Source organism: Onychostoma macrolepis, chromosome 05 (assembly GCF_012432095.1).
Source record: "Onychostoma macrolepis isolate SWU-2019 chromosome 05, ASM1243209v1, whole genome shotgun sequence".
In the NCBI taxonomy this organism is placed as follows: Eukaryota; Metazoa; Chordata; class Actinopteri; order Cypriniformes; family Cyprinidae; genus Onychostoma; species Onychostoma macrolepis.
This window is the reverse complement of record NC_081159.1, coordinates 39442854-39576997: the sequence shown is the minus strand read 5'-3', so window position 1 is coordinate 39576997 and position 134144 is coordinate 39442854. Positions and strand designations below refer to the sequence as shown.

General features: G+C 37.4%; 3 long non-coding RNA genes across 8 annotated transcripts; all 3 read left to right on the top strand.

Moving 5' to 3' along the window:
* The first annotated feature begins 15813 nt into the window (after positions 1-15813).
* On the top strand, positions 15814-68350 carry LOC131540233 (uncharacterized). Of its 6 annotated transcripts, XR_009271222.1 has the most exons (11): positions 15814-15991; positions 22566-22604; positions 22713-22767; positions 40588-40761; positions 50714-50807; positions 51246-51355; positions 62566-62701; positions 64703-64832; positions 65945-66038; positions 67309-68127; positions 68199-68350. It is a non-coding gene; the product is annotated as an uncharacterized LOC131540233 (long non-coding RNA). The 6 variants fall into 6 exon arrangements; XR_009271227.1 differs by lacking the exons at positions 67309-68127; positions 68199-68350 and having other exon boundaries at positions 65945-67280; XR_009271224.1 differs by lacking the exons at positions 15814-15991; positions 67309-68127; positions 68199-68350 and adding an exon at positions 21086-21347 and having other exon boundaries at positions 65945-67280.
* Positions 68351-75780: 7430 nt separating this feature from the next.
* Positions 75781-80131, top strand: LOC131540273 (uncharacterized). The gene is made up of 3 exons (XR_009271233.1): positions 75781-76020; positions 77130-77166; positions 80018-80131. It is a non-coding gene; the product is annotated as an uncharacterized LOC131540273 (long non-coding RNA).
* A 15192-nt stretch (positions 80132-95323) lies between these two features.
* LOC131541441 (uncharacterized) lies at positions 95324-110035 on the top strand. The gene is made up of 3 exons (XR_009271508.1): positions 95324-95458; positions 98270-98450; positions 109611-110035. It is a non-coding gene; the product is annotated as an uncharacterized LOC131541441 (long non-coding RNA).
* The last annotated feature ends 24109 nt before the right edge of the window (positions 110036-134144 follow it).

The window sequence follows — 134144 nt, the reverse complement described above, 5'->3', positions numbered from 1 at the left end:
AGAAAGTTTAATTAATGCTGTCACATAAGAAATTTGCTTCAAAGATAAAATTGAAAAGCCTGTACAAATACTAGAAATCATGAATATAAATAATTGGGAATCATGTAAAAAAGTTATAAATAAATTAAAAACAGTGCACATTTCATTTATCTATTATAACATTTATGTAGTTTTGTTCGCTTGGCTGTTTCCTTATAAAAGTCCAGAAATTTGTCAAGTTTTTCGTCAGGTGTCTTTAATGATATGATGTCATTACGTATCTGTCTTTCCGCCAGCCAATCGTTGCATTGCTGATCATGGTTTTGAGGATCGATACATCTGCCCTTTTCGGGGAACACGAGAAGGCGCAGTAATCTTAGACAACTTAATCCAGATATTTTAATCTAATACACAAATTCGTTTGAAGAACCAAATTAGCCAGAGATCAGTTATCAGGTTTGAAGATCTGGAATCTTTCAAATCATCTCGGATGTTATAAGCGACGTACGAAGAACTGGCCCCTGGACTGTTTTGTTTTGGTTTTTGCTCCCGATGTGTTCTGTGACCCAGTTTTTCCCCTGTCTGATTGTTAATTTGATTCCAGGTGTGTCTCCTTAGTTCCCTCGTTATCCTGTCTTTATAAGCCCCAGTCCATTCAGTTTATGTTTGTCGTTCTTTGAATGTCTACCCTGCCTGTGATCTGTGATACCCAGCGGCTCCACCTCACCTCCTAACTCCCTCGCCTCCACCGTCACCTGTCGATCCTGCAGCTCCACCGGTCTCCCTCGTCCCTCCGGCTCCGCCTTGGTCGGGTGTCGACCCGCCATCGCCTCCTGCTCCGTTGGGCTCCTTTCTCCCGCCAGCTCCACCTTGGTCCTCAGTCGCTCCGGCTCCGCCGCCGATCTCTGCCTCTGTCCTCAGTCGCCAGAGCCCTCGGCTCCACCCTGGCCCCCCGGATCCTCGGCATCCCCCTGGCTCGTTGGCTCTCCGTCTCAGGCTCCTCCACCACCTGCTCCGCCGCCGTTGGTCGGTCCCCTGGAGTCGGCAACCATTCCTCCTCCATGGCTCCTCCCTCCATCGGCTCCACTGTGGGCCATCATCATGGCTGTGGCTGTGGCCCATCATCCTCCTGCTCCGGGTCCCTCCTGTGTCCTCCCTGGTCTCTGTCTGCCGGCCCCCTTCCGGTTGTCAGTCCTCCTCTTGAGCCTCCGCCATTGTTCCATTTTATAATATTATACTAATATCTGCTAACTCTTTATAGTGACAGTCTCCCAACAGATAATCTTCTGACTATAAGTAAATTTGCAAGTACATGTCAGCTTATTCTGACCCTAACCCTATCAGTCTACTAATACTCTACTAACACTCTAATGAGAGTCAGTGTATATGTAGGTGCAACGTTACTTATAGTCAACAGAATGTGTTAAAGGGACCATCAAAATAAAGTGAAACCCATTTATTATATCTTGATGTACTAGAATAACTAAAACTGAAAAATAAAAATGAATGCAAACTATAGACATTAAAAAAGAGAAAAATTAACACACAGTTAAATTACCAAATGTTCACAAACGTTCATATTTAGGATCATTATTAGGCTCCTAATGTTTAAACATTGTATTCACACAAAAATACACATCTAGAAATAAGCTTTGCATAAAAATATACAGTACATACAGTACTTTCCACACATGGTCATGTGTACTCCTGTTTCACTGTTGTAATACTAGTGTTTTACTAGTGACAAAGCAATAGCTTTTCAATAAGTTTTTAACTTCACAAATGCCATTGTACTCATTTTTATTATATATTGACCAATAAAAATACATAGTAATATAAGATTGGTTAAGTGAATGTATATGTGTAAAAATATTTTTCTACTAATTTTCCTATTTTTTGTTTTAAAACAGCCTTAAAATGTTTCAAGATTCTCTTTATATATCTCTTTATATAATTATCTTTATATCATGTACAATTATGTGTCTTGGGTAAATCTATTTTAGGATGTTTTTATATTTTTACTGGGAATCAAGACACAGACACTGATTACGCAAACCTACGTAACATTTTAATCTTGAGTCCTCTGGAGTTTCCTCGCAATTGATGCCACCAGACAGAGCCATTTCAAAGCAACGCATTTGCTTGTCCACCAAATCAATCTCCAAAAAGAGGTTTACGTTATCTGTAATATCTGTAATATTTCAGGCGAAGAATCAGATAGCTGGAAGTGCGACAGAAAAGCTCTTCCTCTCAGCGGGGACCGTGGCCCGAGGGGACGCTGCTCTAGATTTTAATTAAAGGTTGGCAGGGCATCAAACCACAAGGAGTATTGGAAGGATCAGAGAGAATAGAGATGATTAGTTATTCTTTTGAAAATATAGGAGATATTGTACACCGATTTCAGAGCGCAGATTTTGAAGGAAATCTTTGACGGCCAGCAGTCAGATTTTGGATAAAAGCACAGAATATGATTCCCTTGAGTCTCAGATGTTATCAAGCAGTGATGGGCGACTCATTGATAAGGCATATTCACGTTACGTTTGCTGAGCAAATTAAGTCCTCTAATTCTATTTAGCCAGTGTAATAGATTAAATATCTTTTGTGGCGATCTTATTGAGCATTCTGCTCAGACCGTGAGATCAGGCTTTGAGGAAATCCACCCGTAAACTCTGAGCAATGCTGAGTATATTGCTTTGCGAAATTCTCACAATTAGACTTGAGTTTTTTTGAGTAACTCGATAGCCTGCAATAACAAAATATTATGGCCCTGAAAAAGCAAGTTTCATTTTTGTGTGTATTATACCAAACTTTAGTGGTTTCAGAGCATGGTACATGCATTGATTTCGAGAACAGAGTCAAACAAAAGTGCACAACAACAACAGCTGCTTTTTAAAATGAACTCCTCTGTTCTGTTGCACTAGGGCTGATTTAAAAAAAGAAAAGAAAAAAATAGTACATCTGGATTGTTGTTTCTGAATCTTTAAGACTTTCCAACTGAAAATCTTCATGTTTTTAATCTTGAGGCCTGTTCTCACCAAGGATGATAACTATAACGATAAAGATATACACTGAACAAAATTATCAACGCTTTTGTTTTTGCCCCTATTTTTCATGAGCTGAACTCAAAGATCTAAGACTTTTTCTATGTACACAAAAGGCCTATTTCTCTCAAATATTGTTCACAAATCTGTCTAAATCTGTGTTGGTGAGCACTTCTCCTTTGCCGAGATACTCCATCCACCTCACAGGTGTGGCATATCAAGATGCTGGTTAGACAGCATGATTATTGCACAGGTGTGCCTTAGGCTGGCCACAATAAAAGGACACTCTAAAATGTGCAGTTTTATCACACAGCACAATGCCACAGATGTTGCAAGTTTTGAGGGAGCGTGCAATTGGCATGCTTACTGCAGGAATGTCCACCAGAGCTGTTGCCTGTGAATTGAAAGTTAATTTCTCTACCATAAGCTGTCTCCAAAGGCGTTTCAGAGAATTTGGCAGTACATCCAACCGGCCTCACAACCGCAGACCATGTGTAACCTCACCAGCCCAGGACCTCCACATCCAGCATCTTTACCTCCAAGATCATCTGAGACCAGCCACCTGGACAGCTGCTGCAACAATCGGTTTGCATAACCAAAGAATTTCTGCACAAACTGTCGGAAACCGTCTCAGGGAAGCTCATCTGCATGCTCGTCATCCTCATTGGGGTCTCGACCTGACTGCAGTTCGTTGTCGTAACCGATTTGAATGGGCAAATGCTCACATTCGATGGCGTCTGGCACTTTGGAGAGGTGTTCTCTTCACAGATGAATCCCAGTTTTCACTGTACAGGGCAGATGGCAGATAGCGTGTATGGCGTCGTGTGGATGAGCGGTTTGCTGATGTCATCGTTGTGGATCGAGTGGCCCATGGTGGCGGTGGGGTTATGGTATGGGCAGGCATATGTTATGGACAACGAACATAGGTGCGTTTTATTGATGGCATTTTGAATGCACAGAGATACCGTGACGAGATCCTGAGGCCCATTGTTGTGCCATTCATCCACGACCATCACCTCATGTTGCAGCATGATAATGCACGGCCCCATGTTGCAAGGATCTGTACACAATTCCTGGAAGCTGAAAACATCCCAGTTCTTGCATGGCCAGTATACTTACTGGACATGTCACCCATTGAGCATGTTTGGGATGCTCTGGATCGGCGTATACGACAGCGTGTTCCAGTTCCTGCCAATATCCAGCAACTTCGCACAGCCATTGAAGAGGAGTGGACCAACATTCCACAGGCCACAATCAACAACCTGATCAACTCTATACAAAGGAGATGTGTTGCACTGCAAATGGTGGTCACACCAGATGCTGACTGGTTTTCGGACCCCACCAATACAGTAAAACTGCACATTTTAGAGTGGCCTTTTATTGTGGCCAGCCTAAGGCACACCTGTGCAATAATCATGCTGTCTAATCAGCATCTTGATATGCCACATCTTGAGGTGGATGGAGTATCTCGGCAAAGAACAATATTTGTGAACAGTATTTGAGAGAAATAGGCCTTTTGTCTACATAGAAAAAGTCTTAGATCTTTGAGTTCAGCTCAACAAAAGTGTTGCGACTATAATTTTGTTCAGTGTAGTTTTAAAAATCGTTTAAGGGGTATGTTTAGCCAACAGCTATGTTTATTTTTTTCCTTTGTAATTTTGAAAAATTCCATGTACAGATGACAACACTGTCAATCCCCATTCACACCAATCTGTGACAATGACTCAAAACACTGCATTATGCATACCAGGCCAGTAATTGGCAATGTCACTTTGTAAAGAAACTTGCGTGTGCCTTTTAAACTGAACACGTCAAACACATGACATTGCACGTTTTTTTTGGAGTTTACACAAAGACAATAATGGTACTCACACTCGCACTGTTTTCAAAAGTTTGCATTTCCAGGCCCCCAAAATGGTGTTATCGTGTAAATGAATGCATAAAAAAAAACCCTAATTGTAAAAATGAGCAGAGTTTAGTACCACAACAGTAACGGCACAGAGGATTGTTGAAATCACTTTCAGAATGATTTTATTTCCATCTGATGAATAATAAAAACAATGAACAATAAAAAACAGAATCCATCCTGCTTTAAAAAGCTCAAGCATTTGAAGCAGCAGACAACAAAACTGCAGTGCGGTTAAAGTAAACGGAAAAGTACTGTGCGTTGGTGTGGACATTAATATAGTTATTGCTATATTTATTATTCTCGGTGTGAACAGGCCTTTAATCTCTTGCAACATAATTTGTTAAATGGTTAACATTTGTTTGTCCTGGAATAAAATTCGTATGACTGTTGACAATTGTTTTGATTAGTTTTGCTCCAAAAAGAAGACTGTGTCAATGCTTAGCATTATGAATAAAATTTTAACAGATTTGTGAACACAGTGCTGCCATATGAAATTGAGCTTGTGTAACATTTATGTACATGTTTATTTTTTACCCTAAAATCTGATTGGTTGATTGAAATGTTGTTCCTGGACCAGCAAGGATGTTGAGAAAGTAAATCACTCCAAGCCTTACACTGCTTTGGTAAATCTGTAGCCCCTTTCACACAGTAAATTGCTGTAAAATTACTGGAATGACTTTACTGGTAATTAAAAAAATGCGCTGTTCACGCAGGAAATGACATTCCGCCTTTTACCGGTAAAGCACCATTCACACAGCAGTTTTAAAATACTGGTAAATTCAATCTGTGACATCATTGACAACCTCTAAACGTTGTGTAAATTATATAACCATAAACTGTATTAATAGTAATGATCAAATGTTTTGCACTTTATATAAGTAATATTTTCAATTTTATTTGATTTAGTAATAATAATAATAAGAAAAATGTATGAATAAATATATAAATAAGAAAAAATATTTTTCTTTTTATTATTATTATTTTGTAGTCATTTTGCGATACGATCACACAATTTTGGCCAAACTGTGTAACCCTACAAACATTATCTAATTATATCTCATTTTAAATCGCAACTGCAGTTTTTATCATAATCATAATTTGAGTTTTCCCCTACATTGTGCAGCCCTAGTTGCTAAAGTTGGCTTGATCAGTAATGTTTTAAAGGTGACATATCATGAAAATCTGACTTTTTATGTGTTTAAGTGCTATAATTGGGTCCCTGGTGCATCTACCAACCCAGAAAACATGAAAAAGAACAACCCAGTACATTTTTAAGCCTTTTTCTGCAAGCTTGTGAAAAAGCGAGCTGCTCCGATTTTGCTCCCCCCCCTGTGACGTAGAAAGAGAATCTTATTATAATATCACCGCCCCTTAATCTGCAAGTTTCGACCCACAGCGTCGTCATTGTGTTTTTGCAAGCGACAACGGTGTACCATTTCTAACGCCATGGTGAAAGTTCGAGAAAAGCATGCTAACTGTTCTGTCTTTGGCTGCATTGACAAGCACAGAACACTGGTTAGAGTCCCAGCCTCAGAGGAGACAAGAGAGCAGTGGATTTACTGTATATTACGCTGCTGCCACACAGATCTAATATAAACATGCAATTTCTTTCCCATCTGTTCACAGACATAACAAACTGTTTTTGTAACTCTTGTATTTTTAATATAAACTTGTGTGTATTTGACAGTTTAAGCGCAATAAGACATGAAAGAGAATTTAGTTTAGTACTCATATGCCGTGTGACAGTCGCTTTTTGTGTATGTGCTTTGGATGTGTGCGCTCAGAAAACCCTATATCGGAAGTTTAATATAATATGGTTTAAAACGCTTGATTTCAACACGATAGACATGATAATCAAAACCAAACAGATGGGTTTTTTTAGCAGAGCATCTGATGTGCGAGCTTTAAAGGCACAGCCCTATTTCTGGAAAAGTGGGCATGGAACATCAGCTCATTTGCATTTAAAGAGACATGCACAAAATCAGCATGTCTCTGCTTCCACTCAAAATAGACATTTTCAAAATGATATTATAAATGATCTGTGGGGTATTTTGAGCTGAAACTTCACAGACACATTCTGGGGACACCTGATCAACTGCAAAGGTTTCCAAACAGGCTGCTAACTGAATCAGATTTTTAATAAAACTTGGAATTCCTTTAACTAAATTTTAAATTTTGAAATTAGTTTAATTATTTGATATGAAGTGTTAATTTGTATCACACACTGTCACACAAGTCAGTCACATCTAGAGATTCTTAGTGTGCCGCTGTGCCTGTAATGACATACAGACAATTATGCCAAACTACCTGTGCCCCGGCCGCCCACCGCATCTCATCTCCGAGCATCTCTTCAAATCCCGAAATCAGCCAAATGACTCTGGGGGGTCCAGACTTCAACCGTGAACGTTAGCCTTTGAATAAACAATTACCGAAGCGCGGCCTCCACAGTTTTTCTGGACAATGATGGCGCGATAATGACGCTTTGAGCTTCCTTGCCATTTCCTTGTATTTCAACAGCACCACAACCTCTCCAGCAATCCCTGTTTCCATGCCAACCGCATCCTCCGTCCGCCTGCCTGCAACTCCACAGAACAATAAACACAAAAAAGGCTGATTATGGATTTCATAGTCATCACACCTGTATTGATCCTGTTTGTCTTTTTGAAGTGATGGAAGATGATAATGTATGGCGAATCGGACAGCGTGTCCTCCGCCTGAGCCTGTGTGTCGGTGATGGAGGTGTCCTATTGAAGCTTTGATACAAGATCTTGACAGCCGTAGTGACCGGCGCATTGATCGAGTCATTAACAGGAGGTAATACATTTGCTTTCCTTTGTGAAACCCTCTCCCTTTATGTCTCTGCACTCTCGATTTTCCTTGTTCACAACACACACACAGACCTAAAGTATACAATCATATCAGACCTGCCTATTGTGTCAGGGCCTCTGGTTAGTATTAAGCGGAAGCATTACACGGTTGAGAGGAGAAGGCATGGTACGTAAAAAAAAAAAACCTTCGGCTTTCCTTCAGCCTTATTGCAGTTATTGCGTTTGACAGGACAGTGACCACATAACTCAATCTTGTCAACACTCAAATTGAAGGCCCTGAAGGAGTATGTGTTGCTATTGACCTGTGTTCTCCGTGGCTTCTGACTTATGAAATGGTACATGTCCAACCTGAAGGCATGGATTGCATGCTTCAGAAGTTTATTTTTTCTTTGGCGCTCGATCGAATCCGTAGATGGATGCAGACCTTTATGCCATGCGATCCTGGGTTTTATAGCGTCTCGCTAATCGTTACTGATGTGCAAATTTGATCTCTCATTATGTGCTTGTCAGAAAAGGCCCATCCGTCTTTGATCGTCTGCATCTGTGGTGCGGCGAGAGAGATGCTTTTGATTAGTTTGATGCCTGAGAGCATTGAATGAGAGGAACGATGTGACCCGCACAGATTGAGACAGCCTCTTGTCATCTGCTTTAAAGGTATAGTTCACTTGAAACCAAAAGTTCAGTCATTTACGCACTTCTGGTTTGTTTCTGTCCTTTTTAATGTTCTTTCTTCCATGCAGCTCAAGTTAAGATCTGCAAAGTGCATGATGATTTATTTCGTCAAGCTCCAAAAATGACATAAAACATCATAAATGTAATGTATCAGTAGTAATATGATTTGTACACTATATTTCAAAGCTATTAAATAACTTTAGTATTCTTATTGTACAATTTTCTAAATACTATTATAGTTTTTATTAATATTCTGAGCTGTATTTTTCAATGTTTTAGTATCATTATGTGCTTTTGTCATTTTAGGTTTTAAAATATATTTCTGTTTAGCTTTAATTTGTTATTTTAGCTATATGCCCTATATATGGTACACTGTAAAAAATGACCATGATTTTAACGGTAAAAAACTGTGAAAAACTGGAAAACTGGAAAACCGTAAATTGACGTTCCCAGAATTTCCTGCGTTGCATTTCAAATTTTGTTTGAATTTGATGTTTTTTCTTTAAAATAACTATGCTGCTTCTCAGTTTTTTTCTTATCAGTTATGTTTATTAGGGTTGTATGTTACATCTAATGTTGTTAAATTAATGTTTATTGCATATTTCAGTTTAATGGGTCTCACCATGATGGTGTTTAGTGTTTGTGTGAATGACACTGTGCACCTTCTATATATGTTACTATTTAAAAGCTGTTTGTGGTGGGCTTTGGTTTATCATGTGACTTTCTCATCACCACCTGCATTTGGTGGTTATCAGTGTATTTCAAAGGTACAAAACAGATTTCAGTACTTTAATAGGTTGGTATATCAGTTAATGCAATTATGGTATTTAACTGTAAATTTAAGTTAAAACCTAAAACCTAAAATGTTGTAACCCTTTTTTAATGGTAGAATTCCGGCAACCACAGCTGCCGTTTTTTTACCGTAAATTTTACGGATTTGTTTTTACAGTGTACATATTGTACATGTATATGTCCAATATATACGTACTATATACATACTCATCAAATATTTATTTATCATTTTACAGATATAATATTTTTAATAAGGTTGTCAATTTCCAATGTATAACGGGATTGTAGTTCTTTTCCTCACGGAAGCTGCTTTGTACCTTTTTGTCCACTTTTCAAATACTTTTTTTGCTTCATATCAAAGTTTATGAAAAAAAAATGAATAGGAAAAATACTAAACTGAAAAAGTGGATGGGCACCATTGCAATCTATATTGTTAGTTTAGTGTTTTCAGAGCTTTTAATTTGAGTTTATTTAGTCTTTATTTTAGTTTTAGGGCTGCCAAAGTTAATGTGCTGCCAAGTATCATTTAAAAATGTTTAGCAGCATTAAATTTCTCAGCACAGTCTGTTGTTATTGCTGTCTAGTGGCATTTTTAATGGAGGCACAGTTTTAATTTTATTTCAGTTAATGAAAAGTTTTTTTATTTAGCATAAACTGTAATAACACTGCTTGTAAGTACGAATCATCATCATCCAGTTGTTGTTGTGTTTAAAATAGCTGGTTCCTAACAATTCATTTTGTGTTTCATAGAGGAGATAAAATAACATTAGGATGAGTAAATGCTGACAAAATGTTCATTTTCCGGTGAACTGTTCCTTTATTGCTTTTAACTTTGCAATAATTGGATTGCTAGGAGGAATTTTCTCAAACATCGTTCGCCAAATGCAGTGCTAAAGGGATGTTAGAGTTTTTCAAACCAGGCTTCATATGCCGCTTCAACATTCTGTCAGAACACCTGGCAACCGCAGCTGCTAAACTAAATAGATGTGGCCCAGTAACCCCTCAGAGAGAGAGCTGCTTCCCAGAACACCGTGTCCCTGCTGAACACCTTCCTTTCTGCGCTTCTGTGACAAACTCTTGAGAATGAAATTAGCCTTCGGGGACAAAGGCTCTCCCAGATTAGTATTTTCAAGTTCTTTGACGATGTCTACCACGACGGATCAGAGCAACCCAGTCAAGAAGAGGCTCTTTCTTCACAGCTCTATTCAGAGATGAAGGGCAGGTTCAGTGAATTGCAGGACCACGAACCCATTTATTACTTTCACATTTAGTTGTGTACAAATAATTCTACTTCTTTAATTAGTAGCTATACTGCGATTCAATGTGTCTGGCTGGCTTACTCATCACAGCTTGACATACTAAGATCTCATATACTAAGTTTTAAAGTTGCTTTGCATCAAACATCTGCTAAATTGAATAAAGTTAAGTGTAAATTTGCTTGTTCAATCTACTGTAACAAATTGCTTGTGTGCTTTGTAAGCATATGTGGGTGATTTACTAAGATTAACTGTGCAGAAAGAAAAGGTGAGAAAGAAAGAAAGGGTGCATGTAAATTGATCAAAAGTCACAGTAAAAACATTTATAACAACAACAACAACAACTATATTTCATTAATAAATGCGGGTTTTTAAAAAAAAATTTTTAAACGTTCTATATCAAATAATCCTGAAAAAAAGTATCATGGTTTCCACAAAAATATGATACAGCTTTCAGTGTTGATAACAAAAAGAAATGTTTCTTGAGCAGAAGATCAGCATATTAGAATGATTTCTGAAGGATCATGTGACACTGACTGGAGTAATGGTGCTGAAAATTCAGCTTTGCATCACAGGAATAAATCACATTTTTAAATATTTAAATAGAAAACAGCTATTTAAAATTGTAATAACATTTCAAAATATTGATGTTTTTTTCTGTATTTCTCATAAAATAATTGCTGTGTTGGTGAGCATAAGTAACTTATTTTCAAAACATTTTTTGTCATTGGTCATAGAGAAAGTCCCGCCCCAACTCAAAGAATCATTGCTTGTGTTTAATTGCACCCTTATAATGTGATTAAGGCAGTAGGCCTACTGTAAAGTTGGAACCATAGACTGTAAGGAATACTGTGATTATGTTAATGTGATTACAATTAGAGTAAACATAATCACAGTGCAACATGTGAAGTAGACAAACACTTGTCTGAGTCTTGAATTCACAGTTTTATTGATGGATAACCTAGAACTGTCCAACATTTTGCATTTGTCATACAGACTTGGATAATAAAACAGTCTCTTCTTCACTACAATAAAGTGTTTTCCATCATCATTTGACATTTTCCTTCAAACGCGGAAACATTGTTTAAACAAGGCGCGGTGTTTCCGTGACTGTCCAACGTTAATATGGCGCAGGCGATTGTTGTATTTTGATAAGCATGCAGCTGTAAGTAACCAAGTGCTGGATAATGTGCAAAAGTAATTAATTACTAGCTGCTGCTAATTACATCTCCAGTGTAATTAGAACAGAGTAATTAATTACTCTCTCTAAGAAGTGTTGCATTACTTATTACTAATTATTTTCTGAATAGCAACCTTGACCAGTTGAACAATAGCCTACAACAACAGACATGCAACTGCTCTTTTAATTCTTTCAAATAAATAATATAAAATTGCCTAAATTATTCTTGAACTGACGAAAGAGAGAAGGTTACGCCAACAACATACATTTCAACATTAGATGTTAAATTGTTTTATATAGAATTGTTCTAATAATGTAATGCAATTACATCAGAAGTAACTGCAATTCAATTACTGAAAAATTAAGAGCAATGGATTACTTCTTTACCCACCACTGGCAGTAACATTTTAACACTGCATTGTTTCAGATTGACAGCACTAAAGTGGCACTAACCTTTCTCCAGAGCAGGCTTTCATAACCCTGGGTAAAATATGGTGCTACTGCTAACCCGCTACTAAATTAATAGTTTAAAACATACCTTTTACCAGGGGTTAAAAGTGTGGTTAAGTGAAGTGTGAATCTGTTTGTATTGACCCAACCTTTTATTTTGCACTTGGCAAGTATGATATGTGTAATTTTGCTAATTTTTGATTCAATCCTCAATAGACCAGAAGAGAGTACACATTTTTAAGCAAGTTTGTGCACACTTTTATAAACATCAGACCTTTAGGAAACCACTGCCTAAGTTCACAGGCTTAAAGCATAGTTATATTGATGTTATATTTGAGTTTGTGCGCTGTCCTGGTGAGACTTTAAAGCTGATGATTTCTCAGCAGCATAGCGGGAGACTTCCTTTCAGCCAAAGGGGCAAAGTGTCTCAAACCTCGTTTTTTTAATTTATTTTTTTCTCAAAAGAGTGAGAACAAAACAAACCTGTCTTGAGAATTTCGCACCATCAACAAGATGCTAGCTTTGAGGGTAATACCACATCTAAATGCTCTCAACGCCTTAAGTTTCCTTTGCTTAGCATACAATGTTCAGAGGGTTTCATGGTGAATATTACTTGTTGAGACAGATTTGATTTCAGATGTTTGAGAGGAAAGGCTTTTGATAAATGCATATGAACCCTGTAAAGCCTGGCATATGAAATAATAATTCGATTTTTTTTTTTTAATGAAACAGTTTATTGAAACCTCAGACAAAATCTAAAAAGAAGTCAACAAAAAAGTTTGCATGTTTTTTGTTGTGTATCATATTTGATTCATCAAGCTTTTGTGGCTTATATAGTATAGTGAGAATATGGAGCTCATACTCGAGTTAAAAAAACTCAAAAACAATAATAATAAAAATTTATTTAATAATAAAAATTTGGTGCAGTTGCTGATATTTAGAGATGCAGAACACAAGATCCAGGGGGCGAGGTTGGATTCAGATCCAACTCCTCCCACCTTACATATACCTAAACCTACCTGTCTCCACCCCCTGATCCCTAAACCCACCCATCTCCACCCCCTAGATGTGGATCCAACCCCGCCCCCTGGATCTTTGTTCAGTGAGGGGCTACTGGATATTTATATGGCCACAAAGTAATATGATTTTTCCTAAAAAGAAAAAGAAGATGGATAATCAAGTATCAGTTGTTTCAGTCAAGTAAGTGTTGATCTTGAAATATTACTAACAATACAAAGGTTGTTCTTATGTTTACTTTGTAAAATATCAGTAAAGATTTTGCAGTTTCTTTTTTTTTTTTTTTTTTTTACAATTTTTACAATACTAAAAAATCTTTTACTTGCTAAAAAGTATAAACTATCAATCAGATGACAGAACACATGTAGTAGATTGTATACAACAGGTTTTTTTGGCAAAGTTTGATAATTTAGAGGAAATTTGCATATTAAATATGATACAATAAACTAAGAGTTAATGACATCAAAGCCTTCTGTCGCTTAGATGCTACCATCAGCACAAAAGCTATCGGCTCTATTGTTTTCAGTGAGTTAATCTCAAGAAATTGATCCCTGGGACCAAACTCTCGTGTTAAAGTAGCATTATTAGTTCTGTGTTGGCCATTTGAAAAGTCGGCTCCACCAAACAAATGAATGGGAATCGTTCATTTCGCGGACTCAGCTCTCCAGAGTGAATTGGTCTGTGAGGTTTGTCCCCTGCGAGTATGTGAGCAGAATCTCAAGAAAGAGGCGTTCTGGGAATGTAATTTTCTCTACCAGATGGTCCAGTTTGCTGTGAGAGGAACCTCTGTGTTGTTTACTCCCATTAGTCTTTCTGGCGCCACGTCAATCTGAGGAATACCTTCATTTTTTACAAAAATGTATTTGTGTATATATATATATATATATAAGTATACATATCTATTGCAAGCAGATGACACATGCACTGGGTTAAAATCTGGACATAGCCCATGATTTCTAAGATATTAAGTACACTACTGAGTTCTGTAATTTGAGGATTTTTAATGATGTTTTGAAGAAGGTATTAAAGAATTTTTCCAGGTTCAATACAAATGCAGTTCTATCAATAGTCTTTTACCACAAAAAAAGTCTATGGGGCAAAAAATATGAGCTTTGCTGCTTAAACTTTTTGGAAATCCTTGTTCCTTAGACTCCATCAATTTGTGAATTATACAGTGATTTTCAGGGCTGGTCTACTTTTTGGTCTAATTTTTAGGATGCAATCTGTTGAGGTTTGTCTCATGCAATTCAAATTGACCACCACTTATCTCGCTTATATACTTGAAGTCAGCTAATAATCAGAATAGACCACAGAAATCCATAAATTTGTAAAAGCATGCAAATTCCTGCAGTCTGGGGTAAGCCATCACACTATTAAAATACAGTTTCAAATGTACACAATGCACAAGACTTAATTAAACAGGGCTTATGTTAACATGATGCAAGCGTGACAATCGGTTACTGCATCTTTCTATAGGAAATTAAATTCAATATTTACTCCTGTAATGTCCATTTAAGCCAGTGAACGCAATAATGTTTACAAAATGGGCACAAGAAGACCAGAAAAGGTCTGTTTACATAGAGAAAAGTCTACTCACATTATGTGTGTAGTGCATGGTTCATTCGTCTAGAAGGTGTACAGCTAAAATACATTTTTGTACTAAATAATTAAAATAAGCACTTTAAAAAACAAACATGAGTTTTGCATGTCTGCTTGGAAATCCTTGTCCCATAGACTTCCATCAGCATGTAAAATTATACAGTGATTTTCAGGGCTGGTCTACTTTTTGAATGGATTTTCTGTCATTTTCAAGTTGTAATTTGTTGAGGTGTGTCTCATGCAATTCAAATCGTCTTTTGGCACCGTTTTAGCCAAAACTCCCTTAATTACTTAGTCAACATATAATCCAAACAGACCACAAAAATTATTCCAACTCATCCATCAGTTTGTAAAAACATGCACATTTGTGCACTTACAACGGAAGTATAGTAAGACTACAAATCAAACTAGGATAAATGTTCAAAGACACGCTGTTTCGGATGTATAGCCACAAGACGTAGACAGGATTCCTGTTAACCTCATACTATAACATGATATTCAATTCAATTCACGTTTATAGCATTTTTCACAATTCATATAATTTCAAAGCAACTTTACAGGAGATGTTTCTGCATTACAGTCAGCGGTCAAAGTAAAGTCCATTTTCACATGATGGGCACAAGAATACCAGAAAAGGTCTGTTTAAAAGAGAAAACTCCACTCACAGGAATTATATCTGTATCTGTAATGCATAATCAAAGAACCATCTGTCTAGAAGGTTTATGTTACGAGTAGTGGTTGTAGCAAACAGCAAGACGACGAAGACGAAGGAGTAGACGAACAGGAGTATTTATTAACGGCATCAACACACTTTTCATTGACAACATTAAACCAAGACAAAGAAGAAGACAAAACTGATGGCTTATAAGGATGAGGAAACAAAGGAGCAAATGAGATGATGAATGGAACTCGGGTGAACATACTGAAAGATAATTAGACAAATGAACTAATAGGAACAGGAAACAAACCAAATATGGAAGAACAGGAACTCAACAGAAACCGACACGTGACAGATATCGCGTCTTGCGCCGTAACAGTTCCATCGGGGGGGGAGGGGGGCACCCTGGAGGCAGGACAGGAACAGGGCGGAGCCAGGGAGTTCGGGGAGCCATTGGCCCCTCCCCAAATTTTCTTGGGGAGACTTAGGAGCTTTGGGGGGCGCTTGCGAGGAGCGGACACTTGAGGGCGTTTGCGAGGAGTGGGCTCTGGAGTGCGCTTGCGAGGAGCGGAGCTGACCGCCACAGGAGACTCAGATTCCCCGGCGAACGGTGGGCGTGACTGGAGTTTGTGTAAATTTTTCGAAATTGAGATTTCTACATCACCTGAAAGCTGAATAAATGTTTGAATCAAATCAAGTTCATTACGCCCGTTTCACATCGCAAGCGTGAGCGGCGCGTGAGCAGCGCGTCAGCGTAACTACAGTGTTGCTGCAGCTGCAAACTCGCCAGAGTATTCACACTGGAAGCGTTTGTTCAGCGTCACAGCAGCGGCTCCAAAGCGACATATTTCTTTGTACCTCTCATTGCATGGCACAGCGCACAGACCTGCCCCTCACTGACTGCACCTGTACTGCCTGCCGTCGGCCCTTTGAGCGCGCGATCAGAAAAAAAGTCGCAGTCTGGCCGACCATCAGCAACGCGATGCCTCTCCTATGGACACTAAGACCACGTCCACCCCTGCCACCCCCATTGGGCAAGGCTCGAAATTATCACTTGATGGTGCTTCGTGAACACTCTCGCCATTTACGGCGGCGCCATTGCGCATGCAAAGATGTACCGAGAGATGCGCGATCATTAGACGGCCGATCGTCATTTCCAAAGGCAAATATTCCCCTTCAGAGTCAGAATAGGCGAATAACATTTGCAACACGTCCTCACAGTACAACTTTTTATTAGCCATTTGGCGATTTTCTCTCACAAATCTCACAATTTGCTCAGACGCTAAGAACTGAACTGCTTCCGCATCAATGACACGATAGCTCACTTGCTCTGCTATTTCCTCGAACAATTTTGGTCTAGAATCGAAGTACTACATGTCTGCCATCTAGTGGTAGGGAATACAAATGAGATACTACACCATATTAGGAACTACAGTCTGTTTAATGAAGTATGACGTCTTGTCGCAATTTTGCGACTTTGGCGCTTAGAGGTGCTTATTCTGTGCATTTTTAGCACGTTTTGTGTGAAATATTTATTTTGTCCATCAAAAGTGTGCTGTCACTTTAATTGAGCGTGAGCGGCGCAGCAAAAATAGACTCGGCGCCGAAACCATCGCTGCATGAGGGCTCCCGGTGTGAATGCACTCATTTGTTAACATTGGGCACCGAAAAAATATGCGCTGCTCACGCGCCGCTCACGCTTGCGGTGTGAAACGGGCGTTAATCATTTTTCACTTTGAATATCCATTTTCACTCAGAAATACATAAGATTACAGAAGTAAAATAGCAGTACTTTTTGTTCACAGCTGTCTATTTAAAATGCTTTAGCTTGCATTCGAGATAGCTAAAACGTTGTTTGAAGACATTGTTGAAATATTCCTTATTTAATATGTAGAATTAAAATGGTTTATGTATATTTTAAGACCCTAAACACTTCATTTTGAATCGCTTTTGGGGGTTTTAAGCCTCCCAAACTGAGGGTCAAGTCATTATTATTTTCACCAGGAATGGAAATGCTTGTTTGTAAGATTTGACATTAATATTCAGGGCCTGTCACTAGAACTTTACGCCACTTGGTCTATTTTTCCAGTAATAAGGTTTACTGATATTTTTGTGAAAATCAAAGTTGGGCTCCAATGATTTATAACTTATAGTTTTTACTGGAAACTTGGGAAATTACGACAAAAGAAATCCGGGAACTCATTGGATTGAAAAAGCGCCATGTCTGAAAGAGAACATTTTGTGCTGTGAAAGGACTAGTTGAACACAATATGGAACGACAGCATGTCTGTGTCGCTCGGAGCCCGAAAGAGGGTAATGTTGTGGAAAATGTCCCCTGGTTTCTCTTTTATCCAGCATTGCAAACATTTGGGGGATTGAAAAAAACCCATCCGTATCTTTTTTTCCCTTGTTTGTCAGCGTAATTCTGAACACCTTCCATCAATATCTGCCAGTATAGCAGAGTGTTGGTGAAGTTGAGCTCTACCTGCGGGCAGCTGCCGGAATAATTAGAACATGTCCTCTTCTCTTCATTTCTCTCTCCACTTCCTGTGTGAGCCAGGGATTTGCAAACTGCTAGCAAAAGCATCTGTGGAGCACAGACGCTGACAACATGGCAGTCTGATAGAGGTGGAATAATTTTACTTGGTTAACTGGAGGCTTGAAGTTGTCAAGGGCCTCATTAGAGGACGGCTATGCCTTCTTGGCCAAGCGCATTTTCTGCACGCTGCACTTCTGAGCGGGAGTGGAAATACGAGGTTGAAGATGCAGCTGGTTTTGCTCTGATTTTGCTGTGAACGTGACTAGGAATCTGAATTTTGGTTTACTGTCTTGGACTTCATGCTTGGATTAGACCATATTACATGTGTTATAGTGTGACAAAAATCTCAGAAGAGTGTGTTTTAATATATATTTACACGGTTATTTGAGTAGGTTACAAAAGAAAATACTATTTCAGTCTTTCTACTTCAAAATTTCACAGTTGACTCAATTTCTGAGTGAAATCTGTTTCAAATTCAATTCTACACAATTTTTTTTTCAGAGTAGGATTGTCAGTCAATGTTATTTGATCTACCAATTAGGAGTTAATATCAATTGCATTCATCAATATTTGCTGAGAAAGGCCCAAGACATTATATTATTGTGTCCGTGTTATTAAGCTAATACTAAAACATAAATAAAGAAATAAAAGAAATACAAATAAATATTTAAAAAAAAACTAATAAAAATGAAAAAAGCACATAGCAAAACTAAAATTAAAGTAACACTCCACTTTTTTTTGGAAATAGGCTCATTCTCCAACTCCCCCAGATTAATAAATTGAGTTTTACCGCTTTGGAATCTATTCAGCCAATCTTCGGGTCTGGCGATAGCACTTTTAGCATAGCTTAGCATAGATCATTGAATCCGATTAGACCAGTAGCATCGCATTCAAAAATTACCAAAGAGTTTCGTAAACAAGGCTGCAGCAGGTGCAGTGATATCACGCAACGCATGTGGAAATAGATATGTACATTTCCTGAAGAAAATGTGAGTGGTGCTTGCTGTTGTAACGTTTGTGTATGCTAAAGAGGCGCACGACCATGAATAGAACAAACGAAAGTCTTTAATTAATAATCCACAGCAGAATTCCAGGAGAAAGGAGTAGCAAAACACATATGGTTAACTCAATAGCAGACAAAGAATGATGGGAGAACACAGGCTTTAAGTAATAAACGTAATCAAAGGGGAAACAGAAACAGGTGAGGATCTAATTAACCAATAGGGGAACAGAAGAAACTAGGTCAACATGTGACAGCTGTGGCATATCACTGCGCCTGCTGCAGCCATGTTACGGCAGCAAACTTCCTTGATTATAACTCCGGAATGGGAGTATAGTTCCTAATCATAACGGCCTAGAAAATTGCAACTTTTAATTTTCCGCTGGTCTTAGTACACGATAGAACTACAGAAGAGTCAAGTTTTAAATAGGAAAAATATCAAAAAACTTTGGTCATTTTTGAACGCGATGCTACTGGTCTAATCGGATTCAATGATCTATGCTAAGCTATGCTAAAAGTGCTATAGAGTCTGGGAATGTGTCCTCACAGCTGCAATGCATTCTGGGAATTTAGGTCATGGGAGCTACAGCGGAGACTGAGGGTGCGTCCGAAATCGCATACTTCCCTACAGTATGCGAAAAACAGTATGCAAGGCGAGTAGTATGTCCGAATTCATAGTATTCGAAAAATAGTTGGCGAGAAGTACCCGGATGACCTACTACTTCCTTCCGAATTCTGTAGTAGGCATACGATGGACACTTTACTATCCCATGAGGCCGCGGGAGAGGCGGCGTCATATTCGAAAAATGGCGGAAAGCCGCGACGCGGCTGTCTTCAAGTGTAACTGTGCGTTCACACCGCAGGCGGCGAGAGCGTCAAAATGGCCGGAAGTCATTCATTTTAAATGTGACCCGGCAGCAAGCAACGGCGAGAGCTGCGCGGCGCGGCTTGGACGGCGAGAGCGTCGAGGAGAGTTGAAATCAGGTCAACTTTATGGTAATGAGCTATGACGCGGTTGGGCGGCAACCAATCGGAAAGTAGAAGTCCTCCGCTTGAGCGGAGTCCAGAGAACGCAGTCCTGTAAACTTTGGTTCCGACCACATTAGTTCCTAAGCATTTTCACGCTAGAACGCTTGTTTTTCAGCGGGAATGCAATTCATTTGCTCAAAACAACACCAATTTGACCAACTGCATTTAGACTAGCACTTAACCACGGACACAAAAAACACACCACACAAATGGCTTTTATTGGTTTATTTCTTTAGCAAACATGTAACTATAATTAAGTTCTTTCCATCGATCAATTTTTTACTTTCACAATTAAAATATTTCATGAGGTTAACTTATACCCTACTTTTGGTCAGTCTGCACAAGATCAACATGCTTGTTTGCTTTTCGGCTCCTTTAAATACAAGACCAAACGTTCGATCGTCAGAGCGTCAACGGATCTTACTACAGCGTCGTTGGCAGGGCGGCCAGAGCGAATTTTGACGCTCTCGCCGCCTGCGGTGTGAACGCACAGTAAAGTACCTCAGGGAAAAACATTGTTGATGTTCATTGTGGTTAACTTGTACTTGTTTAACATCATCCAAATAAACGACTGACTTGTTGAGGGTTTAACAAACAGATGAAACGATTGTGTGAATTGGGTGTAAAAAGATCTCTAATCATTACCGATCAGATGGAGTTCCGTTAACCTCAATGTAGTACATCAGCTTGTTAACGCTGCTTTCTATAAATAGACGGTTCGTTAAGCGCTAAGAATTTAAATCATTAACGATGTTCGCGCAGTGAAGTGGCTCTTTAAATTTTCGCGCTGTTGTGAAGACGCACGGTATTTATTTTTATCATGCATGACCGGGTGTTTACTGATTGAGGGAGGAAAAACTGCAGTAGATTGACTTAGAATGCCCTATTTTACTGTCATGGTGAGCGAATATTGTAGAAAAATTCCACACTAAATAGTGACTAAACACGACTCATTAATACATGTTAACCAGGAGTCACTCTCATTTATAATCGCGACATAGTCTGATAAAATCAACATGCATCTAACTTTAAACTAAAGAGCGGCTATGCGGTGGTTTTGGCTATATGACTTTTTTGTCTCATTTAGCGCACTGCCTGCGTCTGAGTAACAAACTAAAAAAAATGCATAATATTAACAGACGAACTATGCTCATATTTATAATTCCAAACAGTCAGTTAGCGGCAGGTGCTTGGAAACGCTGTTTTGTACTCATTTATTGACGAATCTGCTGCGGTACGGCCAACTGAATGCGGTGCTTCTCTGCCGGTCACTGCACAGAACAGACGCAGAGAGACGCTGCGCCGCCGCCGGGAGAGTCAGCAGAGAGTCTCGCGGGGCAGCACTGGCGACATCTTCCAACTGAACCATAGCTAAGGCTTATCCAAAAAAGTCGCTAGGTTTGTCAGTTTGTATATTCTATGGAAAAAAGCTAAAAGGGTCTGAAAGTGGCTAAATATAGTGCTAAAGTCACGCTTGTGTGTGTGAGACGCGGGAGCTGATGGCAGCGGGCGGTGGATATTGTGGATGAGTTCTTCGGTGTCATCCATAGACTGTAAAGGTGTCATCACGTTCTGCTAGTTCTACAGCTTCAGCGCTTTCACGCTTAGTGACACCTCGCCACAATGCAATAGTGAAGAGAGACCACTCTCAAACAGTGTCGCGTTCCGAACGTTATTTAAATAACACCGGTATTGCGGTATTTTAAAAATTCATATCATAAGAAAAATAAACACCGGTATTCGTTATGAACCGGTATACCGCCCAGCACTAATTTAATGTTTATATTATTAGCTTACTGTATCATCAATTGCCATATCCCTTTGCACGGCCGGTGTGAAAAACATGCTTTCTCCACGTTAGAAAGCCGAAAAAGCAGCTTTACCTGCAGACATTGATGAGAAGGGCTATTTCAATTGCCAGACCCGGAGATCGGCTGAATAGATTCCAAAATGGTAAAACTCAACTTTGGGGGAGTTGTAGAATGAGCCTATTTCCAAAAAAGTGGAGTGTTCCTTTAAAAGAGAAACTTTATAAAAATAATAATAATAATAATATAAAAAACAAATAATACTAAAATAACTGCAAATGAAAACACTGACTATTTATAAGCGTTGGTCTGTGTACAAATGCAGACTGATTTTTTTTTTTTGTCTGTTGCTTAAATCTATAGCACTGCAGAAATCCAACTGTAAATATGTATTAACTGTAAGAAGCTTGTTGTAATGCATATTGGCCATTCCTAAAAGATCACTCTCTAAATATAAATGTAGTGGTGCAGTTATTTTTGACGAGAAGAAACATCCTGATTGATTCCTAGAAACAACTTTGAGATTTGATGGAAATATATGAAAGCATATTCCTTCAGTAAGTGATATTTTTCATGAATGTATAGTTTGTCATGTATGTCAGTCTTGAGCTAGACTATGAAATGATATGTGGTAATAGCTCAGTTTTGTACAGAACGTGTTCCTGTTACAAATTTTCTTTGGATTTAGAAGAATTTCTGTGTGTATCTCAGACTTCAGCTCACAATGACAAATTGAATTATTCCATCAGGTTGAAATTGCCTAGTGAAATATTAATCAAGGTGAATCTTGAATCTGTTGTTTCTTAAGGAGGGAGAACAATGGCTTGGCGAGATGTTCTTGATCCTGGTAAGTTAAAAATCATTTGGGTTTAAAACGTTCAAAGGAATTAACATTCTGAGATAATTTACTAACACTTTATGTCATTCCAAACTTGCTTGACGTTGTATTTCACAGAAGTTTGTGGGACTTTAGAAGACTTGGAATGCAGCAGACAGTAACTACTTTTATGGTATTTTTGGTATATATCATTGTCTATAATAGCAAAATTCATATTTTTCCTTTCCAGGTGAATTAATTGTTTTAAATATTCACTTCAGAGCTACAATAAGGACATTTTGGGGTAAAAAAAAAACTGTAGTTTCAGAATACACAAAGACTCACTACACCCAATACACTAATTATTTTAGAATAATTAGTTTTACATGAAATAACCTTCAAAAATGCAGGACTAACAAGTAGTTTATTTATGTTTTAACTTGGGTTTTTTCCTCATAAGAGATGAATCAAGAGATGCTGAATTAAATTTTCATTACATTTTAATTTTTGTTATCAAATCATAATTATTTAAGTCATAGAGGGTCTAATGACTTAAATTGCAACCTTTCTCCAAACTCACAAACATTTTGTATTGTCTTGAAACTTTTGTGAAGTTCTGTATTAATTATAATTACTGTTTAGACAGGAAATGATAAAGTAAACTAAACTTTTACCAACGTAGTGTGAAAACAAAGAGGATCATACAAGTTTGTGCAAGAAATATCACTTGAAATGGTCAGAACTGAGTAATCTGAAACATCTGTAAGAATTTTCGCTCTTCAAAACTTCCCTCTGGACCATCTCCTTAAAGTAACTGCAGTTTTGTGTATTTTTGCAACTTGGAGCCCCCTACATTTAAAGGGGTGGAATTCACTGTCATAAGTAGATCACTGCCTTATTAGAAGTCAGTGTACCACTCAAAATCATTTTGAAACTGATATTTCAAGGTAAAAAATATCGCAGCAAATGAAAAGCGAAAATGCACACACAACCCATCTATCTCCAAATATCTTGTGCACTCTGTTCATGTAAATCTTTCATTTGCCAGATAAGAAAACGAAAAGGGGGAGGTGAGAAAATCTCAACTCTAATATTAATTCCCATGGTCTATTGTTAGCGGATGTGCGTGATTACAGCGGAGTGTGTCGTGCCCTCTTGACCTTCTGTGTTGTTAGACAAATTAACGGCGACACGCCTCTGTGCCTGCTTTACTCGTCATCTTCATCCAAACTGAATTAACAGCAGCCGCTGCTCGCTGCTCTCCCAGCCAGCGTAATAATGATTTACATGAGTGAGTTATCAGGATGTGAGAGTTTTATTGGCAAGGAGATAAAATCAGTGAGGATAATGTAGTTTGGACATAAAATGTGCCAGAATTAGCCATATAAAATTAGATACGACAGAGTGGATTGTCAAAATGCCATGAAATGACTGATATTTACACATTCAGGGTTTGAGCATTTTCTCAAAGATAAACTCTGCTAATTAGTGGCTGGGAAATTTTTGTAAATGCTTTTGAAAGGAAACGCTGGTAAAAATACAATACGGGTGCACAAATATGCATTAATGCACAGTTTATCACGAGTTAACGTATAACTCATGAAGAACTACACCATTTATTAATGATTACATCAGCAACTAATGAACATATATGATTCATAGATTAAGTAATATATAAATGTGTTAGTTCCCTAATAACATATTATATTAATTAATGATGTAAATTCATATGTCAGTTACCACAGTGGTCAAAGCTATGTACTTCAACTTTCAGTTGTCTGCTTTAATTAATATTTTAGCTAATGATTTGCAATGGTATCATTATATTATGACTTTACTTGTTGAGAACTATTAACTAATTGTTAAGTAATATGTCATTGTGGTTATGGATTTTGAATGAGTAAGTCATGTGTCTTAAGTCATAACATAATGATATCTTTGCAAATCATTAGCTAATGATTAATTAAAGCAGACAACTGGAAGTTGAAATGCATGGCTTCGACCCATTGTGGTAATTAACACATAAATAATAAATTAATAAATGTTTATAAATGTGTGAATTTCACATAAATTAATTACAGTTTATAAATGTGTGAATTTCTGTTATGATGGTTCTTTACCATAACACTGAATGTGGCAACAAAGGTAATAAAGAGTTGGTTATTATTATCAATTCTCTTTCTGGCTCAGATTGCTTTGGTTAAGCTTATGGGGCTGTCACGTGAAAATCTTTAGTGTCTGTTTTGATCAGTGCAATGAATTGCTGAACAAAACTATTAATTTCTTTAAAAAAAGAACAGTTGCGTTTGTGTATAGTACTGTCTCATGTCTCTTTATATGTTGTGTATATTGTTTATGTCTTGTGGCTGTACTTTGTATTTATCTGAATGTGTGTATTTTAACTAAATGTGATCTCCCATTTATAGGGACCAGAATATCACAGTAACTCTTATGATATTTTGGCCAGTAAGCAACTACTGACCAACAGCCTACAGTAGCAGCTGCTAAAAACATACATTAGCAATATGCTAGCATGGTGTGAGTTTTGTACAGACAAGCACCCCTCACATTTTGCAGAAATCTAGTTCAGTCTGTTTGCTTGCAGTAATCAATTGCACACAACCAAAACAAGACAAACATACATTTTCTCCTGGTTTCCGGAGGTCTCGAGAGCATAACAGATTTCCTTGTTCATGTTTTCTTAGCCAGTGTGTTTTTTATTGGGCTAGTCACTCTTTTTACTAAGACTCATAAAAACTGCTTCATTTCACTTAATATTTCAATGTCACAGATGGCTAGTTTTACCAGCAGAAGCCCTAACGGCTCATGTTAGGCTCATGTAGCATTTTACAGCAGGCTGCAACAGACCAGCATTTGAAACACTAAGCGGCCTATGACGCTCTGAACTCTCCTCAAATGTTCTGCACGCTTGTACAATTGAACACATAAGAGGTTCTTTTTGAACTGGGAGTGTTGTAACCATTATACTCTCTTCTGTTTCTCTGTGCTTTCTCATTTATGGTTTTATGGCCCTTCTAACTTCTACTTGCTGCTGCATCACAGAGCTGTTGATTTATTTATGTCTATACTCACAAAGAACTTTGTAGAAACCCTCGGCCTGATCCGCTGGGTAGCAAATGGTACGAACGAATAACTGTTTCTTCTGGGATATGAAGTGGTTGTGCTCCTTCTCTCACAAATCCAGACTTTTGACTATTGGCATGAAGTCTGGTTCACTCTGCAGCTTATTCTGACAGGAGACTGATGATCAACTTGGACTGTTTATAAGTGAGTTCATCTATGACATAGTGATTGAGAATATTTTGTTTTAATTGCTGCCAAGTGCCTTAAAGATTTGATGCCAATTACAGTGATTAGTTCACCTTCAGACGCACTTATTATACACTTTTTACGTAGAATACAGGTGCTGGTCATATAATTAGAATATCATCAAAAAGTTGATTTATTTCACTAATTCCATTCAAAAAGTGAAACTTGTATATTATATTCATTCATTACACACAGACTGATATATTTCAAATGTTTATTTCTTTTAATTTTGATGATTAGAGTTTACAGCTCATGAAAGTCAAAAATCAGTATCTCAAAATAGTAGAATATTACTTAAGACCAATACAAAGAAAGGATTTTTAGAAATCTTGGCCAACTGAAAAGTATGAAAATGAAAAGTATGAGCATGTACAGCACTCAATACTTAGTTGGGGCTCCTTTTGCCTGAATTACTGCAGCAATGCGGCGTGGCATGGAGTCGATCAGTCTGTGGCACTGCTCAGGTGTTATGAGAGCCCAGGTTGCTCTGATAGTGGCCTTCAGCTCATCTGCATTGTTGGGTCTGGTGTCTCTCATCTTCCTCTTGACAATACCCCATAGATTCTCTATGGGGTTCAGGTCTGGTGAGTTTGCTGGCCAATCAAGCACAGTAACACCATGGTCATTGAACCAGCTTTTGGTACCTTTGGCAGTGTGAGCAGGTGCCAAGTCCTGCTGGAAAATGAAATCAGCATCTCCATAAAGCTTGTCAACAGAAGGAAGCATGAAGTGCTCTAAAATCACCTGGTAGATGGCTGCGTTGACTGTGGACTTCAGAAACACAGTGGACCAGCAGATGACATGGCAGCCCAAATCATCACTGACTGGAAACTTCACACTGGACTTCAAGCAACATGGATTCTGTGCCTCTCCACTCTTCCTTCAGACTCTGGGACCTTGATTTCCAAATGAAATGTAAAATTTACTTTCATCTGAAAAGAGGACTTTGGACCACTGAGCAACAGTCCAGTTCTTTTTCTCCACAGCCCAGTTAAGATGCTTCTGACGTTGTCTCTGGTTCAGAAGTGGCTTGGTAGCCCTTTTCCTGAAGACGTCTGAGCGTGGTGACTCCAGCTTCAGTTCTCTCCTTGTGAAGCTCCCCCAAGTGTTTGAATCGGCTTTGTTTGACTGTATTCTCAAGCTTGCGGTCATCCCTGTTGCTTGTGCACCTTTTCCTACCCAAATTCTTCCTTCCAGTCAACTTTGCATTTAATATGCTTTGATACAGCACTCTGTAAACAGCCACACCTTTCAGTAATGACCCTCTGTGACTTACCCTCTTTGTGGAGGGTGTCAATGTTCGTCTTCTGGATCATTGCCAAGTCAGCAGTCTTCCCCATTATTGTGGTTTCAAAGAACAAGAGATACCCAGAATTTATACTGTAGGGATGGTCATTTATTCAAACTCAAATGTAAATATTCTAATATTTTGAGATACTGATTTTTGACTTTCATGAGCTGTAAGCTCTAATCATCAAAATTAAAAGAAATAAACATTTGAAATACATCAGTCTGTGTGTAATGAATGAATATAATATACAAGTTTCACTTTTTGAATGGAATTAGTGAAATAAATAAACTTTTTGATGATATTCTAATTATATGACCAGCACCTGTATATATCAGCAGTGTTTAGTAAGTTGCATTATTCATACATGCTCTAATTAACGGAGATCTGCTTTTGTCGGCAAATTTTGTAGCATGGATCACAAATTTATTTACATATGTACACAAGAAACTATTGTGTGCTCACGAGAAACTTTCACGTGTGCACGAGAAACTATTGTGTGCTGACGCTAAACTTTTCTCGTGAGCACAAATAGTTTCTCGTGCTCACGCAAAAGTGTCTCGGGCGCACGTAAATGTCTGTGAATTTTTTATTTTTGCAAATGTCCCTTTAGGAGCTCCATAAGAATCAATAAATTATGAATAATTTACTGCCTCTATATGAATAATCTGTAATCCTGTAATCCATAAAAAAAAGTAACTGTAATCTGATTATGAGCACTTTAAAATGTAATATAATGCAAATAAATGCATTCAATTTTAGGTAATCCAGTTACTGTACATGTAATCAGTTTATACCCAGAACTGCAGGTAAACCTAAAATATTTCATTTTTTTATACACTTTTTTTTTTTTTTTTTTTAGTTTTATTTGAATTTAAAATTTTTATGACTGAATTAATTAATCAACTCACAAACCCCCTGCAGATTCCTCATGAACCCTGCTGTAGGCAAACATATACAGACTGATGTTTTCTGGGTTGTTGCCATAGGGTTGCTATACAGTTGCTAAGGGGTTATTAGTGCACTGATACGGTTGCTAGGCTGTTCTGAAATTATTCTTTAGACCCTGACTAATTAGAGGAAATGTTTGGGGTTCAAAGCCCCTCCCATTTGGAAGTACAAATGTATCATGCTAATTGCCATTCTGCTCGCTTATTCCATTTCAGTGGCTAATTCGCAGAGGATCTAAAATTAAATGAAAGTAAAAAAAAAACAAAAAAAAAAACCCTATCTCGGCTCCTGAGACTATGGCGTGGCAAAGTAAAGACAAAGGTGAAAGACATAGAGTCTTATTTGAAAACATTTTCTATGTAGTAAGCGTCAGAGCCATGACCCTTTCACCCAAAAAGTGGGTTGACATGCCAGAAAGTCTCATTTGAATTTAATGCGTTTGGTTGACTTTAAGACGTCTCACTCACTTTTCCCAGCACTGATATCTCATAAATGCACACAGAGAAACTAGACTGATGGATTCATTCACTGTCTCTCCCACACACTGTGTTTCATTGTTTGCTGAATTAAGGGTTCAAATAAGAGTGAGACAGAGAGACAGACGGTGAGGAGCATCAAGACTGAATGTCTGATCTGAAAAGGAAGCTAAGCAACAGTCAGACTGCTTTAGAAAGTGAATGAGTGTGTCTGATTTGATCAGTCTGGACCTCTCACATCTGAATTACATAAGCAGTACTGTAATCTAAGAAAAAAAAATACAGTGAGACAGCAAAAAGTGAAAAAATATCTGAAAAATATATGTAGTTGTTGTCAAATTACATAGCAATTCATTTCACGTTTATATCATTGTTTGTTGACTTGCTTCTTCAGGAGGCCTGGGAGTGAAATCAAAGTAGTTTTCTTCTAGAGAGGTGAATGTATTTTGCTGTGGTTCAGTATGTCATGGGAGCTGTTAAACATAAGGTGGGTGCTTTTCTAATGTGTTGGTGATTTGCCTAACGATAACTATTAACACAGCCTACAGCAATATCCCAGAATCATTTTGTAAACTGACATTAGTGATGCTCAAGGCTCATATTTAGGGTGGATTTTGAAGTCCTAATCCTAAGTATTAAACTTCAGTACATAACTCTTCCCTGCAATGTTTGTGTTACCGACGGTGTTATTGTAGCGCCACTGATATACTATTATAGTTTTTGTTAACATTTTGAATTAGACTTATATTTACTGCTTTTACTTTAATTTTAATTTTAATGTTTTAGTGATTTTTGTGTTTTTGTCATTATTATTATTCTTTTTAATATGTCTATATAGTTTTCATGTAGTCTATATGGTTCTTTTGTCTTTGTAAACAAGTCAGAATGCCTTAGCAACCACTCAACACCCTAGCAACTGTATTCATTTGACTACAAACACTAAGAATGTCTTAGCAACACCATAGCTACTGTAATAATTTGCCCGCAACATCCTAGCAACTGTATTCATTTGCCTACAGCCACTCGGAATTCCTTAGTAACACCTTTGCAACTGTATTATTTACCTACAACCACTTGGAATATCTTAGCAACACCCTAGCTACTGTAGTAATGTACCTACAGCCACTCGGAATGCCTTAGTAACACCCTAGCAACTGTATTATTTGCCTACAACCACTCAGAATGTCTTAGCAACACTTTAGCAACTATATTAATTTGCCTACAACCACTCAGAATGTCTTAGCCACACCTTAGCAACTGTATTAATTTACCTACAGCCACTTGGAATATCTTAGCAACACCTTAGCAAATGTTGTAATGTGCCCACAGCCACTCAGAATGTCTTAGCAACACCCTAGCTACTGTAATAATTTGCCTACAGTCATTTGAAATGCCTTAGCAACACCTTTGCAACTGTATTATTTACCTACAACCACTTGGAATATCTTAGCAACACCCTAGCTACTGTAGTAATGTACCTACAGCCACTCGGAATGCCTTAGTAACACCCTAGCAACTGCATTATTTGCCTACAACCACTCAGAATGTCTTAGCAACACTTTAGCAACTATATTAATTTGCCTACAACCACTCAGAATGTCTTAGCAACACCATTGGTACTGTATTAATTTGCCTACAGCAACTCATAATGCCTTAGCAACTGTATTAATGTGCTAACAACTACTTAGCAACTGGATAGCAATACCCTGACAATCACTCACTGTAACTGTGTAAGCGAGTTTTGCACTCACATTCTCTTAAAAATGTAAAATTATAACTCGACTTGCGTTTTGTGGCCCACATGGGTGAATAAATGGGTGTATAAATGTAAATGAGCAAACAGTGATTTCTGGCAAAACAAAGTTAAGCACATTTTCATACAAAGGAGCAGTAATGCAGTATTGTGACTACCAGTGGAAGTGCAGACAATGATTCGCCGCCTGGATACTGTAGTCAAATGTAAACACATACTAAAAAGTCATCAGCACGGTGATGCATACACAAAAAAGAGTTTGTGTGCTTGATGGTACATGACAAAACAAGCAGCAAAACAAGTTTCAGAACATTAGCTCGTCTGGTTCATTTGTACAAAACAATAGGAGGCAAGTGTAGACAAGGCTCTCATTGGTGATAAATAAAACTCGCCAATTAGCAATTCAGCTCAGGCATCTGACTCATTCTTTGAGTGAATATGTGTGCGCATGTGGATCAGACTGAGTGAAATGTGTGTAGTCGTGTGTGTGCTAATGTTTCAGACTGCCACACATGGAATGGGAAAGGCGTGAGCAGTCAGTCGTGCTGCAGATGTGTTGAAAAGAGGGAATAAAAAAATTCAATCGTCCCCGGCATCCGAACTGCAGTGGGATAATGACTCTGCCCATGTCAACAAGCTGATAAATCGGCATGCTTGACTTCACACGTCGACCAGCCTGCAAAGCTGCAAAGTCCAACGTGTCTTCTTATTATTCTGGGAACCATCTGGTCCCCCCGCAGCTGCCAATGCGCGGGGCCAGTGGCGGCCTGAGGGCAACGCCACCATCATCACGCTCCAGCGTGGCTCAACCTGCTCTTCCCTGCCACTCTGACATGGAAATTATGTTAGGCTTCAGCCTATCAGAGCCATCAAAACTGCATTCCCATGATCTGCAGCCCTCAAAAGTGACACAATTCCGTCCTCCACCTTAAGATGGCAGTAGAGTTTCAGCTACAGCACGTAGGGGGCGTGCTAGTGAATTATTTAAGTCTTTCCAGGGCTATTTTTTTGTTTATCCTTTATATTTGGTGACACACAGAATTTTAGTGTAATAGAAAGTTCGCTGGTAATAACGTGGGAGAGGGGTTAGTCATAATTGTGTTTTGAGTCTGAAGAAATGGTGTGAACTTGACGACAAATTAATTTGTGTCTCTTCCTCCAGTGCAGATGCTGCTGATAAAGGAGCAGACTGCCTTATTTTGCCATTAATTAGTTTTCACATACAGCCACGGAACATACAGCCTCGGATTGGCCAGCCGTGTGTGTGTGTGTTTGTGTGTGTGTATGTGTGTTCTGTGATGAGTCATAGCCCATATGGATAGTTTAGTATTTTCAATTCACCAGTACTGATGAGGTCTGCTGTGTGTAAATGGGGTGTTTGGGGTGGTTTATTACCACGGCCACACTTGACTTACTGGAGAGGATTTATTCATGTCCTAGTAACATTTCACCCCAAAATTCACTGCAGCACTCTTTTTCTTAATCAGTGTTTTTGTCTTATTTTACAGTAAAAACGTCTACACTTCATTGAAGTTAAGTTTATTTACTTTCCCTTGAAAAGTTGTTTTCCTGTTTTATACAGCAAGTTTTCAACAAAAATGCTGAACAACACAAATTTAGTGAGATCTATGCTTAAAGGTATCTAAAGGCATTTAAAAAAAAAAAAAAAAAAAAAAAAATATATATATATATATATATATATATATATATATAGCCTATATATTTGATTCAAGACATTCTCTGTAAACAAGTCTGATTATTTTACACTGTTTTATTAATATTTTTATTTAAAAATAACTATACATATACTACTGTTCAAAAGTTTACGGTCTGTAAGTAAAAAAAAAAAAAAAATATATATATATATATATATATATTTTTGTCTCTTGTGCTCATCAAGGCTGAATTTATTTGATTAAAAATACAGTAAAACAGTAATATTGTGAGGTATTATATAACTGTTTTCTGTTTGAATATATTATAAAATATTCCTGTGATGCAAAGCTGAATTTTTAGCATCATTACTCCAGTCTTTAGTCTTCAATCATTCTAATATTCTGCTCAAGAAACACTTCTTACTATTATAAATGTTGAAAACTACGGAGCCCTTTACAGGACATTGTGGTGGGAAAAATTCAGGGTGGGAGGAAAAATTTTTTTCAAATGTTTTGCGTTCTCTCGAGAAACTTTGCGTTCCCTCGCAAAGATATTTGCGTTCTCTTGCAAAACTTTTGCGTTCTCTCGCAAAGATATTTGCGTTCTCTTGCAAAACTTTTGCGTTTTGCGTTCACGGTTTTGGGACATTCTAAAACGCTTTAATGTGGCTTAATGTATTAAAACAGTGACATTAGGACCAAATTCGATAATAAATACTAATAAAATTGTTAGGTTTATATTAATAACCTTATTAATAATATTATTATTAATAAAGGAGAATAGCACCGAATATGAATGCAACAGATTTGGTATTTTTAAATCACCGTTTTCATTATAGCCTACCTTAAGCGTTTTATGGGGGAGAAAAAGCTTAGGCTACTGTACGTGCAGGGCGTTGCATTCATATTCTGGGCTATTCTGCTTAGTAATATTATTAATAAGGTTATTAATATTAGCCTAATAATTGTATCAGCTTTATTGAATTTGGTCCTCCAGGTCCTCCTCTCCTCAACCACCACTAGTGTGCAGCATTCACTTGGATGATGCAACGGCAGCCACAGGACAACGGCGCCAGTGCGCTAACCACACACCAGCTACAGGTGGAGAGGAGAGGGTGTCATAGAGCCAATCAAGTGGATGGGGATTATTGGGAAGCCATGATTGACAAGGGCCAGTGGAGGGAATTTGGCCAGGACACCGGGGTTACATCCCTACTCTTTTTTTGATAAACAGAAATGTTTTATTTTTCATTTATTTTTTGCTGTCATTTTTTTATCACTCTAATCCGTAATGGGGAAATATGCCTAATTGGAACGAAAACGTCACAATGCAAAATATAGGCACCATTGTATGCAAATGATAATTTCTTGCATTTTCTGTCTGAATTATGAACAGTTTTCACCAGGTTTTATGATATTCTCTCATTAATATATGAGAAATATCCAACTACCTGTAAATGTTGTTCTTGCGGTTGTGTGAACAACACAAAAATGAATAGTTTTGTGAAAAAATTGTGATAAACAACCACATCATTACATCAGTTATGCAGAATGACTGAACTAGTTAATGCACATAGAAAAGAAAGATCACAAATCAGACTATGAAATCTCAGTTGTTTCTTCCCTACATCAATGACTTCAAATGGAGAGAAAATTAAGGGTTTAAATTAAGAGACTTAAGCAAAAGCCTCTATTTTCTATCCACTTGATGTCATTACTAGCAGTGAGGATCAGCTGAATTTTTTTTTTTCTCTTCAGATATTTCTCTTTTCAGATGTTTGACCCATTCATCTCAATATGAGTCTTTTACAGAAGAGATCATAACAATGTCTCAAACTGCACTCAGATTTGCCTAGATACATCAAACATCTCAAGATGACCAAACAAGGTTATAGCTATGTTGTGGAAGCTACCATGGAATAAAAAAATAAAAAAGGTAATTTTATCTCACAATTCCTGACTTTTTCCTTACAGGTATGAGTTTTAAACGTGTAATTGCAAGTTTATGTCTCACAATTCTGACTTTTTTTCTCAGAATTCTGAGACAATCGCAAAATATAAATTCGGAACTCTGAAAAACTTCAGAATTGTGAGATAAAAAGTCAAAATTACCTTTATTTTTCAATCCGTGGCAGAAACAGACTTTCATAGTATGTCAATGATTGTCTTATTTATGTTACTTTAGGAGAAATACCCAGTGAATTATGACTGAGGTCTCCCTTAAGCCTTCAAAACTGTAAAAAGCAGCATCTGATCAATAGCATAAGCAGAGATGCACTCTCTCCATCCATTTCTATGCCATTGTGGGATCACAGATAACAGAAGAGCCACAGTAAGAGCAGAAGCAGAAGAGAGATGATGTGGGCTCAAAAGAGTGAGCAAGGCCAGAGGCGGTAGTTTAGACTAAAGATCACAGGACAGGGAAGAGCCACATCACCACAACAATACGCTACTTCTCTCGGTTTTCCCCAGTCTCGCTCTCTTGCTCTCCCACACACAGCTCTACCTACAGGGCACCTCCGAGCACAACATGATTGTCAGGGGGAAACAAGTCAAGGTTAAGTGAAAGTTTTACTTTGTAAGAGTGTACAGATGTAGGAATAATGCTGAGTAATATGAGCTTGACACATTTTCTTATTCTTAACCTCAATGCTATCCAAATATTTATGCAGTCTGCAACTGATTCGCCTTTCTCGTGTGTTTTAGCTGTTTAAAAGCATATAAGGTATGCATGTGTGATTGTGGTAGCTAATTTAAGTAAATTTCAGTTTGTGTCTGTGGTCTTGGACTTTGTGCCGTTGCACCATTATGACTGACAAGAGCATGGCAGAGGATTTGTTGTGCAACAAAGCCTAAACATCTGACAAATGTCTTATCTTGTAGAAGTTCTAGAAGCTCATAATGCATGTACAGATCTGAAGAGACTTATGTAAAATAATACAGGAGAGAAGCCAGTCAGTCGAGTTTGTGGCAAAACATTTTATAGCGCTTGTATATTGTTGTCTTATACTGCATATGACAATTCATTCTCAGAAAATAGAGCTGAAATGATATTCACAAGATGATGTTAAAACGATTCAAAATGCACCTGCAGTCTATTTTTCCAGTCATAGATTAAATATTGTGTAAAAATCTCATCTAGTTCTCAATTTGAGATCTCGTGTCGTTGGCTACATTGCTCGACACTATAGAAACACATTGAAAATAGAAACCTTTGATGCTCTCCAGAGCGCAAACACAAATACTGTATGTACTGGATCGTTTTCCAGATCTGTTTCGCTAGTATGCTATTATTACAGCTTCAAATGAGGGTGCTCTTGCTTTCGGTTAAGCTACCACCATCTGGGCCTGTATGACAATATAAACAACAGCTCAATAACCCTTTTATTTAAAGCATTAATATATTTTCTGTAGACCCATCTGTAGCATTAAGATTGTAAACAGTATCAATAATGTCACAATGTGATGTGCAGTCAAATGTCCCGGTGTGTTTTCTCTTTAATCAAATGTTCTAACTAATACACTTGTTGTGCTTCGTGGAGTTTTGATGAGTTTTATGGACTCTATAGTGTTTTTTAAATGTGGTGATTAAGAAACAATATCGAGAAACTGAACCAATCAAAGGCTGTATATGGACCATTCTACATAATTTGTGCAAACTGCTGTCCCACAACCAAAAAAACAAACAAAACAAACAAACAAACAAAAAACCCCCTGGACGACAAAACCAGTCTTAAGTATAAATTTTTCGAAATTGAGAAAGCTGAATAATAGCTTTCCATTGATGCATGGTTTGCTAGGATCGGACAATATTTGGCTGAGATACAACTATTTGAAAATCTGGAATCTGAGGGTGCAAAAAAATCAAAATATTGAGAAAATTGCCTTTAAAGTTGTCCAAATGAAGTTCTTAGCAATGCATATTACTAATCAAAAATTAAGTTTTGATACATTTATGGTAAGAAATTTAAAAAATATCTTCATGGAACATGATCTTTACTTAATATCCTAATGATTTTTGGCATAAAAGAAAAATCGATAATTTTGACCCATACAATGTATTTTTGGCTATTGCTACAAATATACCCCAGCGACTTAAGACTGGTTTTGTGGTCCAGGGTCACATTAAAGTATTTAAATCTTAGATGAAACCAACAATAATATTTAAAATATTAAAATAATCATTTATTGAGTACTTTCAATTGGGAGGTGGCTGTCCCTGACCCCTAAATTTCAACTTATGAAAATGATATTGAAAATGATATTGAAATAATTTTTGCATTTTTTCCATTGATGTTTTTAAAAGTACAGTTGAAGTCAAAAGTTTACATACACCTTGCAGAATCTTGCACAATGTAAACTATTTCACCAAAATAAGGATCATACAAAATGCATGTTATTGTTTATTTACTAGTGACCTGAATATGATATTTCACATAAATAATAGTTGAATTTATAAAAATGACCCCATTCAAAAGTTTACATACACTTTATTCTTAATAGTGTGTTGTTTAACGCAGCTGTGTTTTTTTTTTTGTTTAGTGATAGTTGTTCACGAGTCCCTTGTTTTTACTGAAGTTAAACTGCCTGCTGTTCTTCAGAAAAATCCTTCAGGTCCCACAAATTCTTTGGTTTTCCAACATTTTTGTGTGTTTGAACCCTTTTCAACAATGACTGTATGGTTTTGAGATCCAACTTTTCACACTGAGGACAAGTGAGGGACATGTTCTACAAAAGTGCTATCAATACTTTGGTATCAGTGCAATTTGATCACATGATTAGAACATATTAAGTATGATCTTTCATCTTTGAAGTACATACATTTAGTGCATTGAAAGGAGTGAAATTATTTCCTTATGAAATTAATTTCTCATGAGGCCAAAACTCAGGAACTCTCGCAAAACAGATGCCATGCAATAGAACAATAAAACTGATCTGGAGAAGCGATCTCCAAAGAAAGCAAACAATACCACCCTTACCAAACTTATCTCCTTGCTCTTTTATGACCCCCTTCCTCCCTCTCCTCTCTCCTCCCTGCCTCTGCCCCCGCCCCCCACACTTCTTCCCCAAAAGCAAGAATATCCATATGCCACAAGTGTTGTATCTTGTAAATGTTGTTTTCCCCCTTCATGTTTGGTATTATTTACCAAGTCACTTGTATTATAAAAAATATTGAAAACTTAAGTTAACTCTGTACTCTACACCAGGTGTGACCATTTGGGTGAGCGAGAGCAGCTCCTACAGGAGGCTTCTCATCCCCCATACACTGATGTAATCTGTTTTGGGGCAGAGAATAAATGTTTATGGCCCTTTTGTTCTGGTAGTATTTAAGGGAAAGTTGCAAATCACTCATTGCGATTCTGTAGCCAGATCAGCCCGTAGTGTGAAGTGTATTTCATTGGCTCCATACTATGTATCTTCCTGAAGTCAGGTAAACATTTTACTCTTAGATTCATCCTTGAACAACTCATGTTATGTATTTTCTTATTTTTGAATTGGCTTCTTATTGTTTAATTATGCAATTGGCATGACACGTTTTTACCTGACTAATAATAAATTGTTGTATTTGATTTATTCTGATCTCTTCTGAAATAATTTTTCAAGTAGATTAATGTGTAGTGATATTTCCGCAAATCTGCGTTCAGGACAGATCATACCAAAGCACCAATGGATGAACCATGGGGAACACCATGAGGGACTTTGGATTTCTGGCCGTCACTGGCTTAACACGGTGTAGCTCTTGTGGTTATAGGAAAAAATACACTTTTTGTTATGAGTATGCAGGTGCAGCTCACTTAAAGGTATTATAACCACTCTGCACCCTCTGAGTAAGTTTAGAACTGATGAGTTTGTGTCCGTGGATTCACTAAAATCGGCCGAAGTGTAATTCCTGTGTGATACCTGGTCCCTAATGAATGAAGATTTGAAATTATGGGATTTCCAGAATAATCAAATATCTAAATGAATATACAATCGATATCTGTGATCAGTTTTTAATTAAGAATATTGCCTAAATTTAATGATCACTTGAAATTGGAGTCAGATTGAACACGGAGCTAGACTAAAATTGAAACTAAATCCAGATAAATTCAGAGGCACAAATAAAAGACCGAACATGCATTAAACCTTCGACCAGGCCGCTGCATTCTGTTTTTTTGGGCTGGCGGCTGGAACCTTACAGCATAAATTCAAGTATGAAAATTGGGACAGCAATCATTTGCCATCCAGTGTTATAGATCTCATGAAATGGCTTAATGAATGCAATTTTTTTCTAGTGTTAACTTATTTCTTATTGAAACAGAAAAGTGGTATATTGTGGTACATCAAATAGGCTCACCCTCATTGGTTTTATTGTAAAAACCAATTTAGTTTACATCACATTCATTAAAACATGATTTTGTACTTTTTAGACATGTCTGCAACCTTAAGGTTATTAGTAAACTAAAACTAAAATAAACATTTAACAAACGAAAACATAAAACATTTTCTTACTTAAAATAAAATAAATATTATATATATTATATATTACATATAACATTTCTCTTTTTGTTTAACGTGAAGTACTAAAATAACTAAAACTAAATAAACTAAAAGTAACAAATAAGATATATAGTTTTTAAAACTAAAACTTATAATAAAAAAAAAAACACAAGCTAAAATAAAATGACAAGAGCAGAATTACTATAACTTTTTTTTATCTCAAATTTAAGTGAAAAAAAAAAGATTTAAAATATTAACAAAAGCTATAATAAGTCAATTCTACTAAAATAACACTGATTCACCTCCTATAATGTATTAGTGAAGTTTCCTTTTGATCCATTTTTTTTTTATAACTGAGCATTCAATAAGAGCAGCATGTGCTGAGGAAAAGGTGAATGTTTTTGTTGTTGTTGTTCACATTTAATTTTAATTTTTTAAAATTGCATCCAATCAATTAATCTCGATGCATCTGAAAATCACACATTTGCAGCTACAGAGAATTTGAACGCAAACTTAGATACAGCAATGAGTCATTAGTATTTTTGCTTTTAAATGCATATAGTATATCTGTTGAAAGTTAATTTTGTCACTACCATATTTCAGACCTCAAAGCTAACAGACAGTCTTTACAGTGCTGTTGGCCCAGTAATGCGGATATGCTAATTTGAAATGAATATGTATATCATGTTAATTTGCCTTCCAGTTCCATTACCTTTCCTTCAATTGAACAAATCAAATGAAAGCAGCACTGTCAGCAGTGGTTTGCTTTGTAGATGAAGACACAACCCCACCAAAGAACTTAGTGTGAATTCTCGAGAGGGTGTGTGAACTGTAAAGACATGAAGAAGCTGCTGCCTTATATGATGATATATGCAAAAACTGTTCAAAGCCAGGCATTTGCTCGGAGTTTCGTGTGGCAGCATCTGAAAGTCACAGCCATGCAATAGGCCTATATGAATGTTATTAACCTTTCCATACCTCCTCATCATCATAATGCAATTCTTCATAATATTACGCTCATACCAATAAAGCTGTTTTGAATTTAAGAGATGGAGAGACATGGAAATAGAGTGAGAGGTGGAACTAAGATGCATTAAATCTTCAAGAAATTCAATGTAGAATCTGATGAAAGTGACTGATCCTGTCTGTGGCTGAAGCCTAACACCATATATTACCATACTTCTTTCTCTAATGTCTCCTTCAGGCTGACAGGCATGTTGACACACTCAAAAAACACGCAAACATTGATGTCTAAAGGACTGGAGCTACATTTTCTCAAAGAAACTGACTTTGCAAGCTAATATCTTGGCCGTTAGACCAAATGTATGGATTTTCAGCATGCATGCTAGACTTTCACCATGTGACGATTGCTCTGCATTTAGGTTCTTACAGTCTTACAGTATGTAAAGGGTCATTCCTACAGTTTGGTGGATTTTGGACTTCATCAGGTTTGTTGAAAAACAAACAAACAAGCACATTTTTTTTACTTTATTTTATTTTTTTAGTCTTATTAGAGGGGGAAATGTCTGTCAGAAAACACATGGTCAAGCTTAGGCCTTGAGCTCAAGTATAAACTAATAATTATATATATATATATATATATATATATATATATATATATATATATATATATATATATATATATATATATATATATATATATATATATATATATATATACACTCTACATGTACAATGCACACACACACACGCAAACTATATTTTAAAGTGAAGCTGAGAAAACATGAATATGGGAATTGAAGTGCTTCAAAATGTTTATTATTATTAGGTGCTACTCATTATGATTTTTTTTAATGGGGTACATCTATATGCATGGAAAACCTTATGGCATGAAAGATGGACCATTTTATGGAAAATATTTCAAAATTTGCAGCATCTACCATAAATTATTAGCAATTAAATCAATATTCACATTAAAACAATTCTAACTAGTGAGATTTTTTCAAATTCACTTTTATAGGCCTATTCACAAATGAAAACTAATATTTACATGTATCTGAAGATCTGAAACTGTTAGGAAGCATCACTCAGATTAACTTTGTTTCTTTTTCTTAAGCAGGTGGTGTAGTAGTCCTGGCTCTGGTCTGATAACCCACAGGTCTTGCGTTTGAGCCCTTGAGAGCTGCACACTTCCCTTATCAGCACTGTGCTCTTGAGCAAGGCACTTAACATGACAACTGCTCCAGGGAACTGCTCCTCTAATATGTCATTTGCTTTGGACAAGAAGTTCCTGGTAAAAACAAAACAAATGCACTCATTTATATTCTTTCTCAAAATATTAATAAATGATTAGACTGGAAAATTAAAAAAATATAAATTGATGATGCTGCACATTAAGAATTTTTTGGTTTTTGTCTGTGAAATCAAATTTGAATTTGGTTGTGTTTGAAATTGAATAGTGTACTACTAACTACCGACTGAAAAGTATACAATGAATTTTTTTTTTTTTTTAAATGCTCAATAAACATGCTGTCACGTTTCACTGGAGCAAGGGAACGAGGAGACGCAGAGATCAGCTTCAACTATAATAGTATTTAATGACTCAAAAGGCAAGGCACATACGCAAACACACAAGAAAGACATTCAATCCCAGACATAGTAAAAGGCAAGACTCGGGGCTTAAATAATCAGAACTAAACTAGGAGATGAATCAAACACAGACGGAGACTAATGAACTAATAATGAAGACAGGAACAGGAAGATGGCCATATAAGGAAACTCAGGAACAATGACAGGGGTAAAACATGGAAAAACAAGTCCAAAATCCTGACACATGCCACATTTCAAATAGCAGTACATAATTCCTGTAATCTCTTTATACTTTTTAATGAAAAGGTCCTTTATTAGCTTTTATTGTCTTATCTTTAAAAAAAAAACCTATTATTTATCATCCTATATTTCCCTCCTGAGATTCAAAATTGCTTAAGTGTCAGTATTATGCTGTATACCTGAGACTTGTTTTATCCAAAATGGCATTTGAGAAACATCACATTTCCTGTCATTAAATGTCAAGCATATGCTTAAATGTTTTATGAGAATGCGTTTTCTTTTGTCTCACGTGTGAATTGAAGTCTGGCAGCGGATTTAAGACGTGGCAAGCCAATGAGGTTGAAGCAATTAGTAAAATTCACTTTTCTGTAAAGTGGAAGGGTTGTTGAATTGCTTGTGACGCATGACTGAATGTTTAATCATTATTTAATCTTCAGGCTCTTTTTAAAAATCCATAATTTATCCATGTTGGAGAATGGACATCTGTGAGTCAACTATTGCATATCAGTATATACATCATTACAATTCATGCATCATTACAGTGATGACAAAATGGATGATTTCTTACTGCTGGCCACTATTTAAGAGTTGATTGTGAATCCTTCTTAGTTATATTGTCTTTTGTCCTGATAAAAGGATCCATAAGATTCTATCTGTGACTTTTTATTATAAAGTACAGTATATTACATCAGTATATTATATCAGTATGTCATTGTTCTTATAAAGAAAATCGTTTTTTTTTTTCTTTTGTTTTTTTAGAATGGTCTAAGCATGGCATTGTGTTCCAGGTGGTTGCTTGGTTGTTTCTAGGCTGTCTTGGGGTCGGTTAGTTTCTGTAGTGTTACAGATGGTTGTTGAGGTGTTCTGTGGTGTTTTGGGTGGTTACTGTAGTGTTCTGGGTGGTTGTTGAGGTGTTCTGGGATGATTTGGGTGGTTGCTGAGGTGTTCTGGGGTGTTTCAGGTGGTTGTTTGAGGTCTTCTGGATGGTTGCTTAGGTGTTCTGAGGTATTTTGTGTGGTTGCTGGGTTGTTCTGGGGTGTTTCAGGTGGTTGTTGAGGTGTTCTGGGGTATTCCAGGTGGTTGCTGAGGTGTTCTGGGATGTTTCGGGTGGTTGTTGGGGTGTTCCAGGTGGTTGTTGAGGTGATCTAGATGGTTGATGAGGTGTTCTGGGGTGTTTCGGGTGGTTGCTGGGGTGTTCTGGGGTGTTCCATGTGGTTGCTGAGGTGTTCTGGTGTGTTTCGGGTGGTTGCTTGGGTGTTCTAGATGGTTGCTGAGGTGTTCTGGGGTGTTTTGGGTGGTTGCTGGGGTGTTCTAGATGGTTGCTGAGGTGTTCTGGGGTGTTTCATGTGGTTGCTGGGGTGTTTCATGTGGTTGCTGAGGTGTTCTAGATGGTTGTTGAGGTGTTCTGAAGTGTTTCGGGTGGTTGCTGGGGTGTTCTGGGTGGTTGTTGAGGTTTTCTGGGGTGTTTCGGGTAGTTGCTGGGGTGTTGTGGGGAGTTCCAGGTGGTTGCTGAGGTGTTCTAGATGTTTGCTGAGGTGTTGTGGGGAGTTCCAGGTGGTTGCTGAGGTGTTCTAGATGTTTGCTGAGGTGTTTCGGGTGGTTGCTGAGATGTTCTGGGGTGTTTCAGGTGGTTGTTGAGGTGTTGTAGATGGTTGCTGGGGTGTTTCGGGTGGTTGTTGAGGTGTTCTGGGGTGTTTCGGGTAGTTGCTGGGGTGTTCCAGGTGGTTGCTGAGGTGTTCTAGATGTTTGCTGAGGTGTTGTGGGGAGTTCCAGGTGGTTGCTGAGGTGTTCTAGATGTTTGCTGAGGTGTTCTGGGGTGTTTCGGGTGGTTGCTGGGGTGTTCTAGATGGTAACTGAGGTGTTCTGGGGTGTTTCGGGTGGTTGCTGGGGTATTCCAGGTGGTTGTTGAGGTGTTCTAGATATAGGTGTTGTAAGGGTTTTATCCTTCATTTATAAATTTTAGCTTTAGGAACCAAATCGTAGAAATTCGGTTTTGATCTGATTAATTGATATTAATCAAAATTGGATCATTTATACCTTGTTAATGACTCGACCAGCGAGTATTAATACAGTATATGTTAGCAATTCGGCTTATTGTTGATAATACAGAATTGATTGGGAAATCTTTGAGCACAGGTAACACGTGCTCATCTATGGCAAATAATTTAAGATTTGAAAATCAAGGCACCAGACTATTCATTAAAAATGAATCGAGAGTTTATTTACTATTCTAAGGTACAATACACAACAAAACACACATACACACATTATGGCAAGATCAAAGCAGTTTGAAGAAAGTTAAGCTATTCTCTTTTCCTGAGAATAAAGACGCCCTCAGGACGTCACAAACAGAAGACTCGGTTATCGTTATCTTTTAACGATTCATTCAATTTAAACTCAGCGAATTCAAGATTTGTTTGTTTTACTTGCTTTGAGTTGAGTTGAAGGAAATTCTTCTTGAGGTTGGTTGTTGCTGGAGGGAAGCCCCGGACTTTCTCGCTGATGCGTTGTCGCGTGACGTCACTCGGGATTCCTCCTTTTGGATTTGATGGCTTCTTGAGCAGCGCGCGAATAGCAAGTTTGAAGTTCTTACGCAGCAGCTTTGCAAGTTACTTTGGTCAGACATGGACAGAGTGTTGAAGTCTTTTAGATGATCAGCCAGATGTTTCACGGCGCGATCAGGGGGCAATGCCCAGACTTTCAGCCAAGTTTCCTTGCAGTTTCACCAGTTGTTCAACCCAGTGGTTTCAACCCAGTGGTTTTTAACCCCTTTGCAAAGTTGGGTGTCTGTTCTTATCGGACAGAATTAAGTCCATCTTATTCACTGTCTGACCCAATCACATTGTCTCTGTAGGGCGGAGCCCCGCCCAGCACGACTTCTTTTTCGTGCATACATTATCTGCTAATAAATATGTCACCTGGAGGAAATATCCTAGCAGATTTCTATAAAGTGTTATAATCATACCTTATGATGCTAAAAGTCAACATTCATCCTTTCCACCGTATTGGAATCAAAACAATGTTTAATTCAATACCATACATGGGGTATTTGTCTCATTGAATACCTATAATTTTACCTACTAAACGGGTTAAGTCAAAGATTAAAAATATCCTAAGTTCTAATAACTACAGTAGGATAAACGAAACATAAAATACCACATTCATATATATATTGTCTCTTGAGTATATTGCTTTAATAGCAGCAGTCTTTTCTTAATTGTCCTTTTGGGCAAAGTCCATAGAAGTTTGGGTGTTCTCTGTTTTTTTATAAGAAGAGAAAAGAGGCGCATTCCTTTGGAAGGCGGGAGGCCAAAGCTGAGGTCGTGAGGTCATGAGGAGTATCACGTTGTGTGGCTCTGGTGATCTTCTTATCTAAGACGAAGTTGTAAGTCAGTCAATTTTTTGTTTATCAGAAGGTAGTTTATGGTAAGCGGGGTCGCAGTATCGCGAACGCTCTGGTTCTGGAGCTTCTCCAAAGGAGTAATTATTGGTTGTTAACTCCAAACAGATGTAGCTCGGTCATTTCATCCTCACCTTATCATGTTTTACGAGTCTCTCGAGGTGGTAAGGAGAGTATGGCCGGACGCTAGTCATAGAATTGAGGCGTTGTGTTGGTCATTTGCTCATTTTACGAGCTGATGATGGAAGATTAGTTCCAGTGGAATGTTCTTAAGTTACTCATGTGTGTGCGTTCTTTTCGACCAGGTTCTAAAGTGTTCTGGGGTGTTTCGGGTGGTTGTTGAGGTGTTCTGGGGTATTCCAGGTGGTTGCTGAGGTGTTCTAGGTGGTTGCTGAGGTGTTCCGGGGTGTTTCGGGTGGTTGCTGGGGTGTTCTGGGGTGTTCCATGCGGTTGCTGAGCTGTTCTAGGGTGTTTCGAGTGGTTGCTGGGTTGTTCTGGGGTGTTCCAGGTGGTTGTTGAGGTGTTGTAGATGGTTGCTGAGGTGTTCTGGCGTGTTTTGGGTGGTTGCTTGGGTGTTCTGAGGTTGTTTCGGGTGGTTGCTGAGGTGTTGTGGGGTATTCCAGCTGGGGTGTTGTAGATGGTTGCTAAGGTGTTCTGCCGTGTTTCAGGTGGTTGCTGGGGTGTTCTGGCGTGTTTCGGGTGGTTGTTGAGGTGTTCTGGGGTAGAGACCTGCACTCCCGCGGGACCCAACGTTGGACAACCCTTGATGGGCGAGTGCGGGTGCGGGCGGGAAGAGACTTGTGTGTGTGCGGAATGCTGTAGTGTTTTGCGGGTCTCGCACAAAATAGAAACCATCTAAACATAAACATATAAATTGTTAATTATCTGTTGTACAAAATCAAAAAGAACAACTAATATTAACATTAAAATGATTAACAATCACAAGCTAGGCAGAGTTTCTATTTATAACACGTGTTGCGCAATGTAGCCAATCACAGACTCAGCTGTTGATTTCTGGAACGCAATGGCCAATCAGAGGTGATGAAGTTAGAATCCACTCACAGCAGTGCTGAAATTTGCGTGCTCGCCTCACGAATCCGGTCATTTTAACACACGAAGTGTAGATATTAGGGATGCACCGAAATGAAAATTCTTGACCGAAACCGAAAACCGAAAAAGAGGAAACCAAGGCCGAAAACCGAAACACCGAAAGAAATTATGCCAATTATTAGTACCATTGCATTTATCGCCATGACTGTGTACTAACCTAAAATCAAGGCATTGCAATTGCATAAATTAATATTAAAGTTTCAAAGAATAAATCAATTACAAATTATGCAAATATTTATTTAGCACATTGCAACAATGCACAGTATAAAATAAAATTCAAACTAAAATGTTTAACTTGACCTCTGTGCCGCGTTCCTCTCATATTCAGCGTAGCGATCTTTATCGTTCCAGCCAAATATTGCAGCGCAACTATTATTAACATCTTTAATATGTGAATGCTGGTAAATGACCATGGCATAAACGGGATAATCAACGGCTAGCTGTGCATTAAACGATTTGAATGCACTTCTCTTCGCTAGCCGTTGATTATTCCTTACATAACCAATTCAATCGTTACTTAGCAGAGAAGAGGAAAGAAATATCCTCAGCTGAACAGAGCTGCTCACGCCTTCATGTTTTGTTAAACTAAAGAGAAAAAGACATGATTGGTAGGAAACCAGGTACAATTTGAAAGTTAAAATTTATAGACATTTTACGCAAGCAATTTGCCTGTCGAGAGTGTGTTGAGTTATTAGAAAATCAGTAATGAGGTGGCTTTGGCCGTTACAGATTTGAAAATCAAAAAGGTGGGAAACTAACAGAAAGAGCCATTACCATCAACATAAAAGGGTTCTTCAGGCTGATACTGTTCTAAATAGAACTGTTACTACATGTAAAGAACCATTGAAGAATTTTTTTTAAATAGTTATTTATTTGTTTGTTTGAGTGTAGATATTGTATTATCCGCCAAGTGCAATCAAAAAAAGTAATAGTACACTTCTTCTCACCAAGCCACATGATTTGAAGAATCATTCCTGTCTGTAATAGAAAAACTCTGCAATTTATGCACTGAAGTATAATACTTAAGGTTGGGGTTTGGAGAATAACGGGATCTATAATTTTTACCCATTGAATACAAAATGATTGAACTAATTTCAATAGAGCTGTGATCTAGTGGTCCGGCTTGAGTCTGACATGCAAGATATTTAATTGTCTCTCTCAATTTCCTGTCACTCTCTATTCAAGTCACGTAAAAGCCTGAAGCAAAATAACATAAGAGAAGAAATGTTCTCAAATACTTATGCATTCCTGAAAAGAATAAAGACACTGTCCGGGTGGACAGTTGAGGCGAGCTGTCCTTTAACGGACACACCGCAACAGCAATTTAACCCAAAGACCAGAAACGTGTTCTGACCAGAGCTTTATCTTTACTGCACGGACAGTTGGAAATCAAATGGCATGCTGCCCTGTTATTTGTCAGTGGATTTGTTAACACTGACAAGCACAACCTTTTATTGATACAGCCAGGAGGACAACCGCTGAGCAAGACTTGTTATAACCTTTGGAAATATCAGACAGACCATCATATTTTCTGCTAACAGCGTTTTCGTGTAGCGCCAAAATCCTCCTGTTTGGGCTCACAAAGGGTACTGCTTTCTTCAGCAAATTATCATTTCAAGGAGATATATGTGTTAATAATTGATTACAGCATTTTGCAACAATTTAAAGATCTTTTTTCCCCCTTCACACGTTAGTTCTGTTCTGTATAGGCTCTCGATCTAGTTTTGCTTTGACCCCGTTCAGCAGCACGCTGATGATAAAGCTGAACAAAGCTATCTGTGTTTCAGGATTCTTCATATTTTATTCAAAACTAAAATGAGCACGATTGCTTTGTTTACCTGCATAGCTTCTCAACATCGTACTAAAGCATTCTTTTGAAAACAGCCATGCTGTATATAGACAAGGGATGAGGATCTTTCTGGTTATTGCATCATATCCAGAGCTGACAAGAATTCTCTGTGTTGTATGGAGATTGTTCTCCATAAGTTCTTGATTTACAGTAGTCACCATAACATGTCAGTCTCCTCTCAGGAGGATCAGTGACAACGCTTCAGGCATTACTGGATAACATTTTGGTAACAGTGTTTTTGTTAGTAACTGTAAGCCTATGAAAAATGGTAAAATGCTAGCCATGGGTTTCCGTAATGTTTTTCATGATTTATCAAGTCATCCAAATTACTAGATTACTGGACCAGTTCAATATTCAAATTGAGCATAACTAGATATATGTATATTCACTATAAAAATGTACAAGATTTTTACGATTTAAAATTTATTTATGACATCAATGAAATTTCTGGTTATCTCCCGGTTTTCCATGTGACTGTGAACATTATGCATTCGTGCTGTTTATTTAATTTATTACTTTACTAAATTAAAGTATCTCTGCTTTTAAAACATGAAAATAAAGCCTGCTATCAATAGCTAAAATATAAACAAATAAATGTATCCCATTCTGTCATTTTCTTGTTGAAATTTTAATTATTGTCAGTGCATGCTCTCTTTGTGAAAGTCTTAATTTTATTGCATGAAAATGTTTTTCTTGCAAGACTACAACAAATCCATTCAAATAATTTTTCATTTTAACTTAACAAAAGTGTTTTCCTTATAGGGATTAAAAAATAAATAAATCTGAAATAATTTACTCACCCTCATGTTGTTCCATGTCAGTTTTTTTTTTTTTAATTTTTTTTTATTATTATAAAATAGAATTCAATGATAACCAAAATTGTTCAGTTCAGCATTCTTTAGAATTCTTCTTTTGTGTTCTGTAAAAAGAAAGTCATACAGTTTTGGAACAACATGAGTGTGTGTAAATGAAGATATTTTCTATTTTTAGGGAGAACTATGTATTTTATAAAGCTCGTGTTTTTTATTGAGTGAAAGAGATAGTGACTTTTCTTTAAAACCACACAAGCACATGCTTGACTGATACACAACTGAGTAAATGAGATGCAAATACTACGCTGATGCATTTGCATGTGTTTCGTTTACAGAAAAGCTTTTTCCGTCTGATCTTCTCGCAGAAGATGTCTTTGTGGCATGCAAAATAAGAACAATCCCCCCACTTGCAGACTTGGCTAAAGTTGACATTTCGTCTATTCCTAAATCAGATTTCATGTAAAGCAGAAACAAAACGCACTGCAACAAAGGAGACACTATACATAATTCAGCAGTGTGTGTGTGTGTGTGTGTGTGTGTGTGTGTGTTTGGAAGAAAATTCGATTGCTTTGAAAGGCATTTATCAATTCACTCACAAATACTTCAGCAGCGCAACAGGGGAGCTTAATTTGTGCTGTGCTGCCGATGTGCTGGTGATCTGATTCAATTCTCGCCGGGACTCCACAAACAGTCCCTGCCCATGTCCTCCTTGACCTTCCCATCAGTCTGTTGGAGCAAGGTAGACACAGGAACAGAGCTGCCTGGTGTCTGTGTTTGGGCCTTTTGTATTCAGAGCATGTGCTGTGGAAACGCTGGGACAGCAAAAACACAACGTGTTGAGAAAAACAAGAGCGCTGAGGTTTAGCGCTAATTGAGAAAGGCAAAACAAGTAAACATGCTGGCAAATCGATGTCAAAGCAAAGAGCTCAAAAGCTTTAGAAATCTGTTTCGATATTTACGACTCTTTTCTTTTTTTTTCTCTCATGGTTTGGCTTGGTTTAGCTCCAAACCTTCACTATATGTGTCCATACTAGGCCAGGTTCAAACAGCAACAGAATTTAATACAGTTATGTTCACACACAGTTTGGTTATTTATGGGAGTGAGGACCGCATTCTATAACCAAATTTACACCTGTACAACCTTATTCAATGCAAACCCCTGCTGTTTGAACTGAAGTGTAAAGGACTAGTTGTCTGTCACATAGTATTATGATTGGATAAAAGAGTCACTTCTGTTTGTTGTGTAGTGATGGGCGCTTTTGAAACACTGCTTTGTGAAGCTTCAAACCTGGGTGAATCATTTGTTTTGAACCAGTGAGTCATGTAATTTGAGCAAATGAGTCTGAGTTGAGTCAACTGTTTTGAAGCTTTTTGACATTTCTATAGACCTTAGTCAGGCACTGTATAAAGATCCTAGATCATGCCGTTTTCACAACTCATGCAACTCAAAACTTTCAAAACAGTTTAATGGAGTTTTGCCTATACTGATTTTTTTTCCAGAAGGAATTTTTTCAGCTGAATAATCGGTATGTTGTTAAAAAAACAGTACAATCCATTGAACACTTAAGGGTCTTTTATTGGCCTGATTAACCAAGCTTTTCAAAAAATACTTTTTACATACTTAATAATACTTAATACCTAATAGTAGATATTCATTATTTGCGTTTAATACACTTTCTATAAAACATTTACAATTGATTTGTAAAAGTTGTTTTTATGCATGACTGGAATGAGTTTTTGTTGCATTCAGGGTTTCTGCAAATTTTATCAAGGTAAATTTAAGAATTCTTAAAGACCAATTAAAGAAAAATTAAGGAGTAAATTGAAGGGAATACAATTCATCAGTATGTTCTCAATGTAAACGTCTTATAAGAACACAATTTGTTGTATTAAAAGTTTGAAAATACAATTTAGAACCGATACTTTTTAAGTAATTAAGGGGAAAAAAAACTTTCTGGTCACACTGCACAAAAGTGATGTTAATTGTGTTCAGTTTCTCAAAAAACAAGACTTAATTTCTTCATTTTGCATCTCAAGTAAATGTGTCATGATTTAAGGATGTTTAAACATTGATTTTATAAATGTTAGACTTTCTGCTCTAATTTAAGACCTTTTAGGGCTTTCATTTGTGGAAGGGCAAATTAAGACTTTTTAAGACCTACAGAAACCCTGATTTACATTGTTTTTTCATGTGTACTGTAGTTTCGATAGGGTGACCAGATGTCTCTGTTTTCTGGCTTTTGAGGTCCTGTCCTTGACTGGAGCTGTCACTGTTTTACAGTTCATTTAAAACACCACAGATTGGCTGCTGGTTACCAGAGCAATCATACCGGAATAAGGTATGTATCTGTTTTACACTCTGAAATATTATATTCACTTCACTTAAATACAAATTGTGGCATTTAGCCCCAATCGGTCCTGTAATGTATCACATTTTTTGAGCACTTTCAGGTGACATCATATATCAGGTGATCAAAAAAAGTTTTTATTATATAACTAGAAGGAAAAAGTCTGTTTTGTGCTGTCCTGCATTGAAGTTTCAGTATGATTTCAATTAACAGATCTCATTAGGTTGAAGCTCTTGAGGGAATCTCATCTTGAAACATTAATCCTGTATTATGATTATAATCAAAGATGAAAGCTTGTGTCATCTTTATTCTAACCCATCTATTTAACCTGTGCTGTAGTCTTTAGTCTTTCATTACGCTTATGTACTGCTGCGGGCTGTAATTCACCTTTTCACTTCCCTCCTCCCTCATCTCTGGTATCAACCGCAGCTGCCTGAATGGATACTTAACCTGCACACCCCAACCGGCCTCCCGTATCACACCACGAGCGTCCTGTAACGATGTTCTGGGGAGTGGAAATGGATAACATTATTAATCGGGTGAGAAATATGGCAGTTGGCATCACTTCCTGCTAGGTCTGTTGTCGCTGCCATGATGCATGTTGGGAAATTTCCATGATGGGGGTTTTATATCACATATATTCACACATTTGCCAGGTCTGTCTACATTGTGCATTATATATATATATATATATATATATATATATATATATATATATATACATACAGTCATGGCCAAAAATATCACCACCCTTGGTAAATATGATCAAGAAGGCTGTGAAAATTGATCTGCATTGTTAATCCTTTTGATCTTTTTTTTTTTAAATCACAAAAATCTAACCTTTCATTAGATAATAAGAATTTAAAATGGGGAGAAATATCATTATGAAATAAATGTTTTTTCTCAAATACACATTGGACACAATTATTGGCACCCCTAGAAATTAGTCCAATATCTCTGAAGTATATTCCCATTCATATTCACAATTTTGAGCACTCCAGGGTGATTATGAACATGAAATTATTCAGCCATGGCTTCCTGTTTCACAGAAATATAAATAGGATGGAAAACAAAGCCCAAATTCCCTTAATCATCCATCACAATGAGAAAAACCAAAAAATATATTCCTGATGTGCAGCAAAAGATAACTGAACTTCACAAATTAGTGAAGTGGCTTTAAGAAAAGAGCTAGAGCAGTAAAAATTCCCATTTCCACGATCAGGGCAATAATTAAGAACTTCCGATCATCATAAAATGTTACGAAACTGCCTGGAAGAGGACGTGTGTCTATATCGTCCTAATGCATGGTGAGAAGGAGAGTTTGAGTGGCTAAAGACTCTCCAAGGACCACAGCTGGAGAATTGCAGAAAATAGTTGAGTCTCTGGGTCAGAAAACCTTTAAAAAAAAAAAAAAATGAGATCACGTGACCCTTCGACAGCAGTGCACGCACAGTCCTTTGCTCTGCTCACTCTGTCAAATATTCTACAATCCTGATAGTAAATTTCAAACTAATCTCTATCTATTCCATCATGAATACTTCAACAGTCAAGGACAATCGGAAAAGAGTGATTGCGCAATCGCCAATAAAGAAAAAAATCAAAGATTCCACCATCACCAAAGAGGATCTCGATGGCGCCATTGCTAAAGGTATCAAGCTAGCACTTAAAGAGCAGCAAAGTAGTTTGGCTTTGACAGTAAGAGATGCAATAGACTCTGTATTGACCCCAGCATTGCGTGACCTACATATGGATATACAAGCAACCAACAATTCTGTAAAAGAGCTAAAAGCAGAAGTTGAAAAGCTAGCCATCGCGGTGAAACGGACACGGGATCGGGTCGATTCCGTTCAAGCAGCTGCACGTGAGGATAGGAGGACAGTCACGAACCTGAGAAAGCAGCTAGAAGAACTTAACGATAAAGTGACGAACATGGAAGATAGGAGCAGGAGAAACAACGTACGACTGGTGGGGTTGCCGGAGGGGGCGGAAGGCTTCGATGCAGCCAGCTTCCTCAAAGCTAATCTTTCCAAGTGGATTCCTGCACTGAAAGGCCGCGATATTGAGATTGAGTGGGCTCATCACGTCTATGATGAAAGAAAAAGTAAGAGGATTTTATCAGCTCCCGGGCACTGTTGATATTTGGCATTGTTCTTTTTCTAAAGTACTGGACTATATAGAGGATGTCTGTTGTTGTTGTTTTTGTGTTTTGTCATGAATGGATGTTGTATTGATTATATGTCTGTTTTTTTGTTTGTTTGTTTGTTTTTTGTTTTGAATGGTTGTTGTGAAGTTGTGTGTCAAAAAACCCCCAAAACAATAAACCTTAAATAAAAAAAGAAAACCTTAAAAAAAAAAAAGGCAAACAGCACCTACATCAGCACATGTTGTTTGGGAAGGTTTCAAGAAAAATTATCCTCGCTCATCCAAAAACAAACTCAGTATATTCAGAATATTCAGTTATCAGACACGACTGGAACTTCAAATGGCACTGGATTCTATGGTCAGATGAAACTAAAAAATGAGCTTTTTAGCAGCAAACACTCAAGATGGGTTTGGTGAACACAGGGATAAAAAGCACCCCATGTGTACAATGAAATATGCTGCTGTATTTTTGATGTTGTGGGCCTATATTTCTGCGGGAGGTCCTGGACATCTTGTTTAGACACATGGCATCATGGATTCTATCAAATACCAACAGATAAAAAATCAATAAGTGACCGACACTGTTAGAAATCTTATAATGGGCCATATTTGGATCTTCCAACCGTACAATAATCCAAACACAAACCTCAAAAACAACACAAAAATGGGTCACTGAGCACAAAACCAAGCTTCTGCTATGGCCATTCCTGTCCTCTGTCCTGAACCCTATAGAAAACGAGTGGGTGAACTGAAGAGAAGAAGCACCAACATGGAGCTGGGAATCTAAAGGGTCTGGAGTGATTCTGGATGAAGGAATGGTCTCTGATCTCTTGTCAGGTGTTCTCTAAACTCATCAGGTATTATAGGAGAAAATTTTGAGCTGTTAAACTGGCAAATGAAGGTTTCAAAAGGTATTGATTAAAAGGGTGCTGTTAATTGTGGCCAATGTGTATTAGAGAAAAACATTTATTTCATAATGATATTTCCCCCCATTTTAAATTCTTATTATCCAATGAAAGGTTAGATTTTTGTGAATTTTTAAAATAAAAGATCAAAAGGATTAACAATGCAGATGAATTTTCACAGCCTTCTTTGATCATCTTTTCCAAGGGTGCCAATATTTTTGGCCATGACTATATATATGTATGAAATAAGAAAAATATACGTATATATATATATATATATATATAACTGACCTTTTCCCCAGTCAACCGACCACCTAAGAAATCAATGAGGCAACATTCAGGATTATTTGCAGTCAACAGGTCAATAAACCTTATCAAGGAAATTAAATGATATTTTTATCTCTGGTATTTTTTTAATAAGATATTATTACTTGATTCTGATTGGCCAGCTGTGGCATTCTGCAGTAAAATTGTTGTATAATTCACAACTTGAGGATGACACAAACCACCCAAAAACAGTGAAAATAAATAACATTTTGGTTTATTTTATATGAATACTTGGTTCTACTTGGCATTAAACTGTAAAATATTTTTATATAATTATTATATATTAATTACCGTTTAAAAAAAAAAATCAGTGAACATTTTTTATGTTTTTGTTGTAGTTTTTTTGTTTGTTTGTTTGTTTGTTTATTATGTATTTCTCTGGAATTCTGGATTCTAATTGGTCAAACTTGTCATTCTGCATTAAAAATAGCATTAAGTAAACAGTATAGTTGAAAGGCATAATATGCAGTCAGATCAATAATCTTGATCAAAGAAGAAAATAATGATTTTATAAATTATATTTTTGTATATTATATGGCTCTTTGTAATATTTGATTCCGATAGGTCAGCTGCAAGGAACCTAATTTAATACAATTATATATATGATCACTGTCTCAGCCAACTGGTCTCCCACATAGCTGTGTTCATTTGTTCTCTCTGCCATCACTTCAAATTCTTTTTATTCTCCCATAATAGAGTAATTTCAGCTCAAATCAATATTTAATGTCCATTTATTTATTTATTTGCTAAGTAGCTGTGTAATAAGTGGGATAATGTGCAGTCAGATGGTCATTATGGCAAAATAAACCTTTTCAGGGTGATAGTTTGTTTCACGGCGGGGTCCCGATCGCCCTGTCGGGTTTATTTTGCGATAATGACCTGCTGATGGCACATTATCTGTTATTTAGCCTTATTGTCCTCTTCAAGAAATCATATCGGCACACAGCTCCAAATATATAATGCATAGAGACATGGCAAAACATGTGAACATGCCATATAATACCCCCAATGCACACATAAACAAAGACGAATGCCTCTGCTTTCTGCTTTGTTCTGGCAGACTGAAAATGAACATTATGAATGAATGGGGTATGATCGCGTTTGGCACCTCTCTCTCTTATTTTGTTCTTGGTGTTTCGACTTTGGTCATCATCCAATTGAAAGCCTGGGGAGAGTGCGAGGAAAGACATTATTCATTTCCTCTTTGTGCTTAACGCATTAGCATGATGATTATAGCTCATTTTCAATCACACAGTCAAAACATACTGCATCGATTTGGCAACCAATGAAAATGGGCTCGGAACAAAACAAAACACAAGAATCTGCTTTCCTTTGGGCCCATGTTTATTCTCCTTGCTTTAGCTTCAGGCCGCTTCCGTTGGCATCTGTTGTGCTTAGGAACCAACATGAATCTAGACATTATCATAACCTTAATATTGTTGAAAGAGGTGATGCTTTAGATTTCACTTGACTCGAGATAACCTCGCCTTTAGCTAGTCTCTCCCGCTGTGGTTTTGCATATGCCAGCGTTCTTTGCTCTCATACATCATGCATTAGGTGCCTTAGCAGCAAGGTTAGATGGAAGAGAGGTGGATGAAACTCATGTCGTTATAGTGGAAATTAAATTTAATGGTTTAAACCGCAGTAGGTTTAACCTGTCAGATATATTACTCTGAAAGAGTTAACACATTATTACTACTGAACGTGCACTGTTGTTATCAGAGCTGTCCATTTGCAATGTTAATTTAGTGTCATTATGTTTATGAAAAAGCTTGATTTAAATGGCTCAGTTGCATTAAATATAATGTACAGGTTTTAGATTGCCAATGTGAATTCTCAGTCGAAATGCAAAACCAATGTCTAATGAATTAAATAATGAGTCAAATACATACACTGTAAAGCATCTGGTCAAAAGAAGAATTACTGGAACCTTTTCCAGAAGCAAGTGACTGTGTTTAAAACTCAGAAACAGACAGATGTTTATCAGTAAATGAAGAGAAGAGTTTTTTTTTGGAGAAAGATGCTTGAAAATTGCTAATTTATAAATAAATAAAACTCAGATTTGATAAATAAAGGTAAAGTTATGCATTCTCTTTTTAATAATCAAAGCTCAACAAGCAGAAAATATATGTTTGCAGTTACAGTCATTATCATCAACAACGTGTTTCTCTCATTTATTGATTTACATGTATTTAACAGTTCTGACTATTGTGTCTAGTCCTAAGAAATAACAGAACAAAATATCAAGCTTAATATGAAGTCAGTCAATGTGTCAACTAATATATTTTTAACATGGTTCAAAAAGATATTCATTGTTTTTAAATATTAATATTTAAATAAAATATTGAAATATAATATCAACATTTAACAGTGTATTTGTACATGTATCTGGTTTTAAACACTGTATAAAATTGTGTATGCTTTAGAGAGTGTAAATAGGATGATTTCTTTCACAGAAAAATGTGTTAGGACCACACTTTATGTGCACATTCCTATATATGCTAATGAGATCACATTGCATCATTAGACAGTGGTTGTTGGTCTTGTTGTCTTTGCATACAGAGTAAAAATAAATCGAGGATGAGAGAGGTGTTGGACAGGAAGCTTTCTTCGAGTGTCCTTCTCTAGAGAGAGAGAACTATCACTCCATTCTCACATCATTACAAACTAAGATGGTTTTTCATCTGAAGTTCATTCTCATGAGACTAAATGTGTGCAAGAGAGATGCCAGTTTTCCTGCAGTATGGCATTTGTGCTCTCACACCTTTAGAGGGTAGTAATTACATGCTGCATCGAATATGGAAAAAAGTGCAAATCTGTCTTCTGTGAATAGCTTATTCTCCAGAGACGTCCTGACACCATAAACTAGATCACAGCTAAAGTAAAAGACTGTAATATCTGGAGATTTGTGTAATAATTAGTAGCGCTTACCAAGTCGAGCATCGCTGTTAGCACTGCTCAGATTTAGGATTATGGATTTGTTCAAATCACTAACCCCGAGTATTAAACTTGTAGCTTGTCCTTCACCATTTCTTCTATGGACATGAATTAAACATCAAATCATGCCGCTTGTTGAAGAGAGGTGTGCTGGTACTTTACTGGTATTTGAACTTAAAATTTTGACAAAAAAATAAAAAAAAATAAATCTTTTGTAATGGGATTTTTTATTTCCTAGGTCATGTTTACATTATTACTTACTTACTGCCCATAGCGCCGAAGGCGTAAAGGGCAGCAACGAAATCCTTGCACTTCTGCCGGTCGCGGGCCAGATTGCCTATCGTTCCCCAGGTGCGGTGGTGGCTTTTCAGTTCTTGTTCCACCGTTCGTCTCCAGGTGGTCTTTGGCCATCCTCTCTTCCTCTTTCCATCTGGTGTCCAGTGTAGGGCTGTTTTGATGATGGAGCCGTCTTCTCTCCGCAGCACATGTCCAATCCATCGCCAACGTCTTTTCATGATTGCTGTGGCCATGTCTTCTTGTTTGCAGCGATACAGTAAGTCTTCATTAGAGATTTTGTTTGGCCAGAATACCTTGAGTATTCTCCTGAGGTTCTTGGAATGGAATGTGGACAGCTTGATGAGGTCTTGTTGCATCATTCGCCAGCACTCTGCTCCGTAGAGGAGTACTGGTACAACACAGCTGTTGTAATAATGTTTACATTATTATCATGCACAAATTCCAGACAAGACTGTTTGATCAGTCAGTTTACATATCCAGACATCAACATAGATAATATAATATGTTAAAAATGTACATATTGTCCAACTCTAGTCCACAAGACCAGTAAGACCATAATCAGTAGGGGTAGACTGGGGGAAAAGACCCCCCAACCCACCCAGCCACCCACTGTTTTTCCCAAAATAACCACAATATATAGTCAAGATAAATTTTTATTGTAACTATGGACTATGTTGACAAGAGCGATGTAGAAGTTTTCATAATGAAGCTTACACTGGTGATGTACCGAAGAGAAAACGGATTTCACAGTAATCTAATTTTCAGCAGTAAGAAAAAAAGCGTTTTAATGCTTGTTGTTTTGTAGAACATCACAGTTATATATGATATGAGAACAGCTGGGCCTGTAGATAGAGAGTACGTGTTTTCTAATAAAAATATAATTATATTTTCAGAATGACATCATTTTGGGTCAGTGGGGTAAAATGCCCCCAGGGGGCAATGGGCAATTACTGTAGTTATTCTGTTCTGAACATCAAATCCTTAGTTTTTCCATCAAATGTTTATACCTAGTTGGTTGAATCAAAATATTTGGACTTTATATTTAAAAATGACCTCAAGTTAGCATCAGGTAGCTAGTTAGCTAGCCAGTTAGCATCAGCTAGCATTTTTTTTTTTTTTTCAAATAGGCTTTTATAATTTTGTAATCCATAATTATTGATTACATTCTTTTTTTTTTAGTTTAAACTAAAACTGCATGTACTCTTAATTGCTGTAAACTTTTAAAGCGAATTGCTTTGTTTGACTGGGGGGCCACCTATGGGGCAAAATGCCCCCTTGGTGCAAATTTAATTTTTGTTAAAAATCTAATAACATGAAAACTCTGGACATTTTTCATACTTGGTTTATAATTTATGTCAGTGTCACTAAAACTATGACAACTTTTCTGAACACATTTAACCTTTGTTTTACAAAAAACATTTACATAGTCCTTAAGAGGGGCGTTTTCCCCCACTCTACCCCTATGTTTATTTCATAGATGTAAAATACACTTGTTGGATACACTGTAAAATCATTTAGAATATAATAAAGCAAGATTATTGAAGCATGTTTTACAAGAAAATACCATTTCTGATTTGTCTGTTACTTGCCATTTCTATATAATTTGTTTGTGAAATTTACTATCAATTTCTGAGGGAAAATTGTTTTCCCAGATTTCCAAACAGCTTGCACCAGCGCAAGGTTTGAACACAGTTATTTTTGCACCTGACCTTATTGAATATGGATTTGTAGGAGTTTCCCTTTCAGACGCTAAATTTATGGGAGGAGAGGATTAAAATGAATCGCGCAACACAATTTACTAATGTTTGCATTCGTTAAATTACGTATTTGCGCCATTGTTTAACACCCAAAAAAGCATGTCTTAAAGCAGGCGGTAATTTGCGCTTCTCTTTGTAGATTTCACTGGTCATTATGGAAATGATCTGTCAGTAAATCACATGCAGAATTTTCCCCTCCCATCGGCGCTGTTTTGGAATTGCGCTTTAGTAACTAAACTAAACTTTGGGTCCCATTTGATGACACTCAAATGATTTTGTTTCCAAGTGCACTGATGAAGTTTCTAGACGTGATGTAAAAGCAGCCAATCAGATTTTCAATCTTTTCAACCAGCTCTTCCCATTTTGGTGCAACATGAGGTCAGTGACAGGTGTGATGCCTCCGGCTAACGATGTTTTGACAGTGAATGTCACAGAGCTGAGAGTGGCATGTTAGGTTTGGTAGACTTTTAGGGATTTAACTTATTAATAGATATAATAATAGAGAGCTGCAGGAAAACTCGCTTTAAAAGCAGTGTCTGTTTTAATATTGATATAAATGCAAGCCAGAAAATTCCCTGAATAAGTGAGGTGACTATAGGGGATTTCCCAGTCAAAAAAGCTGTCTGATAACACTGAAGGCCTAATTTGAAATAACATGCCTTATATCTTCTCAGAAGTATATTATGATGTTCAGAAACGTTTATACGCAGTGTAAAGTATCAGATGGCAGTAAGTGAAAATAGTCCCTATAGGCCAACATGCTCGGAGACGCATTATTGGACTGTCACCACCAATATACTAAGCAATTTAGTTTGCAATCACATTTTAGGGCAGAGTTTAAATGGCAATGGGATCACAGAATCGCCCATCTGACTCTACATTATACTGATAGACCAATCATTCATCATTAACATATATTTTCCATCTAAATATATCTTTAATAAGTGACAGATTCTTTACATTCCTTAAGGGCTAGTAAGCAGTTCTTGTGCTTAATGAGACATTTGTAACATTTTCTTAAGGTATTACAAAAATAATAGGCATCGTAACATAAATGGATCATTTTAATCCTAAACTAAAATGCTTTAGTAAATAGATAGTAATGTTTTGCATTTTGGTAAATTGGATATGGTTTTACCTCATATACTTATAGATGTCTTAATACAGTAGCAAAACGATCATATTAATGGAGATTATGGCTAAATTATGGCTGTTTTTGGTGCATAACTAACATTATAAGTGAACTTCATGGAGAAACTGCTACAAAAATGCAGGTGGCAGATAGATGGCCAGAATGATGGCTAACAAAACTTACTTCTTGCTAAACCAGGCCGTTTTTGCTCCTGATGAGTCATCGGTTTCAAGGAGTTGCATGGGTTTCATTTGGAGAATTGATGCGCTGCATCTCCCTCACTTGTCTCTCGTTATCTGGAGGTGGACAGAGCCGAGCTCGTCCGTATGTAAATAAATGAGCGAGAGCTGTAGGCAGGGTAGGATGAATATACGCCCTCATTCACTTTCTTTGTTTAATTAGGTTACGTTTACTTGTATAATATGTTCTGTTAAAAGGGTCACTGGAAATATGTAGCTGCTGACTGTAATTTTAAATTGCTATCATTATTCATTTTGAAAACTTTTATGTGCCTCAGAGTTCACTTAAAATGTGCTCTGTACAGTGTTGATGGATTTGAGACTATATGGAGCATGGCTTACCAGAAGGTTTCAGTTTGAGTAAGATGTCTGTATAAATAAGATGAAGTGTACATTTATGTAAGTATAAATTTACATAGATTAATTATTAGTTTTAACATTTTAATTATTTTCATTATTCATTTTAATAAAATAACTTTTATATAATTTATATGGATTATTTTATACATTTTATATTTATACATAGATACAATTTTAATAAATGCTTTCAAATTATTTAATTATTATAATATCTCCATATATGTATCTATTATATATAGATTAATAAGATGCATGACATATATATATATATATATATGTATTTGAATGATTCATTTTAATTGGTTGTTCATTACTCCAAGATAATGACTGGGCGACTCGTTATCATGGCCTTATCGGCCCCTGCTGGTAAAAAAAAGCATCTTTCTTCATTGACGGCCATTTAGTAGTTGGCATGCATTCTGATTAAATATATTTTCATGCAAGCCCCGTATAAAATGATAATATTTCATTATATTATATTAAATGTTTTACCAGTGCCCCATTATTATTTGGCACACCCTTTAAAGCATGAAATTGGTCCATCAGCCTTTCTTATGTACTTTTGTGTAATTTGTTTTACTTCTATATATTCCGCTCGTGTCTTAAAGAATCCAGAGCCTTGAAAACGCAGACTTATTTAAGTAGAGATTGCGGTGTGGGATTCGGGAAATTTCCCCCAGTAATTTCATCCCAGGGGATGAAGGCCACAGAGAGACGGATGTTTTCCTCTCAAGGGATTATGGGAGAGCAAGCTCCCAACTCCTCCATTTCATCTTTCTAGGTCACACTGATAAGCCCAATATACTGCTAATACATCTCATTAAAGAGATGGGGATTTGTCATAGACAAGAGTGCCTGCGTTAAATGTTTTCTAGCAGTTCAGGGGTCCAATAGAGAGCTAAATGTCAACATTTTAGCTTTGATGTTGTTTCTTAATTGTGGGTAGCCTAGATTGTGTCAGCTCACCGCTTTTTTAATTTAAATATTTTATTGAATTTATGTGTTGGTCTGATTTTCTGTTAGACAGTTTATACACCATTAATGCAAAGATTTCACTTCATCCATCATTTTAATTCTGACATTTACTATTCTTCTTTTTGTTCTAAAAATAATAATAATATTGCATTTTATTTGTAATGCGCACTACACTGTAAGACCAAATAGTAAATCTTTCATAAAGGAATTGGGTTGTAATTACTCAAAAGACATAAAAACGTTCATTCGCCTCTAATTATTTGAGTAATTAGTACAAAAATGTAATTTTAAGTTTACAGCACTCGAATGCTTTCGTTTGTTTTTGGCAGTGTACTCAAATAGTTTTAGTACAACCCCGTCTGACATCACGCACGTGCTTACGTGCTCCGCCCTCAACTAGCATTTGTGTTCTTGCTTAAAATGTAACATTTTAAAGAGCAAATTATACAGTATGTATATATATATATATATATATATATATATATATATATATATATATATATATATATATATAAATATAAAATAATGTTTGTATTATGGGATTAAATTAAGCACCATATTTCACATAATGCCTAGTAAGTTAAATAACTAATTTGTTTCATGTGCTTTAAATAGAATTTTCCTGGTGTTTTGGCAAATATTACAACCTGACTAACTTCTCGCTCTGTTTCTTTTCAGGATAAAAGTGAAGCAGCTGGAAGTTTAGTTTGGAATATTGATGTCCAATTATTAATTTTAATACACATTCATTGTATAGAGATACTGGAACGTACAGATTGGTGAGATCCTGGATTGCTGACCTGCTGAATCGCAGGTAAAAATATTTTTCTTAGCACACTTGAAAATGTTTTATAATTAAAGGGATAGTTCACCCAAAATTGAACATTCTGTCATTAATTACTCCGCCTCATGTCGTTCCAAACCCATAAGACCTTTGTTCATCTTCAGAACACAAATTAAGATATTTTTGATGAAACTCGAGAGCTTTCTAATCCTGCATAGAGAGCAATGTAACTGAAATGTTCCCAGACACAGAAATGTAAAATGCTCCATGCTGACGTAGAACATGCATGCTTGGAGCATTGTTTACAAGCAGAGGAATGCACACCCATGCGTCGTGGTACTCTCTATAATGGCGGAGGATGGTGACTTGGAGGAGAAGAACTGTATAATAAAGTCGTTATTTTTGTTTTCTTTGCAAACAAAAAGTATTCTCGTAGCTTAGTAAAAGTATTCTCGTCACATGAATATTTTACCGATGTCTTTACTATGTTTCTGGGCCTGGGAACATTTCAGTTACATTGCTGTCTATGCAGGGTCAGAAAGCTCTCGGATTTAATCCAAAATCCAAAAAGATGAACGGAGGTCTTACAGGTTTGTAACGACATGAGGGTGAGTAATTAATGACAGAATTCTCATTTTTGGGTGAACTATCCCTTTAAAGTATTAGTTAGCCCAGAAATGAACATTTACCATTAATTTACTCTCTCTCTCTGGCCATGCAAGAAGTAGCTGATGTTCCTTCTTCAGTAGAACAAAAGATAATTTTTAGCTGAACTCATGGTCCTTGGTGATTCATAAAATGCAGCTCAAAGGGTGCCGTCACTTTGCGAGTCAAAAAACATAAACTAGCAACACAAAATTAATACCCATGGTGGCACAGAAATCTTGAGCTCCAGAGTCTGGTTTTCCTGGTCATAATGTTATAATGTGCTGTCTGTATCTGCTTTTTGACTTACAAATTGGTTGCATCTGTTGACTTGGAAGTTTATGAATCACCAAGGAACATGACTTTAGTTAAAAATCATCTTTAGTATTCTGCTAAAGAAAGAAAGTAGCTTACATCTTGGTTGGCCGAAGGGTGAGTAAACTGACAGCAAATGTTAATTTTTGGTTCTTTTTCAGTGTGTCAGGTTTATACTTGTACTTGACAGTCAAAGTTCAAAATGTGTTATTTTGCAGTGTTTTTTGTTGTTGTTGTTGTTGTTTTTAACAGTACACTGTACATATACCTTGGCTTAATCGCTTATTAATTTGTGCAGATCTGATCCGAGATCTCAAAATTATGAACGTCAACCTGTAGAACCAGAAATAAAGTTGAAAGAGTCAGTGGTTACTCTTTTTAATGCACTAATAAAAATGATTTTGTGGTGAAGTAAATACTACAGAAAAACAAATGTAATTTCTACATTAAATAATTGAGTTCAGGCAAGAATGTAAATAAAAGAGTAAATTCAATATTAGTACTCAAATTAAGCTAGTAGAATTTAAAGTTTGAACTTATAAGTATATTTTACTTGGAATTGTTTGTTATTTTTTACAAATATTGTTTAAGTAAATATTAATGTCATGATCCCATTGTGCCTATCATGCACTTGGGCATGAATAATTAATACTTTTTTGTTTTGTTTTTTGTTGCTGTTTTCCAGATGTATTTACACTGTTTGTAGTTGCTTTTGTTGTTAGGTTAGGTAACTTGCTGTTTTGTGACATCTGGAGTTAATTTTTTACTCAAAATGACCCATTCATACTCAAACACTATTCACTGATTGTCACCGTCATTGTGTATCATGTGCCAAGTATTCAGGTCTCTGTGTTCATTCAGTTAATAACTGTATTGAGTCAACATATTAAACCTGTCCGACTGACTTTCTTCCACGAAGAAAAAATGGAAAACTTTCTAAAATTCTGCTTTAATTCTGCTATAAATGCTACTTCAAATGCCAACACAAGCATATTTATTTTATAAAAAGTTTTAGAGTTGAAAAGGCACTGCAGAACTGCATCTCTTTTTGTTTTTTTCTTCCCAATGTAGGAGGATCAAATGGAAATCAGTTTTTACAGCCAAGCAGTGTAATTCCCATCCAACGATCGGCATGCAATTGATAGCCTAGCTCATTCTCCGACTATTGATTACTCATCGAAAGCCATTCCTCTGGATAATGGTGAGTATATTTTGTGTACCATCTTCATATATCTCTGTTCTTGTTCTCTGTTCAACAGATGGCAAATTAATGATATCAAAACCAAGTGCATCAGCACAATTACACTGACAGTTGGTTGATTATGATACATGTAGCAGAACTAATTCAGACAGTAATTGTGTCTGAATTAAAACAAGTACATGCACCCTCTCTTGCTGTTGTTCAAAACAATGTAAGCATACTTTAGCACTGACTTCTTTAACGCTGAATGCATTACACTGTCACTCAGGAGCGCATTTCAGCGCAGACCTGCAAATTAGACTCATTATAGATTGCACCTAACTCAGGCACAATTAATGTCTCATTATTACCACTGAATATTATTCTTCATCGGAACAAATTTGGAGAAATGTAGCATTACATCACTTGCTCACCAATGGATCCTCTGCAGTGAATGGGTGCCGTCAGAATGGGAGTCCAAACATCTGATAAAAACATCACAATAACTCATCTTTGTCTGAGGGTGTGGAAATTTTTTAGCAAATGTTCATTTTTAGGTGAACACTTCCTTTAACTGATTTGCGTTGTTCCTTTTGTGAACACGAAGTAAACAATGCAAACAGTGCATGCAATGAGTTGTTAGTGAATTCCCCAATGAATAACACACAGCAAAAACTGCCTACAGAGGCACATATTGTATGTAGCGGGCCATAAGCATGTTGTGCCAAGAAGACTGAATAATTTCCTCAGGAATAATTTTGTCATAATTTAAGATTCTGCTCATAATGGCGCAAAAGTAATTAAGTTTATAACCCAGATGTTTGGATTGAAATCTTTTATAATTGCAATTCTCGTAACATCTGCTTTACTTAATGCAATTTACATATTAGTTTTTTTGTCCATAAACCAAAATCAAGCACTTTATTAAAAAAAAAAAAAATGCCCAAGAATCAGATATATGTTATTGCGTATTCTTCATGCTCAGTTTCAGAACTACTTCCACCCCAAAAGCTTTTAAGCTGTTAACCAAAGCAGTGTAAGGAGCTTAACGCAATGTTCACTTAAGTTCCCTTAAAGTTTTTTTTTTTCACATTGATTGCTTTACTCCCCTCTCATAATCTTTCTTTTGCCAGATTCATTCAAGTGGGGATTTAAGAGCTGCTTCCACAAATCTGGAACGAGAGATGCCATGTTGCTTCATCATGTCACGTGTTGAAGATCCGCTTGGTCTGGCCGTCTTATTACATTCCTTCATTTTCAGCCACCATCATCTCCTTCATATTCAAATCTTACAAATATCACACAGTTTAAAAGTTAAACTCACCAGACATGGCATTCAATTTCCTGTACATACAAATCTTTTTGCTTTCACATGTGCTTTCATTTTTTTTAATCACACTCTTCAGAAAAACATTCATTTGAATGCTTATTCAGCAGTGTATCTATTGAAATCAACATGATGAATATTTTAAATGATTAATTGGTGTTATTCCACTTTTTGGTTTGCTAGTCTGCTCCATCTTTAAAGCAAAATTCCTTTGTGGTTGACGTCAAAACCATTTAATTTATTTTTGGACACTTATTTGTTTAGGACCATTTAGTACATACCGGAAGTAACAGTAGAGGAGAGAGAGAAATGGGATCAGAAAAGAATCTTATTTAACATTTATGCATTTAGTAGGCACTTTTATCCAAAGCAACTTACAGTAGAGAGACAAAAACAATTTATCACAGAGCCAACTATATTCTTAATATACAGACCTCAAGCTATGACTCAAAAAAATTTATAAATCAAATAAATCAAATCCTGCCCTACAGTTTTTTAGCTTAACAGGCTAAACATTTGAATTGGCTTCACTTTCAACAAAGTTTTTTCTGATGAATAGGAGGCTTGACTTGGAAAAATATGCCAATTATAAAAAACACTCGATTTATATAAACAAATCGAAGGGAACTTTTCCAAAAGACAGAATGTGTCAGTAATCCAAGTTAAAACTGCCTTGTTGGCAGTGCTTTGACATATAGCCAAAGACTTATAATACTATGAAACTGCAGCATGCAATATGGCTGAAGAAGTCCTGTCTTCTAAATAAAGCCAAATGACAGTTGGTAAAGCTCCATTTGACACAGCTACTTTTCCAATGCTGGGTAGTAACTGATTGCATATTATCTGGATTACGTAATCAGATTACAAAAATTAAGGACTATAGAGATTATATTACATTTGAAAATATTCGTAATCAGACTACGGTTTAATTTTTATTGATTACATGACTACATATTATTCACACAATAGCGGTTCATTAATTCTCCCTAATTATTCTTGTTCATCCGTAAAAGTGTTATTTCAACATTTCAACCTTGTTATTGTTACCTTGTGATGTTCCTTAATCAATTTGTCATTCGTCCCTTCCATGTTAAACAGGTTTTTTGTACTATAAAAATGAAAACTAATTTCACTAATCATGATCTTGAAATTCCTACCGATGTCCTACAGATGTCAGTGCTGGTTCCTCGATCAAGGGACTGTGGGATATTGAGAATTCTACAATTAAAAACCAAATCAACCTTTCGTCATGCTGTTTAACACAACAGCGAATGCAAACCACCCTAGTGCAGTTCTCTGTACATGTCATGACATGCTTGCTCGACAATGATTGGCCATCTGGTGAAACCGAGGTCTCCAATCACAAGAGTAGCATCGGCACAAACTGAAAATTTCAACCAAGGTTGACTCGTTCCCCGTTGAGCAGATCGAAACAATGATCTCCAGCTGCGCAAGACAAATTGGTTAGAATCCTGCCGAGTTTAAGGAGGAGACCTGATTATGTGCTGCGCTGGAGAAACTCCTGCCAGCCCAGTGCCGCAGCAGCCGCAGGAATTAGATGGCGTACAAAAGTGGTCTTCCCCACTGACAGCAGCAGTTAATGAAAGAGAAGACGGAGAGAAAAAGGGAGGGAGAGTGAGGAAGACTGACACGGGACAGCAGTCATAGCTGAAAAACAAGCTGGAGAGGTGTCTCAGAGCTGCAGCGAGACTGAGCAGGGTTAACTGCTCTAGCAAGTGTCACACCGTAACAATGAACTGCCATGTTGAGAAACCACAAAATACTTGGTGCGGCTGTGTAATCGATACTGTAGTCGCTGAGTCTCTGAAGCGTACACCCACAAAAGCTCATTTACAGCATCTCAAGTTTGCTTTTAATGGAATAGTTCACTCAAAAATGAAAAATTGCCCTCATGTCTTTCAATCCGCCTCAGTTTCTGTCTTCCATGGAACACGGTGGAAGTTATTTATAGCTGATTATTTCATGATGGTGAGTAAATCATGACAGATTTTTTTTTTTTCAGTAGACTATCTCTAAAAGTCATTATTTCTTTGTTTCAGTTTTTGACATTGGACATCAAGTGGAGTCCCAACCCAACACGGCACCAAAATTGTTTAGCATACGAAACTGAACAAAAATATACAGAAACATTGAACAATTGCTTTCCAGGGTCTTGAGGGTCTGAGGATTTGACAGTTTCATGCTCTTGGTGACGGTGTTTCTGATGTTAACTAAACTAAACTAAAAACTACGTATTTTAGTTTAATTGATAATATAAAGATCAATATAGAGGTAAATATCGGAGGTAAAAAAAAAAAAAGTGCCTTGACTGAACTAACTGAATTAGGTTTAAGTACTAAAATGACTAAAATGTACAAATAAAATTTATTAAAAAATAAATAAATAAATGAAAGCCATATAGAAGCTATTAAAGCTAAAAAAATAAAAAAATAAATACATAATCAATAAAAAAAATAAAATAGAAACTGAAAATATAAATTTAAAAGCTAATTGAAAATATAAATAAATGCATATAATACCATAAATAATACTAATTATAATATTGTTTTAATTTAATTGGACAGTAGGAGTTTGAATAATTAGCATTTAACATGTATACCCCCACACACACACTGTCTGTATTCAGATCAGACCTGCTTTTATCTGGAGAGGTTGGCAAAAGCTTTTTCGATTGAAAAATGAATCACTTTTACACAGGTATATGATTTATTTAAGCGTGTATCTAACAAAAAAATTTGCAAGTAGCAAACCATTAGCTTTAGATTAGTTGATCATGAGCTCAGTCATGCAAGTTAAACATTATTAAAAGTAATTATTTTTGTTTTGTTATTCATGTACACATACTAAAACTAAACAATATTTCCCCACTTAAAGGTCACAATAATTAGTAGTAATAATATTCACATTATTCTTCAAGTTCAATTGAAAATGTCTTGAGATGCTTTTAACAGTGTTCAATAATCATTCACATAAGAGTACTAAATAGAAAAGCATTGAGAGAAAGAAAGAGACAGACAGACAGAAAGGATTCTTTATTGATTCATTATTGCATTCTCAGGTTTGATCTGAAACTCAAGTTCAGAAGCAGCGTATTCATATTGAAGCCGTGCATCAACTTAAATGAGCCATCCTGCGCTTCTTTCCCTCAGGCCACTCAGGTAGGAGCTGTCAGAGGTTGATCATACTTTGTTTTAAGAACCAAACAGCTGGCAACATCAGATCTATACTGATTTCTAAAGTGTGGGCGAGATAGTGAATGATAAAACAAGTGGAGCCACTGCAGAGAGCGATAGAGACAGAGAAGAAGAGAGAAAACCGGCCCTGGGGAGAAACGGGTGGTGCTGGGATGACATTTTTAGGGCATTCGCTAGAGTTATGGATGAATTGTATATAGTATTGCTCAATGGAAAGATTGCCGCAAACACAGCTCAAAATCTCCACAACGCAAGCTCTGAATCACAGTCACGACATGCCAGGAGCTTCTGAGAAAGTTAATAAAAAGTGTTTGCCGTAGTCAAAGAGCTGCGAGAACAAAGCCTGAAATAAAGCAACGGAGTGATGAATCAGTTAAAATGGAGGTTTTTAAGTGGGTAGTTATTGTAGTTCGCTTAGAACTTCAAAGTTATAAAGATCTTTTTTTCCCTCCATATCAATACTTTCCACTCCTGGCTGAATATCTCACTTATAGTTCTCAGTGCTCAGTGTTTCCTTTAGGTAATATATCAATAAGCATTAAGATGGAAATAAATAGCAGACTAAAGCTCTATTTCAAACCCTAGTGAGCTGCCTTTCTTTCTACTGCTTTCTAAGGAAGCATCCTAACGGAAAACCTCGTAAGTGACTCTACAAAGACAGAAACTCACACAAGTAGTAGCTTAATGTACCATTAAGATATAAAAACATTATTTCTAAATGTTCAAAATGTCTATCAAAGTGCTATGATGCTCACATACATAACAGGTTACTTTACAACGCAAACATCCTGCAAGTTTCAAAACTCCCCAGTTTAAAATATGATATATTATTTAACGTGCCATTGTCCCATCAAGGAGGAATGTTGCTGCTGTTAGGTAAAGAAAGACTTTTTGCAAACTTTAGAAACTAATATTGTTCTGTTTATAATCACAGTTACGCTGCTGAAGAAGTCTCTTATTTGCATTGTGTTTTAAATTTAATGCTATTATCGACACTTTTCATGTTTAGTTCATCTGAAGGCTGTTATAGTAAAAACACTGTAAACGTTTTTGAGAGAGTTCAACATGTAATGCTCATTTCATATTCAAAGATGTTAGCTGATCATAGCAGTGGGTGTTTATATTGACATTGCACAGCAGGCACGCCCTGTCCAAAATCAGAGTGCTAAAATTAAGGTAGAAAATTATGACCATTTTGATGAGAAAAAATAAATAAATACTGAAATTAGGAAATACAATGTAAAAAAATAAATATGCATTTAATGATCCCTTTAAAACCTTTTTTTTTCTTGGTTATTGCCAATGTTAGAGAAAACGTTTAATTTCATTCATATCATTTTGCTAACAAAATTATGTAAAATAATGTTTTCTGAACGTTTTGGAAACTAGTAGTAATGTTTAAAAAACGTTAGACGAACATTTAACTAAAACATGGAAAAATGCTCCATGAACAATGTATAAATAAAGTTTTGAGAGCTATTAAAGAACAGATAACTTTGAACAAAAATTGTATTAATGTAGCTGGAACTGAGATCATAACTTGACAGAATGTTAATGAACATTCCTTCCTTGTTAACTGGGATACAGCATGCAAATCAAATGGACACAAATCTGAGGTAAAAAAAATAAATAAATAAAAATTCTCCAATTTATTTTTGTTTTTAATATTTAATTAAATATCTTTTTTTTTTTTTTTTTTTAATTAACATTTCTCTCACTTTGTCTGCCATCTTGGATGTTTTCCCCTCACTCAATTTGTTGCAATGCATTCTGGGATTACCTTCTTCCCAACTTTTTCGCAACAACAGGTTGCGACAGGTTTCGCAAACAAAGCTTGTGTTTACAGCGGTTTCTGCTCTTACCGCTCTGTTGGGAAGAATAAAACGTGTTATAAAGTTTCAGAAATCCTGTAATTGTCCTGATAATGAATTTTGAAACATCATCTGCTCCGCCAGCGTTGCTTGCACAGAGCTTTTTTGATACTGTTTAGTGAGATAATTACAGTTTCCTCCACTATTTGGATTTGTTTGTGTTTGAGCGCTTTAAGACACTAGGCGAACGTTTCATCGTCTGTGTTTACATAACCCGGCACAGCCAGCGGCGTCGCACCCGTGATTAGATGTCCCTCATCCTCTTTTATCCCATTTTGCCGGATCTGAGTGTTTTGACACATTATTTCTCAGTCTGCTTATTGAATATGTGTCTTTGAAATCTCTGATGGTGTTTACGGAGACGGAGACTACAGGTGTGCTAGCGTCTTTCCCTATTGGATGGCAAATGTTGTCGACTAATAACAGTTTCCTACGAGAGAAAAAAAGTGGTCCTCCTCAAAGGAAAGCTTTTCGGCTCTGAAAGCCAAATCCTCCACTGCTGCCTTCAAATATCAGGCTTTACGTGGTCTTAATGGAGACATGTGCTCACTGGAATGTGTAATTATTTACGTTTACTCATTTCATTCTATTGCTATCAGTTTTGTTTTTGTTTTTTTCCTCTCTCAAATCACACCATTTGTATCATACAGCATTTAGTTATAAATATTGATAATTCGTTTGAATTATATATAACCATATATATATATATATGTGTATATGTGTGTGTATATATATATATATATAACACCAGTGTTTAGACTTTTTCATTTAATTTGTTGATAAATTGTTTGATAAATTTGATGATAAGTGTAAATGGTTTTTATGGCAAAATATTGTTCCAAATTTTCTTTTAGAATCATTCCACTTTGTCATAATTGACTAATAGTGATCATCTTTCTTTCTTATTTATACTCTACAAAATATATTAAAATCAAAATATTATCATATTATCAGAAATATTCATAATATTAAAATATTCTCTCATAATATTTTACATACACATTTAAATTAAATTAATTTATGAATGAGTGAATTAACTAATTAATTCATTTTTACCAGAATTTATAATTTTTCACTCAATGTGTTATGGATCCTTAATACTGAGTGTGTAGTCTTTATAGCAAAAATATTGTTAGAAATTTCCTTTTAGAAACACACCACTTTGTTGTAATTAACTAATACTGGCTGTCAACACAATCAATATTTATTTATTCATAATTATATAATATATAATTTATAATTATCAGCATATATTCATGATCAAAATATAACTCATATGTGACCCTGGACCACAAAACCAGTCTTAAGTGTCAATTTTTCTAAATTGAGATTTATACATGCTGAATAAATAAGCTTTCCATTGATGTATGGTTTGTTAGAATCGGACAATATTTGGCTGAGATACAACTATTTGAAAATCTGGAATCTGAGGGTGCAAAAAAATCTAAATATTGAGAAAATCGCCTTTAAAGTTGTCCAAATGAAGTTCTTAGCAATGCATATTACTAATCAAAAATGAAGTTTTGATATATTTACAGTAAGAAATTTACAAAATATCTTCATGGAACATGATCTTTACATAATATTCTAATGACTTTTGGCATAAAAGAAAAATCTATAATTTTGACCCATACAATGTATTTTTGGCTATTGCTACAAATATACCCCAGCGACTTAAGACTGGTTTTGTGGTCCAGGGTCACATATTATCATACTCAGTTTATGACATTTTATTATTGAGTATACAGGGCTTTATGGCAAAATATTGTTGGAAAATTCAGCTTTGTTGTAATTGATTAATGGTTGTTGTCAAAACAACATTTTATAAAAAAAATATTATATTGTCATAAATAGGCATCATATTCATATCTCATATTACATTATTTTATTATTAAATAATGAATATTATTATGTTATCATAAATATTCATAATATTAAAATATTCATAACTCATACTGAGTTGAATTATTGCACTCCATTGATTAGACGACGTCTAGACCTTTAGTTCCCACTCGCTTCCAAAGCCTCAGTTTCATGCTAATTGCCATTCCAGCCGTTTTTTCCATTTCTCCGGTGTCCCATCACACGACTCCTCTCAGGACTTCAGAGGCAGATGAGCAGACAGCTGTGCAATATCCTCTCTCATCCTTCCTCTGACCCTAGTCTCTCTTTACACCTCTTCCATCATTCACTCCCTTGAGGATGGCAGGAAGGGATGTAGACGTGACTATCGAGAGGATGGACAGTTTTAATACCGTGCTTGTGCCCCCCCCAGGGATCGGTTACCCCTGAAGATATTACAAGCTCCAAAATGAATCACATCCATTTCTCACCGTGCACAAGATGACAGGAGTGAGACCCAGTTTGAGGGCCGAATCTTTTCGCAACCATTCGCAATGTGGAAGCGAAGGATCACAGCGCGATGTCTACTCCTGTGACCTGTAGTTAAAGCAAGAGACTCCCTATTGATATCAGAGATATTAACAGCGTCTTAAAGGTCAGCCGTGACGCACTTCTTCCTCGCTTTTTAATGTTTCATCAGTATATGGTAAAGGTGATTTTTTTTTTAATGTTAAAATACTTTCTCCTATATCAGTTCGTGCAGGGTGACTGTTAGTTATTTGCCTCCAAAAGTTTGAGTCTGCATTAGTTTGCCATCCTGACCAGACCAACACAACTACATCAACTCAATGGCAGAAGTTTACAGTGGTACTGTCTGCTTGTCTCATCAATGGATGACGAGGTGATTATTACCTTTCTGTGATATCATGAAGTGTTTAAAGGAAAGACGTCTAGGTTATAGTTAACTGTTAAAAATAATTAAGGTTTGATAGGAAAAATAGCAAATACATTTATTTTCTTGGAAAATGATCATTATATTCACGAATAAATATATTTATTTATTTATTCTTTTATTCAGTCATTCAGAATATTACTGTAAATCTCATATTACATTTAAATTCATTAATTACACATTTATTTTTACCAATATTCATACTTTTTCATTGAATTTATGGTTTCTTAATATTGAGTGTAATTTTAATGCAAATATACTGTTCCAAATGTTCTTTTATAAACATTCCACTTTCTCATAATTGATGGTTGTCTTTATTTATTTATTTGCATATTTCATAAATATGCATAATATTACAATAAAACTCATTTTACATTTAAATAAAATAAATAAATACATTCTTTCTTCTTTTTTTCCAGTATTCATACTTTTTCATTGAATTTATGGTTCTTTAATATTGACTGTAATTTTATGTTAAAATACTGTTCCAAATGTCCTTTTGAAACAGTCCACTATGTTACTAATGCTAGTTTGTCAAATGGTTGTCACGGTCTTTACAACAGAGAGCAAAATATAAATCTCAATAGATCCATTTTCCTCCTTTTCAAATATTAAAAAAGGGTAGCTCAAGTGCCATTCATCTCTGTGGCCCTGCTACAGAAAAGTCAGTTTTTGATCTACAGTATGTCCTATATTAGTTAAGAGAAAAGTATGAGGTCTGAGTACTGTGCAGGTTTAGTTTTTGCATACACACTATGTACTTGGTATTTAAGATATGCTATTTGGGGAAACGCAGCCTCCTGCACATAAACACACACTCTAGCTGTTTGAATAGAAAATTAATTTGTATCAATGAATCAGAGTATGATGTTGGCCCTATTTTCTGTTAGAATGAGAGAGTTCAGTTAGTTTAATAGCACAGAATACTCAAATATTGGTGAAACATCAAATGTATTTATAGACTTTTAGGGTAATTGCTTACAAGAACATTTGCATAACATAAGAAACATTGTTACAGCTCTCTGAAATGCTTGTTTCTGATTGGTTGATTGTGGCATTGTGTTAAAATATTTGCATAATGAAGGCTAAACTGAGTAATTGACTGTTTCCCATGGTTGACTGCCATGCCATCACTGCAGTCTCTTTCATCTCACAAAAAAACAACAACAACAAAAAAAACTGTATTTCATGTCTACATGTTTGTTTATTTGACAGATCATTAGTTTATGTAAGCTATTCAATCTGTTAGAAAGGAATTATTTTATGAATTAAATTATGAAACTTTATATTTTTATATTCATATTTGAATGTACATTTTATACACAAACGCTCAAGCATTTGGGGTAAGAATTTATTTATTTCAGCAAAGATATTAAATTGATCAAAAGAGACTTCAAAGACTTTTGTAATGTTACAAAAGATTTCTATTTCAAATCAATGTTAAAAATGTGCTATATATATCAAAGAATCATCAAAAGTTTATCACATTTTTCACACACACACATTTGGTTTTTGTGAATTGTGGGGACATTCCATAGGTGTAATGGTTTTTATACTGTACAAACTATATTTTATTTCACCCTACACCAACCCTATACCTAACCCTACCCCTTACAGGAAACTGTGCATTTTTACTTTCTCAAAAACAAAACAAAAAAAAAAAAACACTCATTCTGTATGATTTATAAGCCTTTTGAAATATGGGGACAAGGGAAAGTGTCCTCATCAATCACATTCTCCTTGTAATACCTATGCCATACCCATGTCATTATACAAATTTGTGTCCTCATATGTCGCAAAAACCACGCACGTACGGTAACGGATCCAACGAGACGAGAAACATGCGGATCCATGTGCGAGCTTTATTACAGAGGCGTGGTCAGGAAACAAGCAAGGGTCCAACAGTGGCAAACAGGAATATCACAGGCTAAGCAAAGAGTCATCAAACACAGGCATGGGTCAGACGACAGTGAACAATATCCAAAGGGGCTTGATGAGAGAGGTAATCTGAAAACGTGAGCAAAAGTCCAGGCAGGGGAAAACACAATCCAAAACAGGCAAGGCAAGACTAGGAAAACTATCAAGGGCTCTGTAGAGTAGCTAAAGCTAGGGGCGCGATAAATGCATACAATACTCGGCCGTGAGGGAGAGAAAGTCCATGGCTTAAGTACCGTGTGCAAATGGGAATCAGCTGTGTGTGATCAGTGCAATGAGCTGTGTGTGTGTCGTCAGTGCAATGAATGATGGGAACTGTAGTCCGGAGGTGACGTGCAAAAGTTAGTGTTGTGCAAAATTAACTGTGGTGAGTGAGTGACCTCTGGTGGTGAGTGAATGGAAGTTCACAGACCGGATTCGTGACACACACACACACACACACACACACACACACACACACACACACACACACACACACACACACACACACACACACACACACACAAACAAACAAACAAACAAACAAAGACTGGAGTAATGATGCTGAAAATTCAGCTTTGCATCTTACATTTTAAAATATATTCAGTGAGAAAACTGAAAACTGAAGGCAACTTTAAATTGCAATAATATTTCATTATATTGCTGTTTTTTACTGTATTTTTTATTTCTAATCAAATAAATGCAGCCTTGGTAAACATAAAAGACTTCTTTCATAAAAATTAAACTGACCTCAATTTTTTGAATGGTCCTGCAGTTGTTAGAAACTATTCTACTTTCATCACACATGCAAGGTTACTGAAGGTCTTTCTTTAAGGAAAAAGGAGTCAGTAGCATGTAGTGTACAGTTGTTATGCCCCATGAATCTGTGTGACAGCTACATTGAATATACACTCAGTGTGCATCTATATTTGGAGAGTGGGAGAGATTCACAATACACAATGCTAAGAAATAGTTTCATCATACACTCTCAGTGTGAGCACAGTAATTTGTAGTATAGAGTATTTTACTTTGTTTTTAGTTTTCTGATAGTTATCGTACCATTTGACAAAATAGCACAGATGCAAAAAAGAAATTTTGAAAAATGTCTGGGTTTTTTTGTTTTGTTTTTTAAATCTGTTTATTTACAAGCATTTTTCTCTCTCTCTCTCTTTTTTTTTTTTCTTTTCTTTTCTGCAGAAGAACAAAAGTCACACACGCTTCAAATGATGTAAGGGTGAGTAAATGATTCTCATTTTTGGGTGAATTATTCCTTTAAATGCAAATCACAGCTGGTTTAAATGTCACATGCATTTAACTGGACACAATGATTTTGAGAGGAGAGTCCTATAGCTAGCTGTGCTAACTGTGGAATATATTAATTTATGTTCATACTCATTTTATATCATGTCTTTTTAAAAAAAAAATCTCATTCTATTTTAATATATAACCAGACGTGCCTAGGGCTGAAACTGTTAACAATTCATGTAGATAGTGAGTGAACCAGAGTTCCTTTTCATTAGTCTGCCTGTATAAAAATACTGAACAATGCCCAGATATATCTTCTACAAAATAGAGACATTTTCAACCTTAACAACAGCAGTTTTTATTTTTCTTGATGTTTACAAGACAAAACTAATTACAGACTCGTAACTCATTGAACCAGAAGAACTACCCAAAACAATTACTAATTTACTTTTAATACTGCAATTATGCTGGCCATTTTAAATTGTACATTTAAAAAAAAATGTTTTAACAAGTTTTAATTCTAATGGTTATGAGACCTGCAGCCATCTGGAAATAAAACATTGATTACTTGACCCCTTGCTAGCAAAATTATTAGACATTAGCAAGCACTCTTTTATGGTCAGACAAATATTAGCTGTAGCTGCTTTATGTAATGAAAGAAGTCAATTAGTAAAACAGAAAAGTAACCATTTCTTTGTATTTTTGTGTCTTTCTGTATGAGGATGTATACAGTATATGCATATGTATATGAAAAAACATGTTGGATAGATAGATAGATAGATAGATAGACAGACAGACAGATAGACCCAACATGATCTCACAGAATACGGTATACTGTATCTGTATCAATCTATAGAGAGAGCAATGGATAGAAAGTTGGATGGTAGATAGATTTATCTATAAAAAGTTACACAACATGATGGCAAAAGATTGTAAATCAGGACCTGAACTTGGCTCGTATGCTATAGTAACTAATGAAATCTGTAAATAGTAGTGTTGGGGTAACGCATAAGTAATGTGAGTTACACAATCAAATTACTTTTTCAAGTAACTAGTGAAGTAACACATTACTTTTTAAGGAAAATATCTGAGTTACTTTTTCAAATAAGTAACACCAGTTACTTTGTTTCCCATTTATTGACAGCTCTCGTGTTGCCATGTTGAGAGAAATCGGGAGTAAGTATAGGCGTTATGTGTGCTGTGTAAACATGATGCTTACTGTAGTTCTAGACTAAATGTGAACATGCACTTACTCATCTCACCTGCGCAAAAACAGATTCAGTATACCTCAAAATGAATAAACAGTGAAAAGCAAATTCACAATATGAGCAAACCTGCAATAATCAACACAAAAATCTTTATGCATTTACAATGTCTTTGTCTGCTGACCTTCAGTGATCCAATTCAGCAATACTAATAAGCAAAAATTCCTTTTTTTGTTTCATTTTTGTGTGTTTTATTTATTTATTTATTTTGGTTTTCTTCTTCAAGTTCTGAATGGCAACACAGCTGAATGGTTTGTTTGAGCTTTTTGAATTTTCATTTCCTTCAACCTGAGGCTTATTTATTTCACTTTTGATGTGAAAGGGCTTTTACATTAGCCAAAAATATAATTTTTTATATTTAAAATAGACAAGCAAGCCCATTTCGGATGAGAAAAAGTAATGCAAAAGTAACATAATGCATTACTTTTAAAAGTAACTTTCCCCAACACTGGAAAGTAGTACTGCATTTTGATTGTTTAAATAAAATTGCATGATTTGATCATTATGCATCATCATATACGATCTTAATATGAAAGCTGAGGCTGTGCATCACTACAAAAAGGTACACGTTCTTCCAACTCTTTGAAGGTTTTAGACGTGTGAGTCATTTCTCTTTGAACATCTTAGACATTAAAATCATGTCTCTTTGAACAGCTCTGTGGATGTCTTGTATGTCTTGGTTGTATAAGTGCAATTCTGTGATCAACATTTACCAACTCTAACCTTTACTATTATAGTAAACAAAAATTCTGTTTGACAACCATTTACAGGCTGTTAACTACCACAGAAAATAAATTTGACTTGCTGCACAGTTTGTTTAAGAAAAGCAAAAATAGAGTTAACCATAATACAATTGCAACTGCATTAACGTTGCACAGATAAGTAAGTGATTTTATCAAATTTATTGTTACAGTATACACCATACAAAATTTCCACCAAATTCAACTTAAAACTGAGTTGATGTTCAACTCATTTCAACATTAAAAAAAAAAAAAAAAAACTGGTCTGGTTGAAACTCTGAAAGTTAAGTTAATTTAATTAGTTGAAATTAAGTTTAAAAAAAAGTAAATTTTTACACTGTATATTTTCTGTATATTCATTTTGCTAGTTACTGTTAACCTGATTTTTGCTTGCTTGCTATTATTTTCTGTGGTAATTAACAGTATGTTATGTTGTCAGTAAAGCTTTTAGTGAACCCAAAACACTGTTCATTCTATGCAGGAAGGAGAAACAGTGAGTAATCATAGATATTCTTGCATAAAATCACACATCAGTCCTTCATTCAAGGTCTGGATGAGGTCTATTTGTGTCTGACTGCCCTTTAGTATAATGCGTGGCAGACTAAAAAAGCCCAGCAAACACATTCTTTCTATTCAGAAATGACTTCCTCTGAAGCACAACAAAGATTCTGCATGCCAGGATTGAGATAAAGCACATTAAAATAGACTCCTGTATCATTATTCACTTTTGAAGTTTATCTTCAATGCTAGCGTTCAGTGCTGCTTGTATCTCTAAACGTGCTTCATACTGAATCTTTGTGTGTGTGTGTGCGTGTGTGTGTGTGTTTTGTTGCAGACATACCGAGTTGTGTACAGTGGCACAAAATTGGGGCTTTCTTTGTTGTTAGATGAAGTGAATCTCTAGAGACTGCAGCAGAGAGAGAGAGAGAGAATGCTTCTCAAAGGAAACAAAGTGGTTTGGAAGGATCTCGGATACGTACTCATCTGAATTCCAGGAGATTGTGCACCCATAAGAACTGCATTGTCCATTTGGAATGAGACGACACTGAGTTTGTTCCCAGTTTTTTTCTGCTTGGCTTCAACCTGTCTTGATGCTTAAAGGGGCAGTTCACACAGAATGACAATTCTGTTGTTATTTACTCACCCTTGTGTTGTTCCAAACTCATTTGTTAAAAGGCACAAAAAAATTTAAGTGACCACATTTGTCATGCTACATAAAGGGCAAAAACCTCCACAAACAACATTTAAAAAACCCACAAAAAAAAATAGCTTATATGACTGGAGTGCTGCAGTGATGATGTATTTTTGTAGGCCAACCCAGAAGTTAGCATTACCCTTGATAAAAAGCTAAAATAATTTTTCCATTGCAAGATTGTGATTACAAACAATTAAAGCAGACTAATGAGTAGATAAGTTTACCTGTCCGCTGTGATGACTTTAAATGTCCCCAGCAATCTATGTTTTCCCATTTTTACCAGATGTTAGCAACCGATTTTGCCAGACAAGTCTAAGCCTAAAAATTGGGGTATGATGTATTTTCGGTTGTAGAATAAAACGTGAAAGTATCTTGAGCTTGTGTTAAACACAGACCCAGGCATTTAACTAAAAACCAACTGAAAAGCCCCCTTGACATTCGCACAGTGAAACTGCAAGTGCAAATTTCGAGGTTTTAAGACTCATTCTTGCAGCACTCTATTGGTCTTTTTACAAAGACTCTCCAGTTCCCTATCAGTCATTCCACTGACTAATGGGATCTCATCCGTGAGCCCAATCACCTTCGAGTGTTAACAAAACAAGCCAATGACAGTTGGCATGCATGTTTCGCCACGCACACCCCGCCCCGCAGTGCGGTTATAAAAGGAGAGCGTGTGCAAACGCACATCAGCTTTTTGCTTCGAAGCCGAGCCATTCAGCGCGAATCTCCGAGAGTGTCTGCAAGACAGCAAACGAAGCAGTTGGTGTTACGGCGCGTCAGTGGAGGTTGCTGTCCAGTGCTGCTGCTTCTGACGGCGTGCTGCAGCTCTTCATTCTGCGGTCGCGCAGCGACCTCTCCTGGGCGCTTCAGCGCTTCTCTAAAAGAGCATTTCTAAAAGAGCAATATTTAAAAGAGCTCCACGAGCGACGGGCGTCTTTTTAAAGATGGCTTCCCGCTCATGTGTTTCTGGATGTGGTCTTTTCCTGGCTTCATCTGACGGTCACGATCGCTGTGTCTCGTGCTTGGGCTTTCAGCACGCTGAAGCAGCGCTCGTGGATGAGTCATGTTCTCACTGTGGGAACATGACCATCGCCATGCTGCGCTCCAGATACCTCCTTGTCAAACGGGGGGGTATCCCCCTTGCCATGCCCCGTTCTAGCTCCTCCGGTTCTCGGAGGGCTACTTCGGCTCATGGTCAGGGTGACCTGAGGATCACAGTGAGAGCTTCCCCGTCGAGTGCATCTCCGCGGGCCTCTTACTCCTCCAGCGCATCGCACCATGTGGTGTTCCCGGATGAGCCCTCGGGATCCCCGGTCAGGGAGGGGCCAGCATCTCGTTCGGAGCACCAGCGGATGACAGGATGTCGATCGCTGCATCGGAGGGCGAGCTAGGCTCTGGAGATGATGATTCGGCTGCGCTGCCTCCGTCAGGAAGAGTGGCGTTGTCCGAGTCAGATCCAGAGCTGACTGCTATGCTTTCCCGGGACACTGAGAGCATCGGGCTGCACTGGAGGCCGCCTCCTTCTCCCGAACGCTAGAGGCTGGACGATTGGTTCCTGGGGGCGCAGGCCGATCGCCGGCAGCCGCCTCCGGTTCCATTCTTCCCGGAGGTGCATCAGGAGGTGACTAGGTCTTGGAGGGCACCTTTTTCTGCCCGAAACAGGCCTGGCTCCTCCTCCGCCCCTCCTCCGCCCCTCACCACCCTCGACGGTGGGGCGGCCCAAGTGTATGTGGAGATCCCCCCAGTCGAGCGTGCTATTGCCAAAGCGCCGCCGCCTGGAGGGGTAATCCACGCCTTCCGTCCAGGGCCTGTAAGTTCTCGTCCGCTCTGACGGCCTGCTGACCTAGGTGTGCTGCAGGAACTGCGGGACCTGGGTCAGACGATGTCCACATTGGTGGTCCAGGAGCGCCATCTATGGCTGACCTTGGCAGATATGAGGGAGTCTGACAAGCATCGCTTCTTGGACTCCCCGATCTCCCAGGCCAGCCTATTCGGCGAAGCGGTGGAGGGCTTTGCCCAACAGTTCTCCGCCGCACAGAAACAGACGGAGGCATTTCGTTATAACCTGCCCCGGCGGTCTGCTGCTGTCTCCACCCAGCCTCCGGCTGCAGCCCCTCCGTCTGCTCATCGCCGAGGGCGCCCTCCTGCGGCCTCCACCTCCACTCCAGCTCGGCCCCAGCAGCAGCCTTCACAACAGCCGTGGGAAAGCGGCGCAGCCCGTCTCCGCCCCGGCCAAGCCCGTGAGGCGCCAGGGCAAGCGGCGTCCCTGAGACGGTCTCTGTCTCTGGATCCTGCTCTTCAGGAGATGGTGACCGCACCACTCCTTCCCCCGGAGGAGGGCCGGGTGGAGAATCGTTTGTTCCCTTTTTATTTTGTTCCGCCACTGGCAAAACCTCAAAAAAAGAGCAGTTTCCCTTTTCTCTGGGTCCCAAGAGGGCCAGGATGGCGGTGCATGAGAGACAGTCTCTACACCCCCGTCCCCCTCTCCTTTCGCCAGCGGGCAGCAGGGTCCTGTCCGAGGATGCGATGCCTTCTCCCGCGCCCCCTGCCCAACCGTGGAGCCAGGTAAATGTTGCACCATGCACTCAGACCCCACTCTGGGATGCACTGCCTTCCGAGTCAGGTCCCTGTGCTCCACTTCGCTGTCACACCGCTCGGGTTGCTTCATATGAGACCGCTTCAGCGTTGGCTTCACGACCGGGTCCCGAGATGGGCATGGCGACGTGGCACGTACCGGGTCTCTGTCACCCCGTCCTGCTGTCAGACCTTCACCCCGTGGTCGGACCTTGCCTTTCTTCGGGCAGGAGTGCCCCTAGTGCAAGTGTCCAGGCATGTTGTTGTATCAACAGATGCCTTTGCCATGGGCTGGGGAGCCATGTGCAATGGGCACGCAGCTGCGGGGCTCTGGACAGGGCCCTGACTGCAGTGGCATATCAACTGCCTCGAGTTGCTAGCAGTATGGCTTGCTCTGCACCGCTTCAAATCGCTGCTACACGACAAGCATGTACTGGTCCGTACGGACAACACTGCGACCGTTGCGTACATCAACCACCAGGGTGGTCTACGCTCCCGTCGCATGTCGCAACTTGCCCGCCATCTCCTCCTTTGGAGTCAGAAGCATCTGAGGTCGCTTCGCGCCGTTCATGTCCCAGGTGAGCTCAATCGTGCAGCCGACGAGCTCTCACGTCAGCCCACCCTTCCGGGAGAATGGCGACTCCACCCCGAGACAGTCCAGCTGATTTGGAGACGCTTCGGGACGCTCAGGTAGACCTGTTTGCCTCCCCAGACATGTCCCATTGCCAGCTGTTTTACTCCCTGTCCGAGGGGACCCTCGGCACGGATGCGCTGGCATACAGCTGGCCTCGGGGCCTACGCAAATATGTGTTTCCCCCAGTGAGCCTTCTCGCACAGACACTGTGCAAGGTCAGGGAGGACGAGGAGCAGGTCCTCTTGGTGGCGCCTTACTGGCCCAATTGGACTTGGTTCCCAGAACTGATGCTTCTTGCGACAACCCCTCCTTGGCAAATTCCTCTGAAGAGGGATCTCCTTTCTCAGAGAGGACTTGGTCATCAGGTTCCTCAGAGGGGCGAGGAGGTTAAATCCTCCGCGCCCTCATCTGGTACCCTCTTGGGATCTCCCCTCGGTCCTGACGGCCTTGAAGGTGGAGCCCTTCGAGCCTCTGCAGTCAGTAGAGCTTAAGTTTCTGTTGTTGAAGACAGTGCTCCTCACAGCATTGGCCTCGGTCAAGAGGGTAGGGGACCTGCAGGCATTTTCGGTCGACGATTCGTGCCTAGAATTCGGGCCGGGTAACTCTCACGTTGTCCTAAGACCCCGACCTGGATATGTGCCCAAAGTTCCTACCACGCCCTTTAGGGATCAGGTGGTGAACTTGCAAGCGCTGCCCCGCGAGGAGGCAGACCCAGCTATTGCTCTGCTCTGTCCCGTTTGTGCCTTGCGCGTTTACGTGGACCGCACGCAGAGCTTCAGGACCTCAGACCAGCTCTTTGTCTGCTTTGGAGGACAGCAGAAGGGAAAAGCTGTCTCCAAACAAAGACTTGCCCATTGGATAGTGGAGGCTATAGTCTTAGTTTACCAGGCCCGACACTTGCCGTGCCCCTTCAGAGTAAGAGCACACTCTACGAGAGGTGTTGCTTCTTCCTGGGCATTGGTGCGGGGCGCCTCAATAGCAGACATCTGTAGAGCTGCCGGCTGGGCGACACCTAACACGTTTGCAAGATTCTATAATCTCTGTGTAGAGCCCGTGTCCTTCCGTGTACTCACCTCAGGTGGCCAGTAACACAGGACCCGCTCGGTGTCGATCACGCTTGCTGCGCCATTCCCCTCTACGGATCAGATACGTGTGCTTTTATTGCTTCTCAGTTCAGTTCCCCTTGGCGAACCCTGTTGAAGTTTCTCCCGCACCCTTGGCAGTCAGGCGTGGCGGAGCGCCAGACGCCAGATCCAGCACTCGTGTGTTTACCCAAGGTCAGCCCTTGTGCTGGGCTAGGTGCCCGTGTGTAGCGATTCCCCTTTGGATGATCCCACATGTGTATTTTCCACGGTACGGCTCCCCTCACGGTGAGCCCGTGTCTTTCCCTGGCAGAGACCTTCTGCTGTCTCTGCTGTGTATTGATCTCACCCCAGGCTGGCTGAGTCTACCTCAGAGACTTCCATATGTAGTACTGCCTAGGCCAGTCCATATGTGTAATCTCCACATGGTACTTCCTTTACGCAGGATGTGGCTTCCGTAGCATTCCCCTACTTGGAGTACACTTTCCCAGTGTTATCCATATCCACTGTAGGGAACAGCAGTGGCTGTCATCTCTGCCTAAGCCCTGTCCTATCTTCCGTCCCAACTGGTGTGGGGGGACCTGCCGGCTTCCGCAGGGCACTGGAAGGGGTCAGCAATAGTGGTGTTTTCCAAGGGATCCCATTAGTCAGTCATACTGACGTTACGTCTAACGTGACTGACTGATAGGGAACGTCTCGGTTACGTATGTAACCCTCGTTCCCTGAAGGAGGTAACGGAGCCATAACGTCCGTCACCACAGTTGCTGTACCACCGCTGTACGGGCGGGGCACACAGTCTCGGCTCCTCAGCGAAAAACTGATGTGCGTTTGCACGCACTCTCCTTTTATACCCGCGCTGCGGGGCGGGGTGCGCGTGGCGAAACACGCACGCCAACTGTCATTGGCTTGTTTTGTTAACACTCGAAGGTGATTGGGCTCTCGGGCGAGATCCCATTAGTCAGTCACACTGACGTTATGTCTCCGTTCCTTCCTTCAGGGAACGAGGGTTACATACGTAACCGAGACGTTCTCCAATCCGAGTGATGGAAATGCAAATTTCAAAAAAGTTTTTACGCTCGCTTGAGGACGTTTTGAACTTGTGTGAAAAACAGTTAATGCGAATAATTGGAGATGGAAACATGTTTGGCGAATAAATTCCTCCATGCACATCAAAAAAGTCATTTGGCTGTGCGAACAGCAGGCATCCACCTCCGAAAGCAATGACTTGCATTTATTGTGTTTCGTCTGCTCGCTCTGAGGTGCAGGTAATTTTTTATATATGAAAATTATTATATTCTCCTACTTTTCCTAGTGATATTTAGTGCCAGTTTATCAGGAAGTGATGATTTTGTTCTCTTTGATTCATTGGATGGATACAGTGCTTATTTGCAAATGTATTATGCGATATGCGAAAGTTTATCCAGTTTCTTCAGGAATTTAAATTTAGGTGGTTTTTACAAGCAGATGTTGCACAATGTTGTTGCATTTTGACAACATATAGATCGTTTCAATATGGCAGATGCGTTGACTTGTCTGGAGCAGTTGAATGTGGATTCTACCTACATATATATCTATGGTGTCAAATACCGAAGCTGGATTGATGGACAATGCCTAGATTGACAACAAATGCCATTTAAACAACACATTCCACATATAAAGCTATCATATGACTTCAGAAGACTTGAGATGTAGTGCACAATTCATGTTTGACTGTTTATGATGTTTTTCTTGTCCTTTTTGAAGCTGGACAGACACGAGTTGTGACTACTGTATGGAAAGAGCTTTTAAAAAAATGGAACAATGAGTGAACTGCTGTGCAATCACGCAAAAGCAAATGTTCATCATGTCAGATTCCCCCAGTGACTTAATGAGACAAGATTATAGTTAGGCATGACTATAAAGAGCAGAGCATGAAGGAAGATTTGAATTATCCTGAAGATTTTTGTCATGGACTCCATAGATTTTTCCTCTGTATCATAATTGCAGGTGCTGAAGCAGTATGAACAAACTCTGTTTTGTTTAGTCCATTGAACTGTCATGCTGACGTCTTGACATGAGAAGAAATGCGCATCAAAGACCGATATTCCAGTGAAGAGGAATCCATCCAGGAATCGTGTCGTGCTCTTTGACATTGAAAAGCAGAACAAAAGCGAACGTCGTTTTGAACCTCAGTGCCTCCACAGGTTTGTTTACTGTGTTCTGTTCCCTCTTCATTTCAATAATGAGATGGAATATGAGAAAGTAGAACACCTTAATTAATTGCTTTGAACAGTGTTACTCTATTACAGATCCAAACACTCACAGCAAAAGATTTGAATCCTGACCTACCCCGACAAATTAAAATCATCAAACGCATAATCGTTAGCTGACGTGGTGTGCTTATTAATTAGTGGTTTGTGCTAATGCGAGCATCACCATTACTATTGTTCATTCTTTGCTTTAGTGATTTGATTGGACCCCTGGCCTGAGGTATTAACACATATATCCAACTTGTTTATTTTACAAACAAGACTGATGCCTAAAAATTTGCAGTGTGGTGGAGAGACCTGACAGCCTCATAGAAACCATTCAAAATACCATAGTAACAGCCTAGCAACACAATAACAAACACCCAGAACACCCTGTTCCAAATGGAACACTTCATGTGCACTTTCGGTCTTACGGACCTACAATTTCCGCCGCATACGCGTGTCCGTTAAGTCTACGGCCGTTTCTCAATATGCGTTCTTGTCTGTACTTGTGTTCTTGTGGACTTGTGAAACGTCAACAGTAGTCGCCCAAGTACTGTTCCAATTCAAAGTTCACATCTAGCCAAGTACAGTTCAAATCCCCGGATGTGTTCTTGCTCCGCCCCTTTTATCAAGGATGCATCCAGAGGTGACTTGTGCGAACTTGAGGCACCCAGGTATCCCTGAATGCAATTCGCACCAATAAGCGCGTGTTAATGGCGGAAGGGGAAAACCGCAAAATTTTCAAAATATTACTGTTATTGTGTCATGAAATGCCGTTCTAAAAGTATTTCAGGCGAGAATGTAGTTGTTTAAAACTCAAATCTGCGGTTTATTTATAAAGATAGCACCTATTTGAAAATTTGTTTCGCCGATTTCGTAGACGTGAGCTCTAAGCGATCACCGGGCGCTCAGTGCTCATGTATCCGCCGAAAGCAGCCTCACCGCGGCTAGTCCTTCTGACATTTGCCACTGGCTCTGATGTCTCTGTAGCGGTTAAACATGAGGTCAAATTCGTTTTGAGTATGTCTAACAGGCGATCTTTGGTCTAATGAATCTATTATCTTCCAGGTCATATCGTTTTGGCTGAGCACAAAGTTATGTTTCATAAATTATTTATTTATTAATCGTAATACAGCGCTTATTTTGTTAACGTGACTGAATTGTTTGCTTTTGTCTTCATTTCCTATTACATAAGTCACTTATACTTTATACTTATACTTTTATAATGGCTATTATTGTTCATTAAAACTGACATTTAACAAAAAAGGCAGAGTTGTGCTTGTCATATTTCATTTTATTATACAAACAGTGAATCAGAGTATATGTGTGCACATATTACCTAAACCGCATATTAACATTTTATATTTTTAAAATGAAAACGAAAAGAGGGTTGTGTTTTATATTTTGAAGAAAACGAAAAGGGAGTGGTGTTTGATATAATTTCGTTTTATTGTAATGCGTGTACATGTTGCATGAACCACATTTTTGGGGCTATTAATATTTTAAATGAAACAGAAGAGAGGCGCTGTTTGATATAATATTATAGAATATTATAGAACGTAATGTATGTACAAAAAGAGGCAGTGGTGTTTGATATCGTATTTCGTAGGGTGTCCCAATCGTCATTTTAGCATTCAGAAGGGTGCTCGCGAGTGCCCCCTTTGCGGCCGCTTTGCACCCTTTATCCGCACTTCTGCCGAGCCCACACTGGGGTGAGCTCTGCAGCAGACTTCTACCCAACAGTCAAAGCGGCATTACGTCACGAAAGTGCAAACTCAGAGAAAGACCACGAGGGTTTAGGGTGCGATTTGAGACAGGGCCATAGTAGCAACACCCTATCAACTCTCTGGCAACCAATCAGAACACCTTAGCAACTGCCTAGCAACCATCTAGAATGCTTAGAATTCATACAGAACACTAAAGCAACTGCTTAGCAACCACCCACATCACTCTATTAGCCAGTTTAAACAACCAGCAAAACTCCCATTTTCTTCAGAAAACACAGAAATCAAGTTTTCATAGTTGTCCACAGTATATAATCGCACATGTGTAACTCTTTGCTCTTGACTTCCAGGATAAAGGCCCCCTGGAGCCTCCCACTCATGCAGAAACACACCGGCTGAGCTGTCAGAGAAGCCAGCGGGGCGAAACGCATCGCTCCTCGACCGCGTCTACATGTTAAACATAAATTGATTGTTTTCTGTCCCCTTTTATCATCACCGCAGTCCTCTTGTCTTTCTGTCAAGGGCGGCCCATTGTTAAAAACAAACCTGATGTCTCTGCGCTCCCCCACAATTCCCCTTTTTCCTGGATCCTAGACATCTGCACTATGGGGCTGTTGTCAAATGTGTAAGCCACCTGCAGCTCAGGTTGGAGAGATGACTTAGATTTCTTGCTCTCCACCTTTCCACACTTGTCATTTGGCATCCTCCACCCCCTGCTCGGTTTTAATGGTGTCGTTCTCCTGAGCTATTCTTGGACATCTATGATACACTCCAAGTGTCCACCGTATAGCAACACTGTCATTCAGCCAGACAAAAAAAAAATGTTTGAGCTCTGTGCCATGTGCCTGTGCTGAATACCAAACAGTGCGGTTGAGTTTCAGGGCACATTTTCAAACAAATTGCCAAATGTGGCTTGCATTTAACCAGTGCTTTAGTAGGAAAAATGAAGTTATTTATTGTCAATTATAGACCTTATAGCTCCGCATATGGAAGGATATTCCGGACAGTTTTTAAAAGGAATTGTTTTCACTATGTGAATGCAGAAATTGTGACAAACGCAATTGCAAATTTTGCATTACCGTTTGCGTTTTCGCTTTTGCGAATGCACAGTGACTGCCAAATTTCAAATAGAAAAGCAAAGTCCATTTGCAACTGTATTTCCCATGTCTTACGAGTTATGAGCCTGTCATATTTAAATAGCAATATTAATTACCACGTCTGCTTTTTCACTCTCTCTGTGTTGCGTATGTAACCTTCCAAAACTCAAATGGAATCGCAATTCCTTTAGCATTTGAATTTCCGATGCTTTACACAGAAACCTGTCAATCAGTGTCAGGGTGAGACTATACTATGGGACGTGTTTGTATTGGGAGGTGATGTCACTCACAGACGATTGTCCCTAGCAATTCTCTGGCAACCAATCAGAACACTTTAGCAACTACCTAGCAACCATCTAGAATGCTTTGAATTCATACAGAACACTAAAGCAACTGCTTAGCAACCACCCACATCACTCTAGTAGCCGGTTTAAACAACCAACAAAACTTCCATTTTCCTCAGAAAACATAGAAATCAAGTCTACATAGTTGTCTACAGTACCGGTATATAAAATCTCCCTGGTCTACTGACATTTGTTATTACATCTGCTTGGAACATTAAAGTGCATATGATAACTTTTGTTAACTCTACAGTAAATAAATCCACTTTACCAGCTAATTACTCTTCAGCAGTGAAGCTATAAAGCTATTGTAAAAATGAAAGTTCAAAGACAAAATTCTAAAGATGGCTGCATAAGGTCTATACTATGGGGCTGTTGAATGCTTAAGTTTGATTGGTTGGCAAATGTTCTAAGGCATGCAATTATTTTCAAGGAAACACATGGCTAAAGTAGTTCCAGGTAGGTCTTGTCCACATTACATGTCCATATCACTTTGCCAAATGATTTCAGTTATTCCAAAGGTCCTTACAGCCTGCAACAGCAAAAGAACCAAAACCCTTAACGACACTGACCAAGCAAAAAACAAAAACAAACAAACAAAAAAAAAAACAAAAAAAAAACAGTAAGATAAAAATGGCTAAATATTTTAATGTTTTAGCAACAAAAGATTGTTTTACTATATATATGTGCCGAAAGCACATATTCTATTTCTTCCATTCCCATACAACACGCACACATGGAAACTTACACATCATGCACACACACATGAATGTGTTGTCAGCAGTCCTCTGACAATTTTATCAGTAAAATAGTTTAGCAACTACATGACATTTCTCACTAGTAAGATAATAAAAGCACTGTTCTTGAAGCAGACAAACTTACGGTTATTAGTAAAGACGTTGCTGCTGAACATTGTAGAGAGACGCACAAATTTAATTCACAATTCACACAAACATGCTTCTCTCTCTCTAATAACTACATTAATAACTGCATTAGTTGCTAACTGCTATTAACTGCCTCCGTTATTAGCTGTAAAGTGACATTTTGGATTTAGCAATGGAGGCATGGGATGAGATGCATAAGAAATTAGCTCTACACACCAGAGTGTTGTAAGTACAAAAAACTGATGTCTTGAAATTCAACATCTGAACATTGTCTTGAGGTGAGCAGAATAATTGACTCTGATCCAGTGAATTCTGAGAAGATAATGCATATTTCATGTCGTGGATGCATTACCACCTCAGGTGACATCTATTCTGTAATAATTCAACGGACCGGAGACAATTATTCCTTACTAATTGCACAGTGTGTGAGGAAAATATGTGAAAGTAGTGACTGTATGAAAGTAGTATTGAATGAAAACATTTTCCGGTAGCATCTACAAAATGGCATTGCATTTCGAAAGCTGTTTTCTCCAACAAGTACAAACTGATTCACCAAATCATTTGAGTCATTACTCTATAGTGTTCTCAGACTTTTTTTTTTTAAGCTTAATAAATGTTTACGATGTTTAGATTCAATTATAGAGTGTTGAATTTGATTGATTTTCTTGTGTTTGTACCAAATAGAAACTAATCCAATGAAATATGGGTCTGTTTGTCACACAAGTTACTGAAAGACTCATTTGGTTTTGGTTTGGAACAATGTGGGTGAGTAAATGGACTTTTTTATCTTTTGAGTGAATATTTTCTTTAAACTTTACAAACGAGTCTGCTCACGAATCCAGAAACAGACAGACCACAGAACCCATTTAACCCTGATTAATAATTCAAATTGTTCCCACAGCTTGACTCAATAAGACAAATTGGGGCTGAATTAGAAACACCAGTTTTTCATGTTTTCTGCAAGCGGTTATTGGCTTTTGGAGAACTTTCAAACAGTTTACTTAAAGAGAAGCACAAATGAAAAGGATGGCGATCGATAATTGGGAGAACGCTTTGTAAGGCAGATTGATGAAATGAGCTTCAAGAAGAACACCGCCTGACCATCTCTCTTAATGTCAAATTGGTCAGCTGTGACTCTAATTGTGTTCCTGTTGTGAGTCTTTGAACTAAAAAAAAAAATTAAATTCTATTGCGAACTGACTTCTTGGAGAATGATCTCTCAAGCACAATTTTAGTGCTAAAAACAGCATAACATAGTATGGCAAACATTTTTTTGTTCCTGTGCTGAGATATTTCCTACTTAAAAAGAAGGGTATTGAAGATATTGAAGGGCTTAAAGCAGAGTTAAAGATATGTATTCATTATGATTTTGTGTTTTCTGTAGGTTTATTTTAGTATTATTTACATTTTACAATGAATTTGGTGTGGTAACAATTTTCACTTGATTCTTTTTTTTTTCTTGTAAGAAATATTACAATAATCTTTGCTTTATTTACTACTTCGCAAAATCATTTTTTAAGTGTACTAATATTATTATTGTATTTATTAATATTTAATATTTATTATTATTTATTTCGTTTTGTTACTTCAGTTTATTTGATATTTTTCAACATTTTTATATTCTATTTCAGTTAGTTGTAGCTTGCAGGACATTTCTAATTTTTATTTTTAGTTTAAGTTGTTCATCTAATATTTATGTGTGTTTTGTTATTTCAGCTTTATTTTAATTAACAAAAAAAGATTTCTATTAGTTTTTGTTAACAATAACAACACTTGAGTCGTATGAATACCTTGATGTCCCATCAGTACTTGTTTTTGTCTAAACAGCATCAGAGAGGTTTTGGGGGGAAAAAAGTAGGCCACTCTTTGGACAAACAAAACACAGGAAGTCATTCTGGTAGCTATTTCCTATGGGGTGGAAGTGCTTTAAAAATAAACAACTAAAAGTTTAATGAAGAATGCATTAACAATTCCTTGTATCTACCATTACATTGTCAGTCCACAAGTAATATTTATTTAAAATACTGGGTAACATCTCCAAGGTTGCTTAACCTTCATGTCTGCTTTAGGAGTTGTGTATCAAAAATGAGATATGACAGCAGCACGTTTATTTGTTGATTTAATTCTCTTGATGTTGTGATTGTGATTATTAATTTAGATAAATGGAGTTGTGCATAGAAAAATTACCTAAATTGAATACTGTAATCAATAATTTCAGTTACTGAGTAATTAATTGTGCAGCCCTGCTTGATGATGAACATTTGCATACACCCTTGTGCTGAATATGGTTTTATGTATCCTGTTGTAGCCCTGTTTTCATGGCATGTTCATAGAACTGTTGTCTTTTCATGTGGTTGTTTAGTGGAACAAATTAATCTTATATCACAAAAACAACAGTATAGATAAACAACAATTCCAGAGCTTTTATTGCTTTTAGTCTCCGTCTGACACATATACAGCCTCCCACAATGATGGCCCACTTTTTTCAGAGGCCTTGGTTCCAGAAGTATTTTTCCCCATTGGTTTTCTCCTTGGAGATTTTATACATTTTGTCAGTAAAAAATGCTAAGCCATCAACCAAAACAACCTGGTCTGAGGTGAATCATTACAAAAATACAATGCATATATATATATATATATATATATATATATATACACACATATATAAATATACTGAAATAAGTAACTTATGCTCAAAAGGCTACATTTAAGTGATCAAAAATGCAGTAAAACAGTAATATTGTTGTGAGATATTATTACAATTTAAAATAACTGTTATGTATTTAATGCATTTAAAATGTACTGTGACTCAAAGCTGAAGAATCATTACTCCAGTCCCTAGTGTCACATGACCCTTCAGATATCATTCTAATATGCTGATTTGCTGCTCAAGAAACATAGTTATTAATGTTTAAAACAGTTGTGTTGCTTCATATTTTTGTGCAAACACTGATATACTGTATATATATATTTTTTTCAGGATCCTTTTAATAGGAAGTTTAAAAGAACAGCATATATTTTAATATAATGTATTAATATAATATAATATATTATAACATTTATAATATTTGCACACAGTGTTTACAATATTTATTTATAAGTAAATTGCTAAATAATCAGATATGTACAAAAACAGTATATAATTGAATTTAGAGATCAGTGAGAGTGTATGCAGAAAGGTTTACATATTACTGTTAAAGGTTGTTGTTGTTGTTTTTCCATTGAGAAAATGAATGGAATTCTTATTTTGTATGTATCCTACTCGGTGCATGCAAAAATGGCAAGAGCTTTCATAAGCTGACAATGTGATTGGTTGACTTTACAGAGCTCTCAGGAGTCAAGAGTGCATTTTTCAGTTCACTGGAAACTAAATTCTTGTTTACATGTTCTCAGACTGCTACAGTGAGCAGGGATGAAGTAGTATTTTCCAAGAGTTTAAAGGTTTGTGGCATGAAATTTTGTTGCATCTGAAGATTGCGCGCTTGCTTTTCACCCACACGCTAAGAAATGCAAATTAAAATAAATTGGATAAAGTGCAGTTTCTTATTTGTGTAAGAAAAACAGCATCACCCATCAGCACCCTGTTTCAAAATTTACATACTGTCAGGCACGAGGTAGACAACTGCATCAGTTCCTGTCGAAATCCAGGCTGAGTGCTTTAAAATGGCTGTCAGGTGAAAGAACTAGAGTGCATCGTTCGGAGCGGTTGAGTCATATCCTATCCCGAGCCGTCACGCGTCAGACTGAGAGTGTTCATTAATGTGAATAAATTCCTCTGTGCTCGTTTCTCCTGCAAGGTCACAAATGTTGTGTCAGCTTTTGAGCTGAAAGCTTTTGTTTTAGCTACAGACTCTCTGAGCTCTCTATCTGGATCCTAATGTGTTGTCTCCTGATATCAACGAGCACCTGGAAAGCGAGTTAAGCCATTTCAGAATTGTATTACAAAAGATCAATTTTCCAATGTCAGTGACATTAGATATTCTTCATGAGTTATTGACGACCTTATCAGGGAAAGTGTTCTGCCATTCTTCGCAGGCTGTTGCACATGAAGTTTATTCAAGCAGCGAAGAGGCATTCGAGTCAATCTGTAACAGCGGCAAGCCTGAGGCGTATAGCTAAGTGCTGATATTGAGCCAGACACCCATAACTCCATCCTTAAAGTAATAGTTCAGTCAAAAATGAAAATTCTGTCATCATCTCTTCACCCTCATGTCATTCCCAAACCCCAGGACTTTATTTCTTCTGTGGAACACTAAAGGAGACATTCTGACATCTGCTTAGGCGGGTGTCAAGAAGTTCAGTGTAGAACAACTTAAATATTGGTCTGTTTGTCACACAAAGCTGTCACATTAAACTTGGAATATTGCATGCAAACTGAATGGACCACATTTGTGTTCTTTTTGAAGCAAATACAGCACCTAGAGTTTGATGTAACTGCATGGAAATGAGGGACCAGTACCAGTAGCCTACAGCTGAAGATCTCTTCTATCAAATGATTTTACAGTGACATGAAGGTGAGTAAATTATTTTCATTTCACAGAATTTTCATTTTTGAGTAAACTAATCCTTTAACTAAATCACACACTGCTTTTAAATTTGCAATAAATAAATAAATTAGCATCTTTTACATGTCATTGAAACTTTTCTAGCATGTGCACTTTGTAAATCCCTTACCAAAAAGTAGTACACTTCAAGTTTATTTTATTAAGTATAGTTAAGTAAAGTTCAAGTATATTTTTATGTAGTAAGTATACAAATATCAGTGGACTAGTAGTATACTCATAAGTGTACTATTTCAATACTCCTTGGGACTAAATTGGCCCACTTTCTAGTATATACAAGTATACTTTTAAGTATACTTTAAGTATAACAGTAGTAAACTTTAAGTACACTAGCTTTCATCAATGTTTTTAGCTTGTACTGCAACTATACTAAAAGTGAACTTATAGGTATACTGATAGTTTACAAATTAAATACTTGTAGTAGCATTTTTAGTACACTTTGAAGCATAGTCTCAGTAAACTACTAGTTTAGTAGTTTTATACTGTAAGTATACTCATAAGTTTTCTTTAAGTGAACTTTACATCATACTTTAAGTATACTGCTATGTCCCTATTTAGATATTAATTTGTATATATTTTGTTATATGAATGTCTGAAGATACAAAACATCAAAAGAAAGAACAGGGTATCTGCTTGTAAACTAAAACATTTTATTCTAGCTTCATGCATTCTTTTTTTAAACAGTTGAATGTGGGTAAGTTTCATAAATTAAAAAAAAAAAAAAAGAAAGAAAGAAATAAACAACATTTTGAACAAAAAGCTGAAAAAAGACTATGAACTGGATTCAGAATGATAATCAAAACATAGATGGAGTCGATCAACACCCCAAAGCTTAACGAGTCATTATTACCTCTTCATTGGTTGACATTTTATTCCATAACGTTACACAGTTTCGATGCTGTTTATTTATTGTCTTGGCTTTGTCACGGAATAAAACACATTGTCATCAGAGTTGTTATTGTAATTAAAACTAAAATGTAAAAAAACCCTTTTCATTACTTAAAATAAATATTAGATGAATTAAAATAAAATGTAAAAAAACCCTTTTCATTTAGTTTAATTTAAAGCACTAAAATAACTTAAAGGTCCCATGACATGCTGCTTTTTGGATGCTTTTATATAGGCCTAAGTGGTCCCTAGTACTGTATCTGAAGTCTCTTTACCGAAATTCAGCCTTGGTGGAGAATTTCAGCCACTACGAACCAGTCCCAAAATGAGCTTTCCTTAGGACGTGCCATTCCTGTGTCTGTAGCTTTAAATGCTAATGAGGAGGAGAGAGGCGGGGCAAGGTGGAGGGTGGGTGTGTGGCCTTAACCAGCTTGCGCTACCATGCACTAATGTTGACAGCGGATGTATCGCAATGGCTCGTAGACACGCAGTCCTTCAAGCTTTTCAGTTTGACCCAGAATCTGATCCGGATGGAGAAACACCGGATGAAGAAGTTGCAACTCAGCGGCTACAGCAGGATGTCTCCGAATGGTTAGTTTAAAATATTGTGTCTGGATACGGTACTTTAGTTGGTTGGTTTATGTATGCTGTTACAGTTATTATCATGTAGCTAATGCTAGCCATAGGCTCAGATGAAGGAACTAAAAAAATACTTCGGTGTTCATTTGTACATCCAAACACTGAGCAACTGCCATGCTTCGCTCGTTTGCAAGCCATGATGACTCTCGAGGAAAAAAAATATTGCGCTTGCCTCGCATGGTAGTAGCTCATTTTCTCATGGGTGGGCAAAGCAGAGAAAGGGGAGGTAACCTTTCCCCGTATGACGACATAAAGGGAAGATTCCAGATTGGGCCATCTGAGCTTTCATTTTCTCAAAGGCGAAGCAGGAGACCCAGGGCTCGGTTTACACCGATCGCCATTTCTAGCCACTGGGGGACCATAGGCAGGCTTGAGGAACTCATATTAATGTTAAAAAACCTCATAAAGTGACATTTTCATGGGTCCTTTAAACTAAATAAACTGAAATTAATAAGAATAAATAAAAATGGGCATTTAAAAAAAATACTTAAACAGGCAAAACCACAACAAAATTACTAAAACTTTAAATAAAATTATAGTGAAAATATAAAAATAAAACTAAACATCAACTCAATATATTAACCAAAACTATAATGGCATATATAAATATCGGTTTGTCCTAGTTTATGCTTCCATGTTTATGTTTACTTGAAATAAAATAAACATTAAAATAAACATATATAATTGAAACTAAAAAAAAAATTAAACTTTCAAACTTTCTATTTCAGCTAGCTGTCAAGGCAACATGTCTCATTTTTATTTAGTTTAACTTGATGTGGGCTACTAAAATAACTAAAATTGAAATTAAAATGAATGAAAGCTACTCTCTCTCTCTATAAAGAAGATATATATAGATAGATAGATAGATAGATAGATAGATAGAAAGGATAGATAGATAGATAGATAGATAGATAGATAGATAGATAGACAGATGAATGAGTGAATGAATGAAAATAACACACAACAAAATTAGTAAAACTTTAAAACTGAAAATAAAAAAAATCATTAAAATCTATAATGGATTGTATTTTTAATTTTTTTTTATTTTTGTAATAGTATCATAATAATAGTATCTTAGTGACACTAAAATAAACGCTGCTTTCACACTATGAGGCCAGTGCAGTCGAGTGCAGCTGAAAATCTTGAAGCTATATCCTCTGCAGACCTTTCTAGTTTACATTTATTTCATTTCAGTTTATTTGTACATTGCTTTTCACATTACATATTGTTCTGCAGCAGCTTTGCAAAGAATCATGCCTTCAGGACCCTGGTGAGAAGCCGAATACAACAATGGCATGAAAAGCTCCCTGAGAACACTTGTGAAATTAGTGGAGAGAGACGAAGAGGCAGAAAAACAATGCATTCCGAGTTTCTACAAAAGGCATTTGTTGGAATGGAGCTTCTCCCTGAGTAGGCGGTAGGTCCTTGAGTGCTTACCAAAGCACCAGCCGCAGCAGCAGATGGAGCTCTCAGAGCACAGACATAACTGCCTTTGGCCGCTTACGGTTCTGGGTGGTCCCATGTGGGGTCCATGGGGCCCAAGAAGATGATGGACACGATTCTTTAGGGAATTTAAGAGTTTCCTTTTTGTAGTGGTCTCTTATATATTAAACTGACATCGAAGCACATATATTATCATCCAAAAAACACTTTATTCTTAAAGGGATAGTTCAACTTTTTGAATATACAAGTTCTGTTTTCATATACAAACAACATTAGACCCTGTTAACACTGACACAGACAATCGAATATGTATATGAGTTTGTTTCTTCATCAGAACAGATTTAAATCAGATTTCATCTGCAGTGAATGGGTGCCATCGGAATGAGAGTCCAAACAGCTGATAAAAACATCACAGTAATCCACAAGTTGCATGTTTCATCAAGACATTTTTAACTTAAAAATTATTATTCTAAAATATGAGTGCTAAATTCATAATATTGCTAATAAATAAATAAAATTTATTAAAAGATAACAATAAAAAGATGCATTACATCATATTCAGGAGAGAAATATGCACAGGTCAAGCAATGAAAGCGAAAACAGTCCAAATATGCAGGTGGATTTTAATGTGAGAGGACAACAGGGGATGGAATTTTTCACCGGAGGAAGCGTGATTATGAACCATGAACTCAGATTTTGGCCTGGAATAATGCTTTAAAGTTAGAACACCATTAAGATGGATTTGTTTCTTTGAGACATGAAGGTTTTTACTTCACAAGATTTGAATTGATGGACTGGAGTCATGTAGATTACTTGTGGATTATTGTGATGTTTTTATCAGCTGTTTTGACTCTCTTTCTGACGGCACCCATTCACAGCAGAGGATCCATTGGTGAGCAAATTATATAATGCTGCATTTCTCCGAAGCTTTTCTTATGAAGAAACAAACTCATCTACATCTATTATGGCCTAAGGGTGAGTACATTTTCATTTTGGGGTGAACTATTCCTTTAAGAACTGTTCAAGAAAAAGCCTTTTGACAAACCATGTTTAAGGACATGCAATTGCGACACTGAGATGGTGTAATAGTTGGGACCATCGCTGTAAGGAGTGACCCAGCTCTCTCAGACACATATGATCAATAAATCTCAAGTGGTCTGAGCCAGTTTCAGGTGCTTTAACTTTCCAGGTAGATTGTGCGCTGAATTATGAACGTGTCACACCTCCATGTAGATTAAAAACTGGAAAATTAATACACTTTAGGTCATGTAATCTTTTTGACCCAGCTCTCTCAGACACATATGATCAATAAATCTCAAGTGGTCTGAGCCAGTTTCAGGTGTTTTAACTTTCCAGGTAGATTGTGCGCTGAATTATGAACGTGTCACACCTCCATGTAGATTAAAAACTGGAAAATTAATACACTTTAGGTCATGTAATCTTTTTCCCCCCCTGGCTGAGTTAATGAGACGGAGACAAAACAATCAATTATGGCTACATTGTTTGTCCTTCAAAGTGTCCACATTAATGAGTTTCCAATCTTGTTTCTTACACACTTGCACGCGTATCTTTGACCTCCACCACTCTACCGAACACAACAATGGTCCAGTGACTTTAAGCATTTAGGGAAGTATACCACTTCATATATGTATTTATTGACCAATGCGAGTCCAATTCCAATTGCAGGACAAATCAATATGTATAGGAAGTATATGCTGTATCGATTTGCACCAAACAACAAAGAGGTGAATCTCACAAAGAAATGTCTGGGTCATCACCTTCAAAAAATTAAAAATTAAATAAATTAATTAATTAATTAATTTTAATAATAATAATAATAGTAATAATAATAAAAGTTGCATTGCATATAAAGAAAATCACATTTTTTTTATCAAGGTTATCATAATTATAGTTATAATTAAAAATAAAAACCTTACAAAATGTTACTTGAAATAAATTTGAACTAAAATAAAAATATATATATATTTAAAAAAATTATAAAAATAATAATAATAATATAATATATATATATATATACAGTGAGGAAAATAAGTATTTGAACACCCTGCTATTTTGCAAGTTCTCCCACTTAGAAATCATGGAGGGTCTGAAATTGTCATCGTAGGTGCATGTCCACTGTGAGAGACATAATCTAAAAAAAAATCCAGAAATCACAATGTATGATTTTTAACTATTTATTTGTATGATACAGCTGCAAATAAGTATTTGAACACCTGTCTATCAGCTAGAATTCTGACCCTCAAAGACCAGTTAGTCTGCTTTTAAAATGTCCACCTCCACTCCATTTATTATCCTAAATTAGATGCACCTGTTTGAGGTCGTTAGCTGCATAAAGACACCTGTCCACCCCATACAATCAGTAAGAATCCAACTACTAACATGGCCAAGACCAAAGAGCTGTCCAAAGACACTAGAGACAAAATTGTACACCTCCACAAGGCTGGAAAGGGCTACGGGGAAATTGCCAAGCAGCTTGGTGAAAAAAGGTCCACTGTTGGAGCAATCATTAGAAAATGGAAGAAGCTAAACATGACTGTCAATCTCCCTCGGACTGGGGCTCCATGCAAGATCTCACCTCGTGGGGTCTCAATGATCCTAAGAAAGGTGAGAAATCAGCCCAGAACTACACGGGAGGAGCTGGTCAATGACCTGAAAAGAGCTGGGACCACCGTTTCCAAGGTTACTGTTGGTAATACACTAAGGCGTCATGGTTTGAAATCATGCATGGCACGGAAGGTTCCCCTGCTTAAACCAGGCCTGACTTAAGTTTGCCAATGACCATTTGGATGATCCAGAGGAGTCATGGGAGAAAGTCATGTGGTCAGATGAGACCAAAATAGAACTTTTGGTCATAATTCCACTAAACGTGTTTGGAGGAAGAAGAATGATGAGTACCATCCCAAGAACACCATCCCTACTGTGACGCATGGGGTGGTAGCATCATGCTTTGGGGGTGTTTTATGCACATGGGACAGGCGACTGCACTGTATTAAGGAGAGGATGACCGGGGCCATGTATTGCGAGATTTTGGGAACAACCTCCTTCCCTCAGTTAGAGCATTGAAGATGGGTCGAGGCTGGGTCTTCCAACATGACAATGACCCGAAGCACACAGCCAGGATAACCAAGGAGTGGCTCTGTAAGAAGCATATCAAGGTTCTGGCGTGGCCTAGCCAGTCTCAGACCTAAACCCAATAGAGAATCTTTGGAGGAGCTCAAACTCCGTGTTTCTCAGCGACAGGCCAGAAACCTGACTGATCTAGAGAAGAGTGGGCCAAAATCCCTCCTGCAGTGTGTGCAAACCTGGTGAAAAACTACAGGAAACGTTTGACCTCTGTAATTGCAAACAAAGGCTACTGTACCAAATATTAACATTGATTTTCTCAGGTGTTCAAATACTTATTTGCAGCTGTATCATACAAATAAATAGTTAAAAATCATACATTGTGATTTCTGGATTTTTTTTAGATTATGTCTCTCACAGTGGACATGCACCTACGATGACAATTTCAGACCCTCCATGATTTCTAAGTGGGAGAACTTGCAAAATAGCAGGGTGTTCAAATACTTATTTTCCTCACTGTATATATATATATATATATAAGAAACATTTCTCGATTTTAATTTGATGCACTAAAATAATTTAAAGTAAAATTAAATATAAACAGGAATGAAAATGAACAGAAATTATATAGACAATAAAAATCAAATACGTATGACTTTTTAACGCAAATTAAAAGGAAAATGTAAAATAAAAGATATAAATAAAAAAATAAGTAAAAACAATTTATACTAGAAAACCACTGGTTTAAATCGTGATTTATATTTATGACAATTAAATTTGTTCATGACATGTTCTCCTAAAAAACGAATGTGAACAAAAATGTATTTGTGTGTTTATTTATTACAAGTATACATATATTTGTACTTAGTTTAATGCATTCTTTTGCATGGTATTAATGAGAAAGCGTTTTAAGTAATTTTAAATACTTTTTAAATTAAATATAAATCGGTATGTATTTGTTACTCAATTAAAATTTTATTATTTTTGTGTTATTTTTATGTATTAAAAATAAATAAATAAATAAATCAGATCAAACAAAATCAAACGGAAAAAAAAATTCACGACACATGAAATAATATTTTTAGGGTTACAACTCTCCATATGACTAAAGGAAAAGATGAATTAATGTTTTCTATAAGCTTGTGAGGCAGCATAGTGAAATTGCCTTTTCTGCAGGGAGCTCTTCGATCATGGCCGACTCGCACTCACAACAGGTTCCTCTCTGGCCAGACAGAGGAATAATGTGTGGATGTGTTCATTTGCTTTGAAGGCTGATGGTCAAAGAGAAATTGTAGTGCACTGGGAAAGACGAATTATCTCTTTCCTGAGTAGGCCCTCCAATGAGTTGAGTAAGCACAAATAGGCAAAAATGGAAGTTTCTAGTTGGGCAGTTAAAGGACAGAAGCATGTTTGTGGAGGTTACAGTACACATCAAACGGTCCGATTACACTGTATTTACACTCACAATCACCTGGAAGATTTTTAGTTTTCGAAATAACATAATGCTACTTTAATCACAGGAACAATAATGATAATAATTAGATTTTTACATTTCCTGAGGAAAATGTGAGTGGTATTACATAGTGGTGAAAAAGAAATACACTTTATTTTTCACTTGTTATTAGGGGAATAATATAATTTAAAGAATACATATACAAGTGTGAACTAAATGTAATGTTTTTAAACACTTAATTGCATGTTTGCAATTAAATGAAAATATATTACAATTGAAATTTATATTAAATGCAATATGAAGGTGCAAAACCCATTCTGACCCATCTAATTATTTGACCCATAATTTCAAAATTGAAATACTTGAAATATGGTTAAAGTTTAACTCTGAATAAACTAAATAAACGATGAAATAACATTTTATATTCAGTCCTATTTAAATATTTGTGTAATTACAGATAATGATGAATTTGAAATTTAGCACATTTAAAATATATTTACTACACTATGGTTAAAACTAAAATCAAGTACTTTACATGTGCTTTAGTATGTTAGTAAACTCATCAAAATAAGTGTACTTTTTAAAGCACAGCAAACGATTATTAAAACCAAATGTAATTTAAAACTTCTAATTTACCATTATTATAAAGTTTACCTCTTAAAAAATGAAAAAAGAAAATTGTACTGTAATTTGAAAGAAGCATCTGCTTAATGACTAAATGTAAATGTTGTGTAATAATGCAAATGATTTATTGTGCCGAAATGTAATATTTAGTGTTAGGGATTTGTTGAATCTCAACTTTTAACCTCACAAATAAATGGATAATCCACAAAAGTGTTGTTATTTCACAAGTATGTGAAGCAGTAGTGCCTAACTAGTGGAATGAATGCCATGAGAGAGCGACTGTATGCAGTCTGTGCTGTTAATTATATATGGCTCGTCTTTAAGATGCTTCCCCATGTCTGATTGACCAGACCCAACGGTAATGACAGCTGAGGTCACTGTATCGACTTCTGCCTCTATCCCGCCGTGCATTGATATTCCCAAAAGCCCTCCGGCATTTTAAAGTTATTCTGATTGATTCGCTTCACCATTTTCTATGTTGTGGTTATTATTCCATAGTAGGTTCTGGAAAAGAAAAAGAACATGAGAAAGAGTGAATATAAAAGGAGAGAGAGAGGTGCAGGAAACACAACCACGTTTAGACCAGGGCTTCTTCTGTCTATTATTTATTTTTATTTTTTATTTTTTTGACATGCTGCTCTTTGAAACTAGTAAAACTTTATAGAACTTGAACAACTTTTGTACCCCACCAACATCCAATTATCTAGTATTGTTATTAAAAATAAATTTACAGTATTCATTAGATGCTTTTGTCCAAAACAAAAAAAGTGAACACCAAGGAGCAAGCAATATTAGCCATGAAGTTATGTTTTTATTAATAATGACTGTTGATTATTATAACAAAAAAAAAAAAAAAAAAAGTTTTACTGGGTGAAAAATTAAAGCTGCAAATGTTCTTTCAGTTTTCTCTGATTTGTTATAAAATTATAAAAATTATAATTATATATAAATATATACATATATTTTATATATATATATATATTAGTGCTGGACAACGATTAATCGCGATTAATCGCATCCAAAATAAAAGTTTTTGTTTATATAATATATCTGTGTGTACTGTGTATATTTATTATGTGTATATAAAGACACACACATACAGTATATATTTTGAAAAGATTTACATGTATTTACATGTATATATTTATTAATATAATTTATATGATCTATAAATATATTTAATATATAATCATAACACATTTTTCTTAAATATATACATACATGGGTGTGTATTCATATATACATAATAAATACACACAATACACACACATATATTATGTACACAAAAACTTTTATTTTGGATCCGATTAATCACGATTAATCGTTGCCCAGCACTAATATATATATAATAACAACTTTAAAGGTGATTTTCTCAATATTTAGACCTTTTTTGCACCCTCAGATTCCAGATTTTCAAATAGTTGTATCTCATCCAAATATTGGCCTATCCTAACAAACCTACATCAGTGGAAAGCTAATTTATGAATCTCAATTTCGAAAAATTTTCCCTTATGACTGGTTCCCTATCTGTCGGTCACTACGAGTTATGTTGTGACGGCATTAGGGGATTCACTTGGGAGCCCCAATCATCTCTGACTTTAAAAGAAAACGCCAATGAATATTGGCTTGTGGATTTTGCATACCTGAGCCACTGCCCGTGCATACGGGTATAAATAGGCGACAGGTGCATCCACTCATCAGATTTTTGCTTCGGAGCCGAGTGGATGAACGTGTTGATCTCCACAAAGCCATTCATCATCTGTCTGGAAGCTGTTCTGGTTGGCGTCACGGTGCGAACAGCGATGTCCCTGTCTGCAGCGATTCCCTGGGCACTTCAACTAAAAGAGCAGATTTTCTAAAAGAGCAAATCACGGTCGGTTCGCATCTTTATAAAGACGCAGTCCCGGCCGTGTCCTCTTGGTTGCAGTCGTTTCCTATCCTCTGTCGACAGCCACGATCGTTGTCTTCAGTGACTGGGCATCCAGCACGCTGAAGCTGCGTTCATGGATGGTTTATACGTTCGTTTTGAGCGTGTAACCATGGCAGCGCTGCGATCTCGCCTCTCTCTCCTCACGGGGATGGGAGGGGCTCCCTCTGTCACTACCCGCGCTGGCTTCTCTGCCACGAGCAGAGAACCATCGGCTAGTGCTCTGGGCGATCTGAGGGTTACAGTGAGAGCTTTCCGCCAGGCCAGTCCCCACGGACCTTTCACTCCTCCCGCAGCAGCTGTTCTGTGCAGCTCCCCGATGAGTCTGCTGTGCCGTCTTACGGCGTGCCCAGAGTTCCATTCAGCGCGCCGATAGAGGATTAGATGTCGATTGCAGCATCGGGGGATGGGCAATCGTCCTCTGAGGATGAAGATTCGGACCCAGAGCTGATGGCTGTGCTTTCCCGGGCCGCCGCGAGCATCGGGCTGGAGGCGTGCACACCTCTCAGTCCAGAGCCCTCGCGGCGAGATGATTGGCTTCTCGGCACGGGCCGTTGTTCGCGACCACGCCCTGCCCTGGTTCCTTTCTTCCCGGAAGTGCACGAGGAGCTGATGAAGTCGTGGACGGCCCCTTTTTATGGCCAGAAGCAGGTCGTCTGCCTCCCCCATCCTTGCTATCCTCGATGGCGGGCGGCTAGGGGGTATGTTGACATTCCCCAGGTGGAGAGTGCGGTTTGCTCGTCACCGTGGGCGCCCTCTAGTGTCCTCCAGAGCTGCTCCGCCCCGTGCTGAATCGTCACCTAGGTCGGCGCGTCGAGCCTCTCGTGGGAGCGTGGCGACCCCCGTGTTCCAGCTGGCCCCCGATATCGTCCAGGGAGCAGATAAAGCGGCCCTGACATGGGCAACCCGGAGATGTGGGAAGCTGCTCGATCTCAGGAGATGGCGAGGACAGCACCGCTCCTTCCCCCGAAGGAGGGAAGGGGGAGAATCATTTAATTCTGTTCCGCCACTGGCTCAAGGGAAGAAAGAGCAATTTTCCTTTCCTTCGGGTTCAGGTTGGGAGACGCGATGCCTCTCCACGCATCTCTGGCCAGTCCCCCTGGGGACCTGGGGAGTTCGGCGGGGATGTGTCATAACACGACGCCTTCTGTACCATCCAGCTCTGCTCCCCTCTGCTGCACCACTGTGGGCATGTCGATTGTCCCTTTGGTGCCACTCGCACGGAGTTTGGGGCATGGCTTGCGCTGCCCAACCTGTCCTGCTGGCACAATCCGACTGGGCTATGCGATTCAGTTCGCCAGGCGACCTCCCAAGCTCAGCGGCACTCTCGAAACTTTGGTGGCAGTCCGAGACGCACTTGTCTTGTGTGAGGAGATTGCTGTCCTCCTGGCAAAGGATGCAATCGAGCCGATCCCTCCAGCCGAGATGAGGCAGAGGTTTTACAGCCCTTACTTCATCGTACCTAAGAAAGGCGGTGGCCTTCGGCCAATCCTGGATCTGCAAATCTCGAATCGGGCCCTTCTCAAGCTCCCATTCAAGATGTTGACGCAGAAGCGCATCATCAGATGCATCCAACCCCAGGATTGGTTTGCAGCGGTTGACCTGAAGGAAGCTTACTTTCATGTCTCGATTCGCCCTCGACACAGGCGTTCCTACAGGTTGCGTTCTGCATGACATTGCAGTACAGGGTCCTCCCCTTCGAGCTCTCCCTGTCCCCTCATGTCTTTATGTAAGTCACGGAGGGTGCCCTTGCCCCGTTATGGGAAGTGGGCATCAGGATCCTCAACTGTCTTGAGCATGGCTTGTGCGCGAGAACAGTTGTGCAATCACAGGGACCTGGTGCTCCGGCACCTCAGCCAGTTGGGGCTTCGGGTTGAGCAAGCTCTTCCCCGTGCATATAAACTATTTTCTCAGTATGGAGTTAGACTCGGTGAGTGTGCTGATCTGCCTGAGTTCCTTCAGAGGCAGGATGGTGGTACCACTGAAACACTTTCAGAGGCTCCTGGGGCATATGGCATCTGCAGCCACAGTCTAGCCGCTCGGATTGCTTCATATGGGACCACTTCAGCACAGGTTACACTCCCGAGTCCCGAGATGGGCATGTCACCGTGGTACAGTTAACGCGACCTTCACGCCAACGTGTTGCTTCACATTCAGCCCCTGGACGGACCTTGTCCTTCTCCATCCCGAGACAATCCAGCTGTTCTGGAGTCGATTCGGGGAAGCTCAGGCAAACCCGGATGCCTCCCACTAGTCCTCCCACGGCCAGTTGTATGACTCCCTGACCGAGGCCCCCTCGGCACAGCAGCTGGTGCGCAACTGGCCTTGAGTTTTACGCAAGTTTGCGCTTCCCCCAGTGAGCCTTCTCGCACAGACACTGTGCAAGGTCAGCGAGGATGAGAAACAGGTCCTGCTGGTTGCACCATTGGCCCACCCGGACTTGGGTTTCGGAACTCATGCTCCTCGTTACAGCCCCTCCTGGCGCATCCCTCTGAGGAAGGACCTCCTTTCTCAGCGACGCTCGGCACCATGTGGCACCCACGTCCAGATCTTGGAACCTCCATGTGTGGTTCCTGGATGAGACGTGGCAGACTTGAGTGTTTTTGTCCACCGGCGGTGGAAGACACTTCACTCAGGCCAGAGCCCTCTCCACAAGGCGAGCTCTTGCCTTGAAGTTGAGTTGTTTGCGATCTGGTGTTCTTCTCGCTGAGAAGACCCTGAAGATGTACAATTGGAGTAGTGCTTTCTTCCCTGCAGGAAAGGGTGGAGTGTAGGCTGTCACCCTCCACCTTGAAAGCGCATGTGGCCGGTCCCTGGGAAAGCACGATCTCATCGTCAGGTTCCTGAGGGGTGCCAGAAGGTTAAATCCTCCTAGGCCACCCCTGGTGCCCTCCTGGGATCTCTCTATCGACCTGCCTCAGAGACCAATTTCATATGTAGTACTGCCCCAGGCCTGGGTCAGTCCATATCAGTATCTCCACATGTCACCTCCCTACGGGCAGGATGTGGCCTCCGTAGCGCCCTTCTCTGGAAGGCTCGCTTCCCCATCGTTACTGCTGAGCTGTAACAATGAATAGGAAAGACTTGAAGCAATCTTTCATTGATGGTCAAAATCCCTTCAAAATTCTGTGGTGAAAGGAGCAGCGGCTTGTCTATCTCCAGCAGCGATGTACTCACCTGTGGTCCCTGCAGGTACCAAGGTCAGCGAAATTGCACTGGGGCGATGGGAAGGTTACGACCTTTGCATGGCATTTGTCTGTCACGCGCTTTCTTGTCAACATTTGCAATGCCATAAAGTTGTGACGGGGTTCAGGTTGTGCCACTTTCCATGGACCCCTAATGTTGTCACGACATAACTCGTAGTAACCGACAGATAGGGAACGTCTCGGTTACGTATGTAACCCTCATTCCCTGATGGAGGGAACGGAGACGTTGTGTCCCCATGCCACAATCTTGAACCATCGCTGGGTGCCAGGGACACGTTCTCTGCTCCTCAGCGGAAAACCCGATGAGTGGATGCACCTGTCGCCTATTTATACCCGTATGCACGGGGAGTGGTTCAGGTATGCAAAATCCACTAGCCGATATTCATTGGCATTTTCTCTTAAAGTCAGAGATGATTGGGGCTCCCAAGTGAATCCCCTAATGTCGTCACGACATAATGTCTCAGTTCCCTCCATCAGGGAACGAGGGTTACATACGTAACCGAGATGTTTTGTGGTCCAGGGTCACAGACACACACATATATATATATATATATATATATATATATATGTGTGTGTGTGTGTGTGTGTGACCCTGGACCACAAAACATCTCAGTATATATATATATATATATATATATGTTAGTAACAGTACGTAGAAAACTGAAATACCGAAATGAAGTAACCTTTTTTTTTTTTTTTTAAATGACAGCGTATATTCCAAGTCTTAAGGCTATACAATAGCTTTGTGTGATGAACAGACCAAAATATAAGTTGTGCTTCATTAATAATCTGTACTTTTCCCCGCCAAATCTCATTTGCATGTGTTTATTTTGCCTTTAGATGCATTGCGGCAGGTTTGATTTCATTGACATGGTTCTGACATGTGAAAAATGCAGTTGTGATGTCAAAGCTACAGCAGAGGAGAAGATCAATACTTCAGAAGACTAGCACACGAGTCACATGGTGAGTCATCTGATTCCCTTTACAGAGACTGTAACAGAACTGCAACAATGAATTCAACTCAAATCACCATTTGCGTTCACATAAAAGAGCTGACGTTGAGTTTAATTAAGTCTTATTGGCATACAAAGAGCTCATATGTTTGCATATTCATCTGAGAAAGCGTTCAGTCCACGACAGAGATGATTTGTACCATTGAACCATTTCTGTTTTCATCTCTCTTTGCTCGTCTTTTTAAAGAGGATCAAGTGCCACAGCAAAAAAAAAAGAAAATCCTTTTTAAAGAAAGTTGTCAGGAGATTCTATCTCACAAGAACCAGCATCCCCGCCAAAAACAGTCTTTGCAGAGCTCTTTAAAGTCAGCTCGTAAACTCATTTGTGCCACTCCACTGATAACATGTGGATTTGAGGATGTAATTTGATATTTTCATTTGACCTCTGATCTGGAACAGACCTCTAACCGATAGAGTGCTTGATGTTTCAATTGCGTTCTCTCTCCCTTTTCAACCTCTCTTTTCAAAATAAACAGCTGATGTAATTCAACAAGTCTTAAGTAATCTCCAAAAGCGGTGTTTTTTTATTTAAGCCCAGCGGCGGGGTTATCGCTGATTCATAGTCGGGGCGGCAGCGAGGTGCATCTTCAATTTAGTTGCTGTGAATTGGCTAGCCATTGGAGATCGTTTTCTGGCTAATGTTGTGCTTCCTGGAACTGATGACTGTAAATTGCTCCGAGGCAGAGATGGTTATCACCCCAGAACCTCCCCAGGGGACAAAAGACACAGGGCTGGTCGTGATGGTTAAATTATACACCACGCTGACTTTTTTCGCATTGTGAAAGGACGATTTGGCTGCGTAAATGCCACTTGTGTGGAACCGGGAAGTTGAAGTGCTTCACGTGGGAGAAAAAAAATTGCAAACTAGGGCTGGGTGGAATGAGTTTGCGATATAGCTGTTGGTTGGTTGGACTTCATTTACATGTCAGAACGAATTTGGGTAATTTTCCATGACTTTTCCAGTCATTCAGATCAGTTATTTTAGTATTATTAATATAATATTATTGTTTTGGTTAATATTTTGAATTACATTTTATTTTTATATTTTCTGTTTTCACCTCAATTTCTGTTAAAGTTTTGTTAATTTTGTTGTGTTTTTGTCCATATCATTTTTAATGATTATGATTATTATTATCATTATTTTTTTAGTTTGTTTAGTAACTTATTTTAGTAGTCTACTTCAGTTTAAACTGTACAAAAATGAGAAATGTTACCTTGATAACTATAGCTGAAATTAAATTAGGTTTTTTTTCCCAAGTAAAGAAAGTGTTTTTTAAAATGCTTTTAGTTTTAGTTAACTATAATTAGCCAGATACAGATTATACTTAAACAAACAAAAAAAAAAATTATACTGATTACATTCACAGAGCAATATCGACCCAATTAAATATCTTATGTCTGCAATACAAAGATGATTTTTCAGAATCATCAGTCCAGTCTTCAGTGTCACATGATCAGAAATCATTCTAATATGATGATTTAATGCTCAAGAAACATTTAATATTATCAATAATGAAAACAGTTGTGCCGCTTTTTATTTTTTGAAAACTGTGGTACTTGTATATTTTCTGGAATCTTTGATGAATAGAAAGTTAACAGCATTTAATTTTAAATCTAAAATGCTTTTCAAAGTTGTAAATAAGAAATGAAGAAATGCTATTTCAGTTTTTCTACTTCATAAAATAAATAGTACTTTAAAATATAAACAAAATGTTATGATGCATCATATAAAAGGTCAGAAACCATTTCCAACAATGTTTCCTAAGAGTTTCTGACCTTTAATGTGAAGCACCATACTATTTTGTTAATATTTTTGTGTACAAATCCCCCTGAACTCACCACTCGCCACAAACGCCAGCTTCCTCGTGTTGATGTCACTGGAGAATTTTGGCTCCGACTGCTACTTATTGTGCATTATTTAACTTCCTGCCTTACCATTTGCTCTTGTCCCCTGAGAGTTACAAGGCTGCTTCACATTGGACTCGGTTTGAGTGACAGATGATGGCAGGCCAGGCTTGAACCGTTGCAGCAGGGAATCATGGGAGAGAAGGGAAGCGCAAGAACTCTGGTCTAGCAAAGAGGGAGCTTCAAACAGCATGAGAGCTGTGTGACTGGGCCTGTGTTTAATGTAGGAATTAATGCATGCTTGGGCTGGTCTCGCTCCCGTACGTGACTGGCATATTGTCCCCCGCTGTCTGTCAAAGACACAGGAGGACCTGTGCATCTGAAAAAGCGGGAAGAAGGAGGCACCTTGGAGATCACAACTGGAATGTTAACTTTGCAGACCAGGTGGAAGTTCTTTGGGTTATAATACATGCAAAAGGTGTCACCTGAGAAAATGCTTCACTTGAGAAACATTCTCAAGACACCTTCCTTTTTTTTTAGATTTTCATGTAAAATGACATTTATTTTGATAAATGTATGGATGCCTTAGATTAATTCTTATAAATTATTTGTGGGATTTTGAAGTTGATAATTGTGTTGACAATTGTCCTATTTTTTTTGTTCATAACAGAATAACAATAACTATATAATAACAATATAATAGAATAACATTTTATTTTATATAAATATTCACTATTTTTAATAGCACTAATATATATATATATATATATATATATATATTAGTGCTGTCAAATTATTAAAATGAAAGTTAAAAATAATGCAAAATAAAGTTTTTGTTTACTGTGTATATTTATTATGTATATATAAATAGACAAACATGCATGTATATATTTAAGAAAATATGAATGAATGAATGAATGAATGAATAAATAAAATAATATTATATAAATATTATTTTGATGATTAAATAATGTGAATCATGCACAAAACCAGAAAAATAAGTGTGTATATATTTTGACATGTGATATTTCTTGTGTGCATGTCTTTGAGACAAACACAAACTACTGGCATATTCAACTGCCTAAACATTGTGCAACTTGTTGTTTTTGCTCCCTTGACAAAACTGTCATTATGAATATCAGGAGAACTATATGCACCAATAACTTCTATTAGTTCTGCATGTTTACGTTCAAGAAGAAAAGAGAAGATAATTAAAACTGTAAAAGTGAGAGTAAATTGAAACAGCTGGAGGTCACAGCTCCAGTCACTGTTGCCCGTCTCTGAGATATATTACATATAAAAATGGTGTGAATAAAAAGATCATTTCCACACGTATGCAACAATTATTTGACTCCCAACACGAGTACTAAGCTAATTTTGCCCCAGCAGGCACAGAATGGTGATCCAATGCGGTACGGCGTGCCTTTGAAGTTTTCTGAGTGTGCTTATTAGTGGACTCTGCAGAGGTGCTTTGCAGATGAATTTCACCCCAAAATCAAAAGAACATAAATAAGAAAATGAGACCTATTGCTGCAGATTTTTCCAATGTGACATTCACCCCAAATTTTCTACATATCAGTGTTATTTTAGTATCATTGATTTTTTTATTACCATAGTTTTTGTTAATATTGTGAATTAGATTTTTATTTTTATTTATTTTGTATTTTCACTCCAATTTTAGTTAAAGATTTAGTACTTTTGTGTATTTTTGTCATTTTATTTGCATTCATAAACATTTTTCTAAATGATATCTATTAAATTATTATTATTATTATTATTTGACTGAAATATAATATTAGAACTGTTGAATGCGGTAATGAACAGTACATGTGTTTTAAATTGTTACGAAAATAATGCAAGAATTTATAATGAAATAATGCATTTAATTTGTTCTTTCCTTTCTATTTTTAAGTGAAATGTGACCTTGTTATGGTGAGATTTACCCTTACCAACACTTCTTGCTGAAATTGTAGTATGTGTAGTTTCTTCACTCTAAAAAAAGACTGGGAAAGCTTGTTTTTTTTTTTTTTTTAACCTAAATACTGAGTTCAGCCTGTTGGGTCATTTTATTGGATTATATTTTAATATTTGTACCCAGGTGCTGGGTTATTATTATTTTTTTTAACCCAAATGCTGGGTTCAGCCTTTTGGGTCATTTTATTGGGTTATTTTAATGCTGGGTTATTTTTTTTCTACCTAACCACTGGGTTGAGCTTGTCTCTGGTGAAACTTCTCAACAACGACGCTGCACTCTTTCGGGGAAATAAAGGTTTGTATAGGCCTACATTTTATTCCATTTATAAAGTCTTTAATGTGGTGTAAATTATATTATTTTACACAACGCAACAAAAGGACAAGATGTCGGCCAGCTGCGTCAGCTGCGGTCGTTTCGCGCTGGAAACGCCTTTGCCTTGCATAACATAAATTGATTTTATTCTTTATAATACTCATTCACACCATCTCTCAGCTACGAGTGAAACGTGAGGCCGCGGTCTAAAGTTCGCAGTTCCCCCGTGAACAGCAGCTCTTCACCGGCTCAGATTTCGGCGACACACCGGCACGAGAATTAGCACTATTTTGGTAAAAAGCCATTACAGATAACGGTTCAATAAACTTAAATTGAAATACCACTTTTAAATGTGCCTTTTTTATTTCTAAAATGCTTGTTAAACGAGTTTAAATGTATGTAATATTGTAAACTATGCTGTATTCACCCAAATAAATTCAATTTGTCTTTGAATTTGAAGTGTTCTTGCTTAATAATAAATTATCATCTTTTGATTATTGCTGTTGCCTCTAGTAATTCAGTGTGATTTTTAATTTCCAGCCTATTTTAAGCCAGCGATATAATCATTTTTAAACTAAACCACCTAGCTTGGTGGGTTAAAACGGTTAACCCAACCAGCTGGGTCAAAATAACCCAGCATGTGTTCTGTCCGATATTTACGCAGTGCTGGGTTGCCAAATAATCTAAGCTTGGTTGTTTTTAACCCAGCATTTTTTAGAGTGTCCTGACTTATTTTTTTGTGCTTCTTTCAGCTTGTTACAGATGCTCCATACAATTACCCAACAGAACATCCATTCATCCATCTCTCAACATACTTAAAATAATGTATGACAGATACAATACAATAAGAACACAGCTGAATAATAAAGCAGACTATATGAGAATCAATCAAACTGCTCTTGAAAAGCATATTGCATTGGTTCAGTAGTTGAAAGATGTTTCTGCTGTGAACTTTCCGTCCCTGAATGCAACTTTTTTTTTATTTTTATTTTTTATTTTTGCAGACTTTGGCTGCAGTGATTTGATCTGTGCCCAGTTTTATAAACCCTCTTGTGGTGACAAGAATATGGGCTGGTTTGCAGACACCACCCTCAAATCAGTGTAAAGGCCAGCGTTTTTTTGGAGCACCTTTAGGGTGTCAGTGGGGGGTGGTGATTGATGCTATCATCTTTAACCATCTCTGAGGTATTTGTGGCTCTGTGCGAGAAATGCCCCTCTCTCTTTATGACCCTCCACACCCCCCCACAGCCCACCGCTTTTCTTGTGGATCCTGTAGAAAAGGAACTTCTGATCTGCTTTGCACTCAAAGCGTTTGCCTCAAGCACTGGAATAAAAGCTTGACACCTCAATCAAATGTTTTTTCAGTCAAGAAAGTAAACTTTCACATTGCACAGAGAATGCGTCCATTTAGTAATCCAAGTCAGCACTTGTAACCGCACCTCAGCATTGTTTATGATTGGTTGTTTTGTGCTAGTGATAATGTATAAACCTAAAATAAATAAATTAATTAAAAAAACATAGAGGGTAAAAATACAGTAAAAAAACTGTAATCTTGCAAAATAGTTCCAACTGTTAAAATAAATATTTTCTATTTGAATATATTTAAAAATGGAATTTATTCCTGTGATGCGAAGCTGAATCTTCTAACATGCTGATTTACTGCTAAGAAATATTTATTATTATTATTATTATTACTATTATTATTATTATTATTATTTTCTTTTTTTAAACTCTGACACTTTTTTTTTAGAGTTCTTTGATAAATAGAACACGAAAAAATGTTTTTTGAAAGATATTGTTTTGTAACAGTTGTAAAAACAGTATAATTAAATGTCTGTGTGTGTGTCTGTGTGTGCATATATATATATATATGTATGAATAATTTGCAGATTTTCAAAAATCATGTTTTTCATTGTGCATTCCAATTAATCTCAATCAAACTGCAGTTATTTTGATTAGGTTAAAAAATAACTAAAAATACAGCTAACTAACACAATAAAACTCAATAAAAACATGATAACATAATAAAAAAACGTTTTTTGAAAATGTAAAAAAACTGAGTTATCTGTCTTTGCAAATCAACTCTTCATATATATATATATATATATATATATATATATATATGAACAAAAGTATAAAACATCCTTTTAGTCTTTGTTTTTGTTTTTTGTTTTGGTTTGTTTCATGGCATTAGTTTTATTGTAATATTTACAATATTTATAATAATATTTAAATTATATAATATTTAATAGTAATATTTATTATAATAGTGTCTCTGGAGAAAATGAATGGGAAAAATGGATCCGAAACCAACAATGTGAAAAAGTGGTCAGTTACTGTTGCGCTTTATTCTGAGCCATTCTTTTCTTTTGTGTGTACATACATTCAGCTTCTCATGCAGTACATTTTGCGACAATAAGTGGCTTTCATTTGTAATAGGCGCTTCAAACAGCTCACATTTCACATCTCCTTTTGAGAAGTGTAGTGTAAACGATTGCATATCATTCCTCAATGACTACAATTGGCAATCATAAGTATTCAGCATTGAGCCGCTCTCACTGATGTACGGTGGAGAAATAAGCAGTGCTATATGCTTTGATGCTGTCAGAGCTGGATTGCATCATGAAGACGGAGCCGCAAGTGCTCTAGGTGTACCTGATGTATAATCAGACCCCTGATATTTAGTATCTTAATTAGTCTTCAGATTTAAAAACTAAGACTGGAGGGGATGTTTGATTTGCCAGAATAGATATTTGAGTCTCTCAAATGAACTAAACAACAACCGACAGATGCTGAGGTATTAAATGGGCTATTTTCTTTTTTATTATCAACTTTTTATTTATTTTACGGGACGGGACAAAAAAACAAACAAACAAACAAAAAAAAAAAAACAAGTCATTCCTTTATATAATCAAGTATGTTCAAGAAAAAAACCCTGCCAAGCATCAATAGTAGAAAGCTTGGCCCCATTAATTTGCGCTGTTGTACATTCACAAGTCACTATTTTCAGGAGGCTATGGATCTAATATGTTTTTACACATGTGCAATGCAAACCAGTACTGTATTATTGTTTTCTTCGCAGCCGTAAAACCAGCAAACAACATTCTGTTTTGTATTAAGCTTATACAGAGACCAGAATCATCATTAAGAAGACACAAACTTGGGTTAGCAAAGAAATCAATTTGTAGTAAAATCAGGTTTATATGTGTCCATAAATTAATGACGATAGGACACTCCCAAAACATATATGGAGAAAAGCACCTGATGATGCAGTAGTTCATATATGGCAGTTAAAATTTGGTTGTAGTTTTATTTTGAATCTTTTGTAAGGAGTTATGTATGCTCTATGAATTATTTTAAGTGAATAAGATGATGAGCCAAGTTTTTAGATGTTAAGCTGAGGTTAGACCACACTCTCTCCCAGTCGACAGATAGATTAAGATCAGATAATTCCCTATTCCAAATAGATTTAATAGAAAGAGGTTTTGTAATGCAATCAATAATTTTATTATATATTAAGGAAACAGATGGCCGACCAGAAGATGGTGCAATCCAATCCCACATAGGATGAGAGGAAATGGGAGATGCCCAAGGAACTCCATACACTTTGAGAGCAGAACGTAATTGAAGAAAGACAAAATATGTGGATGCTGATAAACAAAATTTAGTTCTTAATGTCTGAAATGAACAGAGGCCCTGGTTATTATATATATCACCGCACGTGTTTACGCCTAAAGAAGGCCAAGAGGGTTGGACAAATGGACGATTTCCGCATAAAAAAAATAAATTATGCCATAAGGGTGTACTTTTATAAAATTTGAAGGGTCCTTCTATCAGACGTTTTCCAGACTTTAACAGAATTAGCCACAACCGGAACGAATTTATAATTATCACCTTTTTTCCCTGTGCCAGTAAATAAATTATCTTGGAGTCTATTTGGTTTAACCTTGTCAGCTTCAATCACTCTCCATGAAACTTTCGATTGAGCATCAACCCAATTATAAAGAGCCTTAAGTTGGAACGACTAATAATCAGTGATGGGAATAACGTCGTTATAAATAAACGGCGTTACTAACGGCGTTATTTTTTTCAGTAACGAGTAATCAAACAAATTACTGTTTCCCCCGTTACAACGCCGTTACCGTTACTGACAATAAAATGTGGCGTTACTATATTATATTATTAGAATTTAATTTTTCAGTTCATCTGAATGGATGCGCAGTGTAGCTGTATTTGACGTACCATAAACTCTAGTGTGAAGGCGCATGACTCGCCGTCGCTTTCTCTCACATACATGCAAAGAAAGATACAGAGCACAAGAGTCTTTCATAACATGCAGAATTGACGCGCTACATGTAAACGATATTCTTTGTTGTATTTTCCTGTCAAAATAACGGAGTTCCTTTGGAATTCTTCAGCTTTTAAGAACTGCCGGGTTCTCTTGTAGTGGGCGGAACTAATGCGCAAGCGACAATCTCATTGGCTGGCGCTCACCTATTATCGTCCCTGTTTTGATTTCAGAAAATCAGTTCGAGCGAATGCAGACAACGTGATTAATATTCATGAACCCGGCAGCTCATTAATCCTTAGTACGTTTTATATTGATGACAAATATGCATTCATACTAATTACTAAAGTACTATCATCATATAATATTAAATTATCATATTATATTATAATGCTTGACTGACTGATACTAAGTGTCAGTAGATACATAGTGTAGATTAATGTACAATGTTTTATAATAATAATTTATTCTTTTTAGTGTCCATTTCATTAATTAAACATATTTAATATTGGGGGCACCCAAATTTGACATTTGAAATTTTTTTTAAAAAAGTAACGCAATAGTTACTTTCCCTGGTAATTAGTTACTTTTATAATGATGTAACTCAGTTACTAACTCAGTTACTATTTGTAAGAACTAACTAGTAACTATAACTAATTACTTTTTTAAAGTAACGTGCCCAACACTGCTAATAATACAATTCAAAATTTGGTACAGCCAGTCCTCCTGCACGTATAGGATGTGGTAAGTTTGATTATGGGGCATTTATCATTCCAGATAAATTGAGAAAGTATGGAGTTGATCTCCATAAAGTAACCTGGAGGGGGGGAAAGTGGTAGCATAGAGAAAAGAAAGTTAAACCGAGGTAACAAATTCATCTTAACTGTGGAGATTCTTTGAAGAGAGACTTTATGATTCTTCCATCTTTGAATGTCATTTTTGACCTTAACCTCTTAACTGTCACCGTCCCCTCTGTGGGACACCTACGTTTACTTCACTATTTTACAATTAAATCCTAATCTAATCATGACAAACTATATATCGTTGGAAAGGTCTAAGACTCCTAAATAGGTATTTTACCACTTTTTTTGTTAAAAAAATTATGTAGGAAAAGTAATAGATTAATTTATGACAAGAGTGGAACTGAAAAATCTACATCATAACAGGAGTTCTGACCTTTGTCACAGAAAGTCTTCTTAGTTGCCTTTTTCTCTATCACAATTTAGAAATCATAAGAAATTATATATCAGTTGAAAACTTAAAATCTCAAAATTCATCCTTTGAAATCCATTTTAAAATCAGACATTGCATTACCATGGAAATGGTACATCAAAATCATGTTACAAAATGTTTTCATTCATGAATTATAAAAATGTAAGTTTGGATAGTGCACTATAATGTCTGTTCAAAACTGTGAGTGACAGTTAAGGGGTTAACTAGAATACTATTAAAATTGTTTCTGGCAATCTTATGGATGTTTTTATATATGGTAATGCCCATGAGTTGGTCTATAATGAGTTGGACTGCCCACATACTGTATACACTGTAAAAAAAAAAAAAAAAAAAAGAGTTGAGCCAACTTAAAATTTTAAGGCAACCATCTTCAGCAGATTTTTGAGTTTGCTCAACTTATTTTTGTGGGAGATTCTCAAATATTTGTTGTGTAAACTTAAAACGGCAAGTTGAGAAATCTAAAAAATCTGCTGAAGCTGGTTGCCTTGAAATTTTAAGTTGGCTCAACTCTTTTTTTTTTTTTTTTTTTACAGTGTAGAACTGCCCATAAATAGTTCCACTCTAGCCTGTCAAATGCCTTTTCTGCATCAAGTGAAAAAACTGCACAAGGGCTCGGTGAGAGTTTGCAAAGTTAAGAATATGAAAGAGTCGACGCATATTGTCAGACGCATTGCGCCCCTTGATAAAACCGGTTTGGTCCTCCTTGATCAAACTATGAATTACCTTCTCCATACGAGAAGCAAAAACTTTAGCATAGATTTTTAGATCACATGGGATAAGTGATATTGATCTGTAGCTGGAACAATCTAATGGATCTTTCCCTTTTTTAAGAAGTAATGATATCGATGATGTTTTTTGATCTCAATGAAATACACCGTGTTCAATTTCAAAATTAAATTAATTAAGCATAAGTGTCCCTACCAAATCCCAAATTTCCAAATATAATTCAGGGGGGAGACCATCTAGACCCGGCGATTTGCCCTTTTGAAGGCTTTTTAGAGAGACGTGGAGCTTCTCCAAATTAATGGGGCCTCCAAAGACTCTTTATCCACCTGTGAGATCCGAGGCAGTTCCAATTTATCTAAATACTGCTTACAAATTGGTTCATCAAAATATGTTTCGGCTTTATACAGATTTGTGTAAAAACCTTTAAATATGTTGTTAATCACTGCAGGGTTCGTGGTGACCTGACCATCCGATGATTTTATTGCGCTAATATATGCCTTAGACTCACATTCTTTCAGCCTAAGGGCCAATAGGTGACTAGGTCTCTCTGATTCGAAATAATATTTTTGCCTCGTCCTATGTAAGATAAATTCCGCCTTTGAGTGTGAAAGTAAATCATATTCTTCTTTTAAAGAGGACAGCTGTGTAGCCTGTTGCTCAGTAAAATGTTGTTTTTGTAAGTTTTGTAATGATTGGATTTTATTTTCTAATTGTGTAAACTGGTGAATTTTTGCTTTGGCAAGAGTAGAAGAGAAAGATATACAGAATCCTCGTATAGTACACTTAGTCGTTTCCCACAGTATTTGAAGATCCACATCAGAGGGCATATTAATTTCAAGAAATTCCTTTATATATTCTTTTAGAGAAGTAATGAAGGTCTGATTACTTAATAATGATCTGTTAAAGCGCCTTCTAGGGGATTTGGCTTTAATATCGGAAAGAGGAATAACACAGCAGAATGATCAGATAATAAAATTGGTAATATAGAGATGGAGGGATTAGACGAAATTAAAGATGGACTGAGAAATATGTAGTCTATCCTAGAGAAAGTCTTATGTCTATTAGAAAAAAATAGATTTAGTATTCTGAATTCTCCAAAGATCGATTAAGTTGAGCTCAGTGATAAATTTATTCAATAATTTAGAAGATGGATTGACTGTTGTATCAGATTGAGATTTATCCAAAGCAGGATTTACGACAGCATTAAAATCACCACCCACCACTAATGGGCAATCAGTCTGTTCAAGTAGTGTTTTAGAAATATTTGTAAAGAATTCACTGTCTGTCTCATTCGGACCGTAAATAGAGACCAATGCTAACCTATTATTATGTATCTTGCAACGAACAAAAACAAATCTACCCTTCTCATCACTTCTGAGATGTTCAATTGTTAAATGTAACTTCCTGTTTACAAGGATAAGCACCCCCTTAATTTTATTAAGAGCGCAGGAGAATGCTGCCAATTTATAATACTTATTCTGTAAACGTGCCACGTCAGATTGTTTTAAATGTGTCTTTTGTATCAGGGCACAGGAAATCGATTTACGGTGTAAATATTCTAATACACGAGTATGTTTAAAAGCAGAATTTAGGCCATTCACATTCAATGATAAAATATTTAGAGTATGCATTGAGTATTCATAATCATAATACGCAGCCGATCTGAGTTTTTCCTTCCGTCATACATGCGATGGGCCCGTTCAATCTCAATGTCACTGCCTTTCAGGGAAGGGATCCACTTGGAAAGATTAGCTCTGAGGAAGCCAGCTGCATCGGAGCCCTCCGCCCCCTCCGGAAACCCCACCAGTCGCACGTTATTTCTGTTGCTCCTATCTTCAATGTCTGTCATCTTCTCAGTGAGTTGCTCCAGCTGATTTCTTAAGTTTGTGACTGTCCTCCTATCCTCACGTGCAGCTGCTTGAATGGAATCGACCCGGGTCACGTGGCTGCTTCGCCGCGCTAGCTAGTGCCTCAAGCTCTGCTCTTAGCTCTTTAACAGAATTGTTGGTCGCTTGTATGTCCGCACGCAAGTCACGCAACGCTGGGGTCAGTACAGAGTCTACTGCCTCTCTTACTGTCGAGGCCACAACCGAGTCCAAAGTACTTTGCTGCTCTTTAAGTGCTAGCTTGATACTGTTAGCGATAGCATCGTTGAGATCCTCTCTGGAGATGGTGGAATCTTTGAATTTTTTCTTTATTGGCGATTGCTCAATCTCTCTTTTCCGATTGTCTTTGACTGTTGAAGTATTCATGATGGTTTAAATAGAGTGTTTTGAAATTTACTGACAGGATTATATAATATTTGACAGAGTGAGCAGATCGAAAGGACTACGCGTGCATCGCTGTCAAAGGGTCACATGATCTCCTCTTAAATGGGCCGTTTTCTGTAATTTAGCATGTTATTTTTAAAAGTAATTTTACAATGTATGGAAGCTTATTTCTGATAAGGAATAAAAAGGGGAAAAAAACAATAGACTTTTTAAAAGTAAAATGACTTTTTATTAACTTTTTATTTATGATTCTATTTTTTACACTAAGAATTCTGACATTTTACTTGCAATTCCAAGTTTGCATCTTGCAATTCTACATTCTTGCAGTTCTGAATTTTTTTTTTTTTTCTCTGAAATTTGACTTAACATTTGATGCAACATGGTTTTTAATTTTGTTTCTGCCATGGAATAAACAAATAAAAAAGGTAATCGCAACTTTTTATCTCACAATTCTGAATTTTTTCTTGCAATTACATATTTATATCGTACAATTCTGACTTTCCTTCTCAGAATTACACATTTATATTTCACAATTGCAATTCTGAGTCTGAATTTCTTTTAGAAATTTAGAATTGCAAAAAGTCCGAATTTCTTTTTGGCAGAAACAAGCTTCATTTAGACTGATAACCAAACCGTGGTAAATTAAACCCACTCAGTGACTCTATGAATTTAAAAAAAGCTATTTGCATCGCTGTATCTTTAAGACAGCTGGTGATATGTCCCTTTAAATGAGAGCGAGTGAGATTTGGAACCAGAGGATTGCTGGCTCAACATGACACAATTGCGGTTCATGAGGTGAATTTCAGCAGGCAGAAACTATTAAATTACCATCAGCGTGAGAATGCTTGCTGAGGTCTCTGTAAGTGAACCATTTAGCAGCTACAAATGCCAAAAATCAAATTAGCATGAACTAATACAGAATACACAACAGCATTATTAAAGGTTACACGTCAAATGTGTTTAAAATCGATCATAAAATGCGACTCCAACCACCTCAGGTGTGGTAAGTAATTTACTCGGCTCAAAAGGCCACCGATGATAATTGGCCCTTTGTCCCACATAGTTTTTCAGTTCAGTTGTGAGATACTCTCCTCACCTTTTCTGTTTTGTTTTTTTTGTCCATCCAGATTGAAAAATGACTGAAATTTGCAGTTGTGTGTTGTCTGAACAGCTGTGTGTACTCACATTACCACTCAGACTATTATTTTAAATTGCTTGCCACATTTATGTCTATTATAAATACCTATTATAAATGACCCTTTCCTGTAGCTCAAATAGTAGAGCATGGCACTAGCAACGCCAAGATCATGGGTTCGATTCCCAGGGAAAGCAAGAGCTGATAAAAAATGTAAAAACTGTAACTTGAATGCAATGTAAGTCACTTTGGATAAAAGCGTCTGCTAAATGCATAAATGTAAATAAATAAACTACTCTCTTTGAATCAGATTGCGTCTGACATGTTCTCACATATTTCCTTCCTGATTACTGATTATAAATTGTTCGTCGTGTTACTTTGTTAGTTGCTGCATATGAGTTTACATATGTGAACAGTGTCACCCTTTATTTTAAGGTTCAATTCTCGCTATTAACAAACCATTAATTATGACTTTTGCCTCAATAAACTGCTAATTTGCTGCTGATTAATAGTTAGTAAGGTAGTTGTTGGGCATAATAAGCAACAAGTCGGTCCCTATAAAAATGTTTTACTGCAAACAGTGTTAAGACAACAAAAGTTTTCTTCAAATAGATTTCTTCATTAGTGTTGCAGTAGCTCAGCTATGGTTTTGTAGAGTATATAAATGTGTGTGTGTGTGTATATATATATATATATATATATATATATATACACAGTTCAAAAGAACAGCATTTATTTCAATGTAATGTGTCCTTCCTAAATAAAATTATTTAAAAAATAAATAAAAATAATACAATAAATAAAATACAATAAAAACTAAAAATAACTAACAAATAATACAATAAATAAAAAGTAAAGAAAATAAATAAAATAAAGAAAAACTTTTGAATGGTTATGTCTATATAATATAATATAATATAATATAATATAATATAATATAATATAATATAATATAATATAATATAATATAATATAATATAATATAATATAATATAATATAATATAATATAATATAATATTGTAATTGTATGGAACATTTTCCTACTAAAAATTTTACTTTTGACTTCCAAGTAATAAAGCCATAAGGGTTTAGAACATTTCTTGGTAAACAGTTAATTTAGGGAATATGACAAACCTATTTTCACATTGTAAAAATGACCCACTTCACCTTTTATGTAAAAGCCTTGTCTCTTGTCCACACACTGGCCGAACGAAGGACATTCCTCACGTCCTCAACCATCTAAAGAAAAGGAGCTTAAACGTCTGCCAAAATTTAAATGCTTCCTGATTCTCTTCTGTCTTCACCTTTCTGCTCATCCCTTGTTTCTTTCTCATTTCTCCTCCAGCTGTCAGTATCACGTTCTGGATCAGTGAGAGAGGCCAGATGGCATCAAGCGCAGGGATCACCCTTTCTCTCTCTTTCTCTCGGTCTTCTTCCCTCTCTCTGTCTCTCTCTCTCTGCCCTGAGCTGAACTGTGTTGGACTGTCAGTTCTCTCCTGGCTTCAGCTTTCTGTGCAGGGCAGCTGAGTTCCCTCTTGGTCTCCTTTGGCGATGTGAAGGCCCTTGCCCTCTTATCATTCTGCTAGCTCCTCACTCCAGTCCATTTTCAATGCCCCTTCTCTTCTCTCTCACAGTGAGCCCTCACAGTGAGCACTCGCTCTCTCTCTGCCTCCTACAGAGAGATCCATTGACTCGGCCCTGTAAGAAGTGTAGTACTGCAGGCTGCTAGGAGCATCTGCACATGCTGATTAATGAGCTGCTGTGCTTGGAAGCGCTAATACGCTAAAATGAGGGCAGAATTAAAGTATTGCACAGCTTCTATCAATAACGGAGGCAACAAATTGGATCTGGAAATGTTTACAGGAGGGAAAGGATGGCACTGTGTTCCCTAACCTGGGGTCGCCAAGCATTCTTGATTTTTAGAGGGCTGATTATGATTTTAGCTGCAAATAATTCATAATGTGAGAGATGTTTTTTTCCTAGCTGAGTGAACCAAAAAAAAAATGGTTTTAGTTACTTGTTTTTTATGCAACCGGAATTTATTGGATTGGGAAAATTGATAAGTAACTTGGCAACGTCTATCAAAAATAAAAATTCAGATGGTGCTGCATATCCTTAAGTTATGATGAAAGATTCTTAGCACACATTTTTGTTTGGAATAATCAAGAAATCATTCACAATTAGTATTGAGAAACAGGTTTATTAATGTAAAATTAAACCACAATTATAAATTAAATAAATACATTAATAATCATATCAATAATAATAAAATACTTATAAATGTAAAACGAAATACGAAATAAAATACTGAAAATGTATTTATACTTTTATATTACATTTCTCATTTTTGTTTAGTTTAAATTAAACAGCAAAATGTATTAAATTAACTAAAATTAAAGTGAAAACTAAACTAAAGCTAATAAATAGAAAAATAATAAAATTAAAAAGAACACAAATAAAACAAAACGAATAAAATTACATTAAAGTAAAAACTAAACTAAAACTAACAAATAGAAATTAATAAGATTAATTAAAAATGAATAAATACAAATTAAACTAATAAAATGACAAAAATACTAAAACTTTAAAATTGTAAAGTGAAATAGAAAAAAATAAATGCAAATAAAAATAATTCAGAATACTAACCAAAACTGTAATAGTATGTGATACCACTGTTATAACTAAAATAACACTGTTGAGAAAGTTTTGATTTTAAGCTAATTTAGACATTTTTGTTTGTTGAGACAAAACTTTATAAGTATAATATTTAAAACTTTCTTCTGACAAATTTGATGGCTGCTTAGCTCATAAATCATATTAAGCAACAGCTCATTTATAGTTTACAATCTATTAGCTGTAACTTACATTAAGAATGAGCAGTGTGAACTTTGCATAATAGTAGGAACACACAATCAACTGATGTTTTTTTTTTAAAGAGGTGTGAATACGAGTGATGTGGTTGACTGGTGCAGCCAGTGTAAATCATGAGAATACTGTATTTAACAGAGCATATTCATCACTCAAATGGATGAATCAATGAGAAATTGCAACTGCACAGTCTAGACACCCAGATTTCTCTGCATATCATAGAAACACACGTCTAGGGCTAGACAAATGATGTGATTAAGTTGGTGGAGGAAGGCCAACAAGAACCATTGGCCAGAACACCAGGGTGAACATCTCGATTCTTTATACGAAATGTCAGATGTCTCAACTAAAGAACGTCACCTTTTGATGAACTCTTCTGTGCAGCTGTACATCACAGGGATTCACAGCACAGAGAGACGTACGGGATGCTGCCAACCTGCACCTTCTCCTGCAGAAAAGGACTCCAAGCCAGCTGAGGATCAGCTTCCATATGCTTGGCCTGAGCGATTATTGCACTTTGGTATTGCCACACACACACACACATACAAATGTGGGCTTTTTCTGTTAAAATACTTTTAACAGTTCCCCTTTGGATTCCAACATTTTCCCAGCTGACTCAACATTTTGTTCTCTGTAGTATTTTCTAGTTGAGTGCACACATTTAGTTTCTTCAGACAATTCAAAGAGCTACAGTATGTACATGCATTCAAGTTACCAAGGATTTACTTTATAATTTATGTGCTCTGTGTTAATTTTTCACCTATCATGACAAAAAGAATAAAACAAATACAGCTTTACATAGAACAAAGAAAAAGAAAAAGAAAAAACTTGTTGCCTTGTTGAAAATGTTGCCTTGGAAACAAACTAAAATAATCTCAAATTGAAGTTCTAAAATGACTAAAACTAAAATAAAAATAAATTAAAGCTAAATTGAAATATAAATCCCCCAAAACTAATACAAATGACAATCTTAAACTAAAATTAAAATGAAAGCTAAAAATATACAATGAAAGCTAATTCAAAATAGTATTAAACTATAGGCTATATAAATAATACAAAAATAGCACAGAAAATGAATAAAAGAAAAGTATGCAAAGGTAAAAGCACTGAAAAGGAAGATGGGCTTTTATTGCGAGTGCCGACCTCTCTGTGATCTGTGTGATTTGTGCTGTATTAGATCACAGTGAAGCACTTGGGAAACAACGGTTTATCAATAGGAATGAAAATGTTTATATTCCATTTCAAAAGCACTTATTTTCTCTCTTTCATATGCATTGTACTCTGATGTCCTCAGATTCCCCACGGTTTTCATATGGAGGTTCCTGAAGTGTGTCAAATGGACATTGGTAGTCACAGAGGAGCTGCTGAAAGAAGTCGAACATTTCTATACTGTAGGTATCTATAAGACAATCTTGTGATCATTTTTATTTATTTTTTTTAAGTTGAAACCTTTGTCCCTTTACAATAGGGATGCTTCGTAATGAATAAAATGATCTGCTTTACACAGCATGTGAACTAAATTAAAAACTAAGCTAACTAACTACATTCTTAGATCATCCAATTCCATTTGGGAAGTGTTGGTTTGGGAGCTTCTTGTAGAAATATTTCCCTCAGCCGAATTTGTTTCCATTTGATTTGTTCGCTACATTAGAGATTTTCCCAGTGTGCCTCCCTCTGCTGAAATAATGTTTTAATAAATTAAATAATAATAATAACACATAACACTGCATTACTATTAAGCATCCCGCGTTTCAGCTCAGTTCACACATTGATTGTGATCTGCGGCTCCTGCTGTGGTTTGTGACATTTTTGACATTGCAGCGTGTGACGAGGTTAAATGCCATGCAATCTGGAATGAAGTGGCCTAATGTCTTTAATAAATTAAAAAAAGGTTCAAATGCTCATAATAAATGTCTTTGACATTGGCCCTGTACTGTAAACTAGTGAGAACAAGCCGTCATTTCTGGAAAACTGATGGCAGACTGAGATGGCAGACAAGGGATAATGTACATCCAGTCGATTGCAAAATAACTATGAAATAAAAATATTTTGCGATAACAAAGCTTGATATATATTATCCTGCTTATTACACAGATACTTGCCATGTAAGTAAATAAATATGAAATACTGATTTGAGTTAAAATGATTTGTTAAATAAACAAAGTTTCTGTAAAGAAAAACAGTTCCTAGCAAGCAGCATAGTATGAAAGCTTGTTGGCGCCATCACAGAATAAAAACTAAGGCAACTGCAGCTTTTTAATCTCACAATTCTGATTTTATAGTTCACAATTCTGCCTTTTCTCACAATTTCAGAGAAAAAAAAATCTGAATTGTGAGATATAAATTCAGAATTGCAAGAAAAAAGTCTGAATTCTGAGTTTATATAACACAATTCTGACTTTTTTTAAATCTTTTTTTTCTTTATCTTTATCAATTCTGACATTTATATCTTCCAATCTAAGTTTTTCTGAATATTCTCAATTCTGAAGAATTGCAAGGAGAACAGTCAGAATTTTGAGATTTAAAGTAAGAATTAAATTTTTACTATTTATCCAGAAATAGACATCCATAGTTTTGCACACGTTCAGACAAGACATACACATTTAAGGGATAATGTTCAGTTGTATGATTTATTACACAGCTTTTCACAACATAAATAAACAAGGACATGAAGTATTGATTTGCGAAGAAACAAAGAAACTGTTGTCAAGTCAAGTCATGCCACCATTATTTATATAGCGCTTTTTACAATACAAATTGCGTCAAAGCAGCTTTACAGTATTAATGGGAAATAGAGTTTTGAAATAGTGTCTTTCTCCTTTGACCAGACAAAACCAGCAGTTTAAATCTAGGCTGCAACAGAGTCAGATTGTGCAGAGGACCCATCTTTTACGTTGTAAAATTGTACTTTTTCTTATAGAACACTTTACAATGTACAATACAATCGATCTTGCGACATGAAATGCACTTCAATAATATTACCATAAGCCTACTATTAATATTCCAGTGTCATTTTACAGTAAATACAGATGCGAGATGATAGCAGTTGTGTTAGAATGAAATGAAAGAGAGTGATATGAGAGATGTGAGAGAAACGCTGACTTCAAATACTCAGATGGGCATCATACAGCATTGATATTGATGGCGGTCATGAGCCATGTAATACAATTAATTTAATTCAATAAATTATCTGTAACAAAATGCACATGCACTTTTACAAGTTGTTTGAACTGAAATGTGTGTTGGAAGTGTGTGTACACAACCACCCTATAATTATAAAGGTCCACCCAGTGTTTTTTTTTTTTTTTTTAATCTCTTTAAATCATTTCCCCTTTCTCAAATTGAGCAGTCACACTGACAGGCCCCTCCTACGATTGTTTGATTGACACTAGCATTTTACCTTAGACCCTGAGTGCGCTGTCATCAGTTCGCCATTGTTTCACCGTTAGACAAGAATGTCTCCTAAGCGATTGAGGTGTTTTGTTGTTGGATGTAGTAATGAACATAGCAGTCGTCATTTACTCTCGAAATCTGAGTCGCTGAAGACGCAGTGGATTACATTAGTTTTTGAAGGGAATGCGCCCCCAGATCTACCTAAATGTGTCTATCATTGCGCGAATCATTCGTGTTCAAGTTTCACCTACAGAAGATGTGTGTAAGGTTTTTTTTTAATGAATCTTTGCAAATCGCCTTTCCAAATAATGTGCTAGTTAGCAAGTTTCACGATGAATGCGGCTAAAGTTTACCGTCTCTAAGGGGCTCAGAAGAGAGGGGTGGGGATTGCAGAGCTCATTTGCATTTAAAGCGACATGCAATAAAAAAGCTTGCTGTAGACAGAGCTGTTTTTGAATTGGTAATCAATAAATAATAAAGAATCATATCAACTTGTGGAAAATGGGCATCCGACGACCCCTTTAAGGTGTCACTCTATGGACCAGTGAGGTTAGACACCACAACTGAACAAGGTGCTTCACGATGCCATAGAAGAACCTTTTTTGTCTAAATAGTTCCATAAAGAACCTTTAACATCTGAAGAACCTTTCTGTTTCACAAAAGGTTCTTTGTGGCGAAAGAAGGTTCTTTAGATTATAAAAAGGTAATAAAGAGATGGTTCTTTAAAGAACCTTTGACTGAATGGTTCTTTGTAGAACCAAAAATAGTCCCTCTTCAGGAACTCGAGCTGCATCGGAGAACGCTATGGGAACGCCTCCAGCGTGACCGCGCTCTGAATCACATGTGTAATCTGTCCAATGGATGGACGAGACGTCACGGACGGGTGACATAATTGGCCAGGAAGCATAAAGCACGTGCGGTGGAACCGGCGTCAGCTTTTTGTCATTCAGCAACCGCTACTCTGTGTGTGTCTGTCGATCTGTGTTGTGAGTCTTATTTAGTGTTGTTTGTCCCTACACAATCACTTAAAATAAGCTCCACAATGTCTAAAAGTGCTGCTAAAACTAAGAACTTGGGCGAGAGCAGATCACATTATAGGCTGTGTGTTCCTCCCTGTAAACATTGCAGAAGTCTCTGCTGGGGATACACACAGTCTGTGTGTGGTCTGTTTGGGACCACACACAGAAAGGGGCTGATTGTGCTTCTCCCTGCTGTATGATCTCGCGGTTCCGGTCCCGCCGCTGCTGAGGCACGGTGGCGACTGAGATCGCGGAGATCGCACATGGATCTGGCGGACGGGTTGGAGACGGGTTCGCCCTATCTCCACCTGGTTTCCCCAGATCTAGGGCTCTCGCTCGGGGCTGGAAGCCTGCGCTGCGGTTCTTCCCCCTTTGAGTGAGAGCTCGCTGTTGCAGCGCGTGTTGCTTAGGCGACGCATGCATTATGGTCATTCTCGGTTCATTAGATGAATCTTTTCATATCAGACTGTGTTTACTTGTGTAGCATCTGCTTATGATCCTTGATGGTCGTTGGGACTTTATGTCTTAAGAGACCCTTTTAGCCTTTTGACATTTGCATATAATTCACAGACCTGGCCCCACATTCTAACTTTATATGGGTGCTAAATTGCCAATGGTTGTTCCCCCACTGTCAAAAAGATGCTAAACAGATCGATTCTCTGTTCTCTCCATCGGACTTCAAACACATTCCAAAGATAATTATATGACCCTCGGTGCCAGGCGACAACGGCCTGGCTGACCAGTGGACTACCTCCAGCATTGCAATACACACAACACACACACATAGCGACATTTTCTTTATTTAGACCATAATTAATCAGTTACAAATGTATCTGGTATATGCATGTGTTGTTTGTATGTTTCCTTATTATATTAGCCTAGTTACCACTCGTTATTCGTACTAGTAAGCTCTAAACACTCATATTGAGGTGTATGAATGTATCTCTGGTTTAATATCTTTTTGATGTCTCTTTCTTGGTATCAAAATGATCTGCTCTTCATTCCTCAAGCAATGATGTACACTATGTGATCGTGAAATGCATCATACTATTTTTACTGTACTGTGGGAAAAATTACACCGATTTTCCAGACTGGTCATAAAACATGCAAATGAGGTGTCAAGTGGGACAAAGAAACACTTTTTTCTGCTGTAACTATGTGCCTTGTTATTGGTCAAACTAACCAAAATGGGTGTTACAGGGAAACCAGATAAAACTTCTCCCACACCCAAAAGGTGAGTTCTTCTCTTTACTTTCGGTGCCCTGGAGACACACTTATCACCTTCGAAAAATCACGGCTCCCCTTCAGTGGGGAGTCCGAGCTTCTGGCAGTTTTAAGTTCAGTAACTTTGTCAATTCACTTCAGACCAATCAACCCATGGCTAGAATGACGAAGCTCCTAAAGGAATTCATCAAGAATCTACACATTATACTTGCGCCAGGACATTTTACTCAACACCAACAAAACTCATGCAAGTAACCGTTTGTTAACTATTTAGATGCGTTTCTAGGCTTCGACCCCTTTTAATTAAGGTGATGTGATTCTCTGATGGTTCTTAACAGGTTGTAGTTAGCTGTAAATCCCGCCATTACACTCTACTCTCTTGCGCGCGAGCGCTCTCTCTCTCTCTCTCTCTCGCTCTCCATGCCTTCCTTGCGTTGGCATCTATGTTTAATGTGTGTATGTTTATGTCTAGTTCGATGTTGCATGCTCCCCTGTAGTGTAGTTTAATAAACATCCATATGTATTCACGCATGGTTGTCTGTGTCTGCTGCTCACAGAACGAGGTCACTTTAACGTTCCAGTTTTGTTACATGCTCTGTGAGCAATGTATCAGTAAGGAAATTATTTTTCGTGGCCAGAGAAATTTTTTTTCCTTAGAGTCAATAGACGATTAAAACTGTCCATACTGCGGACAAACAAATCATTTTATTGTCCTATTAATGCTACAGTTAATTGCTGAAGATTAATATAATTGATAACAACCCATATGATTAATTATGTTAATCTCACTTTGAGCTAATTTGCTACACTTGTCTGGTTGTTTGGCTGCATTTAATTTTTAATTAAATGATGCATTTCGTTTAACTTGGAGAAGTTAAATATATATTTATACATATATATGTGTTTTTAGGAGCCTCTTGGGAATTTCTTGAGTGAGAGCACAATGTTTTACCTCTCTTCCTCCGAGGAGGTTGAGGCGGAGCAGCCCCAACCGTGTTCCAGCTCCTCGTTTAGAGAGCGTCACTTATTCAACCTTATTCAACATTCAAGTCCAATATTGGAGTCAGGGTGGCGCTCCTGGGTTGAAGGCTTCTAGCAGAAGGCGGATCTGTGGACCGTCATTCTTACTGGATAGTCTTCGGCTAAAACGTCCTGCTGCCTATGGCCCAGGACTATGGAGGGCCGGCCTCTCTGGGGAAGAGCGGTGTCGCATTACATGGTGCCCGTCTCTCCTCAGTGCCCTTGGGAGATCGGTCTGCCAACCCTGCCAGTGTTCCAGGGCGCAGTGGTCTCCAGAGAGCGCTTCTCTCAGTTTCTTCCACCCGGAAACGTAGCGGAACTGAGAGGCTCACCACCCCTTCGGGGGTCTTTAGAACAGCTGGTTCGGCCGTCTCCTGCCGGTCCTCTGCTTCAGGGCACCAAGCTAGCAGCTCTAAATACACCAGAGGCCAGTCTCGAGAGACTGGTTCCCTTAGCAGACTACTTGGCAGCGTGGAAACTACTGCCAAATGTGTCTCCATGGGTCCTGCACACTGTAGAAGCAGTTCGGTGCTTCGTCGCCACTTTCAACGGGGTCTCTCCAACACTGTGGGCCCTGAGCAGGCTCCGGTAATCAAACAGGGGAGTTCTTGAGGTTTGCTTTGGGGGCAGAGCATACCAATATCGGGTTCTTCTCTTTGAAACAGTCACGGCAAGCATCTTAGGGTCCTCTCACTGCTGAGAGTTTTTCGAGGCCTCTGCTTGACAGAGTTCCGGGTGGAGTGTAGTAGGCCTCCTTTCGATCTAGAGAGTCATTATGCTAAGGCCTCCACTCCTAGAGCCCGACCGTTTCGGCGAGCGTCGTCAGGTCTCCTCTCGCTCTGAGAGTCACTGAGAGTCTCCTTACAAGATATCCAGCGTATGGAGTGCAGTAGGCCTCCTCTCGATCCAGAGAGTCGTCATGTTGAGGCCTCTGCTCCAAAGAGCTCGACTGTTTCAGCGAGCGTCGTGAGGACTCCTCTCGCTACAGAGAGTTTTAGAGACCTCCGCTCGCTGGAGCATGAGGAAACTGTACGTCTTGAAGTGGAGACTTT